The sequence below is a fragment of the Betta splendens genome, chromosome 11 (genome assembly GCF_900634795.4).
Source record: "Betta splendens chromosome 11, fBetSpl5.4, whole genome shotgun sequence".
Lineage (NCBI taxonomy): Eukaryota > Metazoa > Chordata > Actinopteri > Anabantiformes > Osphronemidae > Betta > Betta splendens.
Window position 1 is genome coordinate 14,294,501 of NC_040891.2, and position 122,310 is coordinate 14,416,810.

The 122,310-nt window shown below is 47.0% G+C and overlaps 3 protein-coding genes across 15 annotated transcripts in view; all 3 read right to left on the reverse strand.

The window, feature by feature from the left end:
* The window catches only part of cica (capicua transcriptional repressor a), a 25,704-nt gene extending 3,189 nt beyond the window's left edge, over positions 1 to 22,515 (reverse strand). Inside the window, exons 1-22 of one of the 3 annotated variants that reach the window (XM_029166675.3) lie at positions 22,328 to 22,515; positions 15,277 to 18,908; positions 14,910 to 15,186; positions 11,247 to 11,378; positions 10,101 to 10,254; positions 8,021 to 8,120; positions 7,757 to 7,939; positions 7,546 to 7,672; positions 7,111 to 7,283; positions 6,365 to 6,491; positions 6,024 to 6,106; positions 4,978 to 5,770; positions 4,447 to 4,574; positions 3,685 to 3,845; positions 3,058 to 3,301; positions 2,095 to 2,377; positions 1,735 to 1,919; positions 1,423 to 1,565; positions 647 to 798; positions 352 to 486; positions 142 to 267; positions 1 to 11 (exon numbers count right to left, since the gene is read on the reverse strand). The exon at positions 1 to 11 is cut by the window's left edge and continues 3,189 nt beyond it. In XM_029166675.3, coding sequence (XP_029022508.1) covers positions 1 to 11; positions 142 to 267; positions 352 to 486; positions 647 to 798; positions 1,423 to 1,565; positions 1,735 to 1,919; positions 2,095 to 2,377; positions 3,058 to 3,301; positions 3,685 to 3,845; positions 4,447 to 4,574; positions 4,978 to 5,770; positions 6,024 to 6,106; positions 6,365 to 6,491; positions 7,111 to 7,283; positions 7,546 to 7,672; positions 7,757 to 7,939; positions 8,021 to 8,120; positions 10,101 to 10,254; positions 11,247 to 11,378; positions 14,910 to 15,186; positions 15,277 to 18,699 — 7,140 coding nt within the window. In that variant the 5' untranslated portion in view covers positions 18,700 to 18,908; positions 22,328 to 22,515. Of the gene's footprint in view, positions 12 to 141; positions 268 to 351; positions 487 to 646; positions 799 to 1,422; positions 1,566 to 1,734; positions 1,920 to 2,094; positions 2,378 to 3,057; positions 3,302 to 3,684; positions 3,846 to 4,446; positions 4,575 to 4,977; positions 5,771 to 6,023; positions 6,107 to 6,364; positions 6,492 to 7,110; positions 7,284 to 7,545; positions 7,673 to 7,756; positions 7,940 to 8,020; positions 8,121 to 10,100; positions 10,255 to 11,246; positions 11,379 to 14,909; positions 15,187 to 15,276; positions 18,909 to 19,265; positions 19,419 to 22,327 lie in introns of those variants that run through there. The other 2 variants (XM_029166676.3, XM_029166674.3) reach the window with 2 other exon arrangements.
* A 6,993-nt stretch (positions 22,516 to 29,508) lies between these two features.
* On the reverse strand, positions 29,509 to 56,016 carry erf (Ets2 repressor factor). The gene is made up of 5 exons (XM_029166944.1): positions 55,336 to 56,016; positions 40,220 to 40,454; positions 36,084 to 36,196; positions 33,671 to 34,575; positions 29,509 to 33,573 (listed from the first exon to the last, which is right to left on the reverse strand). The coding sequence occupies exons 1-5, from the start codon at positions 55,355 to 55,357 to the stop codon at positions 32,935 to 32,937; spliced, it is 1,914 nt and encodes a 637-aa protein (XP_029022777.1). The 5' UTR covers positions 55,358 to 56,016; the 3' UTR covers positions 29,509 to 32,934.
* Positions 56,017 to 58,133: 2,117 nt separating this feature from the next.
* On the reverse strand, positions 58,134 to 121,162 carry LOC114865625 (POU domain, class 2, transcription factor 2). 11 transcript variants are annotated; one of them, XM_041072858.2, is made up of 19 exons: positions 120,934 to 121,162; positions 119,452 to 119,690; positions 117,681 to 117,784; positions 113,934 to 114,007; positions 76,453 to 76,518; positions 76,217 to 76,245; positions 75,848 to 75,904; positions 75,198 to 75,305; positions 74,574 to 74,840; positions 74,271 to 74,385; positions 74,086 to 74,177; positions 73,582 to 73,827; positions 73,367 to 73,508; positions 73,128 to 73,276; positions 72,652 to 72,849; positions 72,516 to 72,564; positions 71,793 to 71,940; positions 71,605 to 71,678; positions 66,825 to 70,123 (listed from the first exon to the last, which is right to left on the reverse strand). In XM_041072858.2, the coding sequence occupies exons 5-19, from the start codon at positions 76,508 to 76,510 to the stop codon at positions 69,726 to 69,728; spliced, it is 2,130 nt and encodes a 709-aa protein (XP_040928792.1). In that variant the 5' UTR covers positions 76,511 to 76,518; positions 113,934 to 114,007; positions 117,681 to 117,784; positions 119,452 to 119,690; positions 120,934 to 121,162; the 3' UTR covers positions 66,825 to 69,725. The 11 variants fall into 11 exon arrangements, with proteins under 11 accessions (XP_029022741.1, XP_029022737.1, XP_055368841.1 ...); XM_029166900.3 differs by lacking the exon at positions 119,452 to 119,690; XM_041072859.2 differs by lacking the exon at positions 119,452 to 119,690 and having other exon boundaries at positions 120,886 to 120,944.
* Between the last annotated feature and the right edge of the window lie 1,148 nt (positions 121,163 to 122,310).

Consider the following 122,310-nt stretch of genomic DNA (forward strand, 5'->3'; position numbering starts at 1 on the left):
TGTGGCCTGAGCTGAAGGGAAGGATAGGAGGAGAAAAGAGACACGATGGTTGTTTTAATCACTGCTGTGATTTTGATGTATTGCAAATAGGCATGTGTCACGTGAAACAAGCCACACCAGTTAGTTATTCTTGGGACTTACCTGAAGGAAAGAACCCGTGTTCGTGAAACAGCTGCATGACCAGAGCCCGTCTCTGATCCAGAGTCCTGCGTAAAGACGAGTGGGGCGCCCGGTCCAAGTCTCCTAAAAGATCCTCTCCCTCTGTACCTGGTTGGACACAAACGGGCTTGGTGGGTGAGTACACCTCCTGGAGTAGTTCTGCAGCTGCTGCCCCTGTTGCATGTGTCTGACCTGCTCTGTCGAAGGTAAAGATTTCTCCCTCGCACTTGGCAGCACTTTTGGGGGTGTTGGGCTCTGAGCTGCAGCTGGACAGACGTCGAGTCCTCCTCCGTGGGGAGCTGGGATCCTCTGCAGTGAGCTCTGTCTCTGAAAACATAATGCAAAGGGAAGGAAGGAGATGAGACATAACCTATTTTTAAGTTAGGATTTAAATAAAACGAGCTGCTCTGCAATTACGTTACTGTTTGTGGAAATGTAAAACGTTTGATGTTTGTTGTTTCAGAGCGTCTTCCTGTACAGGGCTCACCCGTGGAATTGCGCCTCTTCTTCCTGTAGCTTGCCAGGATGGATCTTGGTGAGGTGGCCAGACTCTGCAGGGTGGGTGAGGGAAGGACTTCCTCTGGATTAAACTCTGGAAGCTCAGCAAAGCGAGCCTCGAAGTATGTCCCAGACAAGACCCTGCGCACAGACACCAGCAGCCACATCAGTCCCCAGTCCAGTGATGAATCCATTTCTCACGCTTCAGGGCAGAGCTCTGCCTGGGCTTCCTCTTCTCAGTGGCTTCCCTGTCCTCTCCTATTGTCTAAATAAAGGTTGAGCACTCCACCCACTCACATTCAGTAAACAGAGTAAAAAGAGTTTCCACCAGGAGTTTATGAAGTTGGATATTTGCTCACAATCTAAAAATAGGAACAGATCCCACTATGTCTGAAAAGGTTGTTCAAGCTGCTTCATGTCATAATTACAGAGGATTCGCTCATACAGTTGTGTGAGCTCTCTCAACATTAACTTACTACAACCAGAAAAGCCAGGAGGAGCTGGCAGAGTTCTTTTATTTTCCTTTGGCACTGATTCTAGGAGAGCCATTATTTAGAATACGTCTGATCATGAAGAATGGACTGAGACGTATTCTAAAGCTTGTCCTGCAGTCAGATGAAGGGGGGCAAGAGAATCCTACAGTTTCTATCCATATGCCTTTCCTCATTTAGTTCTAACCAATGTCATATCACTGACACCAAATGAATGCATTTATCACTCAGCTAAAGGCTCCTGCCCCTGTAGTGTATTTATGGTTCCACCTACTTGTCCGGAGGGTCGGGTGTCTTCTTCAGTGGTGGGGGTCGAAACTTGGTCTTCTTTGAGGAAGAGGTTGGCTCTCGTTCCGCAGAGGGAGGTGGAGGGGGGTCCAAACCTGAGGGGGGTGGAGGAGGGGAAGGAGGTCCAGCCTGAGAGGAGAATGTGAGGGTAGAAAGAATAATACAATAAAGCAAGATTAGACCATGTACTCCACTATCTTCTTGATGAGAGTCTGTAGCTGTAGCTTCACATTATTCCCATGAATAACGTGCAAAGCGTTTGTCCAGTGTAAACCAGCCTGGTTAAGCTGCTTCTCACCTCTTTGCTGCTGTCCCCCGTGCTGTGGTCCTCTGTGTCTGACTCGTTGCCTCTCTGCTTTTCACTGCTCTCCATCATCAATCTCTCCTGCTCCGTATCCATCTCATTTAGCTTCTCTCTGCAAAGTCCCGCTTCTCTCCCATTTTCCTCTTTGATGTGCAGACTGATGTCCTCTTCTTTTTTTACTGGAAAAGTTTAAAGAGATAAGAAGATAATTGTAGACCTTAATAGTAAAATGCTCTTATTAATCTTTCTTTAAAAATTAGTCAACTAAACTTTTAAGTAGCAGCATCAGATTTAATGCTGCAGGTTCAGGATTAACCCTGATCAATGCCATTTACAAACACAGGTAACACTTACCTGTCACAGCGCCGCTGGAATAGCTGGCCTCTGAAACTCCCTGCTCCTCATCCTCACTCTGAGCGTCCAGCTGCTTCTCCCTCTTCACCTCCACCTTGGGCTCCACCTCCACGGCTCGGCTGGACTGAGCGGTCGCCGCTGCTGAACCCTGCACTCCTGGTGCCAACGGGGAGGATGGGTTTGTCATGTCCTGGGCTGGGGCTGCCACAGCAGGAGGCATGGATGTGGGCACCACACCAGTAGCCAGTGCAACAGTTGGCGCAGGGTAAATGGCAGTGAGGACCTATGGAGGGCGTTGGAAAGCAGGCGCATCAGGTTATGAGTTTCCACAAAAAAAAATTATGAGAGGTGAAAACAGGCCTGGAAATGGTGATAAAACAATGCAATGGAAGCATGGAAGTCAATGCTGGAGTCGTTGTTTGGTTTAAACGGTTACTTGTTTTTACCCAGAACCTGCAGCCCTAGTTCTGTTACACAGCGACAAACAAACCTGCTGTAAACTGGTCTTGCATTTCTCCAACCGAGTAGACAAGCTGTAAAATGCAGGACTGAGGCCAGAAGGGGCTGCCAATGTTCTGTCTGATTTGTTTACTGTAATTTCTCTAATGTCTTAAAACTAATGTGGCGATGATTGCTATTACCAGAGTAATTCACTCTCTCTGCCTCTGGGTCAGTGTGCTCCTGCCATATCCAAGCAAACATATCTGCTCTTTGCGTGCTCTATCTTACGAGAACTTTAAAATGAAAAAATAAAAACTTATTCAGAGTTGAAAATTAACACTTTATAAAGTGTAAATAAAAAGTATAGGTGTTAAAGCACTGAATCAGTAAAATTCACACATCTACAACTGATATTTTGAGTTAGAACATTTTCAGTTCTTTTTTATTTTAATGGGTGTACATCCATACATTAGTAGTGTAAAACATTTCTCTCTAACACTACATTGTTTTCCTTCCCTTTACCTGACGACCAGCGGTTGCCGAGGCCTGGCCAGGCGGAGTCTGTGACTGACAGCTCAGGGGCGGGGCTGGTGCCAGCAGTGGCGACTGGCCAACGATTGGCTGGACGAGGGCTGGTCCGGCCGGAGCGATGGCGGTGAAGCCCAGAGTCGCCAGCGCTGATGGGAGATACGCGGAGCCTGGGGCGGCCGTCGCCTGTTGGGGCGTTGCTGTGGTAACTCCTGGACCGGACTGGACATAGGTGATCCTGAAGCACAAAGCCATGCCACGTAAATAATGATCCATTAATGATCCACATTAAACAAACATTGTAAACAATAGACTGGTCGTTGTATCGTATAATGTGCTTTGCGCATACAAATGATAACACACCAAAGAAACTGTGCAATAATGGAGAAATGGACATTTATGTTGTACAGTATCATAGTTCACATGGCTCCGGGGGACGAGGGAGTGTTGACTTTCTTTAGCTGCTTTCATGCAGATTAAGTATAATCAGAGTTCTGACCTATTTTAAATCTAAGTTTGACACATCTTCAGATACTGAACTCAAGCTTCTGATCAGCTGCAGTAAAAGCCACAGAAAGTGAAAGTGGGTATATGTGTTGCTGTCTTTCAGGTGTTAGCGACCTGGTGGGCGGAGAGGTCAGGAGCACGGTCTGTGGGGGCGCAGCACCGTGAGCCATTACTGTTGCCACGGAAACAGGAAAGGGGCTCCCAGGATGTACTGGTGCCGTGCCGCTGTGGTGAACGCTGGTCTGGACCACAGGCAAGGGCGCGATCTGGATGATCTACAAGGGCAGGAACACACGAGTAAAAGGCTTTTCACTCCTGGAAACTAAAAGCAGACTCGGCTTCACTTCAGCTGTTTTCAGAAAACGCGTCAGATTTAATCATTTATTTATTACGTTTTCAGGTTGACTAACTTATAAATATCAAATGTGGTTTTATGGTCCTCAGAATATTTCTTGCAATTCAGCACTTGTTAAAGCAACTGGTCCCTTATGAATAAAAGAAGTTGTATAATTTTCATTTATTGTTAAATGCAATATAATAATTTATTATAATTCATTTTATTATATTCCATTTAACAACAAATGAAAATTATACAACCTCTTCAGATAAAACAGCCCCATTTATTATACTTGAAATAATAACCACTAAAATGTATATATATTTAATTATGCCAATTAAAGTTAGAAAATCTCAAAAGAACTTCATCAAACCATTGCAGTAAAGGTGCAGGCAAATGAGCAACACATATCTTTTATACTACCTGCTTCTAGTTTCAATCCCGCTGATGCTGTTGTGGATTTCACTACTTTATAACCTGTCAGTTTGTCTTCGACACTTTGCCGACTCTTGTTTTAGTCACCGGGTTGACATCCATACCTTGTTTCCTGTGGCAGGGCCGTTCTGCACAGGAAGAGGCGGGGCCACCAGGGAAATGGAAGGATGAGGGGGAGTAGACCCTGTTCTCACTGTTGCCATGGGAACCAACATCTTGCTCTGGGTTTGGACTAATGAGTGAGCAGGAGGGAGGGGAAGAGAAACAGAGAGAATTAAATCACTCCGCGTGAGGAACAGATGAATCGATCCAGAAGACGAGCACAGGAGCAAAGGGTGGGAGGAGGCGGAGTAGACATTTCAGCTGCTCATATGTGAAATTCCTCAATTTACCCATAATTCGGACTCTTATGAATAGAGAGTGATTAAGGCATGGGTGGGTGGCGGCGCTTATACTCATGTCATCAGTGTTTCTGCTGTCAGTCATCTATCTCCTGTTTATGTAAGGCGAAATCTATTTTCAGCTCTCTTCTCGTGATGATTAACACAAAAAGAGAAGTGTTTTCATTGGACCAGTGAAAAGGCTGTGAATTTACTTGTTCTTTCTTGTCAGCCAATTGTTGCTCTCTGTCTCACCTCTGTTCCCAGGGCTGACTCTGATTCCTGCACCTGAGTGCAGGGACAGGATTTGCTGGTGGGTGAGCGGAGGGGACGAGGGGCTTTCGGTGGGTAGGATGTACTGCACCTGCTGGGGGCCGGGGGGAGATGCGAGCGAGGTGCTGGCGGTGGTGGGGTGGAGCTGGGGGTGGAGGACGGGCAGCGGGGTTCGTGCGTGCAGCTGTGGGGGTTGAGGGGTGAGGAGCTGCACCGGTTGGGCAGCCGGGAATGACCCTCCCAGCACTAGGCTAGTGACCAGGCTGCTGCCTCCAGGAGGTGCACTGACTGGAGCAGGGGACAAAGGTGAGGACAGGTACCCACCCCCTGCAGTGATTGGCAGCTGCTGCGCTCCGCCTGCACCAATCAGGAGAGTGGCTTTCTTGTCCTGAGGCAGGGGGCTGACGGTGATGGCTGAATCCACTGGCTTGCTGGCGATGGGTTGTACCACGTTGGTGACCATGGTGGGAGCCATGCGGACTCCACCGAGGACCTGCTGGGTGACCGGCGTCTGGCTGCTGGATGAGGAGTCTGTGATGGACAGAGAGGACGCACCCTGCCCGCCTCCACCTGCTGAGAGCTCCTCTGTGTGGACTCCTCCCCTGCTCCTCTCCTCTCCCGTGTCGGCGCCTCGCTTTCTCTTTCTGTCTGTCCTGTCCTCAGCACCCCCTCCCACATTTCCTTTAGCTGAGGCGGAGTCAGACGGAGGGATGGAGGGAGAGGAGGAGGAGGAGGAGGGGGGGAGAGAGGAACGAGCGACTGGCTGGAAGCCATGCTGGAGGGAAGACAGAGACGGAGCGAGATCAAAGCCAGGAAAGTTAGTTTCTTCTCTCCGCAACTTACAGAAACTCTGGAACATCTTTAGGCTTTAATTCTAACTATTACAGAGAAAATTAAAGAAAATAATCTGAAAAAAAACACCAACAGTTAATGAAATTCTACTGTTCTTTAGACCATGACACGGGTGAGAAAGCCACCTATTAAACTGCCTCAGGTGCCTGGAGCTTGTGGGCGTCAGATGATCCTACCTGTCCATCTGGTTCATCTTCATCACTGTCTGTCACTCTCTCTTTGCACTTGAGGTCAATGGAGCCTTCGGGACATGAATCCTCTGAGGAAGAAGCAGTCTTTTAACATGTAGCCATTTAGCTGCATGTGTTACTCACAATTCTGTGTCTGGCACTAACTACATGACACTGCTGCTTTATATAGTTTTAGGTGTTTTGCTGATACTATTGTTCTGACTAAGTGGAGGCTGACGTGTCTGTCTCAACCACACACTGACCATTGTGGGAAGAGAAACAATCACTCAGTAGTTGTGAAATACAGCGTCTAACCACTAGACCCATGTGCTGATCGTCACACTCACCCATGACATCATCGTCACCCTCTTCACAGATGACCATGCGCTCTTCATCGCTGGTCACGTCGTCGCTGGCCCCGCCCTGGTACACGGAGGGGGGGGGCCTGTTACGAAACAGACTCGCTCTGTCCTCCTGTCGCAGAGGGAAGAATTCGACTAAGCTAGTGGCCAATATAGAAAAACTGACTAACAGACCTACAGGCAATCCAGCATTACTGGACTGAAGATCACTGTTAATGAACTCAAAGGTAAATGAAAAGAACATGTGCAGGGACGTTCCTATCAAAGCCAGCATTCACACTAAACGAGTGGCTCCAAACAAAGGAGTTCACACACAGGCCTACTCCGCTGTGATTAGGAGTGATGCAGCAAACACCACAGTCTCACACCTTCAAAGGCACTAAAAAGTAGAAAGCGAAACCTTTGAAGTTGGAGGCTGCGCTCCCCCAGAGCTTTCAGCGGGTTTCAGCAGCAACAGCTCCAGCTCTCACACAGAGAACCAAGCCGGTCCATTTGAACAGGTTTTTAACAGTGTGCTTTCAGTAGCGGCTTCACACTAATCTCCCTGTAGTATGGAGGACACATGTGCTGTGTGAATATGGAGCATGAAACGCCCACAGTCACAACTTCCATTAACTGTAAAATCTAACAGAGCGATGCTGATCTTAACACCCGATTCTTATGCTCGCTTTGTTACTTCACATTTTTAATTCCGCTCTCTGCCTTTGAGCTGCAGATTAACAGCTTCGCACCTTCTCCATGTCTCGCTCCCTCTCCCTCTGCTCCAAGGTGTGCACGGCACTCTGGGAAAAAGCTCGGGGGCGCGAGTGCTGCCCTGCGAACGGCGCTCCGCGGCGCTCCGATGCCCCCGGCCACATCGGACCCGCTCCCTTCCCCTCCACCACCTGCGCCTCTGAGAGCGGGTCTGGAGAAGAGCAGACGACATCAAAGTGGATCAATAAAATGAACAGGTCTGAGATGACTGTTGCTGGTGGTTCTGTTTAGTCATGCTGTTTAATATGTTTTTGAAAAGCATCATATTTATGTAAATCTGTGAGCTGAGACGGAATCCAAAGCTGCTGTGATGGACTGGAGACCTGTCCAGGGCCTCTCGCCCTGCGGTCGTGGGGAGAGGCTGCAGCTGGAGGTGGATGGACGGATGATGCTCAGCAGACACACATGCACACCTATGCTCTCGGACATGCTCCTCTGCCGTGGCTCCTTTGGGGTTCCGCGGCCCTCTGACAGCGACTTCCTGCGGTCCTTGTTGCACCACTTCCAGTCTGGATGGGCTCTGAAATGGGCCTCCTTCACCTGTGGGCGTAGGTCACAAGCGGCTTGTTTCATTTCTTACAGATGGGACAAACCTGACGGCTGCTGTGCAGAGCCTGTGGTTACCTGAAAGGCCAGGTCGTGGTACTGCTGCTTCTCGTTGGGCCCCAGAGCGTACCACCACTCCCCCAGGATCTTGCTGACTGTCCGGTTGTCTTGGTTGGGATGGCGCTGGTGCACCAGAGCCCGGTGGCGTTTGCTGAAGATCATGAATGCATTCATGGGGCGGCGGATGTGGTCCTTCTCCCTCTGGCAGAGTTTTGGAGGGTACATTTTACTCAGAACTCCCCGTCTCTTTATGAACTCAATGCGTGTGGCTGGTGCACTGACCTTCCTGTCGCCGTCCTTGGGCAGTGCGCTCAGAGACTGTGTGCGCCTCTTGATGGGACCAGTGGAGGGCGCTGGGTCATTGGCCACGCCCGGCGAGAACCTGCGTTCAAACAGAAAGAAAAGTGAAACTGTGAGTCAAAAGGAGATTAATGGCGATGTGGGGAAATTCCATAGTCTGATGGACATTCAGGAGAGACTCAGGTTTACACAGTGTGACGGGAGTTTGGGGGGAATTACATGAAAGTGGATGTGATACAGTAAATGATGGATGCCAGTTTACTGGTTAACGAGTTTTTCATGATTCAGCAACACAGTTAGCCGAAAAAATGTTCTTCCTGCATTTTCACTTCTTTATAATCCTGCCAGTTATTGTTGATTAATATCTGACAGTTACCAGTTATTACAACAAAAACACAATAAGTTAACAAACTGGGGATTGTTGGATTTAGTATTGTGTTAAAGCGGAAAATAAATAAGACAGCTGGTAAATATAAATTAGTCTTTCATCACTAATCCTACACTGTGTTATAATACAATGTGCTATTATAAGACAGGCAAAAGAAGAACGTGAATAATAATATGAGGTAAACCTGTACATCACGTGCACCACAGATGCAGCAAAGGTGTAGACTAATAAAACTGTGGTTAAAGGCAGGAGTTGAGGCTGTGACCCTGACGCAGCATTTGTGGTCGGTGGCAGAACGTCTTTACCTTTCTGCCGTCAGAGAGCTGTGATCAGCTGCTCTGTCTAGGTCTGCTCAAGAACTTTCATTACTGACAGACACGCAAGGTCCAAATGAGACACGGCTAAACATAATACACATAAATACACAACGTCACAATTACCAGCCCGTGAAATGTCAGGAAGATTGGGTTTACGGGTACGTGAGGCTCGGGTAAAGTTAGACCTGCTATTTGTGTGCGCGTTTAAGGCATATGTGAGAACGTATACGTGTGGGGAGGTTTCAGTTTGTCGGTTCATGGGCGTCAGGAAACACAAAGAAAAGAAAGCGAGAAGGGCCACGATGACACAACGAGGGTGCTGAGCGATGCTCACGCGTCTCTTTGGGAGAGTTTGGTGGTTTCGTGTGCAGGCAGAGCCGCTTCCTCTGAAGCTGAAGCTCATTAAATCTGTGGAGGTTTTTTTATTAATGCCATTAGTGTCTCCATTGAGACGCAGGCACATAACAGGTGTAGCCACTGCAACATGAAGTGATTGCTGAAGTATTTCTTTTGCCGATGGCGGCCTTTGTGAGCAGAGTGACCCTGAAACATTCAAAACCACACTACCAGCCAGACAGCCACGCAGGCGTCTGAGTCACTCTGAAAGAGCAATAACCCAGCCAGACGCAGAGACGCAGCCTGAGACAGAGAGGAATGAGCAAGCACAGACTGTACGGACACACACACACCAATGGCGTCGCAGGAAAACTTGTTGTTGTTTGTTTCTTTTGAATCCCGCTGCCAGAGGTGATGATGCAGTTCACCTGTTCCAAGCGCAGCGTCCTTGAGAGTTTTAGAGCCGGTGATTCAAAGTGCATCAACAAACTGGCTCTAACAGAGTCTCTAGTTACTATCTGCTTTCTACTGACTCATACCCAGAGTTGACTAGCGGAAGCTAACGCCGCGTATGAAGTGTGCACTCAAGATGAATTTCGCACCAAAACAAGTTAAAAGGACACAAGGTTAGCTTAAAACCTGACACACTATTGTTTTGGTATTACTTCCCCTTATTTACAGAAAATGGCATAATGTAGTAGTAGAGCTTGTTTTAAATGGACACATCTAAACAAGGACAAGTGGGGATTAAATCAAGAACTCACTGCCTGGTGCCGGTCATTTACATATGAATGCGGTCCCATATGGTAATGAGCCAGAACACAGGCTGCAAATTAAACAAGGCGCTTACTTCATAACTAATAAATAGAAACGTATGTATTTCTGCAGGTGCACGTAAACACCAGAGTCAGTGTCTGATGGACAAATGAGCCAATCTGCACCTGAGATGAATTCACCCCTTGTTTCTCATGCACCTTCCTCTGTTCCTCGTTTCCAGCAGACACAGATGGGTTCTACTCACGGGTCATCGGTGTCGCTCTCCGTCTCGCTGTCAGCGCCGCCCCTGTCGGTGGGGGGATTGTCGTTGGTTGGGGGGGGGCGCGACGGCGAGCCCCTCTCCAGGTCCGGAGGCCCGGTTCGGCCTTCGCTCACCAGAGCGACGCCGCAACGAGGCTCTGAAGCACAAAAGCAAAGCAGCTCCCGTTGGTGAAGAACTTTTTGAAAGCCGTGCCATATATTTAATGCATGCAGCTTGTTGATGGGTGGCTCTATTCTGGCCAACGGACTGTGGGAGGTGTGAGAAGCTCTGATTACATTATGTTAAAATCTAGAAAGACGAGTACTTCTTGTAAGTTACTGGCAAAAATAACCCACATACATCATGAAGACAGCTGTTCCTGTGTGCACTGAGGTCAAAGAATCCTCCATGTTTAAGGGGTTTAATAGCATTAATTACAATAAAAGTCTTGGTTTATAAACTAATCTTCTAAAATAAAGGCGCTTTAACCATTTATATTTTTATTTTCTACAAACAGCAAAAAGTACTTTTCCTGATTGTGTAAAACAGTAATAAATAGGAAGAGAAGTCTGTTTATAAAGTCAGGACTTTGAATGATTCATTAATAACAGAATTAAACTGCCTTTGTGTGCGGATTGGACAAAACAAGGACTTGAGCTGTAAATTAAATATAATAATGTTATATGTAGTTAATGTTAATAGTTGCAGCTCCTCATAAATGATCTGTCTCTCATAACATCTGAAACGAAGCCATGCTGAGCTCCGTGAAAATGAAACTACAAGCCTCGAGTTAGCGTTTAGATCACCGAGTGTTCCCACCAGTCAAGATTTGCAGGCCAATAAACAGTGTTATCAACAACATTACTGGAACTATAGTGGTGTGAACACCAACTGTGCTGATTTAAAATTCAGTCGCAAATGTTTTGGGAAACACTGACTTGGCTGCTGATTTGTCCAACCAACATTTGTGCTTGAGTGGTTTTGGCAGTTGTAATTTGGGAAACATACTAGATGATATTTCCTGTTAGGATTAATTTATTTTGGGAACTACTTGTTCATAATATGCTGATATGTTGTTATAGTTGTTATGATCAAACGCTGTTAAACTCCCTCTGTCTGTAGAACGTCAGGTGTTCTGCAGCTCGTTACCTTTGCTCTGATTGACAAGCTGTTGACCATCAGCAGGCTGAGCGGCCGCTCCTGATTGGCTGGGCTCCAGGAAAGGGACGAGCGAATGCCAAGGGAACACTGGCACCGAGCGCGGCTCCACGTTGGTCCAAACTGTGGGAACACAAAGCGAGCGAGAAGGGAATGTGAGGGAGAGAAAAAGTGAAATGTCATCATATTCATCCTTGTCAGTATCATGGACTGCAGACAGAAGGCACCACGTGATGAGCTGAAGTGATACTAAAAACTACACTTCACAGACACGGCCAGAGACTGAAAAGGGCCATGACTGGAGCTCAGTACTTAGTATCCTCCCATCTCCAACTCCTTGTAACTACACTGATCATAACTTTCCTGCAGGTATTTAGGGGTTTTATTTATACGCAGGTTTTTGATGACACGTTTTGACCCCTTTGGTAAAACTAGTGGCATGAACATCTCACGGTAAAATGAAAAATGCACGGTTGGTGACATGTGCTGAGGTCAGCACGTTAGCATTGCAGGCACGGCAGCGCTCGTGGTTTCCAGGTGCTTAGTCTGAAATCTCCTAAACTCTAAAAAATCTTTAAAATGGCCACATGACTGTTCCTGCTGCTCTATAACCTTTGCACTCTTTGCCACTTACTGGCACTTTATTGTGTTGTCTGCATGATGAACTTCAGCTGAGGAAGTGAGTCTTATTCAAATACTTATTTAGATACATACAAAAAGTTGCCTTTTTAAAGTGGACAAAAACAGAAACATGAAATATTAAATATGCAGAGCTTCTGCCTCCGACACGCTGCGATTTAAAGTAAAAATGGAAATGTTGTGGTAGATATGAGAGATTAAAAATGCGCTAACAATAGCAATGGAGTAAACAAACAATGGTACAACATTTAGTACACAGTGAACCTCATTACGACACAAATGGTGCAAAACATTTTACAGAACATTAATATCATTAATAAATCAACTCTGTCATCAGAAAGCGACTCTTTCTATCTGAAAGCAGCCAATGACAGTTCTAGAGTTAATGTCAATGAACAGTGGAATAAGAAATGAAAGAATGGAGCCAAGACTGAATTCTCCCTGTCATGCATGATTGTTGCAGAGAAGATACATGAGTCAGAAGCAACCTGGTGAAAAAGCTAAATCAATGGTTCCACCCACGCTTGTGGTTAAACTTCACCCAATCACTACTTGGTCTGTCTAAATTTTCCACTCAGCCTAAATGAAGCATCTGGATTCAAATGAAAACAAAAGCATTAGGAGTAATGCAGGTACCACCGTGCACTGTGTAAAGGCCAAGTCTGCTGATATTTATCTTTCACTGCCAACAAATCCAGCGAAAGCCCAAACACAACACAAACACACAACGCTGGGCGCCACACACTCAGCTGGTTTAAGCATGTTTCATGAAACAAACAGACTCTTAATGGAATTTTGACGACAGCTGAGATGATCTGACTTGTGATGTGTCCTACTCTTAAGCTGACTGACATGCAGACACTGAGGAGGTATGAATATTCCAGTGACAGCGGTGATCTGTGAAAACGATCAGACACATAAGACGTAAGCAGACACCCATTCATCTCTGGGTTTACTTCAGAGCACTGACAGCGATGACTGGTGATAAAGAAATGCCCACGATGGGGTCACCAGCCGTCCTGTGATGCCTCTCCACCACCACTGGAGGCTTATCTCCATTATCCGAGCAGGGAGACGGGACCCCTGCTCCCCTCGTCTCCTCCACTGAGGCCCGTGGACGTTCTCAGAGGGAGCAATAATGGAACTTGCGATGTTAATGCGCCGCACTTGAGCTGGTCTATATTTAGGAGCCGTCCCAGCGATGGGGCCTCGGCTGCCTCCTGCCTGTGTTTGTTTCTGGTCCCGCTGTGGCTCTAGGTGTTTTTAAAAATGTATGGCAGAGGAAACGTTATGCTACGGAGGCAGGTGGCTGTTCCTGCAGCGCGAGGGATGTGAGAGAGGGTGAGAGTGAGAGAAATAAAGGCGCGCTCTGGTAATCAGCTCAGGCCTCAACGCTTTCCTGCGCTAATTCTACCGGCAGAAAGAGTGTATCCATGACAACACGCCAGCAATACGATTACTCCCTTTTCTGCTGAGAGCCATGAAATACATTCACATCACGGTGGACCTGCCCTTGATGGCTTGTCTGAGGTTGTTGATGGTCTGAAGCAGCGTGTGTGTGCGGCGGAGGAGGAGGAGGCGTGAATGTCCTTGCTGCTCTCTGCTCTCAGTCTTGCGTGTCTAGACATGTCAATATTCTCGCCCTTTTAATGTTTCACTGAACCACCTCTTATCTCACACACACACACACACATGCACACGTACGTATATATAGAGGATGACGCCTGCTGCACATGCACGCTCACACACAAACGCACTCAGGAACTCTGTCACTACACACACTGAGTCACTAATTACACACCAGTGAGTGAGCAGCAGGTCTGGGAGGCTGTCGCTATCAAATCTTTTCTGATCTTCGCGCTTTGCAAAAAATGGTTTCAAATGAAAGTCATCTCTGTCATTTGAACCAAGTCTGGAAGTTCTAGTTTAATCAGCCCATGAATATTAAAGGGTAAATGTTCCAATTAAGAATTCAAACACGCTTTCGATTTGAATGATTGCAAACATGGGTTTTGTTATTGTCTGTTTGCTTTAACCCCCTTCTGCTAAAACCTCGATGTGAAATGTGAAAACTTATAATAACAAAAACCTGTGCACAAAGACAAATTCCTCCACATGTTGCACTTTCAGTTTTCAGATTTAGAAAGTGCTAATGAATGATACGAAATGAGAAATGATTTTAACCAGTGACCTTATTCATATATTCAAACTAACATTTCGGAGTTTAGACATACTGTAATATCGCACGGTTGGCATGGAAACAAGCATACATTATATAGTGAACCTAAACACCTCCAGCTCTCTGGACGGTCTTTTCACATCCACGGTTTTAACTTTGATGAGTGTTCACACAAAGTCGACAAAATATTCACATACTTTAGAAGCAGGGAGCATCAAGTTTTCTCATCCTCCCACAAACAATAGTGTGTTCTTCAGACGTTTACAGTACAGCTTGTATGTTAAAGATTGTACAATTTAGCCTATTTGTACAGATGCCGAGAGAAAATGAAACACTAGTTCATCTAATCTTCATGGACGATCCAAACTTTATGTGCTTGTTATGTCCTTTGCTGTTTTTGGTAGCATCCAATGACTCGCTGTGTTCACTGTGTCTGATCTATGGACGCCTTGTCCAGTTGTTTTCTGTGGGCTGTTGCCAAAACGAGCGTTTCTTACAAGACAACTCATTAAACATCACACAGCACTTGGTATATGTAGTTAAATTTAAACAAACCAAACACAAATGTTTATAGAATGTTCTAAAAGGCAGTAAAAATGTCCTTTGACTATCACTGCTTTTTTACACTGCAAGCAAACAATAGTAAAGTATACATGAGTCATATCCATACCACTCTGATGACACTCCTGTAACTTGAGAGAGATAATGAAAGGGAGAAGCACTAGACCATAGTATGAAATACAGCCTGTGCATCCACAACTCGGCAGAACAGCTCAGCAGACAAAGGTCAAGGCCACAGTGATAACCAATATCTCCCTCCCTCCATTCTCACTTACCGGTCCCTGGACGTCCCATGATGATTTGCTTGCGTGGAGCAGGATGCGGCGACTCCGCTGGTAGTATGAGTGGCAGCAGGGCGGTCGGCGTGGGGTGACAGGCTACAGGCTGTGGCAGCGCTCCACCAGAGGTGTCCTGGTGTCCCTCCGGTTTCCGCTCCCTCTCCCTTCCTCCAGAGCCAGAGGACGACAGCACTGAGACTGACGAGGTGGACATCGCTCCAGGATTGGAGGGGCTGGACAGTGCAGTGTGGCCTGCTGTGGCTGGAGTCAGCGACTTGGAGGAGGAGTCAGACAAGAATACAACGCTCAACACAATATATTTTTATCACTAAACATTGTGAATTATCACAAAGAAGTTCCTTACTGAGCTGGAGGTGACTAAGAAAAGAGTGGATGCAGGGTTGCGCAGGAGAACCGCTCCATTGGTGGCTCCATTGATGGGGACGGGGGCCTGCAAGCCCGGTGGAGCTGCATGTTGGGGTTGGCTATGCTCTCTAGACCTGCTTCTGTCTCTTCTTCCAAATGGGCCATCAGAGAACTTGGCTAGAGGGACGTCTGGGTTGCGGACAATGACTGGGGAATCCCGAAGTGGCCCGATGCGACGTGGCGAAGGTTCTTGGGGGAGAGGGGAGGGAGGAGTGGGAGAGACCAGCATGGGTGGTGGTGTGGAGGCAGCAGAGGAAGGTGGTCTACTGGTGGCACTACGGGGTCGGGGGAAGGAGGGGGTGGTGGGCTGACTCTGTGGGGAGAGAACTCTAAAGGCAGCGGGGCTGTGGCCCTGGGCAGCCTCTCCTATCAGCTGCTGTTGTTCTGATTTGTTCTGGTAGTCCTGGACTGTAGGCAAAGGAGGAGGTGGGTGGGTCTCCAGCTTCCTCTTGCTGGGGCTCATGGGGACTGTAAAAGTGAGGCTGGTCTGAAATGTGGGCACAATCCCAGACAGGTGACGCTCTCGTTCGACACCTGGTGTTCCAATCTTTGTGCCACTAAGCTGGCGATGGCGGCGTTGGGGCGGAGCCGTAATGGGGCTGAAGTTGGCAGGGCGGAAGCCGAACAGGGGGGATGGAGAAGGCGATGGCGTGGGGGAAAACGGCGACTGGTTGGAAATAGGCGAATATGAGGGTGTGCCTGAGCGGGAGCTCCCAAGGGAGACCAACATAGTTGCTGCCTCACACTCATCAAAATCGAAACGAGAGAGGTCCTGGGGGAGCAGAGAGGGAAGCACGAGGCGGGGACGGGAATCTCCCCCTCGACTGCTGGCTTCGCTGCTTTCCCGTGACGTCTCGTCCCAGTCAAACTCTGTGCTGGCTCTGCCGCCACTCATTCGGAGGTCAGAGGGCGTCAGGGTCCCTGTGCTGCTGGCTCCACCCCGCTCCCGGCCGCCTCCGCTGGCTTCCATCTCTTTGGTCCTCATTGAGAGGTGTCTGGAGCAGTATCCCCGACGCTGGGACTCCTTGGAGCAGCCCTCCCTGGAGCACAGTCTCCTCCACTGCTTCCCATTGAACTTCTTTCGGATGCCTGTTGGCGTGCACACCACGTCTCCCTTCTTGTACTTTTGCTGGGCAGCTGTTAGTGGGGTACGAGAGCGTGAAGAGGAGGAGGAGGTTGAACCTGAGCCAGATCCTCCACCACCACCTGCTCCTCCGTTGGAACCTCCTCCTGAGGACTTTTCTACTCTGGCAGAGGGTGCAGTAGAAGAAGAAATAGGAGGCAGAGGAGGGAGCTGGGGTGTGGTAAGGACAGTGCCAACTGGGTCAAGGCCTAACAAGACCGGTGACTGGGGGGGGTTGGGGTTCAAGGTCAGGTGGGCAGTGTGGATACCGAGGCTCCGCACCACGGAGAGGTGGGGATTGAGGTAGCCAGAAGGAGGCTTGGAAACGATGTGGCGGTGTGGGGGAACTGAAATTGGTTTGGCCCCGGGTATCATTGCCCCCACTGGGACCATGTTAAAGTGGGATACCTCCATGTCTTCTTCAGGGGTGAGTGGCATGTACGAGTGGTGTGGAGGCTGCTGCTGCTGCTGCTGCTGCTGCTGCTGCTTTGCGCTGTTCTCCCTTTCTCGCTCTCTTTCCCGCTCTCGTTCCTGTTTTCTCTGGAGGTCCCGCTCCCTCTCCAAATCCTTGTCCATTTCCCACTCTCGTCCAGGAGCAAGGCTGAGGACTGATGCTGGTGTTACTGGAGTGGTAATGCTATGACCTGATGTGGAGGAAACAGGGATCATGCCAGGGAAGGGCATTCCTCTCCCCAGGACCGATGCCACTCCCGGGCTCAGCCCCCGACTCAAACGATAAACCTCCTGCTCCACATCCACCTCCTCCCTGTCTTCTCGCTCCCTTTCTTTATCTCTGACTCCCTCTTCACTCTCGCGTCCTCCACCAGAGGGCAAATCCAGGTCCCAAGGCGGCACCAGAAGCCGAAGTGTTTGTCTTGAGACCCACACTGCCTGGGTAGCCGCCCCCCTGCTGTCGCCGTCCTCATCCATAGAGTGCGGCCTTTCCTCAGACAGTAAAACACGGTAGCGGTTGGCCACAGCAGGGTGCGTGTCCACCTGGGTCACAACACCCTCTCTGTACCACTGCCACTGGCTCTCACTGCCCTCCTCGTTGCCAAATGGGACGCAGACACGAGTTCCAATAGGAATTGGATGGACACCGGGAGGAGGGGCATCTAGGATGATGTCCACCACCCCCGGGGGGCTGTCATGTCGATATGGGTAACGACACATCGTCTTCTCCCCATTGAGTTGTACCTCCAAGCTTCCATATTCCCCACTAACCTTACGGACAACCCCAGCCCGGAACACCAAGTCTGAACTCGCCATTTCATGTCTCCTTTCGCCTTCTGCCTCCTTGTCGCCTTTTCTCCTGAGCTGGCGGGCGAGGACGCGCTGATTCTTCAGCCCTTTGGCCAGAGCATCGGACAGTGCATCAGGGAGGCTAGACTGTGCGTGTGCAGACATCTGCATGCCCACTACCTCCAGGTCGGCCGAGTGCTCGCTGGCTGTGTCTGTGGAGGAACAGCGGGGTAGGGGACTGGGGGACACTCGCTCCAAGTCTCTGACCCCTTCATCTCCCCCAGGCCTTTCCCTCTCCCCTCCCAGCAACAGGTTGGGGGGGCCTGGGGAGCCGTCATGAGGTCTGTCCCTGCAAGTGGTCCTGTTGTGGAAATCGTCCATCAGACTCCGACTCTGACTGTTGGCATCACTTCCTGAACCCGTTGACCCATGATTGAGGACCCCGCCACTCAAAGAAAGTGGCGAGGGAGTGCTGGAGGCTGGGTTGCTATGGTTACCGACAGCAGAACAGTGTTCTGACGTGTACTTCTTCTTGGGAACGCGGACCTTGAAGGTGGCTGTTTTCCGGTTAGAGGAGGGGTTTGGGCTGCTGCTGGCGCTCGGTGCACTACTGTTACTACAACTGCTACCACCGCTGTCACTGTGGCTGCCGCCGCTCGCAGCTGGCCTCCCTGATATGTCATCTGAGGCTGTCAATAATTTCCCAGAGTCCATCATAAGTGACGCGGATGCTTCTGACGACCCTTCTCTGTGAAAGCCCTCCCCGTCAGAAGGGTCCCGTGTCCTTACTGGATCTGCCTGAGGGGACTCTGAGTGTGAATTAGAAGAAAAAGCAGACGATGGAGTTCGACTTTGTGGGGACCTGCTTCTGTCTCTGTTCTCATCCGAGTCTCTCTTCTCTCCTCCTTCTGAGGCATCCCCGGCTCCACGCCGCTTCCCCCCCTTTGCCCGGGTGGAGGGAGGAGAACGCCGGCCCTGCTTTTTTATCGGCTTCATCTTTTCATCTAGTTTTCCTTTCGTCTAAACAAGTCTTTTTATTTATTTATCCCAGAGATTCTGTTTGGCGTTCCTCTCTCGCTCTGCCTTGCTCTTTCTTCTTCCCTCTCCTTTCAGTCTATTTTCCTCCTTTGCCAGGGCTTCTCTTTCTCATCCTGTCTTGTCTTCTTTGCACGACTTCGGCACTTGCCCACCTTATTCCAGAGACTCTAAAAGAAAGAGAGCAGGGAGTGTGGTTTACTCATGTGGCAAACGCATTCAGACATGTACAAAGCCTACTCACTGGACAACATAGCTACTACCTGCATGTGTGTGAGGAGGAACGGGACTAATTGAATCGAACATATATAAAAACATTCCGGTCCATCACAGTAATTCAGAACACGAGCAGCGCATGGACCTCACCACTACAGACTCTTTAAAAAATACCAGTAGTAAACATTAAAGATCATTTTAAGAAATGTATTCCCTGCTAAATGATGCACCACAGGACTAGAGTAGCAATGAACATGACTCATCTACAAATTCATTACACATTAATTCATTACATAACAGGTTCTACTCACATTACACAAAGCCTGCATCCAAACCAGGTACACACTGAAAACAGGACCACATATTGTGGGGTAAACACAAACTAGACGTACAACACAGTATGGAAATAGTGAGGAGCACTTTGCAATTTGCCCAGACAAGCCTTTGTGCATGCACTCCTCTCTCTCTCTCTCTCTCTACACACACACACACACACACACACACACACACACACACACACACACACACACACACACACACACACACTACTTGTTGGCCGGGCCGTAGAGGCGGGGGAATTCCTTCTTCGCTCGCATGCTGAAACCCTCCCTTTCTCTCTCTCTCTCTCTCACTCACTCCCTCTCTCTCTCTCTCGCTCGCTCTCACTCCCTCTCTCTCTGTGGCGACCTTTATCTATGTATTTCAAAGCAGACTCAATCCGCCCCTACATACTCCATTTCCTGTGGAAGACCATTACCTAACTTCCCATTACTTGATTTCTCCCTCCCTCTCTTCGCTACTAGTTCTTGTTCATTCTTAACCCCGTCTGCATTTTCTCTTCCCTCTCATATCGATTTCTACCTCTCATCTGCCTCTTTCTCTCCCGTGCGTCCATTTAATCTCGACACTCATTTTGTGCTGCAGTCATCCAGAAAAGCAGGGTAGTTACGAATAACTGTTATTCCACACCAGTCATTCGGCCGTGCCAAAGTCATTGAGGACATCTCCGCTCCACACTAGACTCATTCACAGCTCTGCCTCCATTTGGAAAGTAAAGCAGATTGATTTTGCTGACTTGTTGAACGGGGGCTGTTGTCATTTAACTGGTTTGTTTGCTGTGCGGCTGATATGCGTGGGACTGAGCCTCGGGTTCTCGCTGCTGCCTCATTTCTTCCAATTGAAGAAGCTCCACTGAGCAACGAGTGTCAGAAAGACGTTACAACAAGTGTATAAGAGGAAGAATCAACACGGCTCCTATATGATCTGTCGTCCTTTTGAAATTCCTCGCTGCAACTGTGATAGTGACTGTCAAAGCGTTGTGGATTGATGTCTGTCAGCCACAACCAGCACGTCTCCTCGTCCCTGAGTGCTTGTCTGTCTGTCTCTGCGTCTGTTCTCCCACCAGTCTCTTCCTTCTGCCTGCGTGTCTCCTCTCCTCCTTTGTTGCCTTCCCGTCCTGTCTGTGAATGTGTGCATTTTATTCAGGGCCCTTTAAACATCTGCCACATCACATCGGCTGGAGAGAGAATTTCATTTTCACAGCGCCGCCCGTTTCAAGGCCACACACAACAAACATCTATGTCACGATGGTTGATAGTGTAGACAGTGAACAGGAGCTCACAGCCGTCACTGTGCTGCATGTAAATCCCCATTTAGAACAGGCGCCCGTAGCGCAGGCACCATAAAATCATTTGGCAGCAGCCCGTACTTGGTCACGATAGAGGTATGCTACGTGTGTTTACTCAGTAGTGCACTGTGTACAACAGCTGGTGTCAGAGTCATGGGTCTAATGATAACAGCTTAAAGACAAACTGATGCAATTCACGCTGCCCTCAGTGAAATATGGAGCGAGACGGGTCACGGCGGCGCTTTACGTGCTCCGCGTTGGCCGACGTTCAGGCCACGGGCTCGTTAGCAGCACAGGGAAGTGTTAATGCCTTATGCAGGTTGACACACATGCATAACAAACATAACTGTAGCCAGCATTGTGCTGATGTAAGTCATGTGAGGTGAGAAAAACGCCACCAGCTGCTTTTCTCGTTCGGCGGCGTGTCTGTCCACACACACACACTTTCTGGGTCGACTTCCTACTCTTCACAACTGTGAAAAACAAATGACCCCTAGAGAAACCTGGGATTTGTCCCTGTATTATAACCGGACATCAAGAATAAATGAAAACATGGGTCCTGCCTTCAACTGGACATGAATCACAATAATAACCCCACAGTGGGTCTGTGCTGTCCAACTTTTACAGAACATTCGGTCTATGATACTATTTACTGGCGTTAAATCATGTGAAACTGATTTCAGCTTCTCAGTTGTGAATCTCTTAACTGCTTTATATTTAAAGGCTCTGTCATCTGGAGTGCGCCTCTTTAAAGTGTATAACGGGATTACTACAGTGCTTTGCTAACGAGGCCGGGCGTATCAACATATCAAGCTGATGCAGAGGAGATAACAGCTGTCAACTTTATCTTGTCAGGGCCCAAATCATAAAGCGCAGGCGAGCGAAGGGGATGTCGTCCCCTCTGCTTCAGCTGGATAGTACGTGTGTCAAGCCCTCGTAGTACCGCGATTACTACAGCTTTACTCCACAACACGGGAGGCCGTGACGTGCAGCGACCAGGCCTCGGCTGCACACAAGGCCGCTGGGAGCTCCTCCGCGCCCGGGCACCGGCAAATAACCGCCCAGAGACGCGCACTGACCCTCGATACCGCGTCAACGCGGCTCACGTTCCCCGCCACGCAGTGTCCCGCACAGATGGACGCTAACTTCGCCGATCCGGCTCCCGTCGCACGCGCCACACAACGGCAAACAGCGCACAAAGTCGCCAGTTCGGCCCATCCGAAAGTGACAGTCGCCCGAAACTGAAGCTAAAGCTGCCCCGTCAACTTCACGCGCAGCCTCGGCGTCGCTGGCGTTCCCGCAGCCGTGACAAAACGCACGGACAGTGTCACCAACTAACTGGTCCACGGCGGAGGCCCCGAAACGCACGCATTCAAAGATCCACGTTGATTCAGAAAAAGAGGAAGAAATGATGACAGTGGAAGTGTGTGGGAGCGATGACAAGCGAGGACTTTTCGGGCTTTGACACCACGCAGGAAAAATAACAGTTGTTCTAGGAAGTCCAACGGCGGCGATGGCGTTGAATTTATTTCTAGTGGAAAAGTTTCCAGCTCACTATGTGTCGCCGCACCGCTCCCTTTTTTTCGCCCAATCCGCGCCGCCCAATTCCCGTCCGCGAACGGGAACAGACGCCGATGAGCCCGAGTGCTAATACTGTTTATGATCAACGTTAGCAGCTCGACAGAAGCACAACAAGCCCCTGCTGCAGTGCTGCAGGAGACGCGTTTGTGGCCAGATTCTACTCACCAGCGCCAACCACCGCGGTCAGTGTGTTTCTGCGCCGCGTCCGGCGGCGGAGCGAGGCGGGAGGCCGGGGATCCGCAGCTGCCCGTCAGCGGCCGTACATGTTTCTCCGGCAAAGCAACTTAAAAGGAGGAAAAACTACTGCCCTGTACATTCTACACTACAGTCGCAAAATGGTGAATGAAGACTCGGAGCCTTGACAACCAGCCCCGACAGCCAATGGCGGAACACGTACAGATACAGTAGCCAATGGGATTGCGGCAAAAGGCGGCCGGGGCGGAGCCGCGTGGCCAAGTAAATCTGATTGACGGCGACCCGCGACCAATCGCGGTGTGGGAAAATAGAAACAGCTGTTGGGAGAACGAGGCTGCGGCAGCCAATGGGGCTCCTCTGTGGGCGGGGCGTGTCTTTACACGGGCACGCAGGACAGCAATGAAATCTTTCTGTTCCGTTTTTTAATTCATTCTTGATTTGTTTAGAAACAAAAAGCAGCGGAGTAGACGATGGAAACACGTACTGATTGGCTTTTCAAAGGTTTCTTGACTTCCTTTATTAGGACAAGAACACACATGTCAATTTAACTGGATATCCACAGGTCAAGTCCCAACATGTTACAACTAAATCCAGCAATTATAGCTTAAATATGACCTGGTAACTGTCCACGTGCCTTCATGCGTCTGTGTGCATTTGTGCTCTCCATTACGAACCACGCGAGCCACAGGTTGAGTGTAGTTTCAACCCAGAGCACAAGAGAACACCAACTCCCAAGCTCTCACGCCTCATTTCTCTCAAATCCTTTCGCTCTCTTCCTGCCTGCCAATCAGGCAGCTCTACACAGGAGCGCATCTCTGAGTCCCGCCCACCCAGCCAATCCGGGAAGCTCCTGAGGGCGATACGTCACCAGAGCAGCGCGTGATTGGCTGAGAGGCCTGGGGTCTGCAGGCCAATGACCAAGTGCTGTGGTGAGGTCATTATGCTTGTTGCCATCAGCTTGGCCAAACAGGAAGAGTGAAACCCCAGTGAATAAGTTGGTCCAAACATGAGATTATGGTTCTTAAGACAGTGACCCATATACACTGTGGGCCTCCCTGCACACACACAACACACACACATAGCGTGTACATGCAGAGCGCCGTGCACGTGTGCAAACAGGTACAGGCTGAATACAAGACAACATGCATCAGTGCACACACACAATCACACTCACATAAGACACACAAACAACACAGCGGCACCCCGCTGTGATTTCATAAGACACTAATGATGTGTGGATTGCTGTGTAGCACTGCGACACGCTGTTTCTATAGCTTACAGGCACAGATGGCGAGTTTGGTCAATGATGATACAGAGCTCGCTGGCTGCAGCATTGCAGTGTGCCTGGCACGCACACACACACGTGCATATGCACAGCTACACACAACTGGACGCATGCACGCACGCAAGCACCTACACACACAGCAGGCGCAGTGGAGTTACAGCATGCCAGGGCGTTACATAAGCCGTAGCAGGCAGACACACACACGCACACACGCACACACACACACACACACACACACGGTCAAACCTGTATGTTTTCTACATTTTGCCTGTAGTGCATTTTTTCCAACATGCAAACACTCAGACATGCCCTGTTGCACAAACACCAAAGACCGGCACACATTTATCATTAGTACTTAGTACACAAGCTCAGCATTCACCAACTTTCTGCATTCCATGGCCATTACATGTAATAATAATGATTGTGACGCTGCGGCACACGCACACATGTAAGTGCAGAGTGAGTTGCATCTCCAGACATCTTCCACACCCCTCATAGTGAAGCACTGCAGTCTCTGTCTCTCTGACGGACTGTTCATTCACCGGAGACAAGTGCGTATTCAGAAATGTAGGGCGAGTACAGCGAGCACGCAACTTTGAGGGGTGGCTGCTTTCATAAGGCGCTGTCTGGAGACATTAGAGGGAGAAGACACACTCCAGATTCTCAAAAAGACAGCTTAAGAATGAGGCTGGAGGAGGGAGTCTGAGCACGAGTTGAGTTAGAAAAGGTAGAAGTCAGACAGAGAAATATCAAAGAGAGAGTGAAGGACGTGAATCCTGAAAACCACAGGACGAGCGAGGAAATGGAGGCGCAGACGAACGGCCCGGCGAGTCTCTGCTGCAGGAACGGAGCTGTTTGTGAATGAGAACCATAAATCCTGCTGGTATTAGCACCTCTGAGCACTTTCTAAGAATGAGGCGGAGATCTGCAGCTAAGCCCCCCAATCCCAGTCACTTTACACTAAATGCATTACGGCCACTTAAGCGCTAACAGCTCCAGGGACCCTGCACTGTGCCCGACCCAACACTCTGACACTCTCTAATTCAAGTGCAAGTGTGTGTGTGTGAGATGAACCAGATAAGTCCAACTTTACTCCTCTCCAGCCTGGCCAACGTTTTGAGGTTGAGTACATGTACAGTGCATTTAACAGCCTGCACCTGCTCTGTGAACAATGAAATCTGAGACGAGTGCGCAGTCACTCAATAACTGCCCGGCGTCAGCAGAATGAGTTCCATCTCAAAACATGCCCATTCTACTATCAGCTACCAGCTCTAGTATAAGCCCAGTGTATGTAGTAGAACCTGATAGTAAACAGCAGGACATCAGCAGGTTTGCAGACCGAATGTTGGCCTGCCTCCATTCTCTGAGTGCTCAGATTAGCATTAACAACCACAAATACCCTGTTACAACTTACAGGTTTCACCTCCAGTTCATCTATGTAGAGCGCAGTATTAGCAACCTTTACTTACAGCATCCATTGTGCAGGTTCCAACCCATAAAATCCAATACAGCAGTTAGTCAAACTAGTGCATTATGTGAGGAGCTGATTTCCTTTTGGTGCCAAAACACAGACTCCAGCTCCGACTGTGGCCTCGGGACTAAACATGTAAAAGAACTCATATTCAAATTATAACCTGGTAACAGTAGAGTAAATGACAGAGTAGCTGTATAATATATGTTGTAATAAGTAAAATTGATATTTAAATAGAGGCCTTTGATGCCGTATTTATGTGGTTGTGAGGTAGTAAAGCAGGTGAAACATTTGAATGCTCATTTTAATGGAACATGTGATAACAAACAGGTGGACGTGCAGGAAGGTAGCAGGTAAGATAGAGGCAGGAAAAGGTAAAACACAAACAGTGTGAAGAACACAACAATCTGGCAGGAAACAAGTGTAAGTGGTTGGTGTAAACACTGGCCCACTGATGGGAAAACTGTGAACAGGTGTGTGAGTGGGTGGGAACAATCAGGTGAGACAGAGGGAAACACAGGAATGGAAAAGGGAGTTTAAGATGCTGAGAGGCTGAAGATCCTCAGGTCAATAAACTTAAGGCTGCTTCTCCTCTGGGGCTTAAATGTGCTGCAGAGGCAGCTTTCCAGTGAAAACAGCTTTGTGTGAGCGCTGGTTTTCTCTCATTCAAATGGGTCATGTTTTATAACCTTCACTTACTCGAAGCAGTTACTGCTTGTCCACAGTAGATGGCGCCATCTTGATGCACTTGTGTCTGAAATGAGCTTATAATGAGATTAATTTTCACTTTCTGCGTTTGGAACTGCTTTGCACATTAGTAAAGTATATGAATATTGGGAAGTTACAGGTGAGGAACACTCAAAATTCCAAGGTCTTGCCCAAACACTTCAACGCGTAAATTGGAGACGGGGCTGAATGTGACAGGCCTGCATGTTGTGCAGAACCCACTGTGCCCCACGTTGAGATGTGTCAGACGGAGGCATAGCGATGAGGCCACAGATCGCATGCGTTCCCTCCTTGTCACTCTCAGCAGCTGAATCCTTGCTCTGCTGCTCTTCTCGCATGAGGACAAGCCGCCGCCACAACCACTCACATACTGAAATGTCAGCAGCTAATCCTCCACACATACGACCAAGCTCTGGTTTGGGATTTTTATTCTGAATTTCACAATAACTCATTTACTTGCCTGCACTAACTGGATGTGTTTTAACACATGTCATTGTAATAATAGGAACTTTTATACTGAACAAGAAAATCTAAAAAGTGATGACATTTATCAATACATCAGGAATAACAGCAATTTGTATGTACATAATATAATTATATTTTGTATAAATATATAGGAGGAGAACCTTAATACTTAGTACACATTTAACACAAAATTACACACAAATTAGTACACAAATTAAATATATTAAATATTACTTGCTTACTACAGAATTGAATTACCCGAGTTAGTTTCAAAACTATTAGGAGCAATCTAATTGTTCATTAATTTGAGTATAAGTAATAAAATCTTACTGAATATCAGTATTTGACTCAATAGGAAATCCATCTCTTACCGGGTTACAAATGTTTGAGGTCCAGAGCTCGTGACCTGCTGGTGAAAGTGCATGCAGGGTTCCTGCAGGAGACCAGTAAAAATGCGTGATAATTGGCCTTCTGTTGGGATCTGGTTTCTGTCACCGGCGCTCCGGTTCCTGACCTTTGACCTTGTCGCACAGCCAAACAACAATCCCCTCTGCTGGAGGCCAGACAGCGCGTCAGTCAGAGCCCTTTCACTACTGCGTGTCCCCTGTTGAGATCAGCATCCGCTTGACTGAGTGGAGAGAACGAGAGGCGCAATAATTAACAAGATTTATAAAATGAAAACATGAGAAAAGGGCAAATGACACGTAGCTACAGAGAGAGGTGGGTGTGCAGACAGTTGTGAATGCCAGAGTGCACGACACCACAGCACCCACACGAACAACTGAAAAACAAAAGTACCCAATTCTACCTCGAGAGGAAGGTGAACGAAAGTAAAACTCTGTTAAAACGGCTGAACGGAGTGGCCCTTAACATTCACACTGTGGACGAATGGGTTGTCACAATATAACATCATCTGTTACAGGTCCATGGTGCCCATTAGTTTCTAATATATAAATACAGATAAACATGACAAATCCTCGAGCCTAAATCAAATCTAACAAATAGAAATAAATACTAGACCTCCTGCAAACACACATTTATCATGTTGAACTCAGTTTGTGAATGGAATATCTGCTCTTCCTTCACAAAATGGTTCTTCAATAATATGATGTGCATATTTAAATACATTTTGAAAATAAAATAAAACAAATGAGAAATAGCTTCTTATGATACTGAAAAAACCGGGGCGTCCCTCAGAACCTCAGTCCACTCCTTCAGCAGCACGTGCGAACCTTTCTGTTTTTATCATGTTTAGAATTTAAAACTCGAATTATTTTTTTTTCAACAAAGGCAAAACTCAAGTGATAATACACACTAATTAACATTACCTGTACTTATCAAACTATAACGCTAGAGTTAGCAGCTAATTAGCAAAGCACAGCACTGAAAGAGGGAGACATCCATCGGTACAGTATCAACACCAGCAGCACGCATGAATCCACTAATCAATAAATCATATTTTATTCATTTTTTTGGTAAACGAACAAAATGACAGTTTAAGTCCTGTACTTTAAACCCTTTTAATAACTGTGAATAACTGCTTTAAGTGTTTTAGCCTTTAGTAGATTTAATTTTATATGAATGTTAAAGAACACAATATTGTTTGATAATTTTTTTTTACCATCCACCATGTTCTGTATAGAAATGTAGATATTACTATTTAGAAATATTGGCAATTACAGCTGAAATAGAAATAAAAAAAAAACGAAGTAAGATTTGGATTTCACTGCACTACCTTCCAAAATGGCGACTTTTCTTTGTACAAGTTTCCAGACGAGCGGTTGATGCGTCTAGACGTGAATTTAAGTTTCCTTTTTTATGTAAACACTCTTTAATGGTTTCAGGCGAACGTCCCGAAATTCACGTCCCGCGAGAGTTTGTAGAACCGAGCCGAGAGTCGTGGACGACGAGAGTGGAGCTTAAGGTGTAGTACTGTAAACCGACAGTAGACGGAGCCAGAGTGTCAGAAAATGTGGTATCAGTGTAAACAAGCTCTTCATTCTTTGTATGTTTATTATAATACGCCTCTTTTATATACATCAAGAGGACCTATTCTTGTTAAACAGGACCTTTTCTTATTAAAGTAAAGTTTAAAGTATTGGTATTATATTTGTTGAAATTTTGAAAACCTGCTGTCTAAGGGCCTTTCTTTGAAAATAAACGGTATTATTTAATCTAATTGACGTGGCAGAAATCCCACTAAGACTGTGATCATGTGAAGGGTTGGCGACTGCTTCGTTTATTTTCTAGTAAGAATTTCTCCACACGCAAATATTGACAGCTGGTAATAGTATAGAAAATGTGTTTGCAGATGGATGAAAAACACTAGTAATATTATTAGATATAATTGAATAAAATGTGTCCTTGGTCTGAATGTATGTGTGAGAAACAGCTGAAATAACTACACAATTAAAACTGTACGTTTGACAAAAGACCAAGGTGTCGTCGTATAAGTCCTATAGAACCTGAACAGAAGCAAAACAAGGTCACAAAACAGAAGGTTGGCACAAACGGCTGTCTCTCAAACTGTTTGCTTTGTCATAAACAGATCCCTCATATCAAGGTCTGTTAGCTGCAGCTGTCGGGTTAAAATTGAATCCATCACAGGACTATTGTGAGAACACACCAGGACTATGACGAGTAGTTGACTTGAGTCATGAAGAGCCCAGCGAGCGTGGAGCTGCCGGATGTTTAGTGCTGAACGGAGGTGTGGCTCAGTAACACAGTAAAGCTGATGGGAAATCATTTTCCTGGAATCATTAATAACCAATCTTACATTTACTCCAGGTAGCTACGTAGCAGCATCAGATCAGTATAGAAAATTAAATCACCCACATCAATGAACACATTAGATTAGAATAACTGGCAGTAATGTGTTCATAGTTTAGAGAGAACAAATTAAATGTACAGTTCAGACATTGTTCAAGTTGTAAATGACTAATGAAAGTCATAATGTGTTCAGAATAAACATCAGTCCTGTGTTTATAATGTAAGTTTATCTACTAAGAAGCTTTAGGCTTTCGAAACATTACAGAGTTGAATTTTAAAAATAATATGTGGAAGTTCATTGTTTTGAAGTCACGTTAAAATTAAATTCTAATTATTTTCCTGCCAGCATGTAGCAACTCTGAGTGATCAGTAAATCCTGTGATATGCTGCACATCGCTTTTCCACTTCACGTTGAACAAACCAGGGAAATCGGCGTCCATTTTTACCTTTTTTAATGAACCCTGATAATTGTTTAATTACAAATGAAGATGAACAGAAGTACAGGCACTTCTTCCATGATGAAAACCAGTCTCCGTCTCCCCTCGTGAGTGGGAGCTCACCACTAAGGAGAGACGGGGACGGGGGGGAGACAGAGAGGACAGGGGACACGTTTCAAATAATACAATGGTTAAACAGTACATTTCTCTTTTTTCTGACAGAACATCAAAAATAAAAACACTTGCTTCTTTCCCCTGTATATCATGTGGGGTTATGTGACCCTCCTCTTGTCCATGGTCGCGTGGTTAGAAAATCATTGTAAGTAAAAACAAAAACAAACTGCACCGACTTCAGGTTCATAGAGAAGAGAGCCAACTGCAACAAAAACCCACAGACAACCAGGAATTCATGGAGAAGAGGTCATGCCATGGCAAGAGGGTACAAATTAATGAAAAATAGTAATGTTAATAATATAATAATTACAAGATAACGGTAATATGTCGGAAAAACACAGAAGCAAATAAGAACAGCGTCAATAAAATCAAGGGGTGAGATTTACCCGGTGGGAAACGGTTACTGCGGCATGTTTGTTTGTGAACGGTTCAGGTACAGCTGCTCGTCTTCGCTTTCAGACCCCAGACACTCGTCAGCTGCCACATCTGTCCTTAAACTTGCCTCAGGTGCCTTTGTCAGCATATTTTACTAAATAAACTACAAGATGTGGAAGGTCTGACCCTGGCTTTTTAAAAGAGGAATGCTGATAATGTTGGCAAGCTGAAGCACGCTGAAGGACAGACATCTGAGAAACAACGATGTGTGAAGAGAAACGAGACGGAAGCTGGTTGGACAATCTGCACGTCAAAGCAAGACCAAGCCATTCAAGTCCACTCGCTGCGTTAGGAACCATAACTCAATGAGCTGGTTGAGGGTGAGGGTGGGGCTGGCTGGGGGTGAGAAGGGTGAGGGTGAGGTGGGTGAGGATGTGATGCCACTCGCTGTGGGAGCATCTGACCCTCATTCACACAAACTTCCTCAGGTCCATTTTCGATGCTCAAACCAGGCTTCTGAGCAGCGGTGGTCCAATCAGAATCAGTCTCTACACATGCAGCTGTGCTTCCACCTTGCGCCTCCACACCTTTTAAACAGATGTGGATCAGTCAGTGGAGTTTTACTCAGACAGGTGGGTTCACCAGCCAGGAGCCCAAACGATAACGCAACATCTACCTCTGTACAGCTGGACCCCGTCCTGATGTGGCAAACCGCGCCCTGCTACTCCACAAATACACCCACTGAAGGTAAATATGACGTGACCCAGGTCTGCTAAGTGTTCTCACTCACTCATCCTTGTCTCGACACACCCTCGGTCCCCTGAACACACAATAACTGTTTTTTTTTTTACAATATAAATATAAAACTCTGATACCAGCGGCCTTTGTTACGGCAGCTCAACGGTCAAGAGAAGGCAAGGGTGAGAAGGCAAAGGCTGAATTATACTGGTAATAATATGCCTATTAGAATATATACATATCTTTACCATTAAAAATAGTAGGATTCTCCTGATTTGTATCAAACGACCATATTGAAATATAATATTTGAATTCAATATATTTGAATAAAATATATAGGTGTAGATTTATTTTTTCTGTATCTTTCTTACAAAAGCAGAAGGCATGATGGTACTGTGTGTGTGTGTGTGTGTGTGTGTGTGTGTGTGTGTGTGTGTGTGTTAGTTAAAATATTTAGCTGGGGACCCTTGATAAAACTCATGTTGGCTTAAAAAGGCACAATCAAAATGGGCGTTTTTAAACTATATGAATAAAACATTGTTAAAAATAATGTTTCTCAGTATCTCAGTGAAGTTTTGCCTGAGTTCACCTTGACGCTCAACATTCATTACATGGTTCCCAACAAAAATCAGTTCACTTCAATACTTGCTCATGAAAACATCACATGAACAGATTCCGCTATTGTCTCCAAAATACAGAACTCCCCCAGATCACTGCAAATGCCCTAAAATACTGTCCCATGCTTTTCAGGAGGCACATGGGTCCTCTGACAGAAAGAACACAGTCTTTACAAAAGAAAGCGGGAATGCAGAAGAGAGCTGCTGATCTGTGTGTTGTAGACACAAAATACTACAATGCCCTCAAACCTCCAAACCCCCCAAAAACATTGTGCGAAGTCACGCAGGGACACACTAAGCGGAGACACTATGTATCCTTGAGGCCTTTTTACACCAGCTTTGGGTCCTCACACACACACACAATCATGAACAAGGGTGTCTAATTATAGCCGTTCTTGAAGCCGCTTCCTCGTTTCGCTGAAAAAGCAGAGAGAGGAGCAGGAGGATGCAGAGCTTCCCTCCGATACCAGGCTGAGTTTTCTGTACAGTGAGTGTAACAGAGCCATTAGTCCATATGACGGGTCAGAGGTTGAGATGTCAAAGTCAGTTCATCAAATCCTCCTTCCCCTCAGGTTTAGTTTGTCTGTCCTCATTTCAGGTCTTCATACGCTGTAGTGAACGAGCCGAGCATGAAGAGGCCCTGATGCAGTCCGATAGCTGCTCCAGGAGAAAGGACCTGTTACACTCTTCTTTCTAATCTCCTCTGGAAAGTAAAAACCCCCTTCAGTCTACAGGATCCGTCACAGAGGGGTGCCCCCCCCAACTCTCACTGCCCTCCATGCTGTGACCTGCTGCAGACAGAGAGGCACCTCTGTAATCTCTATCAGGGCTGTTAAAAGTGTTTCAGCGACATCAGGATCCGTCTGCGTGTTCCGGCGAGCACAAAGGAGGAAAAAGAAGAGAGGGACGTCTAGTGGAGGGCTCATCACCTTCAAGTGAGCCAGGCATGAGCGAGAAATTCAATCTACTGCTGTGCGATACGCTGCCTCTGAGCCAACGCAAACCTGCACCAGTCAAACTCACACGCCATTGAAGACACGGTGGGGACTGGTGTGATGAGCTTGATTCTGTGTGGGACAAGGCAGTGTCTGAAGCGTGGGTCAGCGTGGGTCTGCTCATCTAGAGTCGCAGTCACAACAGGAGCACGGCTGTGTCTTCAGTCCGTTAGAGGCTACGTGGGCACATCTGTGTAATATGGGTGCATATAGATCATTACGCTGACAGTCTCACAGTCATCTTGTTCTTTTCTTCCTCTGAATCATGTAGATGTCATCTATGTAGGAAAATGTTTGACTTCTGACTAATTCACGGAGCTCCTGCACAGAACTACCTAATCATGATGCATGTACATATTCAGATGCACAACGAACATGAAACAACTTCAGTTTCTTACTTATTTGTGTCAAACTAAAACCTTTAAGGCTGAACTGCTGCCCGGGTGGTTGAAGACTCCCAGAGGTGTGTGTTGTGTGTCTGAGCTGGATCCTCTGAGAGCGTGTCTGTGCTTGTGCACACGACGCTCAGCAGCCAGTGTTTTCCAGAGACAGCTGTGCTGTAGCTCTCTGCAGCTCGGAGCTGGCTCTGCGCTGTGTGGGAGGTGGTGGTAGCATCAACCCCAGAATAACACCTCCTCCTTTCCCTCCCAACTTTTCCACCTCTCCCCCCTTCCCGCCTGCGTGCTTGCTGTTGCCCTCCACCTCCTCCTCTCCCTCAGCTCTCACTTTCTTGTCCTCTGCCTCGTCCCTTTCTCCGTCCGCCTCCATCTTCTGGTCTTCGCTCCAGCGGCGTTTAAAGCGCAGCTTGAGCGGAATGCAGCGTGTGCCTCCGGGGCTGATGGGAGCCGCCTGACCCGGCTCGGTCTTCAGGTTGATCAGTGGGAAGGCCAGGCCTCCGCTCCCGATGGGAGGAGTGGCCGGAGTTTTGAAGACCTCCTCGTCGTCATCAGGGTCGTCATCGTGGTTGCTGTGAGGAGGAGGAGCAGCAGAGGGGCTGCTGCCATTCCCATTAGCCCGATGCTCATTGTTCATCAAGTGATGATGGTGGCGAGCTGTCGGGGGAAAGATGTCGCCTTCTTCCTCATGATTCAGCTCCTCTTCCTCGCTGATGTCAGTCACCTCCACCTCCTCCTCCTCTGACTCAATGTCTGATATGGGCTCCACCTGCAGAAGAAGAATATGAATTATTTTTATGACTGATGTGTCTCATGCGTCTTTTTGAAGTGAAAACACTCCATCATTCATTTCTCAGCACTCTCACCTTGATCTTCGGAGCCCCTGTGGACAGGATGGATTTAGTTGTCTGACTAGAACCAGTAAATGAAGACTGGCTGGATGAGGAGGATGAGGCAGAAGCAGCCAGTGAGCTTCCAGCTTCCCTCTGCTTGCGCCCAAGCGGAGGTGGCTGCAGTTTGAACTTGAACGGTGACGGGTGCTGCTGCACATCTTCTCCACTTCCAGGGTGCTGGCTGAGCGAATGGGAGAGCGGCAGGGGGGGGCCGTGGAGATGATGGGGAGCTGGCTTCTCTGGAGTGGGGCGATGGGGCTGAGGGATGACGATGTTGGGGTAGTGGAGGAAGGCTCGGGGGCTGAGGTGGTAGTTGTAGACCGACTGAGTGTGGGCCTGCAGGTAGTGCTTCATGTCCTCCGGGTTGAAGGAGAAATGAGAGCCGACCATGGGAGAGGACAGGGAGGGGGATGGGGTGTAGGGCAGGTGGGGGGTGGGAGTCATAGAAAGGGCTGGGGACAGAGTTGGGGCAAGAAGACCCCCGGGGCCAGGCAGGGGGGAGACAGGGAATGGTGACAAAGGCTCGGGGTGGACCCTGGGGGCCGGTCTGGGGAGCCCTGCTGGGTTTGGGCCTCCCCCGTAGACCCTGAACAGAGACTCGTGAGTCAGGCGAGGGGGCAGAAGACCCCTGAAAGCCCTCTCGGGCCCCACGCCCCTCTCATCCGCCCCCACAGCCTCCTCCAGCTCCGAGTTGGTGGAGGTGCCGTCGCTGCAGTCGCTGACGGAGCCCCGCGCCATGCGACGGGCCACGCTGCTGAACATTCCCGGGCTGCGCAGCTCCTCGCTGGACGAGAGCACGTCTGAGGGCGTGGAGGGGGGGAAGCGGAAGTGGGTCCCTCCGGTTGGTACTGGGGGGGCACTCTGGGGGACCCCTCGGCCTGTGGGGACACAGTCCAAAAGAAGATGGAAGAGAAAAGAAGTGTAAGCGGTTTTAGAGCTACGCCTTCAGATTGTGGCTTCTGCAGAATAAAGAGGGACTTTTTCGAATGTTGTCGTTTCAATGACGTGTGCAGAACAGGCAGATACGTCCACGTCCAGGATATTGTACAGCCAGCAAGCTTAAATCGCAGTACTAACAATCTGCAGGGCTCAACTCCAACAGGGAGAGAAAAAATGCTTTTGTTTCTAAATTTGGAGAGTCAGGCATTTAGTCAGAAGAGACAGGGATAAGTAAGTAATGACAGTGGGACACATGTCTCCCATAACTTCAACTATTTTACCCGGAGGGTCACAGGCGCAGAGACAGAAACTCAAGGCTCCACAAAGCCACAAGCTGCCTTTCCTTCCAGCGCCTGCGCTCCCTTTCTTCTGCCAGGGAGACTGTGGCACTGCAATAAATTCCTGGCATCCGCGCACGTGCCAGATTTATACACTGGAAAAGTCAGTGACTGCCATCACAAACATGGGCTGGGCTCGTCTTTTTCCCCCTGTGGCTGCGCGTGTGTGGCTCCCTCATGTACGCGGCATGTGTGTCAAAGATGACGAGAGGCGACGCGGGTTTGTCCGCGCATACGTCTGAGCGTCGGCGTTTGCACAGCGTCGGTCCAGGCTGACGTGGGCATGTGTGCGTGCGGCCATTGTATGAAACCATCATATCACAACATGTCAGCGTGTGGGCCACATCACACACAGGCTATAATTCAAGCTTCATGCTGCACTTATGTCACCCAGTATCCAACGCTCCATATGGGCTGTGATTACACTGGGTGGCCGGGACCAGAGCGGGAGACGGCTTCAGGGGGAGGAGGGGGGAGGAGGGGGGAGGAGGGGGTGTGCTGGGACGTCATGTCTCCATAGACGAGTATAAACAACGCCCACACCCACACAGCTCAGATCAGATACACTGTGAGACTTGTCCTCATAACAGGATGGTTCTGAATAACAGGTCAATGTGCAAATATTATTTGAGTTTACTCAATGTATATAATGGGATGTAACAAATAATAAGCCTGTAACAGATATTAAGATAGCTAAAAACTATCTTGCTGTTAAAAACAGCAAGCAGACACTGGGCAGATTGAATAAGCCATTATAAAAACTAACTAAGAGATTTCAACCAGATTCTGTTGTTTTGACTCCATAGACATACACTCATACGTCTCTGCCTATAGTCGGCTGTTTAGACAGAACCCAGACCGACCGACTCCCTGTGACACTGACTAGAACAGGAGCCAAAATATGGACTTAGATATTTTGGTTGACTAATATTTGTTGAACGTTACAGCTGTCAGGAAACTAAAGTGAATTTAAGGCTATTGAATAGTTTTTCAAACTAGATGATGTCACCAAGGCAGAGAAAAATAATAAGTTTAAAGAATTATTACTTATTTTAAGACACAGCTGAAGCTGAACTAGGGAGGAGTGTATGGTAGAAGTGTGTACATACCGGAGCCCATGTCGATGAAGGGGTAGTTGACCAGCACCAGTTTGCTGAAGTTGAACTTGTAGGTGAATCTCTTCCCTTTGGTTTTATGGAGGATCCTTTTGTTGTAGTAGTATCTGAGGAAAGGAGGACAGAGACTGTGAACATGCAGCTCCTCGTCTCCAGTTGTGCGGCCAGCGTGGACGTTGGAACCATGTTCACCAGGTCGGCCTCAGCATTCCTCACAAATCAGACCTGCACCTTTCTCACGTCCACACCAGTGTGAAGTAGTTATGCTACTTGTGCTGCTCTGCATAGCTGCTGAAGCGCATGAAACGATAGGTAGAGCCATTAGAGGGCTTTCAGTCCTTCAGCTTTTATTTCAAGGACCAAACACCTCAAACTCATTCAGCTTTCAACTCGCAAAGACTTGTTTTAATCCCTCTAAATTGATGTTTTCGCATCATCCAACCTATATTAACGCAGCAGACGATCTCATATCAGGGACGTTAGGAGTAAAGCATCAGACAGCTCCGCGAGGCTGTTCGGAGCCTTCACTGCATGATAATGTTACATTACTTCGTGTACAGCCGGCAATTAAACAAGCTGCTCACAGTGTGAGCACACGGTTTAATTCAAACTCTCACTGTGATTACCAAAGGAAGTGAGGCAGCAGTTCTGACTTCATCTTACCCCGGCGGATCCATTAGGAAGAGTGCATTAGTCATCATCAATACACAGAGCGATGTAGAGGCGTAAATACAGAGCTGCTGACAGCTCATGTAAGAGATGATAAAATGGCTCCCTGTGACTCATCGACAGCCTCAGGACCAAAACACATTCAGATTTTTTACACAAAAAACATTCTAAATCAGTGCCTCTCATTCAATTGTGGCTGGTCTGTTCATTCTGGGAAACATAATGAATTATTCATCTTTTCCAGTAGAAGAGCTGTAGGCCGAAATCTGTACATAAAAATAAGGATTCTGTTGAAAACAAGTCTCTCACTGACAGCGAGCAGAAAATGCTGATCGTAAAATAATCCACAGCTGTACATCCATCGACTTCTCTTAATACAACCATCCAACAATATCAATAGTTTATTTTTAACCACATGAACAATATACATAACGGCCAACCGAGGTCCATCATCGAGTAGAAAATCAAACCAGGGTGAACAGCACTACTCAGCTGTGATGTAATAATGTTCCATGTTGTATACAGATAATGGTGTAATATTAAAACACAACCTTTAGTCTGAACATGGAATCAAAACTCATTCCTGGAAGTACTTGGAAAAAAACCAAAAACTAATGTTTTGCCAAAAACAAGCTGAGCCTTGGACTTTCCACACAGCTACACAATGATGCATGAACATTGGTAGATAATGAAAATGATTTCCACATCATAAAGATATGAACATGTATGAACATACATGAACATTAACATTAAACATCAATACTAAGGATGAAGCTGCAACAATGTAAACAGAGGTTGAGTCAGTGGAGCCTGGTACAACAGAACCAACCAAGAGCAGCAGTGAGTGAACCAGGAACTCATCCAGTCCCTCAATGACTCAGTGAGTGAAGGGCCTCTGCCGACAAAGACACCCACGGCTTCACGAGTAACATGGAGCTCCAGCACATTCATCTCTGCACAGCTCTACACACTGGTTAAACACACTACTGCTAATCCATAATTGACTTGTAAACTAAGGCTACATCATGTTTGAGCTCATCACGAGTCACAAAACATCATACGATTTGTTGATTCATGTATCGACCAACATTTAAAAGCACTATTGATTAGTTTAAAAAAAAAAAAAAACAACATTTGAAGCAGTTGTTACTTTGAGCCCTAAAAGTACGTTAAACCCATGAGAACAAAGTCACTTGATCTACACCGAGGTGCAAATCTCGCTACAGCAACTTTGTAGAAGAGGAAATGACAAATATAAGTGTCAAGCAGAAATCATCACATGCTACAGAAGTGTCACACAACATGTAGTAAACACACATTCAGGAGGAGGTGGGTGTCGACAATAGCCCGGCTGGATACGCAATACACCTGAAGGGACGTCATGTTCCAGACGTGGGACAAGATGCAAGGAGCCTGAACTGAACTGGAGAAATGTGCCACATACATGAGGGAGGGGGCCCCCACGCACACGCACACACACGCACACACACGCACACACACGCACACACACGCACACACGCGCACACACGCGCGCACACAAACACAGCCAGTCTCACGTTCAGAACCCACGCTCGCTCAAGGCCTCTTGCTCTTTAAAGATCATTTGAATTTCCTTCAAATAAACTACAGTGACTTTGACTGAATATACTTAACTGCTGCGTCATAAACACACACAAGCAGGTCTAGACACACAGTGCACGCATGGATGCACACACACGTAAACACACGCATGCTTCAAATGAAGCATCAATCAGACTTCACATCTAAGGCGCGTTCTCCCGACGACCTGAATTCATTAGCAGCGCTTCATTCATATAAAAGCGTTTACAAACCGCACATTCTAGTGAAGTCTGGCTCCAGCTCTGCTTTGATGGAACCTACTCGCTGTAAAAGTGTGTCCCTGAAATGTTACTGATCCTTTTGGAAACAAAGACTAAAAACAAATGTGCATCACCTCATATTCAAAACACTTTCTATGGCAAAAGCAAACATGGCGTTCTCCACGTGGCTTGAATGCAAGCAGGAACATAAACATGGGCCAAGACAAGGAGAGTGGAATGAATAGAAGAGGCTGCTTCTGGGACACGGACAGGACTCAAGTTTTTAAACTGCAGAACAGTTCAACAGCAACGCCACAGACTCCACATGCTTTAGTAACCTTCATTACCAACAACGCAAGGGCCGAAAGTCACAAAGCACAGAACTCAAACACAGAGTCTGATGATTGTTTACACGAACGGGGATGAGGTCCTATGACTTCCACTGGTGGTTTGTTATCTGAAACAGAAATCCTGCCCTAAAAACATTATGTCAAGTACATAAAATCTTGACAAATCTTTAAAAACTTTAAGACAAAATCCACTAATCGTCTAAATAATCATCTGTAACTGTCAAATCAATTTAGTGCAGATTTACTTCCTCTAACAAACCAAAGCAACAAGGCTGCTTCCATCAGTGTCCTCTCTATACAAGTGCTCTGGTTACGTGTGCAGTCATATGAGGGTATGTTAAAGATAAAAAAAACAAACAACACAGATGGACTGGAGGAGGGTTGACATATAACAGGGTGTTAAGTGTATGTATGTGGGTGTATGGGTGTGTGTGTGTGTGTGTGCGTGCCTGTGTGAGTGTGTGTGTGTGTGTGTGTGTGGTGATGAGGCAGTGTAACTACTCATCACCACGGCAAACTATAACCCACACCAACCTACAACACAGGAGGCGACACGGATGACTAGCTGCTCGTGTGTGTGTGTGTGTGTGTGTGTGTGTGTGTTTGTGTACATAGAGGAGAACAGACTGGCAGCTAAAGAAAACTGCAGCATCCCACGTGTGATGTGCAGAGGGCGAAGGTGAGCGTTTCTAAATCGGTTGTCACCCTGGAGTTACAGCACGTGGTGAAGTGAATGATTCATGACAACACACTGGTTCACTTCAAAAATACATTCCACGCCAATGCAATTAAGCATAAAGCACAACTCGGAGCGGGTTTTAAAATAGAGAGAGGAGATCAAACTCTGAGGTCAATGGCATTGCTCACAACCATACTAATGAAGGATGAACAGTGAGCAGGGAGAACATGTTCCTGTTATTCAACCATAAATAGAAAGGAGGCTGAACACAGCGGCCGCGTCCTTTCCCAGTTCAAAGCCTGCAGCTCTTATAACTCACCATAATGTAAATAAGCCAGGCACAGGTCATGGCAAAGACCTGAGATGAAAACGAGCTTTCATCGTTACTTTCCGGCTTCTTTCATCCCTCAGCAGGTGTTATTGCACTTGAAATGTGGCGCTGCTCATGACAGGTTCGTATGAGCTGTGGCTAATTTATTAGCACAGGAACAAGCGGCTGTAGAGTCTGTGGAGGTTTACTACAAAATTGCAAGTACATTTCTTTCACCTTGTTGTTTGCATGTAGTGCGGGGGTGTCACCCGTCTCCCCCTTCTCACCCACTCCCACCTCACCTCAGTGCTCTGCTGAGCTTGTCGTAGTTCATCTGTGGCTTGCACTTCCTGGCTCCCCACAAACGAGCCACCTCGTCTGGGTCCTTGATGACGAACTCCCCGTAGTCTCCCTGCCAGGCGATGACGTCGTGGTACTCCTCCTTCCTCAGCAGCTCCAGGATGAAATGCCACAGCTGGATCTGCCTGGAGCCCGGGCTTGACTCGGGCTTGTAGGCCCATTCCGGGAAGGCGAACCCTGGGGAAAGAGACCAAGGAATGTTCAGGTGGGTGATCGTACACGTGTGTGTGATCCTCATCCCACTGATGTCCCCAACCATCTACTAACAGCAGCCGCTTCCACGACCAGGGTCAACAACACTGCACTATGAGAACGACAGTGAGTGGTTGTTCATGTGAAGGAATACTAGACAAAACTGTGGGATGCCTAGTCAGCAACATGCAAGATGGCTTGTTGTTTCTCTGTGACAGCACAGAGGAGAACCAAGTGGTTCCAGAGAAGCTGGTAATGAGCATTTCTGCTAAATCTGTTCACACAGACTGTCGTAGCACAGTCAGACCAAAACGTGACTGCAATCAGCATCAAAGCTGGATAATCAGCAATGTTACACCAGATTAACAGGCCTTGAGATATGTGCAGACAAAATATAAGCTGTGGTTTTATAACGGCTATCAGAACCCAGGCTGATACGAGCACACACTATTATTCAACAGTTAAAAGTATAGGCTTTGTGTTGTAAAGCAGTGGGTGGCAGTAAAAGACTCAACACCACTTTAACACAAGGCCAGACTGAAAGGCTGAATACCAAAGGCTTAGTGACACACACACATCTCATTAGGACCAGATGTGCCTTGGCAATCAGGCTGAGAAAGCCGAGGGTGGGAAACATATGGGCACAATATAACAATGCGGAATTTTATGTGTGTGTGTTTATGCAACTGTAAAGAAATACACAACCCTAAATACCAAGGTTACAATCAGTTTCCCACACTCTACAAAGCCTGTCATATCTATAGCAGAGATGGTGAGGGATATGTTCACTGCTGTGCTGTGGCCCACTGACCTGCGTCCGTCCACACTGGGACACAGTCGCACTCACATAAGTGACGCCCGCGTCATTTATGATCATCTCATAACACCAACCAACAACCCACAACCGAGCTCCTAAAGAAGCAGATGTGTATTGTCTGTATTAGGAGAAGGGAAACTGCTTTAGGGGGCTGACATGAAGCAGAATGAATGCACAAAAGAACATAAAACCAGACGGAAAAGAGGAGGAGTTGGAAAAGTGTAGAAGGAAAAAGGAAAATCACACCTGGAGCTAAATAACTGAGCTTCACTGTTGGTGCCCACATGGTGATTAATGAAATGATCAGGCTTTCATTACAGATGAGTATCAGCAGCATGTGCTTGTGAGAACTATACGTACACCAACACACAGGTCGACACTCACACAATGGCTTCGTAGCAGTGTGGATTACAATTTAGTGTATTATTATCAGTCCACATTTGGACAAGAGACTCGCTGGAAGGAGACAGACACCTGAAACAACCTCCAGACCTCTGGCACACACTCGAACCGGTGTTTTTAGGAAGACAGACTCGTTGCTGAGTCTCTGTCACGAGTCACGAGTCTTCTGCCCACATTGCTGCTGTCTTTCCTGAAAGTAATGCATTGCATTCAGAAATGGCTGACTTTGCTAAAAGTGACAGCAACGCGCTGATATGTGAAGCAACGGCAGCCATGACTGTGGTAGTAATACATATCTGACTAACAGTGGGAGAGTCTCACCACAACAAGTGACATCCGTAAACTACAACCTATGAAAACCCAACTCAGACTCAGAGAGAAAAAAAGCCACATTATACAGTTGCAAATGCAAAACCTAGTGTTTACAACGTGGTGTTTCCACAAAGTCGCAAAAGGTCAAGTAGAATTCAAGAGACAAATCACAGGAAGCACTCTGTCGTGTTTCACTGCATGACAAACTGCTTGTATTGTCACTGGAGGTGAAGCTCCGCAGACTGAACTCCGCTGTGCTCAGCGCCTGGCTAAATAATGGAAACACGCGGGTTGAGTAACGGCTTTCCACTTTAGGACACATTTAAGCGCTTCAAGCTGCAGTGTTTCTGTCCAACAGACGCCAAATTTTGCAAGAACTGTGGTGGGGCAGAGTTTCAGCATTCTTCCTTCTCGTACAGTGTCTCAACTTTCTTTTAAATTTGCCCAAAGAATAATACTGATCCTTCCTTTTTTACCCATAAATCCATAGCACTGCAAAACAAATGTAACACAGCAACCTTCCAGTACAACAGAGCTACATAAGCAGTAACCTGTTCATGCATTTGAGATGCATGTGCATTTAGAGCGATGTGATGAAGAACAACAGCAATCTGTCTTAGCTGTGTGTTGTCACGAACTTCTAGGGAGCGGCATCAGAAACAGACTTAACACTGGTGGTTATAAATATAAGAAATCAATGTGTGATGCTCACTCACGCAAACTTCTTCAAATACAGTGGCTCTTAAAACAGCCTCGTGCTCGCTTCTTCTGAGGGCGGCAGCTAACAAACTCAAAACATATCTAACAAGAGACATCTCTTAAAAGGAAGAGGAGAAAAATATCCTGAAAAACAGACCCACTCCTGGTGACTAATAAACCACATGCTGCTCTCCGTGCTCCTATGGCGCTAGAGAAGAAGCCAAAAGACAGACGAGCTGGCTGAGAAAGTTGATAACAGTCATTTGCAGGCACATTACTAATGGGGTACAAGCATATGATTCATACACGTCCAGACAATAGGACTCTTGTCATTGAGGACAGGTTAGGCATTGTGACACGCTGCTGCATAATGGGGTCCAGTGGCCCCACAAAAACACATCCACTTAAACCCTCAATGCGCACGTGCACGGACACGGACACGTGTTTACGTATACGACACAGCAGGAGTGCATTAAATCTAAGTGGGCGAGCTAATATCTCTCTCTAACACACACAAAAGTACACAGACACAAAACAGGTTAGTGGGGAGAGGTAAGTGGGTTCATGCGTGGGCGCACAGAGCACACAAAGAACACAGGAATAGCAACCATGCCCACTGCATGTGTGTGATGTGTGTGTTGCAGATGTCCCAGCTGACTCATAGCTCGTTGGTTGTCGTTCAGCTTTCACAGATTCCGCCTTTCTCCCCCTCAACACCACTGCCATCTCTTTCTTTTCTCTTTCATTCTGTCCCTCCCTCGCTCAGCCTCTCCTAAGACACACGGTCTCCTAGCAACAAAAGCTTTTAGCGCTAAAAATAAGTGGCAGAGTCACGACAAACAAGACAAAATATGATTCAATTACACAAACTTGCTGAAAGAGTTTAGAGATTGGGCACAAACGGGCAGAGCTGCGGCGTGACGGTGCGATGCGCCAGAAGTCGGTGGCCAGAACCGACCCGCTGCCGCGGCACGGGCTCAACAGCTGATCCCGACAGACGCACCTCGGGGTCCAGTCGGACGCTCATCTGTAACAGCTGTGCTTTATGTAATGTGAGAACACACAGGGATGAACAGACAGTTGGTGTAAACAGGGCGCGAGAGGACCGATTCAGCAGACAAGCTTCAATCAGCAGGTCTTCATTGACAAGGTTCCTACAAACACCACCAGAGAAAACAAATTGAATATCAAACATTTGTTTGAACCTTCAAACTTTTACGCCCGGTGTTTGGTGTCTCCAGCAGAGGGCGGTCACCATCGGCTCCATCTGCTGCGCGCCCTTACTGACCTCTAAACGGACCTGCTAACTTTTGCTTTTGTGGTGCCGTTACCACTACTCTGCAGATACTGCTGAAAGACAGGCACCGGATCCTCATTAAGTAGGTATAACTTCATCTACCTGCAAACGCACTGAGTCGTTAAGGTGGGTCTCAGTAAATGTTGTATTTTGTAGTTTTCAGAGGGTCAATAATACGTCTGTAATACGACATGTGGCGCATTGCTATAGCCGTTTAAAGAACGTGACTTATTAGAGTGATTTAATGTACGGCTGTAAAGCTACTTAGTGCCTGTGTAAAGACCCACATTTACACATGAATGGGCACTTTGTGGACAAACGCAAGCAACTGTTGCTAATCAGTAGCCAGCTGTATTATTTACACTTGTTTTACGGCTTCTTCAAATGAGTCTATGACACTGGATGACAGCACACGAGCTCTCGATGCAGAGCTGCAGAAATAATAAAAAGTGAAGGAGAAAAGCAAACCCAAGGGCCTTTGAACAATCTGGCAGGCTCCACTCCAGACAGGAAGAATTTCAGATTGTTAGACAGAGGTACAACACACCATTTCAGGCCTCACTGGATTCTATTTATATCAGGGTAAAAACTCATTTACTATTAGTCTCGAGCCACCTGCGTTCTTCCTTTCCAAAGCAAACACTGGATCCATGCAGCCACAATCCGTAGCTAAGGGCTTTTCTTGGGGACTCTGGCGTCACCACAGTTGGAACGCTGCTCATAATTACCGATAGCCATCACTGGGGTATTGTCTGAAAAACCTGCAGCCGCGGAGCCTAAACACAAACGACCTCCTCCTTTAGGTCCCTAGTGTCCCAACAAGTTTCTTTAACATGCTGTTCCATTTATCCATCTATCGCCCGTTTATTTTTCCCTCCCTTCCTCCTATTCTTTGGTGCGCCTATATTTAGTTACTGGAAAGGTCGGTCCGTGTCTGTCTGCAGGCTAATGAGCGGCGCGCAGAGGCTACACTAAATGGCCAGGGGCTGGCCACTGGAATCTGGATGCGGTTTATCGGCGATGGGATCAGGACAACACAGAAAGACAGGAAATAAATGGGTACAGAGCAGGAAACGGGGAATCTCCGTTGGGCGTGAAGAGCACTGGCTCTGCAAAAAGTCAAGCGTGTGGAGAAATCACAAATAAAAACAAAAGGCATAGAACTGAAACTGAGACTTAGCTTGTTGTTTTGTCATTCCTTCGGAAAAATAGAAGTCAGCCAAGTTTTAGAAGATGAATTATGATTTGTGCAGAGCCAGCTGTCTGGGGTTCCACTTGTGCACTGCTGGGTAAACTACCTGTCTACAATACTGCGATAACAGCAGACAATCCAACGCTGCCTTATTGAGGACTTGTGAGCCTCAAACTACTGTTTAAAAACGCTTGAGCTGATCTCATAATTACCCTTAAAGGTTGGAGTTGGGATTCGAGGAGCCAGTGGCTTAACGCCAGGGAGGGGTTGGACAAACAGGCGGTATGAGAAGGAAATCAGGTGGAAAGGCCGGAGGAGCGGTGAAGAAGGGCAGACGAGACCGAGATCAAAGGGAAGGAGGATGATGTCCACAGGTGCACAGCGTGAACCTTCCCCTCACATGACTCTCCATTACATAAGGGATGTGGAGAGACAGATTAACAAAGGGGAAGAGACGAAGAGAAAGGCTAAAAACAGTAGCGCTGGATATTCTTAGACTAGGATGTAGATGTGGATCAGGATGTGCGCTGTGCATGTTCATTTCCCAACCGAAAAACAAAGAGACTCAAAGGGAACACACAGGAGGAGGATCGGCGCCAGAAATAAAAGCTGCCTGATTACTAGTCACAGATCATTTTAACCTCAGGTAAAAAACCTCATTTTAACCCTCGATAGGAATCCAGTCAGGTGTGTTTGGTTTAAAACAACATCTGTGGTGATCAAGTGGTACGACTACGCGCTTCCTGACAAAAGAGGCAGTTTGTCATCAGGTATTCATATGCGCTCATAATGAGCGGAGCCACATTTGTGAACACAGCTGGAGCGGTGGCACTGGCTGGTTTGAATGGGCCACTGGTTCTGCTAGGGATGACGTGGTCGTCTTCTTCAAACGCCGCTTCCCGTCGACCGCCCGCCATCCAAACTAAACAAAGCGCCCCCCATTCGGGAAGAGACAGCGCTTCACTGCTGGATACGAGGCTCCAGGAAAGACAGACGACAGAGTAGAACGAGGGAAGTTTGTTCGCCTGGGGAGTGAAGCTTTGAGTCGTAAAGGAAGCCTTTAAGTGTATAAACCGTGCCTGCTATGACGGAGACAGCGGAGGCTCCCAGACAGAAACCTGCCGTGTGCTTGGAGGCAGCCAAGGCTGTGATTAAGTCAGCTCTGGACTGGGGCTGTCTGTCTGTGAGTGAACCTGGACTCAGTCATTACATGCTAATATGCATGGATACTCCCGCTGCCTTTATCAGGCCCTTCAGGGTTGTACGGCTGATTTGAGGGTGTCAAAATCATGTCTTGCTGGAAACTTGCCCACGTTGTTTGAGCTCAACAAGGGGTAGAGTTAAAGCAGCTGCAGCTCAAAGTGGACGTCACAGACGTGAACAGACCGAGTGAAGGACGGTGAACAGACAGGCGTTGAGTCACGTGTTAAAGGGATTTTAAGAAGACTGGCTTTTACCTGCATTACCTGTATCTGCGCATGTAGCATGCGCTGAAGCCTGTCGGAGCACGCCTCCCTCCAGAGATGACAACCCTGTAAACATGCAGCCTAGACGAGCTCTGGCCGCCTCTCTGCACATCGCATGCTCACTTCTACAGTCAGGGTGGAATTCAGCTGCACTCAACTTTTAGCTCAACAAACATGTGAACTCAATGTGTGTGTGAACTCAAGTGAGCATGAACCAGAATATGAGCCAGAGAGATTTACACAGGAGCAAAGAGTGAGATATGACTCTGTCTGTCTTCATGCAGAGGTGCACTGGGGGAGAACAGATGTGCTTCATCTGTGCAGACACATGTGCACACAAACATCGTCATGATACATTGTCTGCAGGAAATGAGGAAGGTTGACATCCTCCAGAGTGAAGCCAAGTAACGTTAAGCCAGTGGAGAGTTGGTAAAAATGAATCAGGAGACCCGTCTATAACTGGGGGCTTTCAGATAAAAATGACAGAAAGCAGAACTGTGCCTCCTCAGGGCTCTTCAATCCGACACTGAAGCCATTATTTCAACAGGTGAAATATGTATCTAGGATATGAAGTCACAGCCGTGAACAAAAATAAACTATGAGGAAATGGGCTAAATCGGACTCAAATGCTTTCACTGCGAAGGCTTTTAAGTGTAGACTGAATGATGTCATACGGTGTCGTGAACTTGTACTAGCGTCAGTGATAGGAGCGATTACTGGGCTGTTCTTCTAACCTAATTAAGGAAAACGTAGGCAAAGCAAAGTTACAACGTGACGCCACGATGAGCGATTTGCAGAGCAGTGGTGCAGCGGAAACTTCAGAGACGGAGAAGATAAATATCTGCCTTTAAATCTGGCTTCTGTGTTGTGGTTTGCTCGCCAGACTACTTTCATTTTCCTCCAACCAACACACACACACACACACACACACACGAGGCCAACAACAAAAATTGTGTGACTTCAACTGTTGGACTGAGAAGCGAACACTAGCGTACACACACACACACACACACACACGTATGTACACACACACACGCAGCTCCAAATCCAGGGAGCCGGTGGAGTGACTCACTTTTGTACTCCCTGCCAATCAAATTTCATCTCCTCCTTTCACCTCCCCCTCCTTCCTTCCCATAATGCCGCTTTCCTTTCAGCATCTTTCCACACAGACAAAGAGGCTCCACTGCTGATTACAACTAGTAGGACAACCAGCTCAACAATGCGAGAGCTTCAGCCAGGGACGTGAACTGATATGACAAAAAGGGAAAGAAGAAGCAAGCTATTCTTTAGGAAGATCCATTTGGAATAAACGTCCTAAAACGTCAGCAGAACATCAACCACACAGCAGATTTTATTACCAGTAGGTGTCAAGAGCACATATCAGACAGGAATGCGCATATTTGTGCACTGAATGCAGACGCACGTCCTCGACTGCGATCTCCACTGGAGGAAGTTCCCTTTACATTTGGTTGTCAGACGCTGTGTGGTCCCGACTCACCTCAGAGAGATGTGATAGCAAAGCAGTCATGAACCCTCATCAGTTAAATGGCGGCACTGCCAGAACACAGAGCTGTGTTCACTGACAGAAAGGTTTTAATTCCTTCGTTTAAACAACAGTAAAGGAACAGATCTTGGGTCATTTCTGACGGTAAACCTGATGTGTTTGGACCGTTGGTTAGACAAAACAAGCCAGTGCACACGTCACCAGAGGCTCTGGGAAATTTCAGCAGGCACATTTCACAATGTGAAATTTCTCAGACACAACAGTTAATCAAGAAAACCATCTGCAGACAAATCCATAATAAAAATCATTGTTAGCTGCAGTCGTTCGTGGAAGAAACTGTTCATCATATTACACAGAAAAGGCTAAAAACGCTATTAATAATATATGAAATACGCCTTGCATCAACCACAAAGGGCAACGAGTACAAGGCCAGACTCATCTCTCAGCTCTACTAATCCTAAAAACTCATGGAACATAAATAAACCTTTTAAAATTTCATCATCACCAACGTGAATATTTGTCATTACTGTCAAAACACTGTGGTTCAGAGCTGCCACTTATTAAACTGTTGATCTACACTTGTAGCCTATAGATCAATCGTGGTGACAGCAATTTGTTCTGGGTGAGCGTGTCCATGACTTGAAAACCATAGAGCAGCTAGCGAGGGACTTTCTACATGCGACGTCTGGGTGCGTTAGTCAGCCTTTCCTCATTGGCAGAGCCACCGCAGTCTTAATTCTTCAGTCTATTACATTAAAGCTGGATCATCTAGTCTCTAGACTGAGTGGCTCGCTCCCTGTGTAAAAACATTAAAGACAGAGGCACGACGGCGTCACCGCAAGGAGATGGCAGCCCAAATGAACAAGTCGAGCTCACTAGCGGGAGTGAGAAAATTAGAAGAGTGTGTGTGCGTGTGTGCGTGTGTGTGTTAATGCAAGACAGACATCACCCATTTTCAGCATGTGGGGGGTCCGGGCCCTAATAAAGTGAGTGGGCGAGCTGGGTGAGTGAACGTCTGACTGGCTGACTCTCATGTCACTAGAACAGATACCCGACTCATTCATCACTGCCACCAACAGCCCATCGGGACCAAATGGATCCCAAATTTAGTTCTTACGAGTTACCAAGTAAATGAAGACAGATCTCTCAACCTAATAACTTCAACATGCAAAGAGATGCTCAGTGGTTAATGGATCAGCATGCCTTCACTTTTAGATCATTCACTCCATGTCATGTGTAGAAGTTATAAATCCTTTTAGACAGCAATGAATCTGCCAACCTGCAGTTAGAACCTGCTAATGACGCCGTAGCTTATGGCTTAACTACATCTGAAGACGAGCTCAAACCCGACATTCCTTTTAACAGCCACTCTCGGCGCTAGGAAAACGTGTGACTGCTGTGAAATTAATTAAAACAGAGGCAAAACTGGTTCTCTGCTACTCAAACCATCTGAATAATGTAAAGCAACACAGAAGGGTGCACCGTGAGGTGCACCGTAGGCCCACAATGCTGCGCTCGTCTGACCACGTCGAGCGTGAGACATGTTGAAGTGAAGGGTTTCAGTTAACACAGGCTACCTATGTTTTAGGGTCGACACAACACACATCAACACACCAGTACACGCCGCGCAGCATGGGCGTGGAGACCACAGGGCTCCCAGCAGACCCAGCGTTGGCTCACAGCCCCTCAGCACGCTCTGCTGAACCCACCGCGATCTGTCACGGAGCTCCTGTTCCTCCTCAAACCGAGGCTTCCACAGCTCAAACATCTGCACCTCCAACCAACAGTCATCAATTAACAGAACCATCGTTTTCAAATGGGACAACCTCAGAATTATGACTTGGTTATTTTATAGTATAACTCTTATTGTACAGATAACGCTGGGCTAAAAATGGCAAAAAGGCTTAAATAGAACATGACGGCTTGTTTTAGATACACCCATAGTGTGATTTAGTGTCTGGCACCTATTTCTAAATGTAATTAAAATAACTCAAATGAGAGATTTACGACAGGCTTTCCTCACAATTATCGGCTATAATGGAAATGAGCTGCTGCTTCTTGTCATGGGTATAAAATGTGTGTTCAGGGTTACTGGTCATGTGGTGCATATTCACAATCAGCTGGAGGAAACGGTGTCTTTCATAATTGAGGAACTGCTCAGAGGCAGATGGTTTTAATTTTTTTAGATTCAAGGTACAGCTACTGCTGCCACTCTTATGTGTCTTATATTAATATAGATAAGAATATTAATATAATGTTACTCTGGAAACTGTAAAAGGTCTTTGCTTGACCTTCACCTGCATTTTTTTTAAAGTATAGGTGGCAAAACACCCAACAGAGCAGGATTCATTGCTGAGATGATTATGCAAGAATATTAATATGAACTTAAAACCTGGACATCTCACACTTTCAATCAAGCAGTGTGGGGTAAAAATGCAGGTGCAATGCCAACAAGTGTATATACGGGCAGGAAAAGTCTGGACTGGATCAACCGCGTCCAAACAACCACCAAACCAAACGGTCCTCGTTCTCTGCAACCTGTTGGCAGCGTTTTCCCTCCGTGGCTCCTGTGGTGGTCCGTTAAGAAAAAAATGCATCCAATTTATTTAGCATCATTTTACAAATGGTTTCTGAATTAGCAGATTTTTTCTTAGTGAAGACTTTCCACTGGTGTAGGAACATGCGGCCAATGAATGCCACTATTGGGTTTTAGTGCGTGTCAATGCTTCCATTCCCCAAAACGTCCATGTTGCCACCTACTGCAGGTCTCTCTAATTACCAGAACATAACCTGGCAGGTTTCCTCTGACCACTCCTCCTAGAGAAAACACACTCACTGAAAACATATGGCCTTTGGTGGGTATTTCTGCTCTGACAGCATCTTGGTTGTAACTACTTTAGTGCTGGCACTGGTAATATGGGCAGTATTACACGGAGCCACACAGAACCACACCTAGTCTGTCCCTTTATCCCATCTGCAGAACTGAGACTCGCATGTCGGTAGAGGTCTGCTTCAACCCTTCACAGACGATGCCAAACCAACCAGGCCACCATCCCTCCATCCTCTCTCTTTCCCTATGAATCACAGATGACAGACATAACACACAGCACAGTTCTCCACACACCTCTCCGTTAGAACGACTGCAGTCAAAACAGCCGGAGACAAGCATAAACCTACCTGCACCTTCTCTACGCTCTCAGCCATGATTTGATTCACAAACTACACAATTCAGGTCAAGGGCAAATACCAAAAAAGGAACCTTTAACAGAAACTCCCCTGAGCAGATTGCTTTGTTAAATAGTTAAAGGCTGATTGAACAATGACCTACTCATATTCAAACTACTCATTTTAATAACCCAAAAGGTGCAAACACATGGGATTTCTAACACTTTAACCGGAACCCAGTATGCTTGAAGGCGTCGTGCTGTACATCTGTCCTGTTGCAGAAGTCTTCCTTATCTGCTCAGTGAAGCGAGTCTCTGGTTCCACTTGACCCGCTCCGTCCTTTGATCTGCCCTGCTGGAGGTCTACTGTCACACAGGCTCACACTTGTAAATACTTACAGATAGTGAGGAGGCAGGCAGGGTGATAACGAAGCATTCAACACCTGGCCAACAACTGCACTGACAGCAGGGGAGAGAGCAGTCTCAGCAGAGCATTACAGTAACAGTAACCCGTATTCTCCTCTGGAAAGTTTCTCTATTGTTATTGCATGCACAACCCACAGCTGAACTGTTGAAAGTCATCCAGAGAACTGTAGGATATCACTAATTGGAATGGGAGGGGGTGAGTCAGGTAGATGTGAAGCGTGTACATAAAAGGAAAGGACCAGAGATCACAACTGTGCTCTCACATTTCACAGCAGCGTTAGATTCAGGAAAGACTACGTTTCCAAAAAAGCTCAACAAAAGAAGACGGTGTAAAGGAGCTCAAACATTTTGGGGGGCTCTTAACAAATTGTGTGACCTTGAAGGTTTTCATTTCAAACCACGACTCGACGCGACAATAGAACCCACAATAAATGTGTCTGTGTGGTTCTTTTACAAACTGGATGGTGAATAGAGCTCATGCACGGATCTCTATCAACACTCACCTCCCAGACGGACTGAGGCCTTCCTGTGCGTGAGGCACCGCTGTTTGTTTGGCAAGCATGCCCCAGCCTGTGTGATTTGTCTACTCTATTAGCTTTGTATGGGTCACTGAAGCCACCGTACATACACACATCCAGGAAAAACCCACCGTAACAGTCCAGAGATGCTGGTAGGAACACTGACCTGGGCCACCGCTTGATAACACACCAGAGAAATGCTGACGTCACTGGGCTGCCGTTTTTCCAGCGTCTGCTTGCCCAGACTCGACTCGACAGTAATCAGGAATGTGATCGGGTCGACGCAGGGGTTGACCTGATCACTCGGAGTAAGCACATAATCGGAGGGAAACAAGGGAAAACACACATCCGGAGAGGAGCCGTGGAATTCAGGGGATTTTAAGGTTGTTGTATCGTCCTCCTGAAAGGAATCTGTGGTGATGTGGTGAAAAGTAAAACAGAGACCTGGACAGTGTCCTTGGGTTTACGGCCTAACGGACTGATCCCAAGGGGAATTCATAGTTTTTAGATTAGATACAACCCATAAACCCGTTTATACTATCATAGTAAGTACAGTCAAATCACTGTGCTGGATGCAGGGAGCATAAAATGGCTATTACACACATTTCAGGCAGCGTGGACCGACACCAACCAAGGGAACATGACACCACGGCTCTTCATAGAAGGACAGGGTGTCTGAAACACAAACACTGGGCCGTATGTCAGCTCTTAAACACTTGTGAGCCTTGCAGTAACTGGCAGTAACAACCCATAGTCGGTCCCAGAGGTCGAATAGGACTATTTTTTGAAAAATAAACTCCTGGTTCATTAGCTCTTTTCTAACCAGCGTTGTTAGAGCTGTTTGTGTACGAATAACAAAGTCTACTCCGTCTTCCTGTAATTACAATAGGCTGAGTCATCAACCCACAACCAACTGGTTTTCCTCAAGAGCAATTTGGTCTCGCTGGCAAAAGTCAAACACTCACTTTGTTGTGACCACATCAATGTCAGGTAGAGCTGCAGAGCGACAGACATATGGGCACGCACACACTTTCACTCACAAACACATAAATACACTCACACAGTCATAAACAGCAGCCCAGCCCTCGGCAGACATAACAGCAGCCAACTCATGTATGGCTCCTTTCACTACACAAAGCGTGCTGCTCACTGGCCCAGCCTGTCTGCAGCAGTGACGTCTTACATGTGGCGCGCTGTTGATATAAGGAGTCACACAAGTGGAAAATTGGAGCTGGTGGGCCAGACTGGACTCATATATATATGTCTAAATTATATATAGAAATGTGGGTGCATATCAGGATTACCCAGTGAGATCTTATGTAACACAAAACATTTGTTTAATTATGACCTACATCCTACTGTACACAGCTTTACTCTAGGTCTGACTCACCCTTTGATAATGAACAACTTTACCTTAATCCCTAGAAACTAAGGGAAGTTGGTATGAATCAACTACTAAAAGCCCCCAAGTCAAACCATCCCACAAACAACAGCCTGAACCAAAGCACAAAATCATTTCTCTGGGCTTAGTTCCTTCATAAAAGTGTAAAAGCGACAGGATTAGCCTAGCTAGCCTCATATTCAAAGAATATTAAAACAATCGCATGTTTATGTCATTACAAACCCATATGCTATGCTACGTTGCTAACAGGACTTTGATGAGCACCGTTGCCTCACAGCAGGGGATCTGGGGTCCAAGTGGAGAAAGCCATGCTGGTTTCCCCCCATAGTCTAAACACATGTGGCTTGGGTTAATTAGCTCCAAACTGCCTGTAGGTGTGAGCTGGAATGGTTTGGTGACTGACTGGAAACTGGCCCGCGTCGTGCCTCGCACCCAGTGCCTGTTATGGATACAGCTTTACATTTTGCATCATATACATATAAATATATATAAGGGTTTGCACATGTATAGTGCAGCAGAGCTCCTGGACACAGTGGAAAAAGCTGCCTGTGTTGCTGTTTATAAGTTTTGTTTAAGCAGCACAGAGATCAAGAAGTCCTATTTCTAATTACGATATTGTGTTGTGGTGTGGCATTCCCCTGCTAAACATCCATTGTGGGAACTGGAGCTCTGCCTGCCCAACATTACCACACAACACTTCTGACTAAACGGACTTTGAAAGCACCCAAATGCACAATAGACGGGGAAATCATAAGTTACAGATGGAAAATCAGCTCAGAGAGAAAAATGAGTGGAATTTCAAATAGCAGGGCCGGAGATTTCTAAGTAAAGGTCTATTTAAACTGCAGAAGCGGCTTAGTTGCTACCTACAGTACGAAACAATCCACTCAGCTCCAACTTCTCCAAACGGAGGTCAAACACATTTACACATGAACCACTGACGCTCTAAACTAGAATCTAAGCCGACAATCCAATCACTTCCTATCTGATGGGACCATAGTTTAGTTTGCTTAAACCGAATCCAAATGCAAATATTCCCCGATCAGACTCGTCGTGAGCTTTACATTCAACTACATTCTTTTAAATAACGTTTGCAGCTACTTCGTTACACTGCGTCCAGCGCCAGATTAGGGACTGGAGCGAATGAACGGCTCCCACCTCCCTCCAGCACTTTATCAAGCGTTTCTTCTTCAATGAGGGCCACGGGAACAACGCCGCTATCTGCGCCGAGAACTGCGCCCGTCGCATTCGTTCCGTGCGCTTCTTATCTGTGCTTATTTACATTCACACTGTTTTCTACTGTTTAATCAACTTTATCCCAACATCCTGGTCCCGACTCGAAACAAACTGGTTTCCACCGCTCGGCGTCCAGGTTTAGCAATAAAAGTTGACCAAAGTGAGGCAAAGAGTTTAAAGTTAGTTTTTGAGGCCGCTTCGATTCGCCGGAGCGTGAAAACAACGTGGCCCCGTGAGGGAGACGGGAACAATAACACGGGGGTCGGACGGGTCCAGTCTAGCGCCATAATTTAGTCACACTTTCCCTGGAGCGGAGAGTCGTTAGCATGCTAACAGTTAGCCGCCGAAGCTACAGCCGCTGTTGTTTTCATTGTAAGAACAACAGCGGCGCATGGAAAGTTTACTCGGTCCGAGTGCGGCGGTCGACTTACCCGAGTCCGCCGGGGTTTTCATCGCTGCCGCGGCCGCTTCGCCCACTTTCCCCGTCGACTGCTAACTTTGGACGTTAGTTAGCCGTTAGCCAAGTCGCTAGCGAAGTTAGCAGCGACACCCCACTCCTTCCTCCGGTGTTGTTCTCACGAGCGGCTTCTTAGAAAGAACCTGACCCGATTATGAGCGCGGATTTCCAGCTTCAACGCTCCGCCAAACGTCGCACGAGCTTCTGCCTTTTCACTCAGCTAACAGACATTGTCTGGAAAACTTTTTCGTGCGGGGTCGTTTGTTTTGCAGCACGGGTCTCCTGGTGCGGAAAGTTGCCCCGAGCCTCTTGGGAGGAGGGATTGAGCCGCCCGGGTGTGAATGGCGCACGTCGGACTTTGGAGGAGACGCGCTGCCGTCGATCGGTGCTGGAGCAACGGAATGCGACGAGTCTAAATGTTGTTCCCAGTGGTTCGAACGACGTCGCATGGTCCACTCTTCCTCCACATCACCATCCCCATCCTCAACGGCAGAGAGACGAGCGGCGCTCCTGGAAGGAATAAAGTACCAACTCGGCTCTTCTTTCTCCGGCTCACACTTTTCTTTTTCCACTCACTCGCTCACTCACTCCGTGCTCTCTCTCTCAAACCCCCCTTCCTCTCGCGGGGTGTCGTGTTTCGCTCTCCTCCTGCCACACGGGGCCGCCCACGCTGACCCACGGAGGGAGGGAGCGAGAGAGGAACTTAACGCCCACTAGCTGCCAAAGATCGTCTATGTTTTCATAAGCGTGCATTTAATGTCAGGCCAAGTGCGCGTTAGAAGGAAATTGTGAGTCCCCTCCGGGTGGTTCAGCTTCAGACGTTTAACATCACTTTGCATTGCATAATAAACAATATGCCCTAATGTGACGCAAAGGTTAATTAACTATTTAAACTTTGCAAACACTTACGTACTCAAAACAAGATGTGTCCTACTTTACTAGTTGATTAATTACAATGTTGAGGAATTTAGCTGAAGTATTTGCCTTGTAGTTAAAAAATAAAATAACCAAGTTTCACATTAGTTCTAAGCAAGGAAACAAAACTGATCAAACAGTATTGTTTTTTATGTCTATTTTTTATTTAAAAATGCCTAATACAGACCTATACATAATAATTGATACATTTATTATTACACATTTACTATTTTACAAATATATTGTTAATCAATAGTGTAAAGTTTCGAAATACACAATGTGGATTGTTAGTGATTGTTGTTGTCCTATTGTTAGAGCTGCGTATCCCTTTAATACACGATCTTGGATGAGGATCCGTCGCTGCCCGGAGCTGTCTCCAGCGTGTCGCCCCGCTCGCTCTCGGCTGGCGCGTTGCCGTCGTTGCCATGGAGACCCGTTACCGCCGCGGGTGATGACCCGTGACCCCGGTGGGGGTGTGGGTGGGGGGGGGGGCATCACCCGCGCTCGTGCACGAGCAGAGAGAGGAAAGAAGCCGGTTAACAGGTGTTTTAGCGGATGGAGACGCTGACATTTACACTCGCTGACTTCCAGGAGAAAGTAGAAGCTGCTCAGAGGCTCCGATCTCTAAAGAGCGCATTTACTACTTTAAATGTCAGTCACCGAACTAAAGTTAAAGGGTCCAGATTCATGTTAACAGTGAGCGCACTAACCTGAGCCTGAGCCTCTTGCTCTAATGAAGGGCCCTTCAGCGTTCATGGGCCTGAGGAGGCAGCGGCTGGAGCAGATGAAGTGTGCGTGGACGCTCGTCTTCCTCCTCGTCTTCCTCCTCGTCTTCCTCCTCATCTGCCTCCTCGTCTTCCTCTTCATCTTCCTCCTCGTCTTCCTCCTCGTCTTCCTCTTCATCTTCCTCCTCGTCTTCCTCCTCATCTTCCTCGTCGTCTTCCTCCTCATCTTCCTCCTCGTCTTCCTCCTCCTCTTCCTCCTCATCTTCCTCCTCATCTTCCTCCTCGTCTTCCCCCATCTTCCCCCTCATCTTCCTCCTCGTCTTCCTCCTCGTCTTCCTCCTCGTCTTCCTCCTCGTCTTCCCCTCCATCTTCCTCCTCATCTTCCTCCTCATCTTCCTCCTCGTCTTCCTCCTCGTCTTCCCCCCATCTTCCTCCTCATCTTCCTCCTCGTCTTCCTCCTCGTCTTCCTCCTCGTCTTCCTCTTCGTCTTCCTCCTCGTCTTCCTCCTCGTCTTCCTCTTCGTCTTCCTCCTCATCTTCCTCCTCGTCTTCCTCGTCGTCTTCCTCCTCGTCTTCCTCCTCGTCTTCCTCCTCGTCTTCCCCCCATCTTCCTCCTCATCTTCCTCCTCGTCTTCCCCCATCTTCCCCCTCATCTTCCTCCTCGTCTTCCTCCTCCTCTTCCTCCTCGTCTTCCTCCTCATCTTCCTCCTCATCTTCCTCCTCGTCTTCCTCCTCCTCTTCTTCCTCGTCTTCCTCCTCGTCTTCCTCCTCCTCTTCCTCCTCATCTTCCTCCTCGTCTTCCCCCATCTTCCTCCTCATCTTCCTCCTCGTCTTCCCCCCTCTTCCTCCTCGTCTTCCTCCTCCTCTTCCTCCTCGTCTTCCTCCTCCTCTTCCTCCTCATCTTCCTCCTCATCTTCCTCCTCGTCTTCCCCCCATTTTCCTCCTCATCTTCCTCCTCGTCTTCCCCCCGTCTTCCTCCTCATCTTCCTCCTCGTCTTCCTCCTCCTCTTCCTCCTCCTCTTCCTCCTCTCTTCCTCCTCATCTTCCTCCTCATCTTCCTCCTCGTCTTCCCCCATCTTCCCCCTCCTCTTCCCCCTCGTCTTCCTCCTCGTCTTCCTCTTCGTCTTCCTCCTCATCTGCCTCTTCGTCTTCCTCCTCGTCTTCCTCCTCGTCTTCCTCCTCGTCTTCCTCTTCGTCTTCCTCCTCATCTTCCTCCTCGTCTTCCCCCCATCTTCCTCCTCGTCTTCCCCCATCTTCCTCCTCATCTTCCTCCTCGTCTTCCTCCTCGTCTTCCTCTTCGTCTTCCTCCTCATCTGCCTCTTCGTCTTCCTCCTCATCTGCCTCCTCGTCTTCCTCCTCGTCTTCCTCCTCGTCTTCCTCCTCATCTGCCTCTTCGTCTTCCTCCTCGTCTTCCTCCTCATCTTCCTCCTCGTCTTCCTCCTCCTTCCCGCCGCCGGCATCGTCCCACAGCTCCGTGCATCCTCCTCTGCTCATTTACTTTGAGTGGCAGCGTGTGGGAAGTGAAGGCCAGCCGGCGCTGAAGTATTTCTTTCCATTGTCACTGTCACAATCGCACACAAACACAAGCGCATCAACACTACAGCAACAGCGTGTCATCATCAGTCGCCGCTGCCTCCTCTTCCTCCCGCTTTGACTGGATGTGGGCTGTTTCACACTGAACTGGACGATGACGTCATATTAACACACACTCTGACCTCTGACCTGAGCGCGGGCCTCGTGGTGACAGCTCTGTTACACTACTCCCTCCGTCCTCACCACAGCTGTAACTTCATCTGCAGCTGTTCAACTACACCTCAGCTCCTGTGAACCTCCTCCTCCTCTCGTCGCCTGAGTCCTGGGTTCAGCTGCAGGTCAGAGTTCAGCTTTGACCAAATGCTTGGGTGCAGGTTTCATTCTGGGGCTGCTTCATGTAGTGTCTCCAAGTTAAATGTACACAGGACCCAATAAAAACACCCTGAAGTGTCTGAATGTGGTTAATGAGGATGGTCCCTTCCCCCTTTAAAGACTTCAAACATCATTCTGATGCTAATGATTTCACGCTTCCAACCAAAGGAAGGAGAGTCTCCTCATTCAGGCCGATTTGTAACCTATGACACGTAATAGATTTGTTTGGAGGAGAAGGAACGCATCGAACCACAACTAAATGCTGTTCGAGGTGAAGGCAGGAGGTCCAAAACACAGGGTGTTGGTTCCAGTGAAGTCTTCAGCGAATAATTCATCAGCTGTGAGGAGGCGACGGCCATTTGTGTGTGTGTGTGTGTGTGTGTGTGTGTGTGTGTGTGTGTGTGTGTGTGCGTTTGTGTGTGGGTGTGTGTGTGTGTGCCTGCCTGTCTGTGTGTGTGTGTGCGTGTGTCTGTCTGCCTGCGTGCGTGTGTGTGGTGGTGTGTGTGTCTGTGTGTGTGTGTGTGTGTGTCTCTGCCTGTGTGTGTGTGTGTGTGTGTGTGTGTGTGTGTGTGTGTGTGTGTGTGTGTGTGTGTGCATGTGTCTGTCTGCCTGCGTGCGTGTGTGTGGTGGTGTGTGTGTCTGTGTGTGTGTGTGTCTGTGTCTCTGCCTGTCTGTGTGTGTGTGTGTGTGTGTGTGTGTGTGTGTGTGTGTGCGTGTGTCTGTCTGCCTGCGTGTGTGTGTGTGTGTGTGTGTGTCTGTCTGTGTGTGTGTGTGTGTGTGTCTGCCTGTCTGTGTGTGTGTGTGTGTCTGTCTGTCTGTCAGGAGCCGCATGTGAAAGCAGCTGCAACAAAAGGTCAGAACCGCGTCACATACATGAGAATGGGCCACGCGGCCGGGTCGAATGCAGAGAGTCATTACTGAGGTGTAATGAGTCTCATCCATCAGCACTGATTGGCAGATAATGAGCAGCGTTAAAGCACCTCGACGCTCGGAGCCTCGTTACAGCTGCACAATATTCACACTGTTAGAAATAACAGCAACTAGAAGCGGAAGCACCTCCTGCTGGGACGCGTTTCTGCTTCAGTCAAATGCTCCAAATATGTTTGGAGTCAAGTGTGAAATCCTGCTGTTTAAACTCTGAATAATTGGATTTTTGTCGCATTATCACAGCGTGGTGGCCTTTTTTGGGCTGTTTTCTATCTGAGGAAATCTGGCTGTTTGGGAAATGGAAACCGGGCCTGAGGCGGCAAATGGCAGCGGAGCCACACCCAGGAGTGGCCAGAACAAAAGCCCGATGGGAGAGGCCCCTTCACGGCACAGAACCCGGCGTCTGCAGCCTGCTGGGGCTCAGCTCTGACCCGGCTCAGCTTCAGTCTGACCCGGTTCAGCTCCGACCCGGCTCAGCTTCACTGCAACCCAGCCCAGCTTCACTCCGACCCGGCTCAGCTTTGGTGCTGCTGTTGAGGCAATGGAGACATTTTCCATGTCGTGTTCCCGACGCGGCTCACTGGCTGTGTTTGTGGAATAAGGAGGCCCTTGTTTATGTTTCTGTCTGTCTGTCTGTCTGTCTGTCTGTCTGTCTGTCTGTCTGTCTGTCTGTCTGTCTGTGGGTCAGAACATTAAGACAGTTCTGGTTGCGTATAGAATGAAAAACAAATTAAAATGGAGCAAAGAGGGTTCTAAAGCAGCAGCACTGATGAAAAAACAGGAGCTGAGGAGAACCACCAAGGACAAGTAGAGGGGGAGGAGGGGGAGGAGGGGAGGAGGGGGACAGAACAGAGTGGGAGAGAGTGAATGGGCCCTTTGTAATCAAAAGTCCTGTTTATTTTCTTGGCACTTGAACTCCTCAGGAGCCACATTGGGCCCGTCTCAACTGTCGAGCTCCCGTCCTCATCGCATCCCAGCAACCGGCTCCGACCCAGAGACGAGTCCGACCAGAACAAGCGCCTGAAGCCCGAATGGACTCGGCACCGTTGACCCCGGACCACGACCGCGCTGTGTGAAATGTCTGCTTTTGACTGCGTCGAGTTCAGTCGAGGAAGAAAAGTGCAGAGTCATCGTTTACAGCAGAGCTTTGGTTCAGTGGATGAAGATCAGCGCTGGAAAAGCTCCACAAACACTCATTTGGAGCAAACGAGCGTCTCTGTGGATGCGGCTCCGATTGGTTTTACTGTAAACGGGTCCCCGACGCGTCACAGACGCCTTCGGTTCCTGCTCCCTCTCCTCCAGCTGCTTTTCACACATGTGTAATGGGATTAACACAGAACAGAGGACATGGAGGAGGGGGGAGGGGGGGGGGGGGGGAGGAAAACAAGCGTAAAGGGGAAAGAAGCGTGCGGCGTTTCAGCCTCACTTCAAACCTCCAAACTCGCTCTGGCCTCATTAATCATTCAACACTGAACCGAGTCCGCGTCCACCCGCACCACGTTCCCTGGGTTCTGGAGGCCAGGGGACTGCCGGTGAACCCGGTTCCCACGTGGAGGGCGAGCGAGGACTCGTATCTGACCTCGTTCCAGCTCGGAGCCGAGGCCGTAACGGAGAGCGAGGAGGGGAAACCCGAGAGGAGGTGAGCGGAGAGAAGCATGAGCTGTCAGGGTGAGGAGGGTGAGGAGGGTGAGGGGGAGGGGGGAGGAAGCGAGCTGCGTGTGGCACGCTGTCTGTCACCTCCTCTATCTGGAGGAACTCCTGCTTCCTGTTGGCACCTCACCTCCCAGACTAAACTACGGAGCATCTCATTCTCGACGCCGTGGGAACGTGAAGCTTCCTGATCTTACAGCATCGCTCAGTCTCAGACCGAAGCCCGCGAGCTGGTTCTGATCTGGTTCTGATCCGAGCTCAGCTGCTCCTCGTCCACTTCAGCCTCCTACGCGTGCGTCGCTGCCACTGACTCACTTCCTGTCTCACTTCCTCCTGAGCGTCTTCTTCCGGTTCCTCCTCTGCTCCGTCGGCTCTGGTTCTGTTGACCCTGACCCACCTGTCTGTACCGGACACCACAGCTCCTGTAACGACAGACGGAACCAGAACCTCAGAGGCTCCTTTCTCTCACACTTGCCTCTTCCAGGCAGACGTCTGTGACTGGTGCCTGTGGTTCCGCTCCTCGTCTGAAGCTCTGCGGTTCCTCTGGTAGAACTTCCCACAGACGTATCAGCTGTCGGTACCGCCACGTGTGACCTTTAAGGCTCGTCTGCCCACAGGCGGTCCCGCCAACGACAACTCTGAGGCTTTCTTCCACTGTTTGCAGTTCCACTCGCGTCGGCGCGGCCGCGTCTCCACGATCAAATGTCCCACGCTCGGCGGCTGCGGACGGAGCGGGTTTGTGAGCGCAGTGGCGCTCGGCGGCCGCGTGTGTGCGTCGGTCTGGCTGCGCTGCTGCCGCGGAGCGGAGCGGCGGCTCCAGACGGCGCCCGGCGACCACCTACCGCAGAGGGGGGACGGGCCGCGTCACAGCACGCGCACGCGTTTACGCCCCACGGCCACGCGGAGACGCGGAGGCTGCGACGCGTCCGGAGCCGCCGGAGGTCTGACGGCTCTGACGTCTCTGACGTCTCTGACGGCGGCTCTGACGGCGGCTCTGGCGGCGGCTCTGGCGGCGGCTCTGACGGCGTCTCTGGCGGCGGCTCTGACGTCTCTGACGGCGGCTCTGGCGGCGGCTCTGGCGGCTGGAACGTCTCACTTTGTCCAAACTACGAATGACGCGACACGGCGCTTGTGCCGCGTTGCGCACAGCTGTGAGGCCCTTGTGTTTAACGACGTTACAGCGATGAGACACAAACACCATCAAGAACGAGTTTAACGGGAAGGAGACGTTTCCGGTTCACCTGAGACCAGAACCGTGGTTCCGACCGCTGATCCCTCATAATCCCTAGGCTTTAGCTAAAGCAACTGGGTCTAAGGCAAAGTTAACACAACGTGAGCAGCGGTGAGTGTAACACACTGAGTGTGAGGTTGACCTCACTGAACAAACGGTAACAGTCTGCGACACAGCAGCTCATTTTAATGCTTATTCAAAATCGGTCAAACCAGTGTGACGTGTTTGTTGCGCAACGCGGCCGTTGAACTGTTGGGCAGGATTTCCATGTGAAAGGCGCAGATCTGAGCGGCTGCGGCTCCTCGGATTGACTGGCGTGATTTTCTGCACGTTTTACGCTGAACGATGCGTCAGATTCAGGAGAAGAAAATGGGACGAAGACTTCACAATAAATGACGCAGTAAAAGGAGTCGTTTCCCTTTTCTGCTTCAAATAAAATTACAGGATTATTCATCGTGATCATTTGCGTTGGAGCAACGTCTCATTCGCAGCTTCCATCAGAGTAGCGTGTTTCCTTGGGACAGAAGGATCCCAGGAACCACTGCATGGATCGGCATCAAACCCGCGTGGACATTGTTCCCAGATGATTTATTTGACTAGTTTGTGCAGCTTGGATCCATTACCGCAGTGAGGCCTCACAGGCTCCAGTGTGAACGCGGGGAGTGGGCGACACCTAGTGGCGTCAAGCATGAACTGACCCTTGTAAAGAAAATCACAGTCTGTCACAGGGAAATGAATACAAATGAATTATTAGCTAAAGAAACTCTGCCTCCACCTTCACGTATAAAAGAATATGTACAGGTAAATTTAAAGGTTCAGTTTCCATTTAAAGAATCTGATTCCACCTGCTGGTAATTGACTCGTCTGTTTCCTGCTTCCGTTACCTGACCTGGTTTTCTGCCTCTCTCCTCCAGCCGGTCCAGGCAGACATGCGCCCTGAGCCTGGTTCTGCTGGACGTCCGTCCATTAGAGGAGGTCTTCTCCTCTTTCTCCTGCTGCTCAGTGGGATTTGCTGGGTTTTCTGCTCTTTGCTTTGTAAAGTGTCTGGCTGTGACTTATATACGGATGAAGTGAATTTGGCTGCAGACGAGGGGAGCTGAAATCCAGAGGATACGATCAGTATTAAAATACAAACCCCAGCTTTGCTTTCTCCTGATGGATCCTAAGCGGATCCGTTCCTGCTGCTCGGGGTTCGGCCGCGCTGCTTCACAGCTGGCGTTTGGTTTGGCCCGTGCACAGCTGGCCTGCGAAGCTGCACACACTGAGGCTCATTCACGGATCATGGGAGAGCGGAGCCCCCGCTGTGCTGCTCCCGCGGGACCCGTGGGCCACAACACGCTGGTTCCCAGAAGAGAGACTGGGTCTGACGGGAAACACACACGTCGGGCCACACGCATCTGAACCGGATCGGTTCATGACGGAGTCAAAGCTAAACATCAGGCGTCCGACACAGGAGCCCGTATCTCGCGTCCCGCCTCCGCCTCCACCACAGCTGGCAGCGGATGGGCCGAGCTGCTTTCCACCAGCTGGGACAGAGTCAAGACAAACACGCGCACATAGAGATCTGTCCTGTGATATTAAAAACCCAAATGACAGCGTAGACGTAGAGCAGAGCCGCAGATCAAACGGCAGCGCGTGTGTTTTTAGGTCGCTAAAATGCGAATGGGCGACACAGCATGAAGCAATAGAGCTGATCCCAGATCAGAGCCCAGTCATTTACTGGACAGAGGAAACTACGCATCATTCTTACATTTGTGTGGGGAGTTGGACGCAGGTTGTGTGGATTATGGTTTGGCTGAAGGAGCAGGCGACTCTGGATCCAACTCATAAATGAAGAGGAGGAGGAAGAATTATTTGGAAGCTGGCAAAAAGAAACGCTCCGTCTGTGGTGTCAAAACAAAGCCGTCTTTGAACCCGAGCTGCAGCCAACGACCACCAGACGGTGGTTTCTCTGGGCCCAGACTGAGGATGAGCAGGGCGCTGCAGCAGCTACGAAGCCCATGAAATATCCATCACACGTGGGAGCTGCAGGGCCCTGAATGATTCACAGGCTGCGCAGCAAACAGCAGCAACAAAGAGGCGCCGGAGAGAAAGAGCAGCGCATCTTCAGCCCAGAAAACACGCACCGTGTAACACAGGTCAACTCAACCCCATCCAACTTCCACCGGACCAAGATCTGCCCCGTCAGCGCCTCCTGGAAACACTGAACCAGACCTGATGAGAGGGAGGCGAGAATGAAGGAGCATCAGTAGTTTAAATGCAGACGCAGCTGGAGCGGCTTCAGGCTCAGACGGACGCTTCACGCTGCAGGCTTCAGCATCCCTGAATGAAGAGGCCGCTCATCATCAGGTGTACGACAGTGCTCAGAGTAAATGACAGAGACACACTGTGACTTTGGTCTAAATTCGCACTTTATTCCTAACACTTACAGGTTTGTTTTGTCCCGTTTTCCTGGCCCCCAAAACAACAGGCACACAGATAGCGATGAGTTAAGGGACAGCAGAGAACAGTTTCAAACCCAAACGTTCAACATAATCAGGTTATAGAATCAACTCAGACAGAGAGAGCGCATCGTAAGCATACCTGGAAACAAAGAGGAGCCGACAAACAGGTACTAAAGCTGACTGAACAGGGTTTGCTTCATCTTTTAGGTTCATCACCACCATCGTCATCATGGTCGGCTATTTTACACAACACGTTTGGAGCCATCAGAAAAACGTGGGAGTTTCACAATGCGGAGAAGAAGGAAATAAAAGTGAGGAGATACAGTGGAGCTCTTTGGTTTTTACTATGAGGTTTCATCTTAGCAGTAAAATCTATCTTTGTTGTCTTCTTAACCTTTGGATTTAAGCTGCATTGTAGAAAAAATAGAAAGAAAAAAGCTTCTTTTAAGTTCCTCCTAAAGAAATGAATAATAAAACGGGGCAAAGAAAACTGACTGAAGTTGTTCTCCGGTATTAAAGACGACATTGTGTGTTCTCAAGGCCAGAAGTCTCTTTAGTTTATGGTGACTGAAGCTGAGCAGAGTAATAAAACCGTTTGAGGCCGGACGTCCTTTATTTCACCAGTCACAGGCCTGAGTGTGTATTTACACATGTGTAACGCGTTTGTAGTGTCTCACTGTGGTTGTGTTAACTTTGGTATCAGCTCTGAGTCTACACAGACACACACAGACGGAGCTGCACTGCTGTCAGTTGGAACGGATCAGACGACGGCGTCCTCAACCTGTCCCTGAACGCCACACGGCGGCGTCCTCAACCTGTCCCTGAACGCCACACGGCCACGTCCTCAACCCGTCCCTGAACACCACACGGCCACGTCCTCAACCCGTCCCTGAACGCCACACGTTGGCGTCCTCAATCTGTCCCTGAACGCCACACGGCCACGTCCTCAACCCGTCCCTGAACACCACACGTTGGCGTCCTCAATCTGCCCCTGAACGCCACACGGCCACATCCTCAACCCGTCCCTGAACGCCACACGTTGGCGTCCTCAATCTGCCCCTGAACGCCACACGGCCACATCCTCAACCCGTCCCTGAACGCCACACGTTGGCGTCCTCAATCTGCCCCTGAACGCCACACGGCCACGTCCTCAACCCGTCCCTGAACGCCTCTCAGCACCTGTAGCTTAAAGCTGTTGGAACAAGTTAAACCTTGTTTTCCTCCATCACGCGCTGCTGCAGGAGCAGTTTCCCGTCGCTCCTGAGTTCAGACGTTCTCATTTTAGTGGTTAAAGCTTGAAGGTCTATTTGGTTTTTCATCATAGTAGAGGTAAGAGTTCGAGCCCTCATCCTGAAGCGGAGTGGAGGGAATCAGAAAGCTTTTAGAGAGTGGAGGAAACGTGAACAGAGGAAACGGACAGAGTGGGACTCAAACGGATCGGAACCAAAGCGGTGGCGAACGCTGAGCTGTGAACCAGCGCTGTGGTTTCACCCGATGAATACAGTGAAATCAATGGGAGCCAGTTAAGACTTAGTAAAGACAATAAGTGGCAGGAAACATCCTGAGACATGAATGTTACATCCAAAAGGAAAGGTTTAAAGCTAATGGACGTCTCATCAGTGCCTCAGACTGCTCCAGTTCGAAGCAGCACAGTTCAACCAGAGAAGAAGAAGAAGGCGAGACGAACGGAACGCTGCTGAGGCCGTTCTCCACCGCGTTCCTCTGTCCCAACTTCCTGCTACTCGTCTCCGTCTCAGGGGAAACAGTCTTTAGGGTCTGCTTTTGCTGTGAAACATTCTCCTCTGCAGATACAACCCGACGAACGGGAACAAGGACTTAAATAGAATCCAATAAATACATAAATAAAGGAGCAATAAATAAACCAGAAGTTTAGAAAATACAAATGGACCATTTTCCCCTCCCAGAAAAAGCAAACACTTCCCTCACACAATAAATACAAATATTTTCCAACAAAGAGCCTGTGAGAGATACAGAGTCTTAAAGCTTTTGGTTCTTAGATCGAGTCGTCTTTGTTCGTCATCGTCCCTTTTTATACATCAGCAACAACATATATTATCTTCGCTACAAAACCTAGAAGAACTAATGGATACATTCCCGCTAAGCGCCTCCTCCCGTCCCCACATGGTCTGTGTCAGTAGCTGCTCCTGTGATCTGGGTTCGACCCGGACCCGTTCCCTCGTCCTCGTCTCCATCAGACGCTTCAGCTGTGAAGGTTCTGAGCAGAGGCTGGAGCGGCTCCGGGTCCAAGACCACCACCCATTGGTTCAGCGTGTTTGTGTGTTGTTGCATTCGCTCGCTCACTCACTCGCTCACTCACTCACTCACTCACTCGCTCGCTCGCTCGCTCGCTCGCTCACTCACTCACTCACTCACTCACTCACTCACTCACTCACTCACTCACGCACGCACGCACGCACGCACGCACGCACGCACGCACGCACGCACACACACACACACACACACGCACGCACGCACGCACGCACGCACACCACTTGTGCATTGGTTTGTTCTATTTGGTTTGTTTGTACGTCAAAGGTTTTGCTTTTGGTTTTTTCCGTTTTGGCTTTTTCACAACATTCTGGATCAACTAAAAAGCTGTTTTCGTGTGGAAGCTACATTTTCACAGTTATTTTCAACCATAAACAAAATTAAAAGCACAACCGAAGCGACAAGAAGATATGAAAGTGCCCCCCCCCTCCGTCCCGCCGCATAATAAGTAGAAAGCAATGAGACAAATCCATACATCAACAGACACACTATGGAAAGCAAGAACAAAATATATATATTCTCAAAGTCAGTTCGTTGAGGTTCTTCTATATTTTATCCATCCAGGAACAGAAAGCGAGGACAAAGCCACGGCCTCGGGCAGAGGGAGGGAGAGGACCTCTGTCTGCCACTACACGGACAGCACTCACAGTTAAGGACAGACAGACAGACAGGACCTCCCCTCGTCCTCCACCTCTCGTTTCTATTTGGTTTAGTTACACTTCAGTCACTCGTACATAACTAGTAGCAGTAGTAGCTTTTGGTTACGGTTACTTTTTGGTTTTTGGGTCCGCTGCTTCCAGCAAACCTCCTCCTGCTCCTCTCGCTCATCTCCAGCGCGCTCCTTCTCTTTGGGCCTTTGATGTGATCTTTGGAGACAAGGCAGGGCCAGATGGGACGTGGGTGGGGGTGGAGGGCAGGGTGGGGGCAGCGAGGGAAACGCCGGGGCTTCACCTCCTTCTTTTGTTCTTTTTTTGGTTCCGACTCTTCCTCATGCTCGTAGCATGTATGCGTGTTCCCCTTCGACTCTGCTGAGGTTTTGTCTGGACACTTGTCTTCTGGGCGAATCCAGAGACAACGCTGCCAGAGGCGATACTTTGGTTTCCAAGAGTGACTGTCTGGTGGTAGATGAGCAGTCTGGAGGATGATGTGGTGGGATGGTCAGAAACAAAACCATGAAGGAATCTGCCTGTGGTGAGTGAATTCTCTTTGTAGCTCAAGACAACGGTGACTTTGATACTAAGAATGATGATGATGATGATGATGATGAAGATCCCTTTGGACGGGAAAATAAGATAGAAATGACCTGAAGGTGAGTCTGGATCAAATGTTTTGTCTTATTGTCGGTGGGTTTGAACACAGTGGGATCAGAACTCTCAGAACTAACGCTGGGGCATCTGGACTCACATCTGGCCTGATGCTGCAGTAACTGTAGCAGTGAAGCAGTGATGGTTGACACAAACGCTGGGTGGTTATTCAGAGTAAAGCTGTGAAGAGAGAGGTAGGTCGATATCCTGCACGCGACACATCAGACGTCTGCATTTGGCAACAAGTGGATCCAAAAGAAATGTTTAGTAGTCATTTAAATGAAACTAGAAACAAACAGAAATCCTGAGTGAAATGGTAGATGTGTGATGTGAAGTCCTGTGAGAAACTAAACAGATCCTGGACAGATCAGAAGGTCTCTGAACTAAAGCTTTTCTCTCCGTTTGTTGTTTTTTTTATTTTTGGTTTTCAGTTTTTGGTATTTGGAGATTTTGGTTTTCATCTTTGTAAGTGTGTGTTTTTCTTCTAGCATCTTTTTTTAATCTGGTTGCAACCACCTTCCTGATCTGATCGCTGAGCTTGTTAAACAAGTCTTTCATTCCTGCCTCCCTTCTCTCACACACAGTCTCAGTTCTCATCCCTGCCCTCATCGGGATTTTTTCCCAGTCGATAAAAAAACACGGTGTTGGTTTCCTGATGCCGAGCAGAAACACTTGTCAGCGCCACCTCTCCAGCTGTAGGTCATTATTTGGTTTCAATTTTCCCCTCTGTTGCAGGTCTCTCCATCCTCTCCATCGGCCTCTCTCTTTGCTTCCTCCCCATCCATCTGTGTATATTTTTGGCTTCAGGAGACGTCAGCAGGGAGGCACAGAGAGAGATGAATTTGGTGATGGATCAGACAGAGAGATGGCTTTGGTTGAAAGGCGAGGTTGTAAATTCAGATTTTTAAGCTCCTCTTAATGCTCCTCTTCCTCCTCCTCGTCCTCCGATAGGATGCTTTGGCTGCCGGTTAGGGATCACTCGGCCATGGTCCCTCCCAGGGGCGGGGGTGAGGCTTCGCTGAAGGAACAGAAAGAGGCCGGACTTGAGCACGGAGACGCGGATTCCTCCGGGCACGAGGTCGGGCTCATTAGGTTACTGGCACCGGGAGGCGGAGACTGGGAGAACGAAGTCCTTGAGCCGCACGCGTCGCCGCCGCCGCCGCCGCCGCCGCCGCCGCTGACCAGCCCCATGGCTGGTGCGGAGGCTGTCGCCATGGAGCCTGTCACCATGGGGACGAGAGTGGGCCGGTTGAGGAAGAGGGAGGGGCGGAGGGAAGGTGGGACACTGGGACCTCCTGGTCCTCCCAGAAGCATGTGACCCGCGGCCCCCTCAAGGCTGGAGATGGGCAGCTGCCCACTGCTGGCGGCCAGAGCTGGTAGGATGGAGGAGGAGGAGGAGGAGGAGGAGGGGATGAAGATGAGGGCACATGAAGAGAGAGGCGACCGGGAGAAGAAACGTGGGGAGGAGGATGGGTAAAAAGAGGAATGGAATGTTTATGGTTGGTTTTAAAAAGGTGGTGACGAGGATGAAGGAGATGTAGAGGAGGCGAAGAAAGAGCGTGAGATGAGAGAGAGACGAACGATATAAGTCAGCAAACACGGGTAAAAGGAAACGTTTACACCTGAGTTTTAAATGGAATCAGCGAGGAATCAATCACAATTTAAAGATTCCAGTTTCGATTTGGATCTGAGAAGCAGCTGATACGAAGGAGGACCTGTTCCCCTGCTGCTGATTCTGGTCAGTCACAGAGTCTATTCAGGTCCGACTGAGCCACGGAGCATTCAAACTCTCTGTGCCACAGAGCTGAAGCGTGACTTTGTAACAGTCAACACTTTTATCCATTCTGAGCATGAGTGTAAACATTCAGAGCGTGTGTGGCCCAGAGGAAGTCCCAGCTCAGATCCTTTCACATCAACACTTCATTTCTCTCTCCTCCAGCCTACATCTCCATCGCTGCCGCCGGTGCCAGGGCTGCACTTTCCATAACACACTGTATCCTTCTCATCAACACACGGCCCGGAGCAGGCCGGCTCTGAAAGGCGCCCAACACACAGGGAGAAAAGGGAAGTCTGAATCGGCGCTATAGGCAGATGGAGCATGTGATGGATTCAAAGCCAGGCTTATTTGTGATGCTTAATTGATTTGGCAGCAGAAAGAGCAGTTTAGAGTGGAAACTGGCTATTTAGCCAACAGGCCTGGATACGGAGCCTGCTCCACTGTCTACTGTGAGCTGACTCGGCCTCCTGAGCTTTGCCATAGGGCCTCTTGTCACTTTGTGATAATAGCAGGTTATTGTATGAGAATCAAATTGAATCTTTCACCATTCAGAAAGTTTGCTGAGGAGCAGGACTATGCGCTGGGCTCGCTGTCGGCTACTGACGTCTGAGGACTGGTACGGAATTCAATTTGGTCAGAAGGGATGAGGAGTGAAATGGGATGCGGCCTTTTGACTGGCTGCGCTGGAGGACGGACTGCAGGCAGCAGACAGACAGACAGACAGACAGAGAGACAGACAGAGAGACAGACAGAGAGACAGACAGACAGGCAGACAGAGAGACAGACAGACAGACAGACAGACAGACAGACAGACAGACAGACAGACAGACAGACAGACAGACAGACAGACAGACAGGCAGGCAGGCAGGCAGGCAGGCAGGCAGGCAGGCAGACAGACAGACAGACAGAGAGAGAGAGAGACAGACAGACAGACAGACAGACAGACAGACAGACAGACAGACAGACAGACAGACAGACAGAGAGACAGACAGACAGACAGACAGACAGACACACACACACACACACACACACACACACACACACACACACACACACACACACACACACTCTCTCTACCTTGCATGGTAGCCAGGGGGTTGCTGCCAATGAGGGCCTGGTTCATCCCTGTGCTTACTCCCATCACTGTGGTCCTGTAACATGGAGGGAATGCAAGTTCACACACAGACACACACAGACACACACAGAGCGGTCTGTTGTCACCGTCTCAGCCTGTGCACCCGTAACGACCCCCTGTCCGTACGCACCCGGTGCTGAGCCCATGGGCCCCGAGGCCGGGGGGGGCAGGGCTGGCTGTGCTGTGAGGAGGCGGAGTCATCGAGGCAGAGGTGGCGCCGATGGCGGCTGTGCTGACGGGAGTCATGGGGCACGATGCTGAAGGTGACAAACTGGCGGCTGAATGGGAGAGAAGAAGAACGACGTGACGCTCTGTAGCAGGTTTGGTGTCAGCGCAGGGATGAGTTACAAGGTTATCGCTGCACACACTGTGGTGACACTGCGCTTCATCAGCAGCCAGGATCTGAGCGCTCTGAGCTCCTTTACCTCCATTCAGCTTCTGAGTTTGCACCTGGAAAGCCTGTTCAACGGGCCAATAAATTCCCAGGTGTGTTTGTGACCTGTCAGGTCGTCCGTCATGTGTATGAAGCCTGGGACGGCTCACGCTGTAGCCCTGGTCTATAAATCATGGGGACGACTCGTGACTCATGGAGGTAAACGTGTCAAGATGGGCCCATGCTCCCCTGCTACTGTCAACGCAACATCATTGTTCTCTATGTCGGTCTTTCTCAGAGAAAGAACTGCTTTAAGCAACAATTCTTGTGTTTTGTTAAACCAGCAAAAAGCTTCAGCGAAACAGAAAAAAATGCAATTTATTATTATGAAGCCAGAGCAGTTTAATCTTCCTGCGACCGACCTTTGGGCTGTTTAAACCAAAGTGGGAAGCACCGTCACAGTCAGTAAATGCAGCTCACCTGTTGTGCTGAGGCTGGTGGTGACCTGGGACAGACCCTGACTCGAAATCTGGGTCACGAGAAGGAAACAAACATCAGGTCAACACTGACATCAAACAGAAAGTGCTGAAGTGGGGGTGGATTCGGTCGGCTGTACCATGTGGGGGCTGTAGCAGGAGGCTTTGTGCGTCACAATGGGTGAAGTCTGGCTGGGCAGGGGGGGGGTGGTGCTGCTGGAGGGGTTGATGCGCTTCTCCTTCTGCCTGCGGTTGCAGAACCAAACGCGAATCACCTCCTTCTCCATGTTGAGCTGCTCTGCCATCAGCAGGATCTCCTCCGAGGTGGGCTTCTGGTTCTGGAGGAGAAAGAAACAGCAGACTGATGAGCCAACAGAAAGATCAGCAGGCTCACAAACCACTGCCGGCTTCATAATAACACTGAAATATTGATTTACTCCAGGTTTGAACGATGAATTTATCATCACAAACACTGCTAAATACACAATGACCCGATATCACGGCCGGTGCCAAAGTCATTTCTACTTTCTACTTCGTTATAGGTTAAACCTGGAAAACCTGAAGCAGCATTTCAGACTTTAGAGCTGCGTGTTTGGCAGGTGAATCGGGTCGGTACCGTGCAGAAGTTGCGCTCGAGCACCACTCGCACGTTGCTCTCGATGCTGGTGCGCTTCTTCCGGCGACGCCCAGGCAGACCCTCGATGCCCAGCATGGGGGAGGAGAGGGAGGAGGGGCTCGGCAGCATGCTGTCCACGGCCATGGTTTCTGGAGGAGACAGGAGGAGACGCGCGGTCAGGACGCGCGGGCGACACGTGCAAACGCACGGAAACGAGAAGGTGCGTTTGAAGTGTTCACCAGCGTCGCTCAGCCACTTCTCCAGCAGCGGTTTCAGCTTGCACATGTTCTTAAAGCTCAGGTTGAGAGCTTCAAAGCGGGAGATGGTGGTCTGGCTGAAGTCATTGCCGTAGAGTTTGCCCATGGCCACGCCCACGTCCCCCTGGAGAAACAGCACCAGTGAAACAGTGAGCGCCGGTCACTTTGCTGTGAACCCACTCCGGTCCCGCTCTCACCTGGGTGAATCCCAGCTTGATGCGGCGCTGCTTGAAGGTGCGGGCGAACTGCTCCAGCTCCTCCAGGTCGCTGGGCTCGTCCCCCATGTGAGCGGTGGAGAGGGAGGAGGCGATGGCGCTGCTGGAGGCAGAGGAAGCGCCCACAGACGCCACAACCCCGACTCCACCGCTGCCCGTGGCAACTGGGCCACCGCCGCCTCCACCAGCACCGGCACCGGCACCGGCACCATCAGCGCTCTTCTCCCTCTGCAACGGCAGGAACACGCTTCTATTAGCGTTCACTGCAGTATTAAGCTGGAGCCTAATAAAGAATCTATGGCAGCGGTATTCATGCAGTATGTTGTAGAAGATAAGGGCTGGGGACACAATGTAAACGTGGTGTGAATATATTACTAAGAATCAAGGTTTTATTAGACTGCTTTAAACAGATGCCCTGAACTTTTTTAGAATAACTAACTGACACTGACAGGGTCTGACTGTCTGTACTTCCCTCACTCTCCGTACCTGTGCTTGAAGTCCCAGGCGGGGGGGCGTCGTCAGGAGCCCCCCTGGGCTTTGCTGAGGTAGCTGGATCAGATTTTGGGTTGAAAGCAGACCTGTGCGAGGACACAAACACCCAGACTATGAAGCAACCACCTCAGGTTTCAAAGAACGCGAGAGGAGCGTGATGAGATGAAGCTGGAGCTCACCCTGCTGTGTCTGCTGAGCCTGTGTTGGCTGGGACAGCAGGAACTGGGCCGGAGACTGGAGGGGGTGACCCGGCATCAGAACCAGCTGCTGGAGCTGCAGCAGCTGCTGGATGTCCTACGGCCAAATGCAGCACAGAGCAGGTGTCATGTGAGAGGAAATGGCTGCAGATCACTAACCCAGAGCAGGGACTGGATGTGGAGTGATGAGTAATATTTGCATGTGTCGGACTACGCAACAAAGCCAAACTCCCACATGAAGAGAAGGGAGCTGGTAGAGGGTGTGAGCCGCTCCGCGGCTCGTACCTGGGCCGTGAGCTGGATGGGCTGTGACAGAGCCAGCTGTGGGGGAGGAGGCGGGGCTTTGGCCGCCTGCTCCTGTTTGGCCGCCTGCTGCTGCGTGTGGGCCTGGTTCTGCTGCTGCTGCTGCTGCTGCTGCTGCTGGTTGGCCTGTTGCTGCGCGGCGGCGTGGGCGGCGTGGGCGGCGTTGGACTGCTGCACGGCGGCCGCCAGCAGCTGAGCCTGAGCCTGCTGGAGCAGCAGCTGCTGCTGGGCCGGGAGGAGGGCGGCGAGCTGGAGGAGAGAGGAGAGACAAGATCAGAGTCCCAGCAGGAGAAGAAGAGAGTCTGTGTGAGGACGGTAAAACATGTCAGAGCGAGAGACAAACCACCCACTGACAGGAGGAAGCGCCAGCTCAAGGTTCTCACTGCACACTGAAGGTTTTACTGCTAGGTTACTAGGTAGTGCAAGTGGGTTCAATTAGGAACCTGCACTGAACATTTGCTCGTGTGTCATTTACTCTGAATATAACACTTAACAAAATAACCAAAATAATAATGTGTGTGTGTGTGTGTGTGTGTGTGTGTGTGTGTGTGTGTGTGTGTGTGTGTGTGTGTGTGTGTGTGTGTGTGTGTGTGTGTGTGCGCTCACCCCTGCCAGTTGACTGCCAGCCAGCATCAGCTGTGTGTGATGGTGCTGCTGGGAGGGCGCGGTGGGAACTGCACTGTGGCTCATCTCACAGCTCTCCTCATTCTTTCCCTAAAGGAGAAGGAGAACATGTTTTGTATGTGTGTATGAAACACACACACACACACACACACACACACACACACACACACACACACACACACACACACACACACACACACACACACAAATGTTTTCCTTCATTTGACTTTGTCAGCTTGATCCTCGCTCCGTTTCACTGCTTGCTCTAAATGTTTGTCAGGTTTGGCCTATTAGGACGTGTCCGTCCTGCTGGTGGTGGACGCAGATGACCTCTGACCTCCAGCTCTCAGCCCTCTCATTATCCATCCATCCTGCTGCTCTGTGGTGCATCTTTGCACCTATCACTCACCGTCGCTACATTCACATCACGCTCTTTGCTTCTCACCGGAAACAGCCATAAAACACAGCCCAGATGTGTTCAAGGCCATGCGTTTACGGAACATCTGTACATTTTACATAACAAGGATGTATAATAATGAGTCAATACACACACACACAGACACACACACACACACACACACACACACACACACACACACACACACACACACACACACACACACACACACTACCTTGCTGGCAGCTGATGTGGGGGAGCGACTGAAGGGGCTGCTTTTCATTGGCTGAACCTGCAGCACAAAAGACAAAATGTTCCTGTTGTTTATGAACAAATACCTTTTTTAGTGCATGTTCATACTGTACGCTTGTATTTATGTGTTAAATGTGACGGATGCTCACACACTGAAAGGTAACATATAATAAAGTCCTTCATTTATTGTGTGACATGCAGCCAAACCCAAACCAGGGTTGTAGTTACATGACATCAACTGCTCTTTTTGCTCCAACAAAAGCCTCTGTCCATAAGTTCAGTTCACATTTACATATTTATAATTTACTATGAATGTTATCAGCGTCAGGATGAGTGAACTTAGGGAACCAACCTGGTCATCAGGGCTGTTTCTGTCCGAGTCTGAAACACAGGAGAAAAATAAACGGTTCATAACTCGACCGAGTGTTTTCAGAGAGTCACAATCTGCACAGCTGCTTATTCGAAGGACGTAACAGACGACAGCAGAAATGAGCTCACGCTGTGAATTCACACGGCTCGGATTCCGTTTACTGCTGTTAAAATAAGGCAGCGTTTGAAGACAGGTGTTTGAAGGCGTCAGTACTGCACCTGAGCTGTCCCCTGGATAATCAGCCCCAGGCTTCTCCTCTTCTGCTGCTTTGGACATCCTGATATCTGCACAAACGCAAGAAGACACGAGGAGGAGACGCATGAGATTCATGTCACCACCACAAAACAGCACAAAATAAATTCATATTTACAGCTTCACTGGTTCCAAAACTGCAAAAAAATGAAAACTAAACATGAAAACTAATTATAAATAAATGTCTCCTTTTGCCCCATTTGCTTTAAAACAAATATTAGATACAAACTGTGGCTGACGGCTTTATTTTCCAGTAAAATACCCACTAAAACTAAAATGTGTGTGTGAAAAGAAAATCACACACACATAAAACCAAACATTTTCTTTTGCAGAGTTAATTTTTTCTACGCTGCACAAATGATTTGAAAAATTGCTCTTGCTGATATTTTCATCCTGTTTACATTAAATACGACCCACAAACTCGACAAGGAAACTGATGATGCACATTTAGCGCTTTAGATGTGAAGTTCATCGACCCGGGACGTGAACCTGGGATTAAGAATCAGCTTTTCGTGGCATCAGCCTAACTACCGCTGCTGGACCTAACGGATGTGGTGACTTCTGGGAGTGGAGCAGTAATTGGTCCAGACCGAGGAGCTGCTTACCGGAGCACCAGGCATTACTCAGTACCACCGCCATCTTGGCTCAAACACACATCTAGTCGCTTCACTTTTATTGCTGTTCTCTATTAAACGGCAGCTCAACAAGTCTTTAGGATCTGAGCTCTGTGTTCGTTGGCAGATGTTCTGCTTTTGGAAACTCGTTCATTTCTCCACGAGACTGAAGGTGTGAAAACGATCAGCTGATACACACTTTCATCACGCTCGACCTGCTGCTCGTCTCATGTAAGAAACATGGAGGAGGAAAACGGCCACCTGAAAATATGATAAGAGAAACGATTGTAGAGCTGCAGTGTCTGTGTGTGACGGGGTTTATCTCATCTTCAGGGTCACAGAAAAGTTCAAGGTGAGATAAGAAGAAGAAAAAACAAGGAAGGAGGATGGATACGAATGAGAAGAAGAAAGACGGGGACGGACGCGTGGAGAAAGACGAACAATAAGGAGAAAAAGGTCAGATTTTAAAAATGCTGCAATGAAAGAAATTGCACTTTTTGAGCCTGGTTATTTCTTGTCATGCCTCCAGATCCCAACTTCTTGAGAAGCAGCCTGTCATCGGGGGCTGTAGTTGCACAAAGCACCACATGGTGGCAGCACCGGTCTGAAAACACGGAGCGATGCAGCGCGTGCTTCAGTTCAACCATTACCTTCTGCTGCGTGTGTTCACGTACTTTAATGTCTGCAGAACAATATATCACATCCTGATACTTAACATCCGGCAAAGCCACCAAACAGCCCTGAATTCAGTAGTAAGTAGTTTTAAGGAAAGAATGTAATTTATTTAGAGTTGGTGCCAAATGTAGAAGTGGAAATAAAACAAAGCAATTGAAGCAGACTGTAATAACAAAACTAGTGAGAAACATTAAAAGCTCTAATCTCTATAAAAACCTTCTGCGTCATAAACACGTTTAGGTTTTTCCTTATTAAACTAAATGTGACACCTCTTCAGTTTGTAAATTAGGAACTGTTGTGTTGCACAGCATTAAAAATATAATTTACTCAAATGCTGGAGCCAATTCATCACTACGTCTGCTTCAGGACGCGTCATTGCGTTAGGGTTCTTCTTTAAAGGACAAAGCCACTGAAATCATTTTATCGTCCGCTTCTCTCCATCCATCTCCCCTCCTCCTCGCGCTCCTCCGCCTCTGACCCTTTTGGCCACGGGCTCCTTTAACCCCATATATGACGGGTTTAGGTCCAAACTCAGGTCTGTTTAAACAGCAACACGTCCACACTGAACCCACGTTCTGTTGCTGGGTGGATTTCGAGTCCGTACTTTGAACAGGCTGGTTTCAATGTGTTACAGTGACCACACTGCTGGACCCTGCGGCAGTTTGGCAGCCGCTGCTCAAATGCAAGGCAGACCCCCCTTTACTCATCCTATCAGTGCTAATAGCATAGAAAGAGAGGGAGAGAGGCCACGGGGCAGATGATGTATCTGTCTCCTGGCTCTGACGTGGCCTCAGCGTGTGTGTGTGTGTGTGTGTGTGTGTGTTAAAGAGGGGGTGCAGGTCACTGTCAGGGAATTAGAAAGGGGGAATGGGTGAGGGGAAGGGGGAGATGATGGCTGGAGGGGTCCTAAACTCACCCCCTCTCCACTCTCCCTCCTTTTTGTCCACCCGCCCCACCCCGGTCACGCCTGTCAGCGGCCGGTGACAGACGGCGCGTGGGTCTGTGTGTGTGTGTGTGTGTGTGTGTGTGTGTGTGTGTTTGTTGGAGGGGGTGGCGGTGGCGTGTGGCGTGTGGATGTCAGAGGTCAGGCACATGGTCTGGGCCACCTCCCACACACACACACACACACACACACACACACACACACACACACACACACACACACACACACACACACACACACACACACACACACACACTCCACCTGTCCCCTGTCAAACAAACACGCGGGAGGCGTTGACAAGAAAACTGCAACTGCTACAACATCCTCAGAAAAAAAAGAAAACACAATAATAATTACAAATTTAATTATAGTTAAACAATAAAACGACAATATGACAAAATGTATGTTTGCGTTCTTTAAGACAAATTCCATCTTTAAAACTAAATAAATAAAATCTGCGCTGTCCAAAAAATCCACTCACTCATTTCATTATTTGAGAGGATATTTGTCATTGTTTTATTTTTTTTAAGTTGTACATGGTTTATAATAATTGTAATAAAGGTTTAAATACTTAAACACTGTTGCTTTAACAAAACCACTGAGATCAGAAAACTTATCCCAGCAACAAAACTTTGTTTGACTAAACTTTTATTTGCTAACTTCCTCACATCCCCTCTGAAAATCAGACTATTACGCCTAATTTGAAGCCCTGGAGGCTTTTCTCCTGGCTGCCTGCGTCTTCACCCCATCTGGAAAATGAGCTGCTTCCCTTTTCTCCGGCAGCGGAGAACAGACTGCTGGGACGGACACTGCCTCCGCTGTCACTTCCCAGCACAAAGCAGCCGCTGTGGAACTGCTGCTGAACATGAGGGAAAGCAGGTATTTGATGGTGCTGACAGGTAGTCTGCATGAGGAGCTAACGAGGCAGCATCATCTCATTAGCATCCATCCACCTTCACGTTCTCTCACCTCCACCCTCCCTCTCTTCTACTTGCCCCGTGCCTGATTTATTTGGATCGCCCTCATTTCCTCTCTTCCTCTTCGTCCTCACTCAACGCGACTGTCCCGTTTGATTCTCTCCAACCGTCCACGCTCCACCTGCATTTCTTCTCTCATTGTCTCCTTTGTCTCTTTGTCTGGATGGACTCAACTTTTCTTTATGCTTTATTTGCTGCTTTGTCTTTTAGTCCCCTTTTATTCACTTCAGTTACTTTTTACCAGTGCCAGAAATGACTAAATAAAATCTACATTTAAATCAAATTTGAGATTCTGGAAAAAAATGACCTGCACAAAATAGTGAAACAGCCCAAAAGTAGAAAGTAGAGTATGTCTTGTTTTTTATATGAGGTGTTCTTTTCAGCCAAAAGGCTGATTAGAGATACAGATAAAATATTTTTACCACTTTTTGGAAGGTGTATTTTCCAAAATATTATTATTCAGTACTATTTACTGCATTAGAGCTGCTGTTTGTTTCATGACCCTGTGGCCACAAACTCAACTTTGCTTTGCTCACTCTGCATTTACGTCAGCGCGTGGACTCATTTCTAAGATGATGGTGCTAAAAGTCTTCTTTCAGGCTTTTATACTAAAGTCAGAGGCTACTTTGCAAGATTACCTGAGGTTCTTTCATTAGGATGCACTAAAATAGAAGCCATGACGTTGGAGTAACGTTTGTATAAACAGTCTGATCTGACTCCCTGCTACTTCCTGTCTCTAGACCTTCACCCTCTCCTGCAGCAGCAGTGGTCATGGCACCACTGGACAGCGCTCGCTAGCACAGGACACACAGGCCCCGTTGCTAGGCAACAGCAATGAAAGATCACTGTGCATGTGTGTGCGTGTCCACATGTGTGCGCGCGTCTGCAGCTCACATGTTTGTGTGTGTCTGAGGGTGTTAATCATTAAGAATAAACAGGTTTCCGCCTGTGGCCGAGGCAAAAGTACCACATGCTAATGTCTCCACCAACGCTTCCACCGCAACTCCTCACCGCTGGTCCCCATGAGACGATACAATTAGATTTGATATTAAACATGATGCATTTGAATTAGGATTTTACAGTTTCACAGTAAAAGTGATGTCACTATAAAAGGAAAACTATTACAGCGTTGAGCCACTGAAGATGAACCTTTTACTGCTTTTAAAAGGCCTAATATTCTCCAGGATCAGTTGGAAATGAAGTCCAGGACGCCTACTCAGGCTTTACCAGCGTGGCTGTGTAAGACAATCCTCTTACTAGGAAATCAATACTTTTCATAAGTGGCGGGTTTTATGCATCTACAGTATGTGGAGGGCAAATTTCAACTGTCTCTGGAGTAAATGAGCAACGTTGTGTAGACAATGTTTCGCTGGTGATTCATGTAGGTGAATGTTTGTACGAGCACAACTGGAAAAGCACTGCCTCCGTGCACCTCGACCGTGTGTGTGAGTCAGAGACACGGAGTGTGTGTGTGTGTGTGTGTGTGTGTGTGTGTGTGTGTGTGGCGGTATGCATGCATGCACGAGCATATGTGATCGCGCACGAGGGCAAGTGCTTTCCGAATATGTCTCTAGAGTGTTTATTATATCCGATACAGTACCTCTTTCTCGCACCACATATTTCTGTGCCGATCGATTCCTCTGACTCCCGACAAGACAATAATCGCACCTCCTTCCCTCTCTCCTTCTCTCCACCATTATTACTGCTCTCCCCAAGGAGCACAACGCAGGGAAGGAGGGATGGAAACAGAGAAATAAAGGGAGGGAGGACAAGAGGAAGGAGGAAATGGGCACCGTTTCTCACTTCCTTCTCTAGAATCGCGTGTTGGGACGCAGGACAGCGAGTGGACGCTGAAGATTTAGGGGGTATTAAGAAAAAATTGTGGGGAAATGTGACAGAGATAGTGTAAAGAAACGGGAATGATGAAGAGAGCACAGAGGCAGATGATGGGACAGGAAGAACAAACAGGTGAAAAAAATCAAATGACACACAGGCGTTTTTGGGAATCTGGGGACAACGGCTGAAGGCAGACAAAATAACAAGCTGTGCTGGAAAAAGAATTAGAGGCAAAAAATAAAAGGGAAGAAATGGGCAGACAGAGAGCGAACAGATGAGTGGAGTGGAGTTGGAGGAGCAGAGCAACGCCTGTAGGAAGGAAAAGAACAAAGGTGGACGAAAAAGGCGTTAAAAACCTTAAAAAAAGCCCAATAAAAATAAATACGTGGAGCAGAGTGAGTGCAAAGTGACAGAGCATCGTCATGAGAAAAGGCAGGAAGGTAAAATAGTGACAATTGGACTAACAAAGACACACAGCCTCGCCTTGATGGCTGCTGCGTGTGACTGATGGGACGAACAGGGAGGTGGTGAGCAACAGAGTCAATGACAAAACCGAGGCAGGATGTGGAAGAAAAGCGCGTTTCAAACGAGGCCCCGCGTCGCGTGTTCAGCCATAAAATAATACAATATTAAGGAGCGATAAAAAACATTTTAAAAAATCATTTAAAAAAATGTAACTATTGTCATCTCAATACACTATTTTTTTCCTGTTGATTTCATAATTGAAATAAAAACCCGACACAGACTGAACGGGTTTCCTTCAAATGTTCCGTGCAGATATTTAAGCAGCGATTGTGAGTTTAAATCCTGCAGCCTCCTTTCAGCTTGACCACCACATTTATCCGATGGCGGCTGAAAGGATCTCATAAGTCCAGGATTGGCGAATCTTCGCCACCCTTAGAAGATCATATTATCCTTCAATTTGGAGTTATGAGGTTGTCGTGTGACTGGAGGGATATTTATGTTCAGAGTATTTGGATTCAGGGGGAAAATCTCAGCGCTGAGCCTGAAAAATAAACCTCCTAAAACCACAAAACAGCCTTTATGAAGAATTAGCTGCTCACAACCTTAATTCTGGTATCTCCCTGTAGGAGAAAAGCATTTGACGGCCAGTGCAAAGAGTCAGCGGCTGATTGAGGGGCGTCCGCTCCTGCCGTGATGAACGGAGCATCCAGGAAGCTGCTGCACACGTTTATCGATCGGACCCCACTGAAATTGGCTCCCAATTAAAGAAAGAGCTTAGTTGACCTCTTTATGCCTCCCGTCCGCTGCTCTCCTGTCCCGTTAAATATCCTCCTTGCCCCCCCACACACACACACACACACACACACACACACACACACACACACACACACACACACACACACACACACACACACACACACACACACACACACACCCCACGCTCTTCATCAACACATCCATCTCCTGCTCCGTGTAATACCTCCACTCCCTTCCCCCTTCGTCTGTGGCCATCACCCCATCCCCGTTTGCTGTTACCAGCAACTACCCCTCTCCATGCACCCCCCCCCCCATCATACACCACTGTATGTTTCCGCTCGGTGCTTTTCTCCAGGTCTGACCGGTGCACTGTTTCTCTCTTACTCTTTCTCTCAGTCAATCCATCAATCTCCCCTTTAATAACAACAATGAATTATTAAGTGTATTTATTCAAACGGCATTAATTATAAAATACAGGCCGCTTGTCAGTCTATTCTCTTCAACTAAGGGCGGAAGAAAGAAGCAGAAGAGGAGGAAGCAGAAAAAGAAGGAGAGGATTCTGGGAAGAAAAGGGAAGATGGAGGGTGAGGTTCGTAGTTAGGCTTGAAAATGGGGAGAGAAAAAGAAGAAGAAGGAGGTGAAAAGGGGGGTTTAGGAAATTGGTGTGGCTAGCGGAACAGCTCCCCTCCTCCCCCCCCCTTCCCCACTCTGCTTTGTATTCTGCGGAGATGACAGGGGGAAAGCTTTATTGCTCTGAGTTGGTATCGATCGGGGCCCCGCAGAGGGGGTAGACTGAGCTGCACACACTGGAGGCCCTTAGCAAAGGCCGCGTCTCTGCCTGTAGCCCCCCTCCCCTCCCCACAAGTCCGTCGCACCCTTCTTTCTCCCTCGTATTTTAAAGATGTCTTGAAGAGGTCACGAGACGAGGCGCCGCCGCCTTTATTTACCTGCGTGCAACGCGACGCAGCCGAACGCGGAGGCGAGTTTTTAAACGAGAGAGAGTGAAAACCTGATTTTTCCTGCAAAGGTCTTCCCACCTAAACACACAAGCAGAGGTGGAACGCGGGCGCTACAAGCTCACATGCTCAGACTCACACAATCCCAGGCTGCAGGGCTGAGCTGCGGTCCTGAGTGGAGTTGCATCAGAAATCCCTAATCTGGGAGCGTGACGTCCTCGGCTCCAGCAGGCAGAGATCAGGACGCTCAGGGCAGATTCCCAATTTAGGGATAAGACGGGATGTGGAAGCAGGTCCTGGAATCACCTCGAGGGACGGAGCGATGGGATGGAGTGGAGGGTGAGGAGGGGAGGAGAGGTTTGATTGCCCCCCGCGCCTCCGTACTGTACACCGACTTCACAGCCTCCCGGGGGCGAGGGGCCGAGGCGGGGGACGGATGAGCCCTCAAACAGCAGCTGAAACAGCGCCGTTGGAAACAGTTACAGCACGCGGAGGCTGTGGGTGAATAACACAGTATCCAATGAAACGTTTCTTCATGTCACAGAAAAGTGCCATGAATCGCTCAGTATTAGGTCAATTACGTTCAGCGGCGGCCGTTTCCTTAATGGACAGACATGGAAGCAGCAGGTGACCTCTTGTGACTGACGGAGAATCGGATCAGGACACATTAGTCCAGAAACAAAGCCATAAAACTGCATAAAGGCAGCTTTTTCTTGATTCTCCTGTGACGAGCAGGGCTTTAAGTCCTCGCTGGAATCTGTAGCCTCACGGCCACCAGCGCTGCCACACACTTAACAAACTCCATTTTGTTGAGGTGCGCCGAGCGAATTGGCGGAGAGAGACGGCGGCGATAGAGAGGAAGCGCGGGAGAGAGAGGGCGAGATGGGCGAGCGAGCGGAGGGACGGACGGACGGACGGACGGGTGCTCAAGGCCACCCTGCCCTGAACCCCCTCCTCCTTCATCTGTTTCGCTCCAGAGTGGCTGTTATCTCTCTATTTTTACACTCCTTCCATCAACAGACCGCCCCAGACCCACTTATGTTCACTCACCAAATGACACACGGACGGACACACACACACAGAAATATACACAATTACTGATACAGACAATGACAGTGGTGCTGCTAAACCACAGTGAGTCATTAAGTGAGTGTGTTTTTATAGGTGGCTTGTGTGTGTTTGTATGTGCACCGAGTAACCTTTTAGAGAAACTGCAAATTACCTGCTGCTTGACCAAAGGTTTGATCAGAAGTGCTTTTCTTCAGCATTAGTCTGAGAGACGTTACTTTGAAATGCTGCGCTTCACTTTTTTATTTCATATGTGAGACGATTTTTAATTTGACTTGAGAGAAGCTGGATTGCTTCAAAAACAAACCCTGATTTAAAGCATCTATTTTTTAATTCTGGTCATTTTATATAAAACTGCTTTAGGATCATTTTTTTACATTTACATTTACGACACGTTTATAATTTATATAAAACATCTGTGAAAAGGAAGGTAAGAGAATCCTTAAAGCTGTCTGAAAATCTAGACGGAAAACAGTACAGGGAAAATAATCACACACACACACACACACACACACACACACACACACACACACACACACACACACACACACACACACACACACACACACACACACACACACACACACACACACACACACACACACACAATTACATCTTTGTAGAGCAGAGATAATTGTAGCAGCCACAGAGAGAAAGGCTGTATGTTTGTGCGTGTCATTGTATGGATCAGATCCATAGGGGGTCGACTATACAATAACGACCAATTTAATGGAAAAAGTCCATCTTTTTGTGGGTGGAATGTGTGTATGTGCATTTAGACCGTGGCAGACAACAGGGATGTCAGCGGGACGCCATTATACCTTCACTATAATATTATGTCTTCTACTATGTGTCTTTATTATTTCTACTCTAATCGCATCCTTTTTCTGTGTAAGTGTGTGCACATGTTGGTTTTTGTGTATTGCAGATGAAAGCATGCTGGCACATGCTGGACCACCACAGCGCTCCATCTCTGTAAAACCTGCACACACACACATGCACACACACACATGCACACACACACATGCACACACACACACACACACGCACACACACACACACACACACACACACACACACACACACACACACACACACACACACACACACACACACACACACACACACACACGTATTATATATATTTACACACACACGCAGACCAGCAGACACACACTGCCTGGCTCACTGACCTACCGCCATTTCACACTACTGACCAGTACAAATTGGATAAGGGTCCATTCTCTCTGCACCAGCCCACATCCACGCAAGACACACGTACACACACATGTACACACACGTGCACACGCGCGCTCCACACAACAAGCTCAAAATGGCCGAAATGCTGCTGTTAAGAGTCGGTCTCTCAGTGGCGAATAAAGTTAGCGAGAGCAGAGAGAGGAGGTGAGATGAAGGCGACGTTCGGCTCCGTTCTCAACTTTCCTGTTGCATGAACTCACATTTTTACAAATTAAAAATGCTGAAACTAGGAGCATCCTGAATCCTTTGCTGCGTGGCTGCACTGGGAGGCTTGACACTGACGAGCACCCGCTGGGGTCTGCCTCCGCGGTGATGCTCCTTTCTTCTTCTTTGGAGTCCGATTGTGTGGCGCCTGGCATCTGTTCCTGACGCCTGCATTGTTAAAGTGCGCTGTCTGTGTACAGTAAGTTTAATGAGGTTTCCAGCTGTTTTTCACTTCATTAGCAGTGTGTATACATTACATCTCAATGTATGTGCTAGATCTATTAACTCAGATGAAAGGCTATTGATTGTTAGCCAGGTTCCACCGCGGCGGCGGCGGCAGCAGAAGCAGCCCTTTGCTTCATATACGCGCTGTAATTACAGCGCAGACTCGCCGCGTTCCCCTATAGCGTCTAATTGTGTGGATGCTGGGACCTCATGCTGAGAGGGAGTGGCTGCATTGTGTATGTTTCAGATGTTTGCCTTCATACTAAAGGCATTGTCTCGTCACGTCCTGAATTGTGATTTGTTTGCTGCTTTTCTACTGTTTTCTAGTCTGCAGGTGTGGTGCCATAAATCCCAGTAAGTATTCATTTTTAAAACAGAAGCTTACATTTTTCAGCTTTATACTGAATGTTTATACATTTCAGCTCTTACCTGAAAACACACAGGTTGTGATAAATAGAGGTGCAGCAGGAGTTGAAATTAAAGTGTGACACATTCCAACCTACATCTGTGTTTGTTGCAAAGGAAGTTAAATAACTATAATCACAGTAATGAAGCTGGTAGCATAATGATATAAACTTTATTAACAGCTCCGGAAAACAGCAAAAATGGAAACTAATATCTTTAAAGACTATGATTAATTGCAGGACTGATGGATGATGAATGTGACGTCATTATCATTAAAATGGAGGCCGTAAAACGTTTTACCAACACGCAGCTTTGAGCTGACACAGACTAAAACTTCAGAGCTGCTAAAGTTTTGTCAGGTCGTTAATATTTATCATTGGAGTTTTGCACATGTCAGCATTTTTAAATTGTGCCCATCTGTGTGCAGCTCTTTAAACGCCACCACACATTTTAAAGTTTCTTATCTGCGTTTTGTTTTGGTAATAATTTATAATAAAATACTAAAGCATTGATGAGTCCTGCTTTGCTGGAATAAATGTGTTATGTGATTCATTCAGCCTTTGAAAGCCAGCAAACTAAATAAAATTGTATACATATATATTTGCTGCTGATCCACATGTGTATGATGTATTCTCAAGCCACAGGTACTTGGTTATAATATCATCCTAGGGTCCCTCTGGCGGCTCCCACGTGACCGTGCATTTGTTTGACTACAGTGCGTTGGTAAATCTGAATATTTGTATAATGCGGTGTGTTTGCGCTGGCTCAAAGGCCACGTGGCCGTCGTGTTTACATCTGCTGACGGGGGCACGCGGGCGATATCTCACAGCAATCGATGAACAAGGGAACGAAGGTGGAAAGGAGGAGGAGGGGGTAAAAAATCGGTAAGGAAAGCAGGTTATCTTCTGTCATTAACGAAGGGATTCCCGCGTCGGGGGGAAGAGGAGGGGCAGGTGGCTTGTGTAAGGGGAAGACCTGGATTCATTGAGAAAAAACACAGCGTGTTTGGCATCAAGAGAAAGCAGACAATTATCTATATTGATTAAAGCCAGCCAGCCAGCACAGGGAAGACAGAAAACTATGGCTGGATCAATAGAGAGGGAGGAAGGGAAGGAGGGATGCGGGGCAGACGGAAGAGGGAGAGCTGGAGACAGATGAGGTGGTGAGGACTTGAAGAGAGACTGCACAGATGAAAAAGCGACTGTAAAGACAGAGTGTTACGAGCAAATAAAAAGAGAAAATGAATTAAAGAGAGACGAGGAGGGAGTGAGGTGGCCAAGAAATCCTAGCATGAGGGATGAGGTGGATGAATTTAACCGACAACAGTAAAGCTGTTGAGGCCTGTGATGACTCGGCATCAGGAGGGCGTGCGTGAATGAGGCAGAGCTGAGTGTGGAGGCCGGCAGCGACGCAGGTAGCAGCCTCCTCGGACGCTCCCCGGGGACGGGAGGTCGCCGGTGGGGAGTAGCAGTCCTCCGAGAGCAGAGCATGCTGGGATCTCATTTATGCAGCAGGAGACCACATGTGGATCAGCGCTGCATGTGTTTGTTCATAGTGCAGAAGCAACGGCACGAAGGAAGAACTTGTGTAGTGGAACCAGTCCACTGCGAAGGGTTAGCGTTAGCGTTAGCTGTTAGCAGGAACGTTAGCTCTTTCTCAGTGTTTCCCCCCATATAGAAAACAGACACAATGGCACTGACCACAGTATACTCCCCCCCAAAAAAGGGTTTTTTTATCAATGAAAATTTACTATTTAGATTTTAGCCAAACTGCATTGCTTTCACTTGATTCACTGTGAGTTAAAGCAGCTCAAACGGCCTCTGACGTGGTCCGATTAACTCTTTTTTGGTATTTGTCATCACTTTCACCGGTCCACTCCTTGTGGCTACTCCTCAGCTTTCCCTCCCTCCACGTCTCCTTCCTCAGGGTCACTCTGATGGTCACCAAGGTGCTGTAGTGAGCAGTATGGAGGATTGTAGGTCTGGGGCGAAATGGCCCTTAAATGGCTCTCAAACTCACACTGTCTTTATTGATGCTCTGGCCTGACGCCAGCTGTCCACGGCGCTGTGTGTGTGTGTGTGTGTGTGTGTGTGTGTGTGTGTGTGTGTGTGTGTGTGTGTGTGTGTGTGTGTGTGTGTGTGTGTCGGGGCAGGAGTGGTGCTGATTGCTATGTTGATTATACAGAATAGTCCTGCACCTCTCTGAAAGCTTCTTAATGCTGATGGTGGACAGGCAGAACCACGACAGCTGGAAATTACAGCACTGGTTGAAGTCACAACAAGTGAGAGGAGCCTCCTTCAGGTCATCTTTAGATTGGTGAAATCACAATGTAAAGACAAGGAATGCATCAGACTTACAATCATTTCACTTACAGAAAGTGCACGTGTCAAAGTCAAATGTCTCCGTTTAACGTGTCTTAGCACCAGATCACTCTTTTGCAAATGAATTATGCTGCAACGTACTGCAAGCGCTGCCTGCCCTGATTCATTTTGTGGCTGATTATGTGTTCAACAAACTGGCAACGCTGTTCATCACATTGAGTCTTGTCAGTTAAAAAAAAAAGATTCACTAGACAGAACCAGTGAAATAATGATGATAATAAAAGGTTTCAACTTGCAGATAGATTTCTCAGAATGTTGTCATTCACATCGTTTTAGAATCAAACAGAGAAACTGACACATTTGACTAAAAGAGGCATTAAATCAAATGAAGGTTATTGTGGAGAAGTTTTGTCGTCATGTTTAAGTCACGCTGTGTGTTAACTCGTTTCAGACCTTCAGGTGCTGAATGGTCAATTTTTTTACCCATTTAAAGCATTGCTCACCGTGAACAATGGAAGCTGAGCTTTACTGTGAGTGTTTGAACCTCGTGCCACTTTAAATTTGTGTTGATCTGTTTTTCTGGTTGTCAAAACTCAGATTAATTGGAATAAAGGGTTGAAAGAAGTTTTTCAATTCCAACTTCATATTTAATACATGACTGAACCAGTTATAATAACATTTGGATTAATGGTGTGTTTGTACTGAGTTGTTATAAAATCTAATAAAGCAAATATAATCTTTGTTTGAAGTGTAAACATCACTGAAAAAATAAAATGAAAATTGAGCATTTGATTCTGCTTTGTAGTTAAAAAGGTGACGGATCCGCTCTAACGTATAATCAGGGATGATGTATTTGTGTAAACCATATCTACACGCTCCAATGGTCACAGTCCTTTACAAACATGACTCCAAATGATAACAGGGTGCAGGTGTAAAAAATGGTGCAGGAAAACCACTGTGGTGGTCATATCTTCCTTTCCTTGAGTCTGCCCACACACACACACACACACACACACACACACACACACACACACACACACACACACACACACACACACACACACACGCTACATACGAGTGGCCACAGTCAGTCATATATAGTTAGGAGTCTCATCCATATTCTGGCTTCTTTTTTTTCAGCTGACATTGGCATCTTGCTCTGGACACAGTGCAACACAAAGCAGACACACAAACACACACACACACACACGCTAGTATACATTAATGCACATACAGTCTCTGCTCTTCTGCTCTTGCTCCCATTTTTCTCCTTCTTGCTCTCAGAGTTGAGGTTTGATCAAAAGTGTAAAAATCTTGATGCAACGAATACAAACTAGAATTTATTCAAAAACTTTAAATAAACTCTGCAGCTTTTAAAACCTGCCCCACATAAATGATATGCAGATATGCTATTACCATATTTTCATTTCACTGAGGAAAAAGATGAAAACCTGATATATCGATATGAGGATGCCTTCGTAACTAGCCTCGCTTTGATATTGCGTCTGACGTGCGGTTGATGAATGACTGAATTTAATAAATACAATCTATTCTGACAGACTTGATGAAATTCGGAATGCAACCGTATGTTAAAGTATGTTTTCTATATGGGATGGGAAGTGTGGGGGTGAAGAGTTGCTTCGCTCATAAGGTGTGTGTGTGTATGTGATTGAGGGGGCTGGGGGATCACACTTATGAAAAATAAATTTCAAAAAGCCAGCATTACCTCTGCTCAGGCCCGAGCTCCAGCCTTTGCATTTCAATGTGAGGTGCAGCCTCCATTATTTATGACGCTTTACACCTCAAAACCATGGCCTGCCTCTCTCTACCTCACTCGCCCCGACTCTCTCTCTCCCCTTATCCCCATAGTAACCACTAGCCCTGGGTCTCCAGGAACAGTCTGTGTGTACAGAGGAGAAGAGACAGCGGCCTGTGGGATGGTTTGGTGCCAACAGGCATTTGATGGATGACAAGATGCAGCAAGTTCAAAACCAACTTAGACAAGCACTGAATTACCACAACGTCATATTAAACTTCATATATAAACATCTCGGGAGACTCCGAGGAGACGATTTTAACAGCTGCAGGCAAGAGCTACAGATTATTACAGATGTTTTATCAACTTTTATTTTGGCGTTATATTTACAAGTTGCTGCACTGATAGTGGCAACTGTCACATCAGCATCTGTGTCAAAATATTCAGTCTTTGGTGGGAGTCTCTGTCCTGTCTGTCTCTCACTGATAGGAAGCAGAGTTTTATCTTGACGTGTGAGATGCTGCACTGCCAGAAAATTCACAGCATATCCACATTGAACTGAAAAGAAATTTTTAAGTTTTTCTAAGGTAACATGAATAATTTACTGCCAGAAAACAATCACAGGAAATCTAGACGCGGCCCCTGACAACCACCCAGCTGAATCTGAACTTGTACCACAAATGGAGAGTCCTGCTCACAACAGGGCGTCAGGGAAGTGATGTAATGGTTCCTCTGTACAGTAACGCCACTCACCCTGACTTGCTCTTAGTAATTTACGCCCCCTCATTGTACTGGAGCAGGTAGACCCTGCATGAATGTTACACAACAGGACCTTCAGCTCGTGGTATCAGAAGCAGAGACATTCACCCAGTGGAGGACCCAAAGAGCCGGGAGGTCGGTCCCACTGGTACCGTGAGGTGGAAACTACAGCTGGGTCAGAACAGTTACCACAATAAGTGACTGACGGTTGCAAATTAAACAAGCAGCACATGTCAAAGTTAGGTTTAGTTCTTAGTTTCTATTATTACATGAAAATATCTGCTTTGACATTAAAAGAACTGTCAAATAATCCACTCTTTGTTCGCTAACATTCTTGACATTCGGTACTTTTCAGAGAGCGGATGTTCAAAAAACTTAAACGTATTCATGACTTCTCCCCGATCGGTAGAAGTCACTATTTAGCAGAAGCCTGTCTCACACTGAGTAGATGGTGACAGCGTAATGTGACGAGCTGGTCCATAATTAATATCTGAACTTTAATTACTTTGGATCCTGCACAAACATATTTAGAGCGAACCTGAATGACCCCTGAGCTGCATGTACTTAAAGGGCCGGCGCGCAGCCCTCAGAACCGTCCTGAAGGTTGACATGTGCCAAACGTGGCCTCTGCATGCGGTGCAAGTGCAAAATGAGACTAATGTAATAAGCGCAGAGCCTGGAAGGGACGAGCCTTTTCATGGGACAAGATTTATAGGTTCTGAGCGCTGAAGAATCTCCATTTCCTGAATTACAAGTGAACTGACCTCAGACCTGCCACAATAGTTGGCGTGTAGCGTTAGAACATCTGCCAGACATTAGTCAAACACACCATGGGCTAAATGATGGAGCTTGTGAGGGGGCTGTAAATTATAATGGGAATGAGGGGTAATATCCATCAGTCCATCCATCTGGGCGTGTGTCTGTGTCCGGACGCTTGGACAAAAGGCCTGCTGCTGCTGCTGCTGCTGCGGTGGCCAAAAGCTCTGCTGGTCAGACTTAATGAACCCTACCCCACCCCCTGCTCCACCACACACACACACACACGTATACATATATACTCCACCCATCCCCCAACGCCTCTCTCTCCCTCTCTCTCTCTCCTCCAACCCTACCTTGGCCTGCAGTGGTTGTGTCACTGCTAATATTGACGACACCCTTCTCTCTCTCTCTCTCTCTCTCTCTCTCTCTCCTCCCTCCCTCCCCCTGCTTTGGCCAGCAACCTCTGTTGTCCACATCTCACCTCATCCATAGTAGACAGTATTGATTTTCAGCACGGAAAATAAAAAAGGCCATGAATTTTAATGCCTTACTGTCTGTCTGTCGCCTGCCCGCCCTCTCTCCCCTTTTCTCTCCCCCTCTCTCTCCCACTCTTAGTACTCATCTTCACCTCCTTTCCTTTTTTCTTAAAGCTATCTCTCTGTCTCTGATGTATCTCTCTCTCTGTCCATCCTTTCCCCATTTCTTTCTTCTCTGACCAATGCTCTCTGTCCTTTCACCAAACCCATCCACCATCGCTCTCTCACTCCCCATTTTTCCTTTTCCTCGTTTTTGTCCTGAGGGAAGGGGAAGTGGAGGGAACAGTGTGGAGGCAGGTGTGGAGGATTCTGTGAAATGTGAAATGTGTGTTGGGGCCATTTCAACTTTATACAATATGAACTTTGTTAACTAATCTATGTGCGTGTGCTGAGATATGAAAGTAATTTTTGAAATTTTTGTAATATGTCCTATTACAACATTATCCGAGTGAAAAACACTATTTGATGATTATTCTTTTGAACCACTTTTTTCCTAGATCACGAGCCCATTGAGCCGTCTCACTCTGTCCTACCTTCAACCACGGCTGCAGCAGAGCTCTTATCGAATTTTACCTGTTTTTCAGAAGGTTATTAAGCCTGAGTAACCGCTGGTGACCAATATTTCTGATGCATTTGATGCTGGGTAACGGTGAGTGAAGTGAGGAGGCTGCCATGAGCAGAAAACACACCCTCCTGCTCCTCTGATAAGCTGGAACCATTGAATCATGTTCCAGCCAAGAGGTATTTCATTCTAGACATACATTCAAGAGAATATTATACGTTCTGTGTGATCAGTATGAAGGTGAAAACAGAAGGCAGAATACCGGCAAGTTGGAACATAGTGATTTGACCACTCAACAGAAGAAGAAAGTGGCAGTTGCCGTCAATGAAAGGTTGTATGCAGCTGTCGGCCCGATGGCGAGCAAAAATTCTGATGTGACAAAAAAATTCAGTCACTTTCTGTCAGTTTCTCCAAAATTGTAATATCAGGTGTTAACTTTAATGGATAAATAGGTTTTCACTTGAAACAAGTAAAAACCCAGTTCTTTGGATTTCGGTGGATAAAAGTGCAAATGTTTTGTTTCTTCACATGCTCCAGACAGTTTAAATGACCAGGCTGCATGTATCGCACACACACACACACACACACACACACACACACACACACACACACACACACACACACACACACACACACACACACACACACAGAGAACAACAACATAAAAAGCACAAAACTATTGAAAAGGCAGATATTTACAAAAAGTGAGAAACATGACTTTTCAACTAAAACTCCTGCGTATTTGACACATTTCCACTATTCATTTTCGGTATGTGAACGAGCTATTGATTCCAGGTATTTTAAGGCTCATGTAGAGAAAATCAGATGATGATATAGATTTCACACATGCTAAAGGTCTTTTTTAATCACAGGCTGCTTTTCAGCAGATCCCTCCTTGATTTTTCTCCTTTCAGTGAGACTGAATGTGGGTCAAGGCAACATGCTGGACACATACTAACAAAGTTTTGAATTTTACATTCATGTCACGTGTTCAGTCTCAGTGATCAGTGTTCAGTTATAATCGCGTTTTACTGCATGTTTTAATACAGTTCTAAGCAAAAGAAAACTTCAAGATCAAAATGTCAGATGTCAGCTGCTGCGATCCACAGTCAGAATATTTCCATGGAAAGCTAAACTTTCACTTTGGTAATAAAAGTGAATTTAACTTAGTCGCACGCAGGCCCAGACTCGTGGCCAGTCGGCCGGTGACGCGTCCGGCTCAGAACGAGCATTACCAGCTCGGAGAGGCCAAACGTCGTTCTCCATTTGCTGGATAACCTTCAGGCCAGCTCAATCAACTGTCAATTGGGATGCTTTCAAAACAAACTCTAGCCCATTATCAGCAAGAATGCCACAAACACAAGCAGCGGGTTAAATGTCAGATGCCTGAAAAAATTGGTTTCCCACTTAACGCATCCTTGGACTTTGTGAGGCTCTGCATCTCCTCAAGGAATGTTACTTTCCCATGAAGAAAAAGGCAAAACAAAAAACAACATATTTGTATGTTTTCTAACGATAATGTGCGTGGAATGTGCGGGGCACAAAGATATTTTTTATTATTTTGTGCTGAGTGGGTGGTTATTCATCTCAGAGTGTCCTCTGCAGGGTAACAGTGCTGCGCCGCGACAATGGAGGTATTTTTTAGTTTAATGAAAGCTTGCTTATTGTCAGTAGAAGGCTCATTCATTGCATTCATTCACCTCTCCACGTACAAATTGAAGGGCAACGTGTGTAGATGTTTGTTTCCATGCTCCTGTAAACCTTTATATATTATAAATATATATATATATATATATATATATATATCTATATAATATATATAAATATATATATATATATATATATATATATATCCAGTATTATAAGATGTGTCTGCCAACCAACGAAAACAATAAATTAGTCCTCTAATGAAAAAATGTAAGAGTCAGCAGAGAATTAACTTTGAGCTCCAAACTCACAAAACATTCATTTAGTTCCTGCACTTTGGGCAAACAGCAACAAACCTCATTAGTTTCTAACACACTTATGACCCATGAATGAATACTTTGCCCAACACTAAGAGATTCAAAGCCTTCCATACAAAACCAAATACATTTAAACTTAATGAGTCTCCCAATCCTGTTAATCCACTCATCCCTTCAATGTCAAGTCCACCGTCTGTGCACCCGTCTGGCTACCTGACCCACACCCCACCCACCTTGACCCATGAGCAGCCATGCACCGGCCCCCTCCTCCCTCCCCCCTCGCCTCCCGGTCCCCTGCTGCTCTCCTGGTCAGGTCTGCTGTGGCCCTGCCTGGCCCTGGACGGCCCGGGTCGTCCCAGGACTTGAACTTGAGACGTGACACAACAGCCTGGCCAGGCGTGGACAGATGAAAGAGAAGAATAGACGAGTGACGGCCGCTTGCATATGAATCACTGGGGCGCTGCAGAGGGGAGGGGTGGGGTCAGCAGGTCAGAGGTAAAGGTCAACCCCCTGCATCCGCGGGTCCCGCACAGACCGCTCCTAACTGACGAGCAGACAAAGGAGATGAGGAGGGGGCAACGGATGACACGGGGTGCCCGAACCCCGCGGCCCCCTCCCACCGGCAGGAAGGGGGAGACAGGCAGATGCACTATGCAAACACACTTAGACTCACATGTGCCACAGCTGAAGGACAATAACATTTGGTCACACACAGAAAGGCACACTTAGTCGCACTCTATCGCGAGCACAACTCACATGAATGCACACGTTGAGGACATCTGCATCAATATTTGATCACATTTAATTTCAAATGCTAACATTTGTGCACACTGCTGTGACGACTTTACTCATATGGGCTGAAAGCGGTACTCAGTAATTACACATTTGATCACATAAGCTTACAGTAATTTGTTTCAGCCACCACTCGCCTGAAAACCTTCCTCTCCACATATACTGTAAATATTCATATGACTTTACAGCACAATAAAAAGCGCATCCTTGGCAGCAGCTTTCCATGTAATGTTACCCTGCAGCCTCCACTAGAATTTGTCAGATTATTAGTGAAACTGTCCCTCGGCCGAGAGGTCACTGTATTGATTGTGTCTTTGGGTCATGTGTCCTTGGGCAATATACCAAATTTCATTCTCTCCACAGCCTGACCCTAATAAATGATTAATTTTACAAGCCCAGGTGATTAAGATTTACACGCAAGTTATATATTGCATGAAAAACGTAATCACCTCCTTGGAGAACGGGGAAATTTATCAATTTAACGGCAATTTCATGATGTAATGAGTTTATATCTTTTGGGACTGTGGTTATTGAACACATTTTTCAGGTGTTAAAGGCTGTGTTGCAATTAATTTGAACTTACACGGTTTTCGGCCAAAAAACCTGAGTTACTATATTTTGTCTTTGTAAAAGAGCCTCATTCATCACACGCACATCAGCTGGTCTCTTTAGTGAAACTGAATACTGAGCAGGATGAGGCTAATAGGATTTCACTGGCTTATTGAATATATTTAAATGGTTCATTTGATGCCTAATGAAGACACTGAGGTAAAAGATTTGAACTTCTCTCGGCTAACAACAAATATGGTTAATTTAATGTTGATTGTAATTCTTGTGTGGAGGGGTCGAATTCTAAAATCCAACAAACCACCAGAATCCATCCTAAGCCGACATATTTTGCTTTGTGATGGTGTCTTTTCAGTTACAGACTGAGTTAGCTGACCCCAACCACACTGCTAGCACCAAACACCCTGTGTGCTGTGTGCGCCTTTGTGTGTGCGTGCAAGTGTGTAACACAACGCGACGATGGTCATCGGTGATCCTTCAGCGCCTCGGGCGAGCGCTAGCTAAATGTACCTCGCTCAGGAAGCGAGACGCTGACACGGATGGAGCCGCGGCGCATGTGTGTGCGGGAGGAGGGAGTGTAAACGCCACGCATCCTGATAGCGATAGGCGCGCAGCTCCAGCCACCATGTTTAAGCTGAGCCGCTGTGTTGTATCACTGCGGCTGCGGCGGTGAGATAGATAGAGGATTGGGACAGGCTGGGCCCTTTTAAACCCCCAGAGAGCAGAAAGGCAGTGAGTGCTGGGCCTAAATGCAGAATCTCCTTAGCTTTCACCCCCGAGGGACACAGAAACAGGGCCATTTTCTGGGAGAGAATCATGCCGCCAAGCGGACAGCGGATTTACCATATTCATACCACTCTTTAGAGAGGCGGAGGGAGAGCATCTTCACCTGTCCCATTTCACTGCAACGACTGCATGTGGCTGCACCAGCTCGCATGGCGGCTGAAGCCCCTGGGGGGAACCATTAAGGAGAACCTCAGTCGTTCCCCCCATTTCTGCCTCCCAACCCTTCCTTCTTTATATGAGCTATGAAACCTCTCTCATTCATTCCATATCCCCACTAATAAGGCTGGGTGGTTCAGCCAAGGCTGAAGCTGGAATCTGGCAATATCGCCCGTCTCTATGTAGAAGTGGCAGGAGTAAAACAGGGGTGGGGGCAGCTGTAAACAGCCATTTTCCAGGCGCAGGCCTTGATGAAAGATCTGTAACTGCTAAAAAGTACAGCAGTATATTGCTGCCGCTGCCAGCGTGGATAGAACAGCCCAGATTCATATCAACGGCTTTGATTGAAGCACTGGCAGAAACCCATCGGAGGACGGTTTGTCAGAGACGTCAGCGTGTGTGTGTGTGTGTGTGTGATTGGAATTGTTTAGATACCAGTTTGGAATGAAGTGGGTGTGAGTACAGTGTCTGTGCATGATTACACTCACCACAGCTCGTGTGTGCATGTGCGTAAATAAATGTTACAGTGCCTTCTGTGTGTGTGTGTGTGTGTGTGTTTGTGTACATGCACTTCCCTGTGTGTGTGTGAACTATGTGGATTGAGGCAGGGAGTGTTAGAGGGAGAGACAGGCAGGCTAACAGATTCATATCCAATATGAAGAGGTTAAAGTGACGAGTCCAATCCTCCCTACAGAGCAAAGACAGAATGAGATTGAGATGCGGGAGGAAGAAGAGGAAGAGGAGGAGGAGGGAGGAAGCAGGGGTGTAGTACAACAGATTAATTTCATTTCTGCACTGAACACTCCTCCTCTGAAGAAAAAAAGCAGAGGATAATAAAAGAGGATAAAAAGGAATAAGGGAGGGGGCAGTGATAAGGTAGAGCGCTGGGAGAAGAGAAAAGGCTAAAGAAAAAGCTGTTTTTTCTGCGTTATCTGATGTGGTAAATGTGTGTGCACTCTATGTGAGAGAGATTGGAGCCACAGAGTGTGAAGACGATTATGTGTTCAAAACTGCTCGTGAGCATGTCTGGCCTCTGTGAGTCTAAGGGGGATATGTCGCAACTTCACAGTCTGACTAAAGTGCTTTAAATCATGTAGAGCGCCTGATAAACACTAGCTTCCAACTCCTGCTCTGGATGTGATCCGCTCTGACAATTCTCCTGCGCCAGTTTCTGCAGACCCACAGCAGAGAACCAGGCTCTCCTGCAGGTCAGGTGCCCCTGTTTGGATGCAGTTTAGCAGCTTAAAGTATCAGTAGAATGTCAGCAGCCCACATTGAACCAGTAACCTTTTGGTTGCTAGGTAACCTTCAAACCAGCAGCCACTTTCTCTTGTGTTTTCTATAGTTAGCGATATATGGATGCAAGTATTTCAATACGTGCTGTCAATAATGTCTAAGCTGCTCAAACCATTAGAGCAGTTTTTCTTTTGCATACTTTGACACTGTACAATATAAAAGAGTGAAAGACTCTAATTACACAGTTTATCATGATTCAGTTAGGAAATAGTTTTTGTATAGCTCCAACATCCAACAACTCCACAACAAAGACATGAACAACTGCCTTTAAATTTATAAATCTCAAATGAGTCAAGAAAAACAGGAATAACTCCAACAAGAGAGTTTCTAGTCCCAAGAGCCTGAAAACACTACAGACAACGTATCATCAAAGACTCCACGGCCGCGGTGGCTCCAATCTTCATGATTGGTAAACAGTGGTACGAGTGAAGGCCTCTGCTCCTTCCATCTGAGTGGCTGAGATCACAACCTGATGTTTACTGTCCATGCTTTCGATAGGTGAAACGTTTTCAGCCATTACACTTGGCTGTAGCTGCTGGAGCTGTCCCAGTGTGACATCTTTACCAGGCCACTTATCTCTGCTGAATAAGAAAATTACACCTGCAAACAACAAAGTCAAGACAAAAACGTTCAAACTGGATTCCTTTGTGAAGGAAACGCCGGCATCAGGTAGATAATATATGTGAACTAATATTAAAGCAAAGATTAGAGCATTTATTTGTCCAGTGTCTGGTGGGATGGACAATTAGGAGCGGTGCAGTGGTCGAGTCTGATGGAAACACCTTCTAAAAGCCCTTGAGTTTGTTGTCAGGCGACAGCATATGTGGGTGAAAATGAGTCACAGAGAGTAAGTGCATGGATGTATGTGAAAGTGTGTGTGTTTGTGTAGGATGTGGGTAGGGGTTAGTTGAGTACAGCAGATTGAAGCACTAACCAGAGCACTCAGATTTATTAAAAAGGGCCGGACCCAGCGCCTGTCCACCCCCCACCCCCACCCCTCCCTCCGCTCACCAGTCTCTATTGTTGTCACTTTACTTCTGTCTCTGTGCATACATAACCCCCCTTTCCATCCTGCATGATATTGCGTTTTTCACTAAAAACCCTTCACAGTCACCGCTGGTCCCTCAATAAGACAGGCTAAAGCGAGGGGGGTCGGGGGAGGACGGACGGAAGGACGTGTGTTCCTGAGGTAAACACAGACCCCCACTGCTCCGTCCTATCCATCTTCCCCTCTCCTCGTACGCCCCTTCTCCTGCCCCATGGTCATTACCATAACTCCTGTCCACTAAATTAAATTGGGGGGAATCTAAATCTCCCGTTCCCCCCAAAACCAGCGCTGACCACCAGCAAGGAGGAGGGACGGACGGGAGGAGGAGGGGGGAGGGAGGGGGGAGGAGACAAAGAGGCGCAGTCCAATCCAGCCAACCCCACTTTTGTCATGCAACTTTATTAGCGAAATGTACCAGCAGCGGGAAGGCGCGCATTGTTGGCTGTTGGGACTTGTATTGCTGAGGAACACACACACACTCACAGACATGCAAAAGGCTGCACCAGCAGACGCGTCGGCTCGCTGTGCGCCGTTTATTCGATACAAACTATGTTGGTGAGCATAAAACGTCCCTGCGGCGCTGCAAACACAGAGATTACATTAGAGCGGCGCACATAAACATGCAAACAGTCAGACAGGAAGGAGCACTGCAGTACACGCACGGACACACGCATGGACACACACACACACGGACACACACACGCATGGACACACACACACACACACACACACACACACACACACACACAAACACACACACACACACACACACACGCATGGACACACACGCGCACACACACACACACACACACACACACACACACACACACACACACACACACACACACACACACACACACACACAGCCTTGTCATTTTAATCCCTTAGGAAGACGTCCTATAGCTTTCAGATAACAGAAGCGTGCATCAAGACGAACTTACTCCCACTTCCACACAAAGGTTTTGTGAGAGATCACACGCCGGCTGGCTTCATTATGTCAGAGACCTGTAAAGCAGGACACAAGCCTTTCCTAAGCCCTGTTCTCTCTATTCATGCAAGCAGGGAAACAAGATCACTGCCTTCAGGTTGCACAAAAGAGCAGCGCTTGGGCTTCACACACAGCAGCAGCAGGCAGTGAAACACACTAGCTAACAGATGTACACACACACACACACACACACACACACACACACACACACACACACACACACACACACACACACACACACACACACACACACACACACACACATTAAAGGTTTCTACCAATAATAATAAAACACTGACATGAACAGTTCTGATGATGTTATTGATATACGGTATATGAAGGAATCCAGAGTGGTGCTGATCTGTATGTAGATTAACAGCTTAAAATGGGTATCACTTTTTATTTACAGCTGTGAAAACTTTAAAGTTTTGATCCATAATAACAATTTACCTATAAATCCAGGCGTTTATTCTCTGGTTTCTTGTCTCTTTCTTTAAACAGGTTCTGTCTGACCTTTAACTTTTAAAAGTATTCATGAACTAAGCAATCTTTGGAACTTGCTACAAAACAAACTTAATGAAATATTTTTCCCCAGTCACCTTCATGAAATATAAGCACTTGCAGGAGGTTCAAACCAGACTCCAAACAAAAAGGAACAACCTCACACTGACACACACACCACTGATTCCTGTGACACCTAATTATTCTGCTTAATTAGCGGGTGAACAGCAGCTCTGACCTCAGACCTGCCGCTAATCACTGAAACAGCCTCTGGGTCTTTCTTTCTCGCACCCTCATGTTGTCCGTCCTTTCTCCCGCTCGGACACACCCGGTGGAGAGCTGGACCGAGGCGGGGAATTAGAGAGCGGCGGTAGTGAAAGGGGGATGTAGAGAAGCGTGGAGAAAAGGAATGTGAGCTGTGAGACAAATGAATGGGAGCCGCGTGTTTTATGGCATTTATGTGCGCTGAGGAGAAAGCCTATCGACGACAAAGGGGCAGCGCATGCTGAGTGCATTCGATTATGGCTGTGCATTGGTGTTAAACCTAAAAAAAGGTCCCCTGCTGTGCCCGCCATTCATTATTTAGCAGGGGTGTAAAATTGACACTGGACTTTATATACAGACACACAAGCTATCGGAAAGAACAATTTTACACACACCGGGAACAGGGACGTGGGCGCTCATGTTTGGACGCAGACGTAGCGGAAACATATGATTGGCGATTACATACCCAAAGAGAACGAGACACGGAGGGCAGTCAAATATAGCCTGAGTACAGCCAATTTAGCCCTTAATGGCCTTTGTGACCATTAAGAGCAGATGACGGAGATGACTGTCCGATGGAGGATGCATGTGTATGTCGGTGTGTATGTGGCAGGAGGGCCGTGTTTACCCGATACCTTTCCTCCTATAAGTGTGTGTAATGGCCTATGAATGTTTCCACGGTAACAATGACAGTTTGAGCTGGTTAGATGGACCGACACATGGACAGCTGCAGAGGGGAAGCAGAGTTCAGGTGACCACGCTTCCATCTCATATCTGCACAGCGGGTAGTGTCCACGGTGTGAAATGAGAAACGGTCTGAGTGTGTTCTCTGCTGCGTAGCACGTGTGAATGTCAGGTTCAGACGTGTAGAGTGTGAAAATCATGATTTGGTGGCAATGAACTTGGAAACTTCCTAAAAGCTCATCTACAAAGTCACATACGAGTGGCTACAGTACAGTAGCTGGCATGGGGGGGGGGTGATGTGTTCAGGTCCATGTGGGGGTTCCATGAAGTTACGCAATGGCTACAGTGAATGTGAAGGTTCTGCCGTCATCATGTAGAGAACCTGTAGGATTCAAAGGCAGAGCAGATACTTCCTTGTATAGAGAGTGTGTGTGTGTGTGTGTGTGTGTGTGTGTGTGTGTGTGTGTGTGTGTGTGTGTGTGTGTGTGTGTGTGTGTGTGTGTGTGTGGAGCCCACGGTGGGGGTGAGGCAGCTTAACGCAATAAAGCATGTTGTATTGACATCTGTGTTGTGTCTATTGATTCCCCATTATGGAGCTAACAAACCCGCCTGGACGCTTTGTCATTCGCAATCACGTTAGCACCGGGACTCACCAAGAACGTTGCCCCTTTTAAAATCTGATCCATACACAAACACACACTCGCACGCGGGAGCGAGTGCTCCCATAAAACACACATTCCTACACACCCACAGCAATCGTTTGTCATCATCACACACATTTACACACGCAAAGTCTCCCACATAGACACATGTTACAACGGCACAGACACAACTGCGGTGGCAGGAGAGTAGTCAATGTGGCTGATCAATAGTGGTGGAAGGTTAAAACCACTCACACAATGGGCAGCTATGAGCTGCTTGTGGTTTTCAGATAAACCACACACGCAGGAAAGATCCATAACTGACCTGAACGTGCAATTATTGAATCGTCTACCTTCTCAAACACAGGCGCGCAGAACTCACACTCAGCTACACATTCACACAGGCAGAAATCTTGAATCTGTTAAAGCCGCGCCTCTATCTGGCGTCGGTCTCGTCTCCACTCGGCCTCTGGACCACATGTTCTACGTGGGTTCGCTGTGGACGGCTGGGGTTCATCGCTGTCCCTGTGAACGCTTGGACTCCGCCTCTTGTTTGTGCGGATCCAGCCTCCTGTCTGTTCAGGTAGGCTCTCCTCCTCTCAGGCCTGCGGATGAAGAGCTTGTGTGGCTCCGAGTGAGTCTGATCAGCCGGACGGCTCGTTTTTTTGTTTTTTTTTTTTGGGGGGGGGGTCTGTTCCTTGTCTAATTTGTGGGTCTAGTCAGTGTCATTCCTGTATCAACTGCAAATCCCCATAATAGAAATTTAAAACTGAGGCATTAATAAAATTAATAAAACATTTGAGCTTTTCTGACACCATAAAGTCCTTTAAGTAAATGTCCTAAACACACACAAAAATACAAAACATATATTTTGTATCTCTTTATATGCAGTGAACAGGAAATCCATTCACAACACGAGTAGACTCTGTGTTACACATACGCTTGCCTTCATACACACGTCCACACATATACACACATACACACATATACACACACATAAACACACATACACACACATACACACACACACACACACATATAAACACACACACACACACACACACACACACACACACACACATATAAACACACATATAAACACACACACACACACACACATATACACACATATACACACACATATAAACACACACACACACACACACACACACATACACACATATACACCAAAAGCCAATTAATGCTGGCATAGGGGCCCGGTTTGGTGTGGCCCAGACACCAGAACCCCCTCCTGGGCACTGCGAGGTGAAGATCCTGGGTGTGAGTGAGGTAGTTATCGAGCAGCACGGAGCACCGCGTGTGTGTGGGCTGAAGGTTTGTGCTTTGAACTCTGCAGTAAAACTTTCTGTGCACCATTGTTAAACAATAAAATAAAACAGGAAAGAAAACCTCCGCTGCATCCGCTTTTCCTTTCACTATTCATTACAACGTTGTTGAGATTCTAATCGTGATTTCTGGTCTGAAGACTCTTGAATCTTTTTTGATGTGCATGTTTTATTTGTTGCATTTTTAATCGTATCATATTTGTTTATGCAGCTTTTACTCCTGTGTTTAACAAAGTAGAAAGAATAAGAAGAACCGGCATCTTTCAAGCTACACACCTGCTTGTTTCTACGCATTTGACAACTCTCAGTTTGCTTTTTGCCACGATGGTCCTGTGGGGTTTTACAAAAGCATAGACAATATAACAGATCATTTAGATTTCTTTGTTGTGGTGCGGAGCTGAGGCAGCGACGGGTCCCTCTCCACCCTGTCTGCCCTCAGCAGAAGGGACTGTCCACATCTCTGAGCTGCACAGAGAAGAAGGGGTTTGAGCCTTTTGGCAAAGATCTGATGCTAAAAATGAGAAGGAAACCACGGGCCTTCGATTTTCAGCAGTGGATCTCACATTAATAACTTGAAGACAAGACAGCGTTCAAGGAGAAAATACATTTTGCACAGGACAGTTTTGAAATTGTGAAATTTTAAATTCAAATTCTGTTTGTTTTCTCTGAACCTTATATTTATGCATAGACTCAGATTTATTCCATTCCATTATCATACATAATATTAATATTTCAATTAGGAGATTCAGCTTTTGCAAAACCTCAATCAGAGCAACTTGCTGAAAAGTGACTGGAGCAGTTTTCAATCTTCAAATCACAATTTCTACACATCACTCAGAAAGCAAATATATAAAAACACATGTAGTGAAGTGTCTGAGGCCCAGCTGAGCTGAGGCGGGCAGGCTCCACACTGGAACGTTCCAAAGTCAAGCTAAAAGAAAAAAAAGCTAATCGCTCAGTTTAGATCCACTGTAGAGCCACTGTCTGCTAACGTCTGCTGTTTAGGACCTCTCCCTCCTCCTCCTCCCATCAACCTCGCTCACCTCATCTTACACTCCTGACATCCCATCTACACACACACACACACACACACACACACACACACACACACACACACACACACACACACACACACACACACACACACACAGGTGCAGTATGCAGGCAGTCGCCCAGATGCACACATGCACACGTTTGTCAAAGGCACAGATCAGAGACAGACAGAATTGTGGGTAACAGACTTAGCTAAAGTGGCTTATGGGGCCCAGCCAAACCACACCAGGCAAATCCAATTCAACAAACTCTCTGTCCACAGGGAGCGAGATAGAAAGAGAGAGAGAGAGAGAAGAGAAGAGAAGAGAGTTTGCATTTTACTGAAAAGGCTTTCGTGTCGAGTGAATACTTCACAGAAATGAGAGACACAGAGAAACGGGGGATTGTGAGTTTCTTTCTCTCCAGAGATTGAGGATGAAAGACAAAACGAAAAGAAAGGAGAAACAGACGGGGAAACGAAGGATGAGCGTTGGCTTTTGCTCTTCAGCGTATTTCTACTGGGTCGTTATCATAAAAATATGTTTAAGTACAAAAGCCACTCATTTGATAAACTCTTTATTCTTTCATGAAGGAACGATGAGACCTGCTGCCGTTTCATTCACTTATTACATGAACAGACTGTACAGTGCCTTTGTTTTAATTCATTTCTCCAACCATGTATCTGTTCATTCATTCACTTATTCACTCTCTTCTTCTCCATCACCATATTAATTCAATTCTCTCGTTCTCAATTTGCTGATACTTTAACCTTTCCATTCATTTATTATTCATACACTCACTCATTCATTCTAATGTTTGACTCATTGCCTGCGTGTCTTGTCCTTGTTCATCATGTGTCTTACTTTAATTTCTTGAAGGACCCAAACTGAAAGTGACCCCACCCCCAATCAGAAGCCAGTGCTTACGTGTCGCCTGTCAAAGGCGCCAGAAGCGGCGCTCATTAAAAGCTCAAGCGTTCCTCTCCTCCTGACACCTACTTAAGGTGAAAGGCTGAATTATGCCTGCGTGCGACTCGCGTGCACATCTGGCCCATCTGTCATTTGAAATTTCTGCTTGGATGAATAAAGGTGGTGGGCCGGGGGCCGGGGGCCACGGACACTGTCACACCCACACCCACACACGGCGCAGGTAGAGAACGACACCATGTAAAGTTTGACAAACCTGCAGGTGAATCGGGAGCTGGTGAACTTCAGTCGACGCTGTATTTAATCAGGCGCCATTTCCTATTAACACATTAAAGTCTATATTTCCTACGCATGAACAGAGAACAACGAGGCGTGTAATACTACAGCTCAGTTCAAATACTACAGACAAGGGCTCCAAACCTCTGTATGTTATGCTGTGCTGCCATTATTGATCAGAGTCACTTAAGCAATCTTATAGTGAAAATGGGTTATTAAAGCGAACCATAAAGGCATCACTAGGTCATTATAGTAAGTAACTATTGATTGACAGACACTCTGTAGTCACTTCAGTAATAGACTACTTACACGACTGTTACAATTCTACTGTAAAATATAAGTTAGTACTTTGTACAACGATAAAACAGCTTTTTTTACTATTTAAATTTCCATATGTCACTATGTAATTGCCCTCTCTTCTGCCGTTTAACCAAAGTTTCTCTCGCAGCCAACTTCACTGTACTCCTGTTTTCCCAATGTGGCCCCAGTCAGAGATCAATACCCCTGATCGATAGGTGACCGTGAATATTCCCCCTTAACCTGAGCCAGAACGACTGGAGCAGAGAGGAGAGTTGCGAGGAGCGGCACCGGCAGCACGGAGGCTGAGATGGATGGAGTTCCGTGAATGAGAAGGGGAGAAATGAGGAGGAGAGCGGCGCCTGTGTGAAAACGTGACGGATGCTAATGACCCCTTAATTCATGGCTCCACTGTTGTTTTACATGTTATTACATTGGATGTAGAAGGAGGTGAGTCTTCTAGTGGAACTACTTTTCATAAATGTGTAATGATAAAATGTGAACCTTTGCTCTTAGATTTTTATCTGGACTTTTTCCCTATATTGTGAAAATTTAGTTTTACTGTTTGCATTAATATTAAAGGTAAGACAATTATCCAATAATCAGTGGAGATGATTTAAAATCCAAATTTAATTTCCAAATAGCTGATCGGTAAAGTGCAGCTTGTATTTTGTGTGTTTAAGCTAAACATGTCTTGTTTGGTAACTTAAGTTAATAGTGGAATTTCACGTGGACCTGTTTCCACGGACATGTCTAAATATTGTGTGTAAAATCAATGAAGTGGGAGCAGACAGTACCGCCGGTGCGTGTCGGTGCACGGCGGCGGCGCGGACGGGCGTCTTACCGGGGCTGGACCGCGGAGCCAGCGAGGACTTGAGTCTCCAGGCGCTGAAGTCGGACGCTGTTCTCTGAAAGACGAAGGGGACCGGCAGGGGGACAAACATGGTCCTCTGTCGACCTGGGGGCCGTGGGTTTTACGGTACTCTCACTTGTCTTCCGTCCTATCCGTCGTCCTGCTGTGCTTCTTTGGTCTTTCTTCGTGCACCTTCCAGGTTTGTGGACGCCGTGGTTCGGACGCTGGGATGGTTCGGAAAGGCTCGGTGCGTGGGCTTTTCGTGGACTCGGCCCGAGTTGCGGGATTCACATCTCCGTGCGTGGATTTGTAGATGTGGGACGAGCAGACGGACGTCTAGTTCGGCTCACGCGTTCACGCCTGGTTCTGGGAGGATGAACGCAGCTACTGGACCAGCGTGGATCCGAACAGGCCGACGGGGCTGGACGCGACTGGACAGTGGACTGTGGGTTCGGTTCCGATTGCAAGCGGCTGCTGTTCCTCTGTCAGCTGCCTCCGCTGATGCAATTACACTCCATTTACTGAGCGCGAGCTGCGGGCAGAGATCGCGGCGGCTCCGTGGTCCTGGTCCTCTGTCGGCGCCGCTTTGCTTCGGGCTGAAACACGCGGGTCTGATGTACTGTCACGAAAAGTCTCAAACACGCTGTCCACCGGTGAATCCACGCAGGAGCTGGAAGTGTCCGCGTCAGACTGGAGTTGCGGCTTTTTTGGTTGCGGTGAGGATTCGGTTCGTAGCTGGTTCACGCACACAACGAGACGCCACGAAGAAACGCAAATTCATTATTTGGTAAAAGCTAGAAATAATAAAATAATAAAGTAAGGCTGCGCAGGATCCGGTCTGACTTTCGCTCCTCCCTCTCCTTCCCTCCTTGTTTCTTTCTCCTTCTCTACCGCGAAGCCCCAATTAAAGCCGAATCAATAGATCGATAAATGAATAAATCCATATCAATAAGAGCACCTGTCCTCTGACTTCTTCTTCGTCGATGCGCACGCGAGCGCCAGAAAAGAGTGAACCCGTTTCTTTTTACGCTGTGGTGTCTTTTCTTCGGCTCTGCTCCGCCGTCCGCCGCTCTCTCTCCCTCTCTCTCTCCCAGTCCTTCTCCGCGTGTCTCCCGCGTGTGTGCGCGCGGCTCTGCGTCCCCTCGGTTTAATTTGGGAACCCCGGTGGTTTCGGTCCGACCCGGCGCAGCCTGAACTCACTCTGGCACGGCCACGCGCTCCGGAGGCAGAGACACCGACCCACCCCCCCTTTTGACCCCCGTTCTCCCTCCCACCCGGATCCCCCTTCTTTCTCTACACCCCTCACCCCAAGACACACACACACACACACACACACACACACACACACACACACACACACACACACACACACACACACACACACACACACACACACACATATATGCAGAAAAACACACACGTCCCGTTTCCCTCTATCCGACAAAAGCAAATAGTTATTGTTTTGAGCACATTTGACCGTTATTAGCACTGATGATTCTTGATGATGCGTTGTAAAATACAGTAAAAATTGACCTTAATGTTGTAGAAAAGCAAATATGGGACTAAAATTCCAAAATAGATTTGAGTCGATGCTGACATACTAGATACTGAAATGTACACACACTTTGTCTCCTTCATCTCTCGGCCACTACAACCCCGTACAAGACGAGCGCAGATCCAGTCGATTGATCTTCTGATTACTTCATTATAATGAAGCCAATAATCACATCATCGCCGGCCTCTGAGAAATCGATCGCCTCTGCACAATGTGCGGACGTGGAGTCAAAGGGCTGCTGGTGCTGGAGTGAGGGGCTTTGATGTATATTTCAGCAAGTGGATCTCTCGCTGCCTCTCATGTAGATTTACGTGGGCCTCGCCCACGCAAGGTCACTCGCAGCTCGAGTAATGTATTCTTTTCCACACACAGGTGAGTAATCAAAGGCTGCATAGCCACGGGTGTTAAATTAGTAATTACTCCGGGCTCGGGCGAGCTCCGTGCGCGTGTGCGCTAAATGTCAGTTGAGCTGAATCTAAATTGCGTGTCCTATTAAGGGTCGATGAGAGCGGTGTAGTTGCGTGAGTCCGAGAAAAGGTGCCTCCCAGCCATGGGTACCGGCTCCGGCTCCGGCCCCGGCTCCTCCTCTCTCTCCAGCGCCTCGCTGTCAGACGAACCGCCTCAGTCCGCGCTGTGCATTTACACTCAAGATTATCGCCTACATAGATTTTTTAAATAGAAAAATCTATGCGCTAAATATCGCAGTCAATAAAAGAAAATCGAGCAAAGCTCACGCGCCTCTCTCTCCCTCTTTATACTGGAGGTGGGACCAGGCTGTTAATAAGTTATCGATCAATTATGGTCCTCATATATGGAAAGGCCTCGGGCTCTTTGCCAGCTAATGTCTATGCAGAGGAAGAAAGAGAAGCTGAATCTAATCCATGGGATCAAACGGAGCCATGGTCTGCGTTACTGTGTAAATTCTACTGTTTAGAAACACAGTTGGGAGACTAGTTCTTTTTAACTACCACTGATCTGAGTCCAGTGAATTATCCTATTGTACCTTAGATTTTTAACATTGCTGCTGTGCCCCATTAAATAACTACTACCCCAATAAGTCTGTCTTTAAGTAATACAACTTCCAATACTTCTTCCTCTGAATATTGATACTGATTATTAGTAAATGCTCACAAACGCTGTGACTGTGGTCTTTATACTTTATAAAGCACCGTCTATGCAAGACCAGCATTTATTACTGGTAGTAGTTATTTTTGCATAATGCTCCATCCTAACTTCTACTGCTATCAGCTCTCTGTACAGGTACCACTAGTACTCAGGTACCGGTAAGAGCTACTAATGCTTCTACTTGAAGTACTTGTGCTTTTCCGTTACCTTCTATAATGTTTCAAGTCCTCAATGCAATGACACACGTCACATCACAAAGGGCCCCCCCCTTTACAAAAAGCCCACTCCCCATTGACAGATGACACCCGTGTGTCCAACGAGCACGAGAGGGAGGAAAAAGAAAAGGAGCAGGAGGAGGAGGAGGGAGCGGAGAAACCAAATAAAGAAGCGACCAGTTGTCCCTCAAGAGCCCCCCTCTCTGGAAGAGGGCGAACGCAGAGGAGCCCCGATCCAAACTCCTTCCAGACAAAAGCAATTATTTCTTGTAGAATATAGTGTATTTTGTGCGTCCATCGCAGGAGGGGAGGGAGGTGTGTGTGTGGATTTGAAGGAGAGGTGAAGAATATGGCGCACGGCGGGGCTCATCAATAGCAATATGTTCTTTTTCCCTTCTGTAATATCTTTCCTTTTATAACTACTCTGCAACCTGCTGTGGTGGTTGCTTTGTCTGACATCATGGGCTTATAGGCCATAGTGGATTTCTGATCAGTTACACACACACGCACACACACGAACAGACAGCACTGTGAAAGGAACCTGAAATAGATTCAGCCTCGTACCTTTCAAAGTGAACCTGTTGTTTCTGAAGCTGGACACGGAGCTAAACTGCAGGTCTATTCAGAGCAGCGCCAGCATTCCTTACATGAGTCAACGCTTCCTTAATTAATGGTCAATAATGACCCCCCCCACACACACACACATCTGCGTCTCCTGCTCACAGTCCTGTAATTACACTTTCATGACGCGACATTAAGGTACATTTTGTGAAACTATGTTTTCCACCTTCAAATAAAATGATCTAAATTATCTGAATGAGTGGACACATTCCTTTCAACACTAAAAGACAGCAGCAAAGACAGAATTAGATCATTGTACTGTGTGCGTGTGTGTGTGTGTGTGTGTGTGTGTGTGTGTGTGTGTGTGTGTGAGAGAGAGAGAGAGTTCATTGTTAAATGGCAGTGTCATGTTGACAAACGAGTTGGTTGAATTAAATTCTCCCTCATCAATAACAAGAGGTAACCAATCAATACCCGCTTACAATTATATCACTGCCTCCTCCTCCGCCGATGTAACTGAGCAACACACACACACACACACACACACACACACACACACACACACACACACACACACACACACACACACACACACACACAGCAGGGCTTAATAAACACTATAAAATATTCACACACACTGGAGAAGTGAACATTACTCACATTCAGGATTTCACTCACAGACATGTTCATCTACATAACACTGACCCTAATAAACACACGCTCATTTTTAGCTGTGGCATTTGATCCATTTCCAGTATCTCTCTCTCTCTCTCTCTCTCTCTCTCTCTTCATGTCTACGTCTCTCCACCTTTCCTCGTGTGGCCTGACTAAGTAATCAATGCTGACAGGTTGTCAATAAGCTGGTCTGGGCCCTGCCAATACTTCTCCTACATATCTATTATTGCTCTTAAGGCCGTGGAGGACAAAGTGAAAGGAGTACGTTGCAGTTGATACGCTACCTTGATACGATCATTGACGCCGATCAATGCTCTTGCTTAGAGCTCATGAGCGCGTCTTAACCTCGAGTGTGCAGGAAATCACAGTGAGCGAGAAAAATCGCTTCGTGAATATGCTTTTTTTCCACTAGATGTCTTCCCATGTTCTTATCTTCACAAGCCGGGGATTTGTTTCATGTATATTCTCTTTTATTTCACACATAATTTTATTTGGACTTTGAAGATATTTCTCCTCCTGTGGATTCCTCACTGTTGATATTTCACACATGTTCTGCATCCTATTTGATCCTGGATGGGCTGTAATGGATTTAAGATGTAAAATGCAGCACAGCACAAGTGGTGGGGGTGTGATGTGTGCAGTAATACTTGTTGTCATTCAGGTTTACACACGTGCACATACAAACACACTGATCAGCTGGTGGACACAGACACAAATGTATGCAGCAGCATACACATTCAAACGCACCATAGCATGAAAGAAAGCACGGAAAGACCGAATCCAGGCTCAAATTATTCATGTACATGACGCGCACACAGACACACACTCAGCCTGTGGTTTGTGTGCTCAAAGATGCCAAAACAGCTTAGCTTAGCACAAATACAGCATCAAGGCTCGAGGTAATGCCAATGACATGGATGGAGCTTTCCAGCCCATGTAGCCTGGAGTGTGTGTCTGCGTGTGTCTGTGTGTGTCTACTGCAGACATGGGGTGAGATGAGAGCCTTAAACACTGAGCGGATCAGACCCAGTTCTCCTGGACACCATGGAATAGGATCAAAAAGGTGTGTGCCTGTGCATGTGTGTACAAGTGTGATAGTAGCTGCAAAATCGCTATAGAATGAGAAGCAAAAAGTGTTTTAATACAACACCTCTCACAAAATATTCTGGTCCTGCAAAACATCTACGTTTGCCTATAGTTTTAAGAAGCAATGTCTCTACTGTGCTGTTGTTCACAGCTAAACCTTATAGGACAATAAAATTTAACGCTCAGATGATAGCTGCTCCTGTAAAACACAGATACAGGAGTCCTATGAGATGTGCACTTTATTCACGCAGGCCTCATAATCAGTTTTTAGTACGTCATCAACACCACAACTAAAATCTCTCTTCTCTCTGTGTCTTATTATCAGTATTTATTGTCTGGATCCTCCTCTACCTCTTCTACACACGTTCATGTTCAGCCTGAATGGTGTTCTCAGACAGAAAGAGAGACACAGGCACAGAGTGTGTGTGGGTAGATTTAGAAGCTGGGATCAATGAGAAATGTAGAAATCAATGCACTTAGCAGTGGGAAATCAATGAGGCCTAATCGAGATGCCAATGGCACAAGTCAAAACAATTAAGAAGGAAGAAAAATGTTTAACAACCCCCCAACCCCACCCCATGCCAATGCTCACACAGAGGACGAGGAGAGATGGAGGGAGCGGAGGAAAGAAGGCTGAAGAACGCAGACATAATATGAGCAATGTTGGGAATGTGGAGAAGCACCGTGCGCCGCTGTTAGGACGGACACCGGGAGCAAAGGAATTAAATGCTCTTACCTTGAATTCAGGTTCATCAGCTCACACCGCTCCACTTCTCTGCTCACTGTCAAGATCAGGTCACTCATGATAATCTGTTAAGTGGGAGAAAAAACAAGTTGTAAGGAAATGAAGAAATCAAGGTCAGAATAAGTCAAATGCATCCCATTAAAATAAAACGGCTGATGGAGGAGTTGGGATCAAGGCTCGCTCATGGAGATGGACACAAACACCAACCCTGCTGCCTCTGTGATGAGAAATCAATGCTTTGCTGCTCATCTGTGATGAAGCAGACAAAACAAAGGAAATGTTCTCTTCCAAGCCATTATCTAGTTCTTCCTGCCGGGAAACATGCATTTTTTAGACTTTTCACACTTTCTCCTTCATTCATGAATAAAAGCTGAACACACCTGGAACAACCACCGGTTCTGAAGCACAAAGGCCAGTGCAGTGTTTAACGGCAGCGTGGTCTGAGGAAACCAGTAAAAACCAGATCATCATCATCAAACCCTACACTCCTCACTCTGTGCCTGACTCTGCTGGTGCCTCCCAGTGTCTACCTGCTCATTCTAGACAACAAGGCTCCAGAAGGAGTCTGTCTTCAGCTCGTCTCTCATTCATTACAGTTCACACACTCACTAATCTGGCACCGTTCATCCTGGACAACTTCAAGTATTCACCATCAGGGTTTTGGAGCAGGACGCTTGTTTTACTGTACAGATGGCATCTTACCTGAGACCAGTTTGAACTGGATGCTGTGGTCACAGAACCACATCACCACACAAACCCGACCAGCAGAATAAGGAGGAGGTTCTGGAGGACAGTATGTTTCATACCGATGTATAAAAATCAGACTTATATTTTACCTATAAAAGTTTACAGAGTGTTTAGCAAACGTTGCTATTAAAGGCTTCTGTAAATAATTTCCCTCCTTCCTCATAAACAGCAGCTGTGATCTTAATTCCAGTCAGTTAGAATAGATCCCCTCTGCTGAGAAACGCTGGCTCCACCTGAATCCAGTGTAACCACCCATTTAAACTGACCGCAGTTGCTTTTTTTGTAAAGAGAGAAACTACAAATGTTTTACAGTTACCTTTCAAGCCTACAGAGGATGAAGGTTTTTGCTACTCAAAAGATTTTGGGAGGAGTATCACTTTAATGTACTGATACAGATGAAAGGATATAAAAGTATTGGCAATGGGGCAGTGCAGGGAAGGAGGGAGAGCCAGAGAGTGAGAGAAGCAGGTTTGTTAGATGCCTCCTACAACTCATAAAATCTGTCAATAAAAATATCTCTCTCTAAAAAAAATGACTGATGGAGTTGACACTGCAACATGACACAAATATACCCAATGGCACAATAACAGAGACAGAGGAAGTGAGTAGGCGGCAGGAGGAGAGTCATAGGAGCAGGGAAAGAAGCTATGTGAGGGTATGTTAAAGCAGCATGCCAGCCATAGGTTTGGAGTGTGTGTGTGTGTGTGTGTGTGTGTGTGTGTGTGTGTGTGTGTGTGTTATGGGGAGGTGGTGGTGGGGTTGATTTGGGGCCAATCAATAGCAGCAGGCTCTCTTACGACCCCTGAGTTCCTCCTGGCTTGGCTGGAAATCAATGGGCCGGGCCAATAACTCAGGGTGCTGTGTGGATTAGTGAACTGTCAACTAATCAGCGCTACTGAATCTGACACCACAGCTATTAACCTATTGATATGACACTTGGCACCGACACGCATGCAGACATATATGTACCGGTGAACCGCCCCTGAGCAGTTGGCACCTGAAGCACGGCACAAATGTGTAGTCACACAGAGATTAAGAAGTGGATGAGAGATGTGTGGAAGCATAAGAGGTGCAGCACATTCTCACATATTAATACTAGCTCTATGTTTAAAACACAAATCCACAGACAGGTGCACTAGGGGTGAAACAACTAATGATGTAGTAAAGGACTGTAAATCATTGAAAATGCCATCAATAACTCATTTAGTTAATAAAAAACATGGCTGTAACCTCACCCCCTTTATAGTAAAGCTATACTTAATAAAAGGGTGTGTGGATGGAATTAGATATATTTTTTTAATCAAAACTTCCCTAATTATTAATTTAGTACGTCTTTACTTTGAGTAAAGCATTTTCATATAAGTAGTATTACTTGACTAAAACTGATGGTCAGGATTTAAATTGCTTCATTGCACACATTCTGTAAACAGAAGCCAATCAATACCAAAAACGCTTAAATGAAGAAAATAAGACTAACAAAATATTTTAAAAAAGAGCTGCAATAAAACATTGCATTAAAACCACTTTTAATGCACAAGGACAATAGATTCACACCCAGTACATGCACCGATGCCTATTCAGTGGTCACAGGTCATTTGACGATAACTAGACCCAAGCAGCCAGATATAGGGGCTACTGCCTTGACCCTTGACCTCCAGGCATCTAATGGCTCTGATTCTCTGAACCCAGTATCCCACGGTTTTAGGAAAGTCAATATTACGGTTGCCTTCTGAGTGTTAGGATGGTTTCCTGCATACTAACAAATGAATTAGCACTAATATCTATTCAGTCAAACACAGCTGGTAATAAACCTTCTGTGCTTTGATAAATACATTTACATCCTGAACATTTCTGACATTCTAAAAAGAATGATCATTGAAGACAAAGCAAAGTAAGCTGAGTTTAGGCAGCTTTACTCTGCACTACACCCCCACAATCATCTACAATTCATATCCAGATTCCAGGTCCTTCTTTAATATGTAGACTCTGATCTTTCATATTGTTAGTTCTAGTGTGGAACTCCAAGCTTATTCTGTGTCAAGGGTGCTGCTTGTTTTACATTAGTCTGCTCTGTTCTTCTGTCCTTTTCTACTTTTTTATGGAAGCAAAAGGAGATTATTTGGGCGGTAATTCCATTGAAACCACTCTGAAATAACTTGACTTGGCATGTGCCTATACAAGGCTCCACAAAAGACTCCGGGAATACTATTCAGTAATGGGGTAAAGCAAGGGAAGAAGCAGGACAAAAAGCCTGCGTGCGTGTGTGTGTGTGTGTGTGTGTGTGTGTGTGTGGCCAAAATGGGGAGGAAAAACAACAATGAAATCACCTGAAAGAAAATAAGACAGCTAAAAGAAAAAATAGGCAGGAAAATAATCAAATACTGAGAAAATTAGAGACGGTACTAATAAAAAACATGCCAAACATTGGAAGATAAACTATAATCCTTTCGCGTGATTTTAATGTGATTTTAGTAAATGACCGTTTGCCAAATATGTATGTATGACTCATTTTCTTCAAATATGAAATAATTAAAAAAAATAATAAGAAGAAAAAAAACAAGATACAGAAAAGGAGTGGGACAGACTGGGATGGAGGGAGAATAGAACGAGTACTGGGTGGGGCCAGGCCGGGCCACACTGCCTAATAATTACAGCTGCAAAGAGAAAGACAGAGCGAGTCCAGGCTAAAAGAAGAGCAATGAAGGCATGTTACAGCGTTACAGCAAGCAAGAAAAAGGCAGGGGTGGAGGTGAGCGGGAGGTGGGGGGGGTTCATGGGCCTCCCACACACTCCGGATTAGGGAACATATGCAGTGGAGTAGCGAGGGATTAGGGGGTGAACGAGAGCTGCAAGAGAGAAAAGAATGTTTTTGGGGAGGAGAGGAGGGGTGAAGGGGATGGACGGAAACAAGTGCTCAGCCAGGCGCATTTCCACCCGCTTTCATCCTCCATGCCCTCCTGTGCCTTCCTCCTCCTCCACCCACCTACTCACCTTCATCTTTGAACCTCTGGGATGATGAGATTGGTGTGCAAGGACTCCAATGGAAGCAAGGGAAGAGGCCGATTTCTGGCACCATCCTTTGATGTAGTTATTTGCTGCAAACATAGGAAGCGTAAGGGAAAATTGCTAGAGTAAGTACAAACATGAACATTAATTGATCTGGTGTTGCGAATTATCATTCATTTTGAATTTGACGGATTACACTTTTCTGAAGTGACAGAAAAAATAAGATTTGTTAGGATGTTCAGTGTGGTTCACCCATTCACTGCTCAGTAGTCTCTATGGTAACAGTAAGTTGAGATTTCAGAGACTTATGAATCACTGTCATTATTATGACTGAAAGCTGAAGATACGTCACTTGTCATTTATAACAATGTGGTCGTGTCTAATAGAAATTAAGAAAACGTGTGGACTTTTTCTAAGTAAGAGATTCTGTAATGCATGAATTCACATGGCACAAACCCTTGTAGAATATAACATATTTTACATTAAATCACATTCTGGACACAGTTGGCTAAATGTTAAATAGTTCCAGCTCCAGCGTGAACAAAAACACGTAAAACAATAGTTGCGCTCTAATTACACTCACTGGTTTTAAGTAGTGCACTGAGGTCTGCAACTTTCCTGACAACTTAACCACGGTCTCCTTAAAATATACAAAAAACACTGGTCGTTAAAATGTCTTGGTTATGATTTTTACCATATTGCGCAAAACTATTTACTTATACGCTTAATGCATATACTTTATTCTAAAGTATATGCATTAAAAAACACAAATGTTCCTTTGTATCTGTATAGTTTATCTTATCAGTCCAATGCAAATAAGCAGCAAATCTTACATTAAACTATTCAGCTTTAATCAAAGCATCTGTAAATATTCTAATTCTAAGGTTTATTTTTTGTGCCTAAATGCTTGGTTGTATTGTTGTAAGCTTGCATGTGTCGAGGTGAGAGAAGAGCAGAGAACTGAGTGAAATAGAGGAAAAGTGATCCGAGGAATGAAAAGGAAGCCAATCAGTGTGCGAGAAGAAAGCCGGCGCTTCCAACCAGCGACCACTCTGTCACTGTTCTCTGGCCGAGGTTCCTCAGCTCCTCCTTTGTTGTCTGTCAGTTATTTTTCTCTCTTTCTTATTTTGTTCACTTTAATCCTGTTCATGTCCCTTGTTTTTAACAGTTGGGGTAAAGAATTATGGCGTTAAAAGCGCGGTGTACTGAATGAGTAAAACACTAAACAATAAAACTGCCTACTTTCTCATAACACAAAACCGTTTCTCATCTTACAATCAGTTACTTAAAGGTCTACCAACCTCTCTGCTTCACGTCCGCTGAGGTTGAGTCATTCAGAGACATACATTATGTTTTACAATACACTGGTACAATATTTCACTTATGCCTCTCACTTTATTGTTCACCCAATACCCTCCCTGTTAAACACCTTCCTTCATTCCAGCCTCACACAGACGCACAGCCCTGGCCTATAAAGGTCAACCCTTGGAGGATGAGGTCAGGCGTCTGGGATGAATTTGACCTTTGACCTGCAGGGCGTGATCGTCTGCTTGCATCCTAACCAGCTGGACAATGATCCAGACCTCTGACCATCACCGTGTCTCTTTATGTGTTTGCAAACAGTGCATGTTTATTTGTGTGTGTGTGAGTAAGTCTATAATTTGCTGTTTGTGTTACGTCTCAGTGATGTGCCTGTAAATGCATCTTGTAATGTGTAATGTACCATGTGTTGTCTATCATGAGAAATTGGATTTACCTCGGCAGTTTTACAGAGGTCACGCTGCTCGTTACTACTGCCGAATATCAAAACAATATTGATCAGGTCAAGGTCGTCTGCTGATGAATCCTGTCCTCAACCCTTCCTGAAAATGCTCATCACTTCCTGTCTTCTTCCTTATCTGGGGTTAATATCTCGTTAACTGCTATTATCGCCACACCGGTCATCACAACAACAGCTACTGGGACATGAGCTGACAATTCCCTGTAGCCTGCATCCTGTGGATCAGACAGGCAATGACCAGATTATTGGAAATCAATCCAAGGGAGTTACTGTTTCCCTGAACTCCCAAGCTTCATTTCCAGCATTTATTGAGAAACTCTGGTCAAATGTCGACTATTGTCACAGATGTCGATACATGCAATAATTTGTGTCAATATGCAATTAATATTTTTTATTATGGTTAATCATTTTAAGATTAACAAAACTAAATGCTAGGTAGAACCTAATATATTAGGAAAATACACATTTTTATCATTATCCATTTGCTTAATCATTTTTTTTCTTGTGCCATATTAAAACCTTTGTGATACAGTTAAATGTCAAGCAGAAATTATCAGCAGACTGTGGACCTTATCAGTTAATTTGGAAGTAATTTATTGGAAGAAAACTGAGAGTCTCAGAGATGACAGTGAACCACAGGGGGTAGAAGCATGGGCTGTATTTGAGGGGCTTTTCTTTCTTATCAGTCACTGGACAGTCCTGATCCTTATTTTCCACGGAGCAGTGCAAGAAATACTATTAAACCTACAATTTGAGCTTCGGCTGCACAACTAACAACTTTACCTCTGCAGTATTTCATGACTATGCTGTAGTGATGTAATGTATTTAGACCTTTCATTTGATGAAGATTATCTTAGGTGTCACATATCCTATTTCACCCCAAACACACAACTGTATCCAAAGCATAGAAATGAAAACAGCACAGTTACTGCACCAATTAAAAGGACACGACAATATAAAAGCTCAAAACTATCACGATTCCCTACGTTTATGAGCATTAAAGAACAGGAAGCTGCATGTTAAATCTGCAATAACAGAGACGCACGCGCCTCAACCACAAAGTGCTGCTTTTGCTGCTAATTGGGAAAACTGGATATTTAAAATTAAAACAACAACAGAATTGCAACGTGAATTGGTTACCAACGTAAGCACGGTGAAGGCACGTGGGTGTTTGTTGGATGAACCGAACTCGCTCTGAAGAACTTTATCTTTTATTGTTATTTTATAGCTAGCCTATCTGTCACGCAGAGCTAGCATTAGCATGGCACAGCAACGCTAACGGTTGTTTGGTAAAGACTCGGGTTCAAACACCGCTGTCCCTCCGCCTACATCCACTGTGATTAGACGTACTAACAATCTAAAACACGACGTTTTTTAATTCCGTGTTCACCTACGTGTGAAGTAACTCACCTAAAAAACAAAATTAGCTTAAAAGCTAACAAGCTGACCAAAGCTCACCTTCCATGCGCAACTGTCGCTTAGCAACCACACGCGCTCGTCCGTGCGGAGGGACACGGTCTGATCAACTAGAACTTCAGGATCGGTTCTACACAAATGACGCTCAAACGTCTCTCCTCCACAGTGAAACGAAAGCATCGTCCTTACGTGGCCACGTGCTCTAATTAAAACGCTGCCTGGTGTCTAAAAGGCTACGGTGACTGATGGCAGAGTGGCCGGCTGACCTTTGACCCAGGGGTCTGGGCGTCGGTCTGGCGCGCGGACGCCCGGCAAATTGATTGAAGGGGTAAAAGTGTGTATAATAAAACCAAGCAACTGTAATCACATAATGATCTAAAAAACGGCGGACGTGACAGAACACAGAGATGCTTTTAATTCATATAATTATACGTGTCAGTTCGACAAAATCAATTGTGATTTGGTGCAGTGGCAGTTTTTATAAAGGCAAATAAATGAGAAATCATCCACATCTGCATGCTCCTGTTTTGCTAGACGTGTGTAGAGCCCCTTTCTTAATGATGGATAAAGAATCAGCTGATCACCCAACAGTCTGTCAGTTGCAGATGGCGATCCAACGTTTTGTTTGGATTTGGAAGCTCCACATAAACCACCGTGAACATCTGGTGACGCTCAGCCCTCCGGATATGAAACTGTTTATTATTCATCGATTCAAATGAAAATCAAACCTTCACGTTTTAGATGGAAAATCGATCGATGAAAATAGACATTTGAGAGCTTTGACGTTTTTAGCCATTGCCAGGATTTTTTTTACCCAGACGTCAGTAATTACCGTTGAACTTAATTCACAAAACATTACTAAGACTACAATGTGGCTTAATGCACATTATTTAAAATGAATGCATTTTACATATGCAAAAAATCTGAAAAATAAATTAAAAAATATAAAGGAATTCAAATAAAAAGGCTCCGGGCCTGATGTTCTACTTTGTTTATACCGTCATTTAAATATTTCGTTTAGATAATTTATGCACGCATTTCATTTCGTTGTCTTCGAGTTTGCTTCTTATAACAAAATAGTTTTCTCTCTGACTGTAAAACACGTTCATTGCCAAATCGTCAAACCTTTCGCTTCTTCCTCCGCATCAGTGAAAGGCCATTTACATCCAATGCATAAATCTAAACTTCAAACAAAATATTGTAAAAATGTACACATTGTATAGACTATATTTATTATTGTTATTTCACATTCATCATGATTGATGATGAGGCAAGAATGACGCGTTTTCACCGACGGCGGTTTATTTGCATATAAGTAAATCGCAAAAATGATCAAAAAACCTTAAAATATATTACAATTGGTCTAAATTTGACCCAAATGTGCTGCTTAATAATGAGCAAAAACGAAAAACAACGTCC

Coding starts and splice junctions, on each gene's coding strand:
- erf (XM_029166944.1), bottom strand. CDS start 55,357: ATGAAAACCCCGGCGGACTCGG. Junction 36,197..40,219: donor AAGCTCAGCAGAGCACTGAG/GTGAGGTGGGAG, acceptor TCCTTTCCTCAG/ATACTACTACAACAAAAGGA. Junction 33,574..33,670: donor CAGGGGCTCCGAAGATCAAG/GTGAGAGTGCTG, acceptor CTTCTTCTGCAG/GTGGAGCCCATATCAGACAT.
- LOC114865625 (XM_029166899.3), bottom strand. CDS start 108,071: ATGTTTGTCCCCCTGCCGGTCCCCTTCGTCTTTCAGAGAACAGCGTCC. Junction 76,246..76,452: donor TTATCCAGGGGACAGCTCAG/GTGCAGTACTGA, acceptor CCTGTGTTTCAG/ACTCGGACAGAAACAGCCCT. Junction 71,941..72,515: donor CACCAGCCTCAGCACAACAG/GTGAGCTGCATT, acceptor TCTCCCATTCAG/CCGCCAGTTTGTCACCTTCA.